The sequence below is a fragment of the Porites lutea genome, chromosome 4, assembly GCF_958299795.1.
Source record: "Porites lutea chromosome 4, jaPorLute2.1, whole genome shotgun sequence".
In the NCBI taxonomy this organism is placed as follows: domain Eukaryota; kingdom Metazoa; phylum Cnidaria; class Anthozoa; order Scleractinia; family Poritidae; genus Porites; species Porites lutea.
The window spans coordinates 13,771,866-13,915,780 of NC_133204.1; the positions used below are offsets into that span (position 1 = coordinate 13,771,866).

Below are 143,915 nucleotides of genomic sequence, written 5' to 3' on the forward strand. Positions count from 1 at the left end.
ATCTTGTCTATTTTGCCAGGGAAGAGTCCAAGTCATGGAAAATGTAGCGACTAAGCATGGACTTGGTTCTACCTGGAGAATCCAGTGCGAGAATGAAAGCTGTCTGTCGCACAAGACAAATTCTGTTTTTAATTCTTCCAAGAAGAGCAGAGCGTTTGAAATAAACCGGGCCTCAGTTCTTGGCCTTCGAGCAATCGGTGGTGGACATTCAGCGGCTTCAGAGCTTTTTAGTTTCCTTGGCCTGGTGCGGATCAACAAAAACGCTTGGGCGGATCATACAAAAAAGATCGAAGGAGAGGCAAAACTTTAGTTCGAGAAACAATTAAACCGTGCTTCTCGTGGTGTAAAAGAGGAAGTTTTTCAACGGAGAATTAAACTGTTCACTTGAAGATGTTGATAGCAATAAAAAGTTTGTTCCTGTTACATGTTACCTGTCAAAGTCCTATTGTTAGAGATAATTGATCCCTCTTTGATATCAATCAGAATAAACATTTAGGTGTTATAATCTCATTCCAGGTAGGATGCCGCCAAAAATGTATTTTCTATTTTATCTCCGAACGCAAATTTTGCCGATCGACTCGTACGTTTTGAACTCCAAGTCGGCAGCCTTTCAATCAATTTGGCTAAAATTTGGCCAGGGTGATGCCATATATCTCTTCTACAAAAACGTGTCTGCGAATTTTAATACTCCTTTTCATTTTAAAGCTAGAGCTTTTTTTCCACAGGGAGTGTTGACTAATTGCCTTCCCCAACTTCATTTGCTAATAAAAGAAAAACAAACCCACTTGTCAAAAATCTGAGACACGGTTTTTTAGTGGAACGTGTTGAGAAGCAAATGCGGTGTTAATTGTTTTCTTCCGTTTATTTCCGGCGGGAGTGGAAGATGATTTATAGAGACGTGTACTTTTACACAAAGCGTTCCAATTTCGAAACACATTTAAGCAAATCGTTTTTGTCAGTTCAAATCCATAATCTGGAATTATTAAACTTTTAAAAAATATATGGTTTATAGGGGTTTTTATAAAAACAACTAACACTACAGCAATCCGCGCGCGGACGGTCCTGAAGGGTGGCTGATACCTTAAGCTACCTTAAGCTTTCAAAGTTGTTGATTTTTGTCCAACATGAACCCGTGTTTTAAGTAATATGTATAAGTCAATGCTCTCACATTAGATTAGTTCACTTCTCCTGTGCCGGAGAGCAGTTATGTTCACTACGTAATACTTGAAAGGGTGTTTTAAGATCAGATATTTGATTTGTAAAACAATGCAAAAACAGAGAAATTGTACAGAATCAGATGTAAATTTTATTGTTCATCAGTTCTTTAAATTACTTACGGGAAAAATTGAAACACATGTTAAGTCTTGAAACTATTTGCTTATTAACTTAAATATCATTCTGGGTTTCAGTTAACTAAATATTTTTTATTTTTTATTTTTTTATTGACAAGAAAAAAATTAATTACAAATACTTGTTATTTTAACTATGAAAAATAATATATATATCTCTATGGCAAAAAATATATTTTGTAACGTTTTGTTAGTTTCACAAGAGTATGTATATTAGGTTGCATAATACTGCTGAAGTATTTAAGGCGTGTTTGTAAGGAGTCTCAAGGGGCTAGTACACTATTTAAGATTTGTTAAGTTATGCAAGAGCCATTCGAGGCATCTTTTTCAACCCTAGTTTTTTATTTTATTTACGGTTGTAATTTTCTCTGAGTTTGTAAAACTAATCATGAAATGCTGTTTTTGTAACGTTTTGCGCTCGCTTGATCAATAAACGAGATGCCTGCTCCTATTCTGTGTTTTGTGATTATTTAGATTAGTTACAAAATATTTTATAATCGTTTCAGTGTGATTAGAATATAAACAAACTAAATTTGTGAAGGAAAAAAAAAACAAACAAACAAACAAACAAGCAAACTAAATTCAAAGGAAAAAGACGCAAACCTGATAAGTGAAACAGTATAGCAGTAAAGTGTAGCTTGAAGGAAATGACACTAGCATTCACGTATCTAAAGAAGTTTGTCCCATGTTTTTTTGAATTGCGATAGGCAGTTAGATCTAAAAGCTATGGTGCGAAGAATATCAATTTTGTTGTTGAGACGCAGTAGCAGTTAACTAAATATTAATAAACAATAAAAAAAGTCAACGCTTCAGTTCATCATAACTTTATTACCTGTTACCTGATAAAAGTCTGTCCTGAATGCCCTTGATTTTGCCCCCAAAATCAAGGAAAATGCATCTCTGAGAGTATGCATTTTCAACATTTCCTGGGGAGGCATGCCCCAGGACCCCCCTAGGTATAGCATGCCAAAGGCATGGTACAGTGGGCCTTCGGCCCAAATACCCGCCTATCATTGCTAGATTCCCGCCTGTTAAAAACTTCAGCTACATACCTGGAAGAACCATTACAAGTCAGAGCCAGCCCCCTTTGTGGTGTATGCCGACTTTGCTATCACCCCAAAGGTACAAACTGCTCAACCTTTTACCTCTACAGAAGTCTTACAAATTCATCAAGCACGTGGCTATGCCTACACAGTGGTCTGTACAGATCCAGACTACCCCTCCCGTACCTGGCATTACCGCAGGGAGGATGCAGTAGATCAATTTTTACAAGATATGATGGAATTAGAAGAGGACCTCCTCCCCTATATGGATTTAACACAGGAGGAAAAAGATCGGCACCGTCGAGCAACAGTTTGTTACATCTGCCACAAGCCTTTCACCCAACAAGATTGGAAAGTGAGAAATCATGACCGTGCCACACGAGAGTATCAAGGGCCAGCTCATAACACCTGTGATTTACAGAAACGACGTAGGACAGTCATTCCTGTCATCTTCCATAATTTGAGAGGCTATGACGGCCATCTCCTTACGCAGCAACTACACACAGTGGAAGCTCGAAAATAGGAATGCATCCCCCAACAACATGGAAAGTACATCTTCACTATAAACCATTTACGGTTTATTGATTTTTTCCAGTTCATGGCTTCCAGCTTAAAGTCATTGGTGAAGAATTTATCTGAATTCCCCCACCTGAGAGAGTAGATATCAGACATCTGGAGTCTTCAAGCGTCGTTAGAAGAGACACTACCCCTCCTCACCAAGAAAGGGGTATAAGGGGTATACCCCTATTCCTATATGGACAGCTACGAGAAATTTGAAGAGACATACCACCTCAAGAAGCGTTTTCAACGACCTCACTCAGAAACCCACTACAGAAGAGGAGTACCAGCATGCTCAGCGAAAGTGGGAGACGATGGGGGACTACCATGAAGTCTATCTGCTTACCGATACTCTCCTCCTTGCGGATGTGTTTGAAAACTTTTGCAAAATTTGCTTAGCAACATATGATCTCGATCTCGCTCATTATTATAGTGCACCTGGTTTGGCATGGGATGCCGCCTTGAAATCTACCCAGATCAAACTGGATGCAGAAACAGGCTACATCCTAGAAGTGGATTTAGAGTACCCTCAACGGCCTCATGACACTCACAATGACTACCCTCTAGTACCGGAAACCATGAAGATTTCTCAAGACATGTTAAGTCCGTATTCCCAACTGTTAGCGGTTGACTTACAGTACTGTCCTGGTGGAGTAGAAAAATTTCTCCCCAATCTCCATAACAAGACAAAGTACATCCTTCATTATGGCAATTTGAAGTTGTACTTGGAATTGGGGATGAAGTTGACCAAGATCCAACAAGTGCTCCAGTTTAAGCAAGCAGCCTGGCAGAAGCCCTATATTGATTTGAACACCCAAAAGCGGCCCAAGCGAGTAATGCTTTGAGAAGGATTTCTTCAAATTGATCAATAACAGCGTGTTCGGCAAGACGATAGAAAACATTTGAAAGCATGTCAATGTGGAGTCAGTAGCCAGTTCCGCCAAAATGGAAAAGTTGGTCGCCAAACCCACTTTTAAGAGTGCAAAACGGTTTAACCCCCTTCTCGAAGCTGTTGACACGATACAGGAGAAATTGCTACTCAACAAGCCGGTGTATACCGATTTTGCTGTGCTAGACCTCTCCAAAGTCCTGATGTACCAATTCCATTACCAGTACATCAAGCACAAGTACGCTGAGTGAGCCCAGCTGTTGTTTACTGATACTGACAGCCTCTGTTACCAAGTCAACACAGAAGACTTTTACCACGATATCCAGCCTGATTTGGACCTGTTTGATACTGCCGACTACCCCTCATACCACACTCTCCACAGCACAGTGAACAAGAAAGTCATTGACAAGTTTAAAGACGAAACCGCTGGTCATCCCATTCGAGAGTTTGTGGGACTACATCCGAAGATGTACCGTTCTGTGTTGAAGAAAAATGGAAGGGAAGTGGAAAAGGAGACTGCCAAAGGAATAGAGAAGAGTGTGCCAGAGCGTGAAATTCGTCATGTAGACAAAAGAGGCTGTTTATTCAGTCTCACAGATGCACTCTATGATACAGATCCGCAGTAAGAACCATCAACTCCAAACTGTGAATCTAACCAAGACCAGTTGATGACCTTATGATGATAAAAGATTCTTTTTAGAGGATGGGTTCACCACCCTCGCTCATGGACACTACAAGACAAGAGTGTAAATCGGTTGTTCCAATCTTTATTGAGTTGTAGACCTTTTCAATGTTTGAAGATGCATGTGGTTACTAGGGCGAGTGGTTACTAGAGCGCTCCTATGTCCCAGGTGTGGCATGGAAGAATGGGTATGATAGCATATTCTTCATACTAGCAGCCATGTTTAATTGCCTTACTGTTAACGCTCTGCAGGAGAGGATAACAAAGGGATTCAATCAATGTCAGGAAAGGTTGTGCTGTATTGCTGTGAAAGACTGCACCACTTACAGAGGCTCTAATTCTTCGTGCTCAATGTCAAAAAAATCCTTGGCCCTTAGCTAGATCCCTAGTTTCAAAACTTAGAAGACTCTAATGGGACCATTCAGGGGTAAAGCACACAATAACATCACACACTTTGCTCGATCTCTTTGTCACCACAACAAAGGATCTTATCAGCTCTTCTAGGGTATTCCCACTAGGGATATCAGACCACGATTTAATTTACGCAACCCTTTAGCTTAAAAACGAAAGACTACCATAAAAATTCATCAAGACAAGGAACTACAATAGACTGGACACAGAGAAATTTAAACTGCTCATCAAAAAAAGTTTTCGGACTACTTTAAATTAAAATTACTCTTGGGCTAGTACATGTTAGTGGCAGCTTGCCCGAATGGCACCCTGCACATCAAGAACAAGATATACCAAAAACTCTTAGAGGTGACACATGTGCAAATATCACATCACATGAAGAGTTTAAGAAAGACATAGGCTATAAGGAAAACAGCTGACCAAGAATTTGTTTGCTGCATAGTGAAATAACACTACAGACAAATTGATTTGTCTAGAGAGTACACAAAACCAGGTTAAGAGAGAGATCTCGCAATGATGGGAAACTGGCAAGCTGTAGTTCAAACTAGAAACCACAGGGCATGTTAGATGACTAGACAAACCAATATAATGACAAGCACCGATATAATCAAGTTAGCATCAGGAATCCAAGCTAACTTGGATGATGGGGGATGATGTCAAGACTTGTAAATGCTAAGAATACACAAAGAAACAAAAAATGTCTTCTGTCAGCTCCGACAGGTACAGTATTAGGGTAAGAGTTGTTTTGTTTTACAATAGTTTATTTGAGGTAACAGAATTGTTTGTTAAAAGAACACAACAAAAAACTCTTTTAATTTAACTCTACCCCTTATTTAGTAAATAAATAAAAATAAACTTAATTAACATTAAGTTTTATAGTCAAGATTGACCTGCTGTAGCATTATTCATTGCAATATGTTACTTATTAAAATAATCCTGTCATACCCAGAGGTTTCAATAGAAGGTGGCTACCGGCGATGGACCGCCGGCTATTTTGCTTTCTCCTGCTTCCCACTTCAGACAATAGCTGAATGTTTTGGACTGACTATGTGTAAGACTTTTCCAAAAAACTTTCAACCGCTCTCTTTCTTGAAAGTAAAATAGCCTTTCTGGCTTCACTAATCAGGAATTTTAATTCCTAAATCTCCAAATTATAGCAATTTTGTTTAAAAATTTACTGAGTTCGTATACAAATTCGAGTAAATTACAGAGGTTTACCTTACCAAATTAATGAAAGTCGCATCTACTATTGCATCAAGCTTCATCGCGCAAGTTGCAACTGGGAATTTCCTGTCACAGTTGTTATGTAACATTTGCACGACACTCCATGTGAACTCAAAGCACATGCTTCACCTGTTTTGAAATGGCAGCAAAAAGACAATGCGTTCTCGACAGTTTTTTCACCGTCGTGCCAAAGAAAGCAAAAGGTGAGTTATTAGTAAATTTATCATTTGGATTTTCAACATAACAGATTTGCACCGACTGGTGTAAATGAGATAGCAATTCGCATTTCAATAGAGTCAGCGACCTTTGAACTCGCAGAATGATGTCATGAGACCAGCAAAGTCTGTTTTTAAAATTTTCTTTGTCCACAGAATTGTTTGGTTGTGGAAGCAACTTCATTACTAAGCACTGTAATAAGATAGTTGATAAAAGGCAAAATGGCGAAAACAACACTAACAGCGACTCATTGTCTCATGTTCCTGCCACTCTTTTTGCTCAACTCTTTTACAAATCATTCAGGTTAAAATGTTAGGGAAAAATTTCACGGTTCTTAATCATGAAATATTTTTCTAGCTAGTATTTTATAGTATAAAGTGTTTATGAGTTTTGGGTATTTCTGAACTTTCTTAATTAAGTAGCGAACCTTGGCCATTATTTTCTGCTCATTCGTGAAACATTGGCGGGGCTCGTTATCCGCAAGTCTCACCGCTCCACTTAAATAAAAGTCTGTGCAATAAGAAGCATAAAAAATTCAATATGAAAAGAGATCAGAAGGTTGGCAAATTCTCTTGAATAATTTTACTTTTACTATGCCTACGACTTTTAGTTTTCGTGATTACATTTGGTTTCCGCTGGAACTGACTTTTCTTTTTTCCCAACCTGTACAACGGAAAGTCACAATTGTATCAGTTCCCTTACATTCTCATAAATCCTCACAGTGCAAAAATCAAGTTCTACAATGGACCCACCAGCTAATTCGGATGAGAGACTGAGATTGAGACTGAAAGTGGCCAAGGTACAGTAAATGCTTGTTCCAGTACTACACAAGCTCCCCAGGCTCAACAAAGTAAAGATCCAAGCAAGGACAAGTCCTTTCAACTATGGACTGCAGAACAAGAGTTAAAGTTTTTGACAACAGCATTTGATTTGGCTGACACATGCTATACACAGTTACCACAAATGCAAAAATCGAACACCTCACACCCTTAGTTCCCAGGAGGTCAGTCGTCTGAATAAGGAGTCTGTTGATGGTTTTCAACATCCCTGGATGATGGACGATAACCTTACCTACTCCAGTAGTACTGGTGTGGACTGGCTCATACACGAAGAGGGGCAGGGAATGTTCTGTTTATTGTGCAGAAAACATGGCACATCAAATTACCAAAACAAAAGCAAGAAGTATAGCCTAGAGCCAGCAGTTAGGTTCAAACGAAAAGCAGTCGACGATCATGCAAATTCTCAACAACATGCAGCTGCTGTTACAGCAGAGCTTGTCAACAGAGTTTCGACACGAAGAAGTGAGAAAAATTCAAGATACTAGAGACGAAGTTTACTATAAAACCTTGCTGGCTATGTACCGGATTGCCAAGGAGGAGATCCCAAACAAGAAGTTCACGAGTCTTCTGGCAGTTCTTCAGCAACTAGGGCTTGAGGACATTAAGTATTTCAAGCATCGTTCAGCTGGTTCAATCAGAGAAATGTTTCTTCTCATTGGCAGTGTTTTGAACTCACAGTTATTAGATGATATATCAAGAGCCAGGTGCTTTGGACTCCTGACAGATGAAGTTTGTGATGTTTCTAACAAAGAGCAGCTTGTAACATTTGTGAAGTTTGTCCATCCCGAAACTGGCAAAGAAAAGACTGCATTCCTAGCCTCAAGCAGTCTGTTGGAGAATTCAAGCTCAGTAGATGCTAAAACAACATCAGATGCTCTCGTTGCACAAGTAGAAGATGCAGGGATCGATAAAAGGAAGCTTGCAAGTTTTTCCTCTGATAGAGCTTCAGTAATGACAGGAAAAAGAAATGGTGTGGCTTCCAGATTGCGAGCTGGTAGCAAGACCTTAATGAATGCGCACTGCATCTGCCATCGTTTGGCACTGGCATGTGGCGATGCCAATGAAACGATTTCCTACATCAAGTAAATACAGAAAGTTCTCCTCCAGGTGTGGTCTTTCTTTGACAACTCTGCTAAAAAAAGTACTGCTTATGCAAAAGCTGTCTTGGCTGTCAAACAGCTTAGTGTTAGCAACAGAGGAAAGAAAAAGCTAAGAAAGAAGGCATGCAGAAGTAAGTGGTTATCAACGGAAAAAGCAATAGGAGTTTACGAGGATTATGAATCATTGCTCTAAACACTTCCTGAGTATGGAGATGCAATTACTACAGCAAACAAGCAACTTAAAGTTTCTTGGCACAGTATACTTGCTGCAAGAAGTACTCCCTATTCTTGGCCACCTGAGCAAAACTTTCCCACAAGGGGAAGTTTGTTTAGCATCCATTGCTCCAGCGATAGAGTACACTGCTGATCATCTTGATGAAGTTGGTCAACAGCGTGAGCACTTGGCAAGATTGAAGGAAGATTTGTCCAAGAATGGGAGACTTCAGAGATACAAACTACCAATCATATCTCCTCACATGGAAGAACAGCTTAAGAATTTGACCATTTAATATGTAGATGCATGAAAAGAAAACATCGAAAATAGATTTGAGGGAAACCATAAAAGTCTTAACTGCTTTTAGGGTGTTTGACCCAACTGCTGTTCCCAAGAAAAACCGAGTTGGCTGTAAACAGTATGGCATAGCAGATGTTGACTTGCTGAGAGACTTCTTCTATCAAGACAGGGAGGACAAGGTCGCACTGAAAGAAGAGCTGTTATCTGAGTGAGCCAAGTTCAAGTACAACCTGCTAGGTATGCAAAGCCAGCTACCTGAGATGTCAAATTTCACAAAATTTCATCTTTCACATGAAATTTTCAGAGATTTACCTGTGTTTTCACAATTCTTGTGAAATATGACATTCATTTTCTCGGACTGCCATGAGAATTAAAATTACTCAATTTCCTGGTAGATTCCGTCTTAAACTCACTGAACTAAAAACACCTTTCTTCATCCTTGACAGAAATGGACCTTGTAGAATTTGCAGACTTGTTTGCACTCATTCCACTACTGATTGTATAAAAGAGTGTGCTTTTCATGGAAGGCATTGGAAAAAAAGATAAATCTGAGAGCTGAGCGTATGTTTACACGTTTACAAGGAAGCAGAGTTTAAGCTGAAAAAGTCACTGATCAACTTTGAAGATGACATCCCTCTTTTTAGTGATCAGTTCCCATAGGCGGGCACTATTTTCTGTATTTAATTTTTCTGTAGGTGTGACCAACTCATCCCAGTCCATTTAAAAAAAAATGAGTCTCTACTTCGGAGCGAAGTTTTCCCGCTCTGAGATGCCTCCAAACATACCTTAGGAACACGATGAAGCAAAATCAGTTAAACAGCTGCATGCTTGTTCACTGTCACAAGACATTGGCTGACACAATCACAAGTGAAAAAAGAACAAAGGAAGGGGCATTTTGGGAAGTTCAAGTTAACGTTGACTCGTTTGTTTAAAACAAGAAACATACATACAATGTACGAAGACAGTTGGATTGGGACATTTTTTTATCTGCACTCCCTTCCCCCACCCCCATGTGGAAGGCTATCCTTTGTAGTTTTTGTTGTCGGCACCATTGAATATTGCATCTGAGTGGTCCAAAATGAGGGTCTGGATGGGGGAGGGAGGGGGGGGGTAAATGTCAGTTGCCTGTTAACATTTTGGCCATTTGTAAGTTAACCCCATCCAGACCCTCCAAAATGTAAAGGACAGAGGCTGCCTTTTATTGCTTATTTGTAGTGGGACAGTTTATGCTGTCATATAAGAAGTAGAGAATACTAAAAACCAGTCTGAACTGCTCCTGGGAATCACACATGCGTAGCTTCTGTACCAGAATAGATTAGTCTGTCTCGTAGTGATTAAAGTGTTGTCTTCTCAGTTCTACTCATCAATTCCTTCTACAAAAGTGGTGGAGAATCCATTTCAAGTACAAATGCCTGCTACTATTGAAGAACTTCAAGGCGTCGCTGCCGGCCTCAGGGAAGTTGTCATAGGTTTAGTTAACACCATCCAACAATGTGCCCTGCTGCAAGCTCACACTACAGCTTCAACATCTCACGCGAACTCCGCCGATACTACTTCTGGTTCTAACAATCAACACCTGTCCACCTTACAATTGCCGACCTTACAACTACCAACCTTTCGCCAACATAAAACCGCGCAAGATGATACTGCCGAATTTTAGGAGCGTTTCCAAGAGCAAACATCTCACCTTCCCCCCAAAATTCGCCTGGCGCTCCTGGAACAACAGGTTGTCGGTGAGTGGCCGCGTTCAGTGTTATCTTTCTGCCGTGGCTCGGAAGGGTTTTCTGATAAAACCACCGAGGAGCAATTGAACTCTTTTATCTCAAGTTTATGGGATGAATGCCAGGAACCTCCGGATGCAAAATGTCGCCGATTGGCAGCTGAATTAAGTGCTATGAAACAAGATCCCTCTGAGACCGTGGACGAATTTGCATTCAAATACAAGAACACTATTCATCAACTTGATAAACTGGGCGAAAGCCTGACAAAATCTTGTCCCACGTATGTTACTTCTCAGTTTATTTCCAAGTTACAACCGCATCTTACCCAACACCTCGTTTTGCAAGCTTATCAGGTGACACAACTTGATAAAGCTGTCGAAGCCGCTCATCGCATCGAACATTCACTAATTGCTGCTGCAAGTAATAGGTCTTCTTTGCCCTTAACAACTGATTCCCCATCGCCATCTACAGTTTTTAATGGAGTTCCTCAGCCAACCACCTTGTTTTCATCTTCACGTCAATTTGTTAGCAAAAATAAGCAAAGTTAGTGTTGGATTTGCGGAAATAATCAACACAAAGCTCATGAATGCCCACAACGTTCAGCAGCACCAAAAAAGAAATCGCCTGAGGTCTGCAGAAATTTTAATAAGTTCCTCTCAGCAACTTGTGAGCAATCTAATAACAAGTGTTCAGCTGGCCAGCTTCACAAATGCTCAGAATGTCAAAAATGGGCTTGTAAAGCTATTCGTCATACGGAACAGCGAATGTAGTCCTTAGCCACAGGCCTACCAACCTCAAACGAACCAGCTGCTGAGAAAACAACCACCGAAAATAAAGAAAATGTTGTGTTTGGCCTACCAGCTGTTACAAACACTGCCGGAAAACTCAAAGAACGTCACATCCTTTGGACACCTGTTGTCTCTGCTGGGGAGAAACGTCCACTACCTCTTGAAAGTTGTTGCTCAGTTTCTCTTGTCAGTCGCTCTCATGCTGATTACGTTGCTTCCAAATGTCCACACGTTAAGTACCAGTCACTTGAAACACGTGTTACAGTTACTGTTGGGATGCAAAGTCTCAGTTAAAGTCTGTTGGCACTATGGAAATTCCCATACAGTGGAGAAATGATAGAGAAACAACCTTTCAGATGCTTGTAGTTCCACGTCTGTCCTGGCCTATCCTATTTGGAGAAAACCATTTGCACTCTACACAAGCCTTGGTGGATCATGGTGATCCCAGTATCCTCTTTCGTCATCCCAGCATGTCTTGCATGCCTGCTTCCTTGACAGTCCAATCAGAGGTGGCTTATACCAAAGGGACAACACCCATGCTGGAGTAACTTGTTTGCTCACAGGAGCCCCATCACCTGGTATTCATTTACAAGCTCCAAACTAAACCGTGGACTTAACTTTGTTTCTGTTTACCTCACCCTTGGTACATCATTGATGGCTGTTTCACCATCACACTTGCGGGTTGATGGTTAGGAAATTCAGCCTGGTGTTAAAGTTATAAGTGGTCCTTTTCACATGCCTGCTATCACAGATTAGCACCAACCTGTTGGGTCTTGCCACGTATCACTCTATACTCTCCCTCCAAAAACCTGGAGAAAAGTGTCAATGGATTCTACACCAGAATGCTATGAATGGCCCTGAATGTGCACTGGCAACAACATATTATGAACCAAGAGCTTTACAACCCACAGGAGAAGATTAAGATTAGCTGGCCATTGTGCTCATCACAATGAAGAGACTGCTTCCAAAGTGTTGTTTTGGAAACCCTAACAAGCTCACATAAACCAAGGTAGACCAAGAAGAAAAGACAAGACATCAGGGCCAACACTGGACTGGACAACACCAAAGAAATAAGAGATGCAATGCTCAATCAGGGTGTGTGGAGAGATGTTATTAGGACAGTTCAAATGATTCCTGCCCCAAGTAAGAACTACATGTAAATAATTCAAACACTCTTATTTTGTAAGGTACAATGAATTTAAAATCTTACTCCCCAAAGGAACACATTTGCAGACAAGATTGGTTGGTGATAAAGACAAGGGCGATATCCTGAGATGATACTGGTAAGATGCTCTTTAATCTAATTCAAATCCCTTCCAAAGTGACTCTGCAAGACTCAGGAACACAGGTGAATAACTCAATTCAGCTAATACAGCATTCAGATTCCCCGTGGTACACTACAAAACAATTTGAACATGGATACAAATACACTGAAGTGTTAGCTTTTAAACTGATACCCTGCATGCCTACAGGAGTGCCATACTGCAAAATCATTACATCTGTGTTACTGTGAAGTGCCTTAGAGAAATAAGATAAAACTTGAACACTGTGAATGAATGATCAGTGCACTTGAAGATAACATTAAAGATTATCAGTACACGTGAGAAAGAAGAATAGCAGAAACACTGACAGGACGTAATGATGTCAACAGCAAGAAATTTAAATCTTTCTATTTCCCACAGCTAACTAAGGGGGACAAGGAATGATCATTCCATCTTGTTCTGATGGGCTGCACTTCCTGTCAGCTCAAACATTTTAGAGCTCAAAAGGTGAAGCAAAGTACACAAGAGCATGGGCTCTACTACATTCAGCACAGTTAGCTTTACAAAGACAAAAGTTGATGTCACAGAGACACAAGAGACTGGTCTGCCATGTGAATTGTTCGTTTTTTTAGGGCGATTGCATTGAGGAAAGAGCAATGTCGCTTGTTTATATTAAAGTAGTTTATATCTACTACTCTTCAGAAAGAGTCACTCCTATATTCCTAAGCGAAAATTTGTTGGAACCATGATGCATTCAAGAATAGAATCGTTAACAAAATACCACATTTAAGAAAAAAAACGGATATGACAACGTTGCGAGCGACTCACCATGTTAGACCAACGCTTCAAAGTAGATATATCAGATTACTTTTAACCACAAACAGGCTAGGCTAGGTTATCTATGGCTAGGTTATCCTTTCCTAATTTCCTTACGTTTACTTATATTTAAATATTATTATTACTATACGGTTCTGTACATATGTAAACATTCAGTATGACTCTATTAATAATATGCATCACAACATCAACATTACCTAGATTATTATTTATGTTGTAATTTTTTTACTTATTCGCAGACATTATCACACATTGCTAAGAGACATGTTATTAACCATTTACAGCAAGAAGACTATATCTCAGCCTATTATTTTGATTTAGCTACTATTCAAAATATTTGCATTTTTCACTTCACAATATTACAAAGTTCTAATGTAATTCCTAAAATGATGGAAATTGACCCCATAAATATTTTATAAAATGAATTTCAGCAACTTCTTGCAGCATTATCATTACAATCTGTAACCTCTTGTATTGTATTATTTTAGTTCAATGAAAGATTTGACAAAGTTATCCACCACAAGCTTAGGGGTCTCTGCTGGTGTGAGGTCAAGTTAAATAGGGTAGGCTCACATGGAACGATGTTGCTTTGACACAACCAGAATCACTGAGTTTTCATTTTTCCTGCGAGGCTTTTTGGTGGCTGGGTTAGCATGGAGGGGGTTTAAAGCTATTGTTTTAGCGTCTCTTCTGGCTGTTCTCTTCTTCCTTTACATTTTAAGCAACAGCGTTTTAGCCTATGCATCAGCATTTTTTTTTGAAGCATGCAAAATTAGGTTTTAATGAGGAGACAACAACAGCCCATCAACCATGCCTTTGCCTGTTGATACTACATCCTTGAGTTTCAGCAGCAATTCTACCTCAGCACCTCAAGATAACTCAACAGCTTCTCAATCTAATCAAACTATGCCTCTTCCAGACAATGACCTCTTGGCAAAAACAATCTCAAGGGCTGGATGATAAATTACACTGGATCTTTGCAGCAACAAACTTGGACGGTGTGTTTTAGCGGCTGTTTTGGAGCTCAACGAATGCTTTTAGCCATAAATTTCAATGGTAAAAGTAACACAATATCAATATAAACCTGATATAATTTTTTGTCTGTTGCACATGGATTCATACCAGCTATTATCAATGTTACAATTTTATTTATTATCATCATTATTAATCTTAACTGTTTTGCACCTTTATCTTTCGAAATTTTTTTGACAAAAATTGTTCCAGTCAAGGAAAATAATCATAAGTCTTCCACTAGGAAAAAATGTCTATAGCGAACAGTGTTTGGCTTATTTGTTAGCATTGCTTAACACACATTTCAAAAATACCACTTTGTCTAAGGGAGTGGGCACAAACATATATCTGGTTTCTATCAACAGAGATGCTGAATTGCCCTCCATATCCACAGATTGCCACTATAGGGGCAAGCTAAAAAAGTGGGCAAGATGGCAGGCGTAATGTTACCAGCAGAACCAACTCAGGTCAGAGAAGGATAAACAAATTGTTTACATGTCTACTATTGTTGGGCATACAAACGAAGCACCAAGCAACTTACAGAAACCTAGAATTTGTGCCCTGAGCACAGCAACATGCATAAAATTAAGAATGTTACAGCAGGGAATCTACAGTACATCAACAACTGTTCATGACATGAGACATTTGGTGAAGAGGCATTTGGTGAAACAGCTGTTTTAGCTTAAAGTTTAATATTTTTTCGTTCTACATCTGTAGTGCTGCTAACATTGTATATAAAGATATGCAGTATGGTTTTGCGAAGTACGTTTAATCAGAGCCAACACCTACAAAAACCAACAAGGGTCACGCTAACCAGTAAAACTTTCATTGATCACATACACTGTAGTTTCAAATAACCCAAAACGAATCTCCTACACATACATGTACTACCATGTGCAGAACAAACAAAAGTGTCTAAGTCTAGCACATCAACAGGCCAAGCCCAAGCTCCTTGGTCTCCACCTTCATCAGCACCTGAAGTAGGAGGACAAAGTAAAGGCAACTGCCTAATTATGCTTTGCTACTTTTAGCAATACTCAGAAAGCTCAAACCCAAGCTTTGCAAAACCATTGTCCAGTCACCTGTGATATCGAAGCTGGTGAAAAACAACAACATAATTTATCATGTCCTCCCAGAATATCTCAAGAAACCAGGCAGCCACCAGTTTAGTAACAGGGAGATAAACTTCTGTATAATATGTTGTCTCTTGATTGATTATCAATGCAATAGCAAAGACAGTTGGGCTTACTTCAATTAGCACTCAGAACTCTTAACAGCCTCTTTTGGCCTGAGTATTTGAACTTAATTGTGCACCAACCAGTGGTATTCAAGTAGAAATCCTGCAAATAACAAATGCTTCCTGAGATCAGGCCACTATAACATTTTTAGTAGGGAAGCAAAGCCCTTTCTACTGTCTTAATAAAGCTAAGGCCCCAAGATTTCAGTATGTTAATCTGTCAAATTTGCAAGTCAGAAGTTTCCTCCTTGATTATTTATCTGGGCTAGTATTGAGTATAGTATAGTGTCTAGCATATAGTATATTGTATAGTTTTTGATGCATGGTTTGAATAAATATTGGTAAATGTAGAGCTACACTGTAGAGAAGTTACCAATGAACCATGATTATTACTAATTCTGTTATTAGCATTATTTTTTCTCGCAAAGCAACAGCTAGCTGTAAAGCCAATGAGTTAGCGAGACTTATTTTCTTGTCAGAATTCACATCATATGTAGCTCGCATGAGAATCGCTAAGAGAACTGTGACCCTGCTTTGGTCATGAATATCTCTTTCTTTCTATCCCTTGGGCATCTGCAGTTGCCTAACAACAAGCCAGCGTGTAAACAAAACTGTCATAAACTTGGCCCAGTTGCTTTGGTGGCCATTTCAGAGATCAAAAATGTTTAGGCATTAAATTTCACACAAAGCATAAACACAAAGAACAGGGCAGTTCAGACCAGGTAGCTTACCAACAAGCAGAAGCCAATGACCAACCAACCAATTATGTCAAAACTATTAGAGAGGCATGCCTGTGATTACTTGTGTAAGTTTCTGAGGGACAACGCTTTACTTCACAATTTCCAGTCTGGTTTTAGGAGAGATTTTTCTACTGAAACAGCACTAATACAGCTTATGGATCAGATTCTGTTTGATCTCAACACTGACAAAGTACTGGTCTTGTCTTTGTTGATTACAAAAAGGCATTTGACGTCATCGACCATAACTTGCTGTTATCAAAGCTTGAGCTGATAGGCATTGGAAAGGATTTTTTGCCATTATTTACTGATTACACAAGAGGTGGTAATCAATATGTAAATGTTGATGGATCTCATTCTAGTACAAGGGATATAACTAATTTCCCTGAGACTAAGATTACTAGATACAACTTAAGGAATAAATCTCCGGCAATGCCCGCCATTCACACGGACCATTTTAAGAATACATTCTTTAATAGAATTGTCTTTAAGTATAATGTAGCTTTGTAAAAAGTGTACTTTCTGTGTTCGATTTTTGTATTTGTTTCTATGTATATACTAATCTAATTTACAGGCATACTTTAGCCCATTAACATTGTTATATTTAAATGTAACATAAGATATGTAATTTTATCTTTTGAACAATAAAGACACTTTATTTATTTATTTATTATAACTGGGTGTACCACAGGGTAGCATCCTGGTTCCGGTACTGTTTCTTGTATTCATAAATGACCTTTCCTTGGCACTACAGAGCACCGTAGCAGACAAATCTGCTGATGATACTACGATTAGTTATTCCACTGATTACTGAGTAGCACCTCAGGCTACCAGTGATGTTCCCCAATCAGATTTGGATAGAAATCGCAGAAATGGTCAAATAACAACAAAGTGATTCTCAATAAAACGAAGACGAAAGCAATGCTCGCTACCAGTAAATGGATTGAGAAAAGAATGAATGACAAGCAAATGCCACTGAACTTAAACAAGAGAGCTCACAAAAACTCTTATAGGTGTCACAATTGATCACAAACTCTCTTTTGATGACCATATCGACAAACTCTGTAATAAGCTCTGCCAACAAATTGCCGTGCTGAGAAAGATTAAGCAAACAATGCTGTATGTCTCCACTATATGGTCTGCGTGCTCCACTGGGAATTTGCAGACCGTTTTTGTCTCCAGAAGCGAACTTGATGCCGACAGGTAAGCAAACAGTGTTGAACTATTTATAAAATTAAATGAGGGCAGCAAGATCATGGAATACAATACCAAATTCTTTAAAGAAGATTGAATTTGCACATAAATGTGCAGTCATAAAAAGGCCTCAACTGACTTTTATGTATGTTCTTAATTTTCTTTGTTGCAATTTTTATTATTTGATTACTTCCTACTTACAAATTTTTAGTTGCATTTTTAATTTACTTTAATTTCAGATTATTCTATGTATATTTTTAATATTGTAATTGTTAACTGTTGAATAATGAGGGCCGCAGGTTTGTCAGTTTACCGTTTAACGTTACCCTCTTTAAATAAAGTTGATGCATACATAAAACAAGTCGCCAATGGTGCAAAAGACAGCAAGAAAGTCCAAGAAAGGCAAAGCAGTGGTTGGACCTGCCCCCAGGGATGCTACTACCTCCAATTTAATAGACAACCAAGTTGATGGCTGGAAGGATATCACTCACATGCATCCCAAACACAAGTAAAAACTGTGTCTTGCTGTGGACTCTCATTAATTTTTCTAATCATTGTGGGAAAATTATCTTTTTCAAAAAGTATTCCCATTTCATACAGAAGAAAATTAATCTATGGTTCAAGTCTTTTCATGGCTGGTGTTTGATAAAAAGGAAAACTACATGTCCTGCAAAGGTTGCACAGAACACAAAAAGAAAAAAATGATATGTCACATGGTAATCCAAACTTCAATAGGGTCTCATTGATTGGGTTTAGCACTGCTCCATGTTTGTAGATGGATCACTGATCTGATCTGATCTGTTCCTTTTTCAAAAGGTACAAACAAAGTAATGAAACAACATTTCTTTTCCCAGGAAAAGCAACAATTTAAGTAAAAAATGAAACCAAAAGAGTCTTCAGTGAAGCAATCATAGGGCAGGGGCACTACATGAAAACATTTGCCAACCTAGGAGAGAGAAATTTACCTTTCTCTTACAAGTCTTCGTCCACGTTCAGAATTATCATTGATTGGTACATAAAATGTTTAATTTCTGAAAATTAAAAATAAATGAACAAATTAAAAGTGTGAGCTGAAGCTCGGTAACATAAAGAATTGTCAATACAAGATTACCATTAACCATAAATTTATAAAATTATTACCAGCCTAATGCAGTTTCATTATATTATCAAATTGACAAGGAATACCACGACAAAATACAGAGAGAAGAATAAAAGAATAAAGAATAAAATTTCTGTTCCACTTGTATTAAAGTAACATCTCACGAAAACGCGGAAAATGATTCGTTTATTGCAATTTCATCACTTCATTTAAGCTTATCTTGATAATCAAGATTAAGTTATTTTAGGGATGGGCACATAAGCTTGTTCAATTTGAGATATGGTAAACTCGTGTCACTTTTCTAGGATATTTCAAAAGCTAAAAATCAACTTTGTAGGAGAACATATTCCTCGGTCAAGCAAATTAACAAAAATAGTGATTATTTTCGCTTTAATCTCCAACTAACGATTAGAAACAACTCAAAATTTAAGGTCGTGTCAAGCTCACCATGCATGTATGCGCAACGACCAACGACGTCACTTGCAGAATTTCTCCAATATCTTTCAGTCTTTACACCAAATGAAAGTTTAGCAACAAACAGACACTAGGAAGCAACCAAAGAACTAAACCTACTACCGAAAACTTACCATTTTGACAAGCGCCAGTGCGAAAGCCACTCCGTGAATCATCGAGTTGAAATTAAAAAATCGCCGCGAATGTTTGAAATACGCAGCATGCATTTCGCGCGATGGACCCACGTGACAAAATCAATCTCCCGTCCCAGGATTTTTTCACTATGCAAGCTCACCGCTGGCAGTATATGTCGGCTCGACTGAAGCTCTTATTCAAAGATGGCGGCCTCGTCTCCTTCAATACCTCAACTTTTTACTGAACTAGATCGATTTGGAAAGGATGGAAATTTCGAAAAGGCCCAGAAAATTGCTAATAAAAGTAAGGGTAATTTTTCTAGCCCACCATAGATTATTTTCTCATTCTTATTAATCCTACTCTTTGTTTTATAGTTTTACAAGAAAAACCAGATGATAAGGAAGCATTTCATTGTAAAGTTGTGTCGCTGATTCATCAGTCTTGTTTTCGAGAAGCTGTGGATGTCATCAATTCGGCGCCCAAAAAGGGGTATGTACATGTTTAGCCTTTTTTCAGTACTATTTCATAAAAAAGGCGTAGTTTAATGTACTAATCCTTTTGAAAATAATTTATAAGCCTAGTAATAAACGTAAGCTTATTTAAAAGCCACTGGCTATTTGTATAGGACCCGTGCACCGATTTGTATTTGCTATTCATACGGGATTAAGTCTCCTCTTGAAATCTGTATGACATTTCTAAGTTTCTTGAACTTTCTGCTCAACAAATGTTCATGAAAGTGTAAGTTTCCTCCATTTTTAAGCAAAAAAATCAGTGGCAATTTTTAAGGAAAAACCTTCAGTGTGGCAAGATTGAGTATCGATCCCAGGATGTAGCATCTGCAGCCGACTACCTAAACCACCATACCACTGAGTACTCGCTACTAAGTAAGTCTTTGATTTCATCATTTATATGTCAACAATCCTAACCCTAGATAGAAGCCAACCATTATGAGTCAGTAATTAACCTTAATCAGTACGGTCAGTGCTTTACCCTAATCGACATATTCAGAATCCCGTAAGAGTCGCAAATACAAGTTGGTGTACAGGCCCCATACGAATAGCAACTAGGTATTTTAAAAATTAAAAGTATATAATAGAAATTAAAGAAAACTTAAGACTTTATGCACATAGTCATCTACATGTATCTACGTACAAATCCACCCCTTACCGCAGCAGGCTTTTAACCAGACATTGAAAACTGGCCGTCCAGGAGGCATGTTTTCCCATAAAATTATAAGAGATTAAGTGATTTTTCTTTGTATTTCTTCCAAAAATGGGTGTTCATAGGATGGCTGGATTCTCTTCTGGCTAAAACCTTGACCGCAAGGGACATTTTGCAGGAGAGACACTGTTGCACTTCAACAACAGAAATTCCTTACTAATAGCCTAAAATCTGTCTTGAATCTGGTCAACAGCTGCAATTGTTTGACAGAGTAGTTACAAAGGTTAAATGTAAAGATGATGAATTTATAACAAAAAAGTCAATATTCTTAGAATATATTACACCAATAGACCGGGAGAAACATAAACTCAAAGGAAATTTATATTTGGAACCCCATGACTACCAGATCAATATTATGCAATCATTGATTTACATTGTCAGTCTGGTATTTCTGTCGTTGACGTGTAGAGATATCTGAGGATTGAGGAGAGATGGCCATATTTGCAGGCTAACAGATGCCTGATTTAATTTGACTTTAAGGGTTATTACAAAATTAAATGCAAGTATCACTTTCATGTTTAGCCCTGGTCATATTATTGCAAGCAACCCAGGTTTCCCTCCTCCTTTGCTTGCGCATACCGATTTTTGTGTTTTTCTTCCACTTGAATGCCTGTGACATAGGGAGAACTTTTGTCTTTCTCGGTAGCAATTGCATGTTTATGTTGCCATTAATTTTTGTATATCAGGTAAGTTTTGTTTTTCCTTTGTTTCAAATCATTAGCATACATCATCATACCCAAGAACAAAAGAAAAGGTAAAAAATTTTAATGAGCAACGCCAAAAATAATTTTCTTTCTCTTTCTTACTTTGGATAAGGCTCTTAGGAATTCAAATCCAGGAGAGTTTTTATACATTCAACAAAGTTTTACCTGCCATCGCCATCATCTAAAGGTCCCTATTATCTAATAGATATAAGTCTTGAAATGAAACTGGTATTTATATTAAGCATCTTACACAAAGATCGTTATTCATCAACATAGTATAACAAGACACGAAAAACTTCATTCTGGAGATACTTAAAGTCTATTGATCTCTGTAAAATTCAACCTTTTTTCTTTATCCCTTAACAGGATAAACATTGAACTCCGCTTTGAGAAAGCTTACAGCCTTTATCGCCTTAACAAAACCCAGGAGGCTTTGAATATATTGAATGCTATTGATGAGCCTACACAACAGGAGAAAGAACTCAAAGCACAAGTGGTATGGATGTTTTGATTTTTTTATAAAAATGGTGATTCCCTGAAAGGACACCTCTTGTAACTCTTACTTGCACAGTTATATAGAGAATTTTTTCATGATGTTAAGCCATATATTGATGTTCAAAAAGAATGACATGCCAGCCATGTTGGTGTTCCGAGCAAGTCTTGTGGTAGTTGAACTTTTTCATATATAAACACTTTGATTTGTTCTGGAATGAATTTGCATTGATGCTGGCCATGTGAGTGATTAAAATAAAATTAAGGTTAATTTGTTTTAGTCTTGCTTGATTCTCAATGTCCTTTATCTCCTAGCTCTAGGTTATGAATACTTGGGGCTGGCAAACAGTCAACCCTAGGTTTTTAACCTGAATTTTAATTTTGACCTGTAAATAAAATCATTATGTACAACATACAACACAAGATGATAATTATAATCCAAAGGTCATTGTTCAACCTTGTTCCCTGACTCCTCTTCTACTCATCATCTCTAACTCACTCTGGGGATGAAGAGGAAAGGAACCTGGTACAAGGCATGTGATGCCTGAAAATATCATTTTTCTTTTCTTCCAGATAAAATTTTACATTTGCTTATAACCAATCTGCATACTATTAGGGTGTAGCTCAGTCCACAAAATTATAGTTTTATCAAAACCATTTTCTTCTGTCTTCTCACTTTTCTCTTTTTCTTTATCTATTTTTTATAACATTACTTAAAATTTTTTTTATTTTTTTTTGTTATAGCTGCTATCTATTTCAGCAATCTATGTTATATAACTCATGATAATATTATCTGAGACAAATTATCAAATCACTAAGCTTTGAACTGTTGAGGGGCTAAGTTCAATCCACAACAAAATAATAGAGCGGTTTTCATTTGAGTGTCGAAAAGTAATTGGTTTTGCACTTTCTACACGATGCGATTGGCTTAAAAGATTCACGCGCCACCTTTTCATCCAATCAGAAGTAAAACCAAAGCCAATTGTGACGCGCTCGCATGCATTTTCCCGCGCTTTGCGTCAACCACATGTAATTACTTCGAGTTTTGATTGGTTCAATGTATTGTCTGTGTCCTATGTGATTGGCCAGAGTAATTACTTTGGTTTTGGTTTTACGACACTCAAACGAAAACCACTCTAATATCTCCAACAGTCTATGATCTGAATTCTCTAGTTTGCTCATTAATTTATCTCACATGTTCTTTTTTGTTTTTATTTTAGCTATACCGACTTGAAGACTACAGGGCATGTTTAGAATTGTATAAGGACTTGATAAAAAATTCCCTGGTAATTGCTGAAAATTACCTTTTATTTTTCTTTCCAATACTTTGCTTCATTTTATTTTTGTATAGCACTTGTTATTGCATGTTTCTAGCAGGGCTGTCACTAAAATTTCAAGTTGCCAGGCGAGTATATACAATCAGTAGAATGGGAAATGTCCAGCAAGGAAGTTCTTTTGGTGCCAATTTCCATTTTTTTCTTATTAAAGTAGGCAGGGCTCTAGCTCATAGCAGCCAGGGGAAATCCCCTTTCCCCCGGCCCTTAGTGACAGCCTTGTTCCAGTGTGTTTGTCCTGTGTTCCTACATATGTTTAAGATTGGGTTGGTAATTCTTGGTTTGCAGGATGACTACGGCAATGAAAGAGAAACTAACCTAGCTGCTGTTATTTCTGCTGCAGCTCAGTGGGGTGGATTGGAAATGGTAATAAAAAATGGACATACAAACACCTACCATTGATTACTTTTATTTGTCACTAAGCAACTTTTAGATAGGATTTTGATAAGTCATGTTAAATATTATCTCTTGTTATGTGCTGTTCACATAATGAAGTGCTGTATCTGTGTCCTCAAAGTGATTTTTGAGTGGATTTGTTTATTATGCTCAAATTTGATGTCAGAAGCCCTGGTTGTTTAGCTTAACCCACAATCAATCCAATAGTCTCAATACCGCTACATCTACAGTGTATATCTTCACACTTCAAGATTTTTTCTTGTTTGCAGCGTGTTAATTGATTGTTTGTGTTTATTAGGATGACCCAGGTTTGCGGGAAGATACATATGAGTTGTGTTACAATTCAGCCTGTCTTTCCTTGGGACAGAATGATGTAGAAGCTGCTGAAGTAAAATTAAAGAAAGCAGAAGGTGTGAAAGACAATTTCTGAAAATTATCTACAGGCCATTTTACTTTATAGTATAGTTTAGAAAATAAGCCTTAATCTAGAAGGGTCAGCTTCCCCGTGTAGGTGGTGTTTGGTTTGATAGACAAAGTAATGGCCACAGACAAATCCTGGATAGGACAGGAATACCCCATAACATTAACCCTGACCTTTTGTCATTTAGTGAGTTACAGGGGCTGATCTGATCCAGTCCAATCCTGGTTTTGTTGACACCTGGCACCAATCACGTATCGTGATATTAAAAGGGAATCAGCAGTGCACTGTGAAATTCACATGTTTGTCAATTCTCAATGAAATTAATCATTCTATTAATGCCCAATTTGGTTATTTGTAGAAACATTTGCCATAAGCCCTTAAACAAAGTTCTAATTGAAAAAAGGGTTTGCTAGGCCCGTAACACTTTTTCCTGGATTGGCTCCGTAATTTTTACCCCCTTGACTGTGTTACTTGATTCTCAAACACAAGAGTCTGACGAATTATCAGTTTCCCAAAAGCGGTCAGCAAGTAGTTAACAAACATCACGTTTCATACATGTATTTTCTGATTTCTGGTGATTTCTTTGAAGTAGTGTAAAAACGTTTGTTTTCCTTTGTTTCAAATCAAGGCAATGAATATGAGACACAGACACAGAGACAGAAATTTTGCGAAATTAGATTTTGAACCACCACTTAAATGCTAACCTAGGTTAGATATTACAGATCATCCACAGGTCAGCCATTTACAGTGTATGTGACAATGTATGTCACCATATTATCCTTTGAAAATTGCTGATTCATTATTATTATTTAAACTTTTTTGTATTTTTTAGAGTTGTGTGAGACAAGTCTTCAAGATGACCCTGTAAGTTTTGTAAATACAGTGTACCGGTAATAATATTCACTGTTTTTAAGTGAATTGTACCTTTGAAAAATGTTGATAAGAAAAAAATTATAATTAAGTTATCCTTTGGCTTAAAGCGATTAAAAAAGGGTACAAACTTTTGACAACCTTTCTACAGTCTTCAGGAAGTAAAAAAATGAAAAGGCAACGAAAATTCTAAAATACCCATAATCTGAGTATTGATTGTCATATAATAAAACTATGTATAAGTCAGTAAATACCCTGAAACACACTGCATAAAATTATCAATATAGTATCCATGGTAAATTTTGTTCTATATGTGGATATTTGATAGAATTACAAGTACATTGATGCGATGGTTGTATTATTAATAAGAAATTTGGTAAAATGTTGTGAAAAAATTAACAACTCTCCACATCTGACAGTGTTGGCCAACAACTGAATAACAGTCAATTGAGAGTAGATTGCAGGCGTTGTTCTTTAAAATTTGCCAGAAATTAAGGGCCAGTTATTTAAATGGAGTTTAGCCAGTGTTTAACAAAACCCCATTCTAACTGATTTGTTTGCCGATCGCTTTGCTGTAAGCACCATTTATTGTAAAGAGTTTCATGAAAGCATATATATGGCGTAGACTAGAAAAAGATTTTATCTTCTTAAAATGACCCACTAAGGAAGAGATCTGAAGGTCCAAAGATTTCCTAAACTGCAGTGTATAAAGTTATACTTTGTTTTAATAACTTTTTCAGGATATAGCAGAAGAAGAGATAGAAGCTGAGATGGGGGTTGTCAGGTGTGTTTTTTGTCTTTTAATTTCAAATCCCTCATGGCTTGAAGTTTTGTTTTAGCCCAAGAATGCAATGTAGTTTTCTTCCAACTATGGTACATGCACATAGTACTACATGTAGATCTAGAGGCAGAACACCAGTGTACTGTTCTTACTTTATAAAGTTGCACTTTGTTGTTTGATTATAAGTTTAGTTGCTGGTTATAGTGGATTGTAACTGTGGTTTAGACACTTGGCCAATGACTGTAGGAAAAATAATGAGCCTAGAAAACAACGAACATTGAACACCAACTGTCTTCCCTATAAAGCACAGCCCAGTCATCAGAGTTATGTTTTGTACCATTGCACTCTTTTACTTACGATATTGTTTATGTCATGTTATCAGGACACAGCTAGCTTATGCTTACCAAGTACAAGGAAAAAATGATGAAGCTCAGAAGCTCTACAATCAAGTTCTCAAGTCAAAGTATGGACATCATTCATTCTTGAGTATTTTCATACCTATAATTTAAATACTGCAGCCATCCAAAGCACTTCTCAGAACTCTTCTTTGAGTAGCAGTAGCTATTACATTATTTTTTTGTTACTTTTCACTTGTGACAGACCCAATGACCTTGCCTTAGCTGCTGTTGCATCCAACAATATCATCACACTGAACAAGGTTAGCTATGTACACGACATTTTCATAAGAATGTTGTCATCAACTCAGTTTCCAATACTAATAATACCTCCATGAGAAATGACGAACAAGTAATTTGTTGTTGTTTTGTTTTTTTTTTTTTGGCATGGGGGATTGGAAACTCATTTGAAATTCAGTATTAGGGCTAAGAGACAAAGAAAATATTGAGAATCAGCCTGCTTAGGTTAAGAAATTTTAACATGAATTTAATTTTGCCCTGTAACATATATAGTCAACCCTCGATTAAATCTCTCTATGAAACATTTGGAAGTGACCAAAGTCCAAACAAGACAAAAATTCCAAATTTCATCTTATAAAGTGCTGGAGCACAATGAAAGTAGTGCCAAGGAAGTGAAAGAGTTTTTATTTAAATGGTCGCATCATGGGATTTCCTCCACAGACTCAAAATTTAGAACCACCCAGGGGCAGATCTAGCGGTGTAGGGGTTGCGAACCCCCCCCCCCCCCCCCCCCCTCACTACCTCTTCAGATGAACTGCGGCTTATTGTTCTTCTGCCAAAAAAAGACTTTGTTTATGGTTTATTGGTTTTGAGGTAAGACATGGGACGAGGTTGAAGAATTTGGGTTAAACGCCGTAAAAGTGGTAGTTAAAATGGTAGGTCTTTAGTGGTGTAACCCTCTTAAGAAAAATCCTGGATCCGCGCCTGCCACCGAACAAGAATTCATCATTCCCTCTGGGATCGAAAAGGTTAAGCCACAAACTTTGAGAAAGCAACCCAGAGACATGTGGCTGGTTAACGAAGGCTGGAAGCGTAATAGAAGGATAACTGTATTCATCTTTCTCATTTTCATTACTAAGCTTAACATTTACCACCTTTTTTCAATGAAATACGTTTTAGCCAGCGAACACAGCATTGTACCAAAAATGGAAAGTTTTTTTTTTGACTACGTTTTAGGACCGTGATGTATTTGACTCAAAGAAGAAAGTCAAGGCAACCACTGCTGATGGTCTTGAACACAAACTGACAGCAGCTCAACAAAAATCTTTACTGTTTAACCGATGTCTTTTGTCCTTTTACTCGAATCAGGTGAGAAAAAGTCTTCTTCGGTTTAAATTTTGACCTCCCAAATACCGGTACGTCACCTTAGAACATGTCTTAAAGGCACTCTTCACCAGAGAACTGTTCGACGTACAATGTATTTTAATGGCATTAATAACGAAATGTCCGTACAAAAGAACTAGGCATTCTCTGTTGTTTCTTATCTTTGGAATGAAGAGAACATTTTATATTTTAGAAGCAAGGTTTGCATGAAGTATGGAAAAACATACATGTATAGCTAGACATTTTATAAGTTTACAACTTCTTCACGTGAAAGCCCCATAGAAAGCGATGCAATCAACTTCAACTAAGTTGTGTGTTTTCTAATAGATCTTTCTCGAATCTCAATACCCTCAGTATCCTCGCACCTTTTTAAAACTTATCATTTCATTGGACCCCTGTATGTTGCATCTCTTTTGTTTAAGGGCTGGGTTTCATTGTTAACAAAATGTAACAATCGAAATCACGTTGACTTCTCTTTCTAAACAGCTTGAAGCTTGCCGTAACCTGATATCAACTCTTGAGGCAAATTACGCTGATAGCGACTTTCCTTGCCTTATGAAAGCTTCTCTTCTTCATCGAGAGAAACACTCAGACAAAGCTGTGGAGCTGCTTAAGGTACAATAAACTCTGTACAGGTACTTGTTATCATCAAAGAACCTTTCATGTTTACGTTACCAAAGACTCAACAGCGCTAATCTCTTAACACTTACCTCATTTGGGACAGAAACTCTGACTTCTTTTGAACCTGTACATCAATGTGGCTTTACAAAAGCATGCCATTAGAACAATTTATCAGTTATTTTTACATTCGTGAGATTTCCATGTAACGTTTACCCTTACCCTCAACGCAAATTTATTGGTTGTGCTCTTTTTTATACTCCCATGGTTTTCCAAGGTTGGGGATTCGCGTAATGTATACATGTAGTTAGCGGCAAATTTTAAGGACTTCCCTTGGAGATCCTTTTATGTTAATAGCCGCATTGACTATACTTCATTTGTCTTAGCTTCCTGTAAATCTGATCGTTTCTTTGTTTGTTTGTTTTTTTTTGCAGAAGTATGCAGCGGATCATGAAGATACTTCAATGAGTGTTAAGCTTACACTTGTGCAGCTTTATCTAGCACAAGGTTACTGGAGTTATTTTTTTCCTATTCTTTCTTTCTATTCTTCTTCTTCTCCGGTGTCAGTTCTTTCTCTAACTGTTTTATATAACAGTGGGCCATCCAGGTTTTTTTCCTACTTGTCTTGAAGTGTTGCTGTCTATAATTCATGCAAATTTGAGTTGTTTTGAGCAGTCACAGAGATAAAGAAATTGTCTGAGTCGTGGCTCAGTAAGGAATGTTCTAGATATTTTGTTGGTAGTTAATTATTAACTCACTTCAACTCTGAAGATGACTCACTACCGCAAAGGTTAGACTACGAGCAGTCTCTCTTTTTTCTTGGTCCGTCGAGCAAAATGCCCGAGACACGTAAATGACCACGCGCGTGACTGAAGGCGCGAGACGAGGCGCCCTCGTTTCTCGCCTCTCGCGGCTTCTCCGCTCATCGCGCGCGCGCGCGTGCATTTCCCTTACTAAATCTGAAGAAAAAGAGAGACTGCTCGCAATCTACGCAAAGGTTTGTCGAAACTTCTGTCACTGTGTGCTATTCAGAAAAACGATCATCCGGATGATCATAGTCTAACTACTTAATAATCAGAATATAGCCTGCGAACAGCAGACGCATTTCCGGTCGTCGCTTCGACCGGAAATGCGTCTGCTGTTCGCAGGCTAATCAGAATATTGCTCGGTCAAATTGCGCTGAATCAGTCTCTATTGCTTTTTGATTCATTCTGAAGTTGCGATCTTTTGAACTCTCAGGAAACGTTCAGGATGCTTGTACAACGCTACGTTCAATCAAAGACATTGCTCACAAACCTGGAGTGGTAAGTCATTAAACTTTCTTTGCGTTCTCTCAAATACGACAAAATGCCAGCCTTTTATTTCAAGACAATCACAAATGTTTAGATGTTTAAAGAAGGGACGCGTCGGAGACAGTTGCCACCCAAATAAATAGTCATAACAAACAGAAAGCTGGCTCCAAGACCTTTGAACACAGTTTTTACTTCATGGTCATTTGGTTTGAAAAACAAACAAGCAAGAGGAGATTTAGTGAAGATGGTGAAAAAGACGCTAGGTTTTGCGCCCTGTTGATCATCTTGTTCCTTATCCTGATGATTCTTATCCAACAAACCCACACACAGAGTGCGCAAAGTTCAGCTGACTTGTTTTGTTCCTTTATAACAAGGTATCTTCTCTAGTGACAATGTATTCCCATCTTGGTGACATCAACGCTGCTGTTGCTGTCTTTGATGATGCTGTGGAGTTTGCGCAGAAGAACAAGGTAAGCAAGGAAGAATATTCCTGAGTAGTGCACCTATCTCGGTCATGGCAACCCTTACGATTTTTTATAAATGCTACTGTATGGAGGGAAAAGCTGTCTAAGCGTAGAGTGTGGCCCAGGTAGAACACGCGAGATACCCCATTACAATCTCTCGCGGATCGCTTGAGCGTGCCACTCGTGCGTGATTATTCGCGATACCACCAAAGGGGGGCATGGCTTGTAGACTAGAATTCAAGAACGATCAGCAGACCTTTTCGTACGTACTAAATGACAGTTTTTTTATTTTCCAGCACACGATGCGTCAATCTGAAGTTCTCACACTGATGAGGGAGAATGTAGCGTACAAGTTACATCATGGTAAAGCGAAAGAAGCTGTAGATATGTTGGAGAAGTTACACAAGTAAGAACGACTTTATTGTTTATCGGTTGAGGTGTCGCTATTTTGAAATAACAGCTGATTAATTGACGACCATTCCCATATACTATCCAAACCCCACCCAACACCCCAAAGGTGAGATTTTCCGAGGGGGTTGGGGGGGGCTTCCAATTGTCTTTTTCTGAAGGGCCTGCTACCTCGCACCTTTTATCTTTTGAATATTTTGAACGGATATGGCGAATAGGTCTTTTCTTTATGAAGCGAAAAAAACAAACGGGATATTTCTCATGTCTCAGTGGGCAGGTAACTGTGTTGGTAACATAGATGGGGGGGTTGGGGTAACATCTATAGCGGCTGGGAATATTAAATAGAATGTCTGTGATAACGTTCAATACATACGTCTTAGTCTTGAGACCATATCCTCACTGTTCTTCCGGAAGAAACCTACGTCTTTGACTGAGCGTAACTATTAACTTTTTTTGTAAATCGAGTCTTTAACCGTTAGCTGTATTTTATTTTATTGTTTTTCCTGCATTAAAGGGAAGATCCAAGAGATGTGAAGACATTAGCTCAGCTCATCAAGGCGTATTCCCGGGTGAATCCAAAGAAAGCAGAACAGTATCCTTTTTTTATAAATATGATGCGTCTGTTAGGAGTCTAACCTCAGAAAACAGCCGACGTTTTTGCGACGCCATCCCTGGTTTCCAAGCATAGTGACGTCTGAGAAACGAGCGCAGAAATTTCATACTGATGACACGTCACTACCCAGATCTGGGTTGTGCTTCTGATTGGTCGAGCCTTGAGGGAAACTTGTTTCCACCAATAAGTAGCGCTACCCAAATCTGGGCAAGCCATTAGTATGGCATTGCTGCGTTCGTTCCTAAGACGTCATTTCACGGGGAAACCAGAGATGGTGTCGTAAAATGTCGGCTGTTTTCTTAGTCTATAAGGGGCCTTTTGGTCTTGGTGTTCCTCTAAAATTTGTATTACTGTGGTTTTTATGTATTCTCAAATGAAAGAATGAAAGATAGCTAAAGCTCCTTAACCGCTGTTATGAAATAGTTACAGTGAAAAGCTGACACCTCTGGACACGAGTTCCACTGATGCAGCGCTTGACGTTGATAAGTTAGAGATGTCCCACAATGCCTTTGGGTCTCGGTATGGTCGATCCAGGGTTAAGCAGGAAGGCCGTGATACAGAAATGGAGAAACTAAGGTGGGTTTTGTGAAGACCGCGGACTCAGCTTTTAGACCGGTTAGCTAATCTCCAATATCATAAAAAAATTGAGTTTCATGTTCCAAAACAAAGTAACAATTGGAAAACACGGATGTCTAGATTTCTGATAAATTGAGGAAATGGAATAATGATAATGGCTTCACCGTGTTGCCATGGATTCTTCGATATCGAAAAAAACTGGTGCAATCGATTTCATTGTCAGTTTGAAGTATCTTTTTCGTGTTCAAAGGGAGTAGGTTTCCCAGAAACCTAAATTGTTTTACTGTAAATGATCGATTAAGCGCCGCTACTCGAATAACTGCCGCGGCGCTAATTTGGGTATTTACAAATTAACGCGCCACCTTTGTTACGGCGCTTGATATACTGAAGAAATAAGACCTCGACCAACTCGTGAGTTCTCAAGTTGGAAACTCTTCAAACGGGGTTCATATCGCAGTTCGAGGTGTACATATTTTATATTGAATTAAGCGCCGCTCTCGTATAAGCGCCCGCACCTATAACAGGGAAAATGAAATACGATCATTTACGCTAGTTTCAGTGAGATGTTTACAGTGGTATTGGGATAAAACTGTAATAAGATATTTGTTTGGTGTAACAGGCAGGATATTATCGTGAAAAGAAGAAAAAGAAAGCGAAAGAGAGGTATGTACGCTATATAAAGCCTGTTTCCTTACGATTTGGTAAACAACCGGCGACATGACTTAGTCACGTCTTAGACAAGTCCTTCAATTAGCGTTGACCTCCAATCCGATACGAGATCGTTGAAGCTTATTGAAGTGGTTTTCCCAAGGAAAAATGAATAATGCGTTGAAGCTTAGCATCACAAAATTAACTACCTCGTTTTTATGGAACAATAGGTTCATGCTTTAGCTGTGCGCATATCGAGATACGAAACACGCGAAGAGTTGGAAGATTAGAATCTTCGGAGTTCCTAAATAGCGACATTTGACTTTGCTGTCTGGGATCTTTTGAACACGTCCAACTCAAGCAGCTTCCGATCGTACTGTAGGGCGTTACAGGTTACACCATCATTATATGGAAACTAAGCTTAACTATCTTACCCTGTTTATCTTGCTTGTTCACTGTTGAGAGTTTCATAAATCATATTTAAGGAAAAGGTTTGATCCCCATGTCATAGAATAATGATTAAAGGAAGTTTAGATTAAAGAAGTGTATTTCAATGGTTAATGGTTTTGAAGTTATAACTACACTATATGTTAGCGTGCTAGCTCATTACTGATTTGCCCTCGTCCTCGCTATTAAAGCAAGGCCTTATTCATGTGAACATAAGTGAAATTTGCGCCAGTGCGAATGAAAAGTTATGGATGAGCACCAGGAACGGGTTGCATCTTGAGTGAAACAAATTCCTTTTTCCGGGAAAATCTCTTGCACGGTATTGCCGATAATTCGGCGGAGGGTGGACTAACAACGTTAAGATGCGCAAAGACAGCACGAAAACATTCTTCGGAAAACAGGGAACGGCTAGAGAAAAAGGTTCTTATATAATCGTTATTTGCCTTATATAACCGGGCCCGGAATTCGCTTTGAAATCAGAACGGACCTACTGACTTGGGGAGTAAAGGGGTTCAAATCTATGAAAATGTTCCTATCTTTTCGCAGGAAAACTACCGAAAAACTACAATTCCGAGGTTGATCCGGACCCCGAGCGATGGATACCTAAAAGAGAAAGAACTTACTACAAGGGAAAAAGACAAAAGAAGGGCGCGTCTGTAGGTAGGTGACAGGTTGAGTGTAATAGAGACTTTTAGATTCAAGGATGAGGACGAGGACGACTAGAAAGTTGAGATTTATAACATTTGACAACACTTTGTTTATTTATTTGTTTGTTTGTTCGTTTGTTTTTAAGTCACTTCCATAAAAAAACAATAAGGCGTTACAAAAGGTGTTAATTAAAATTTAAGTTTATGTGACAGGGAAACCTAAAGAAGCTGGGAGCTTATATTGATAGGCTTCCTTAAGCTAGATTACTAATTACTGACTCGAGTGCAGAGTGTACAGAAAAACATAAACCTCAAGAGACAGAATGGGTATCAATGAGATAATTTTTCAGATTTTTTTTTAAAACAAATATGGAAGCAGAGCTGGTTAGTGAAATTGGCAACGAATTCCTGATTTATGGTCCTCTGTGAAGGATACTGAACTGCTTAATATTACCTCTACAAAAATGAGGTCTACACATTCTCTCTGCAACTCGTAGTAGAATGATGAAGACCATCGTGTTTTCGCGCCAAAATGATTCTGATTCACGCGCGCTACTCGGTATTGAGAAAATCTCATACTGAAGTCTTCCTCGTCGTAAAATCTAAAGGTCCCTGATATTCAGTAACCTAAACCCGTACATCATGGACTCAAGTATACAGTGTATTTATCAGGCTTCCTTGTATTATGGAGGTGTTGTTTGAACTTTTGTCATGTCAGCGTTCGGTACGTTAGTAGTATAGTACGTACCGGTTATGCCCTCTTTCTTTCCTTGTAACTCCCTCTTCAAAAAAACGACCCCATATGTTGGTCGAGTTTGTGGTTGGTTTTCTTTTCTCCGAGCGGTTTTTCTCCAGGTACTCCGGTTTTCGCCTGCCCTTGAAAACCAACATTTCCGGTAAATTTCAACTCAATCAGGAATGGTACTAATGTGGTTAAAGAACCACCAAATGATGATATGTCACCCTTAAAAGTCTTCATTTGTTTATTTATTTATTTTATATCTAGTTGGCCTTCGCCCTCATATTTATGCAATAATTTACGCACAGCGAAATTCAGTACACCAGAACCGTTAACACCGCAGCGAGATTTTTGATCGAACTTAGATTTCTATGGTTACCCCCTACACTAGCTCCGTAAATGCAAACCCCTTAATATGGACCACAAAGAGTCATGTGCCTACTTTACAGAAGTGTCCGAATAATAAAGGTAGGTTTTTTGTGAAGCTGTCCTTTGAAACTGTCCGTCATTGAGAGGTGTCCGTATTATAGAGGTGTCTATAAGGACAGTTCGACTGACACTCCAATCTTACTTGGTTGTCCTGATGCAGTCGTGACTGACGACGCTCTTCAGTAAGGGTGCTAAACCAATGGCTCCCGTCTTTCTTTAATAGTTTGTCCACCAATTAGGATACGCTAACGTGTTTTAAGTTACCTTATCTTCCTTTTTACAGGTAAAGGAACGCAAGGTGCCGCTGCCCCCACAGAATCGTAAGTTCTTCTTTCAAAGCCAAACCTTTTTAGATATATTTTGTGGGGCTAATAACATTTTAATGTACATGACCACCTTCTGTCGAAGTTCAGACAAACGGCATTGGATTCTTTCCTCATCTCTCCCTCAGAGTAATCAGAGGCTGCTTCTTAATGCTAGTATTGGAAATAGTTCTCAATGTTGGCACCGTAGGTAGATAACCAGGTTTTGGTATCATCGCTCCCCCGATATTACAAAATTTGACCATCTCAAACTGATCAACGAGCTTTAATTTTTGCAATCGTCGGGTGATCCCTAATCACAATCCTTCTTGGCATAAGAGTCATACATCTTTGGCTACAATTTCGTGGGAAGATTTAAAGTATAGTCAATTCTTTCCCACTCAAGAACAACGTTATACTGTAACAGGAAAGCCAAAGTCACCTTTTGAAGAATATCTTCCGTGAAAGGTTTAAACCCAGGAGTCATTCAATAAGTGGGTTGAGTTTGATCGTACTAGGACTGTTGTTGTTGACAGTGACTGACGTTTCGACAACCTATGCGGTAGTCATCTTCAGAGTCAAAGTATGTTGTATCACGTCAGTCGATGGTATTAAACTCTAGATATTGATCTGATTGGTCAATTAAGTCGCGAAGTTATTCGTCGTCTGTCAGTTAAGTAAAAAAACATCTTCTATTAACAAATTTGCGGACACCTCATCATTACTTTTATGTGACTGTCTACGATTCTTATTTTTCTATTTCTTGTAGGTCATCTAGTCCGAAAACACCCGGAAGTCCTAAACCCGCGTCTCCCCCGGGAACGCCATCTTCAGGAGGTGCCGCCACCAATGTGGTGCCACCCAGACAACAGCAGCCCCAGGCAGCGAAGAAGAAACAGCGACCCAAGAAGAAGAAAGGGGGCTGGTGAAGTCAAATGACTTGGTTAATGTATCAGGAAAATAAAATAGCATTTAATTTCTGGTCCCGTTTACAAGCATGCATTATCTATGTATTTTTCTGAGTAGGGTACTTCTGTGATCTCTACACCAAAAGTGGTTAACTGTCTACTTTGAAAAAAAAAACTATAAACAACGTCTTTGTAAAATTCTCAGATTAGCTTAATTCACCATTTTCACACAGACCATGATTTACCTTGTTTACCCCCCATTGTCTTCGATTTCTCCTGGGACGACTCTGATACCCTGGAGAAATTGGAAACAATGGTTATGCAAAATTTTAGGGGGCAAACAAGTTACATTATAATCTATGTGAAAATGGTGATTATAACACCCGAAAAAATAAATTAAACACAATGCAATAACGAGTCTCCCTATTTTAAACTTTTTTTTCACCTCGAAGCCAGAAAGGGCATTTTTTCCTGCCGCACATAGCGAAGGGCAATAGCCGGTAGCTGTAACGCTAACCCAAACCCTAACCCAGACCCTAATTGATTCCTGTTGAAAATGCCCTCACTTCAAGCACAAAATAACCCGACTGACTATAAACTGCCCTTACTCTCAAATTTTCTTCGGGAGGGTCAACTTTGAAAAGCCTTAGATACCAATTTTTTTTTTCATGGAATTCAATCATTTTTGACAGAGTTAACCACGGTTATTAAATGAAATGCTGTTTAGAATGTTAGTGAAATGCCGGAACTTTCTTATCTGCTGTGAAAGCAAACGTAGTGGTATCGTTATTGAAATTTGCGCATTAACCCTAGCCCTAGGGTTAGGGTTGGGGTAAGCTCCTAGCAAAACGAGAATGGTTAAGAATCTGAAACAAGGTGCAAAAGGTGAGTATCAGGAAATACTTTCTGGGAAGTATATTAAAAACGGGATAGGATAAAAATCCTTCCATTTTTTAAGTTGCCCCAAGCCAACCCTAGCCCTAACACTAACCCTAGCCCTAGGGTTAGGGTTAGGGTAAGCTCTAACAAAAACAAGAATCGTTAAGAATCAGAAACAATGTGCAAAAAATGAGTATCCGGAAATACTTTAAGGGAAAAATATTAATAACGGGCTACGATAAAAATCCTTCGATTTTTGATGTTACCCAAGCCGACCCTAGCCCTAACACTAACCCTAAGCCTAGGGTTAGGGTTAGGGTAAGCTCCTAGAAAAACAAGACTCGTTAAGAATCTGCAACAAGGTGCAAAAGGTGAGTATCCGGAAATACTTTAAGGGAAAAATATTAATAACGGCCGAGGATAAAAATCCGTGGATTTTTTATTTTACCCCAAGGCTACCCTAGCCCTAACCCTAACCCTAAGCCTAGGGTTAGGGTTAGGGTAAGCCTAGGGTTAGGGTTAGGGTTAGGGTAAGCCCTAAGAAAAACGAGAATCGTTCAGAATCTGAAACAAGCTGCAAAAGGTAGGTATCCGAAAACATTTTACGGGAAAAATTTAAAACTGGGCTAGGATAAAAATCCATTGCTTTTTGAAGTTACCCCAACGCTATCCTAGCCCTAGCCCTAACCCTAACCCTAACCCTAGGGTTAGGGTTAGGGAATGGTTAAGAATCTGAAACAAGGTGCAAAAGGTGAGTATCAGGAAATACTTTATGGGAAAAATATTAATAACGGGATAGGATAAAAATCCTTTGATTTTTGATGGTACCCTAAGCCTACCCTAGCCCTAACCCTAACCCTTGCCCTAGGGTCAGGGTTAGGGTAAGCTCCTAGAAAAACGAGAATGATTAAGAATCTGAAACAAGGTTCAAAAGGTAGCTATCCAAAAATACTTTAAAAAATATTAATATCGGGCTAGGATAAAAATCCTTGGATTTTTGAAGTTACCCCAAGCCGACCTTAGGCCTAACCGTAACCCTAGCCCTAGGGTTAGGGTTGAGGTAAGCTCCTAGAAAATCAAAAATCGTTAAGAATCTGAAACAAGGTGAAAAAGGTGAGTATCCGGAAATACTTTAAAGGAAAAATATTAATAACAACCTAGGGAAAAAATTCCTTGATTTTATAAGTTACCCCAAGCGAACCCTAGCCTTAACCCTAACCCTAGCCCTAGGGTAAGGGTTAGGGTAAGCTCCTAGAAAAACGAGAATCGTTAAGAATCTGAAACAAGGAGCAAAAGGTGGGTATCCCGAAATACTTTACGGAAAAAATATCAATAACTGGGTAGGATAAAAATCCTTCGATTTTTGAAGTTACCCCAAGCCGACCCTGGCCATAACCCTAAGCCTAGCCCTAGGGTTGGGTTTTAGGTCGGCTTGTGGTAACTTATAAAATCCAAGAATTTTTATCCTAGCCTATTATTAATATTTTTCCCATAAAGTATTTCCTGATACTCACCTTTTGCACCTTGTTTCAAATTCTTAACCATTCTCGTTTTTCTAGGATCTTACCCTAACCCTAACCCTAGGCTTAGGGCGAGGGTTAGGGTTTGGGCTAGGGTTGGCTTGGGGTAACTTATAAAATCCAAGAATTTTTATCCTAGCCTATTATTAATATTTTTCCCTCAAAGTACTTTTGGATACCTACCTTTTGCATTTTGTTTAAGATTCTTAACCATTGTCGTTTAGCTAGGACCTTACCCTAACCCTAACTATAGGGCTAGGGTTAGGGTTAGGGCTAGGGTTGGCTTGGGGTAACTTATGAAATCCAAGAATTTTTATCCTATCGTGTTTTTAAGATTTTTCCCTTAAAGTACTTTTGGATACCTACCTTATGCGCCTTGTTTTAGATTCTTAACCATTCTCGTTTGCTAGGACCTTTCCCTAACCCTAACCCTTGGGCTAGGGTTAGGGTTAGGGCTAAGGTAGGCTTGGGGTAACTTCAAAAAGCAATGGATTTTTATCCTAGCACGGTTTTAATATTTTTCCCGTAAAATATTTTCGGATACCTGCCTTTTGCACCTTGTTTCAGATTCTTAACGATTCTCGTTTTTCTTAGAGCTTACCCTAACCCTAACCCTAACCCTAGGCTTAGGGTTAGGGTTAGGGTTAGGGTCGGCTTGGAGTAACTTGTAAAATCCAAGAATTTTTATCCAAGCCTGTTATTAATATTTTTCCCTTAATTTACTTTTGGATACCTACCTTTTCCACCTCGTTTTAGATTCTTAATCATTCTCGTTTTTTTAGGAGCTTACTCTAACCCTAACCCTAGGGCTAGGGTTAGGGTTAGGGCTAGGGTAGGCTTGGGGTAACTTATGAAATCCAAGAATTTTTATCCTAGCCTATTATTAATGTTTTTCCCTTAAAGTACTTTTGGATACCTACCTTTTGCACCTTATTTAAGATTCTTAACCATTCTCGTTTTGCTAGGACCTTTCCCTAACCCTAACTATAGGGCTAGGGTTAGGGTTAGGGTTAGGGTTTGCTTGGGGTAACTTATAAAATCCAAGAATTTTTATCCTAGCCCGTTATTAATATTTTTCCCTTAAAGTATTCCCGGATACTCACCTTTTGCACTTTGTTTCAGATTCTTAAAGACTCTTGTTTTTCTAGGAGCTTACCCTAACCCTAACCCTAGGGCTAGGGTTAGGGTTAGGGCTAGGGTTGGCTTGGGGTCACTTGAAAAGTCGAAGGATTTTTATCGTAGCCCGTTATTAATATTTTTCCTTTAAAGTATTTCTGGATACCCACCTTTTGCACCTTGTTTCTGATTCTTAACCATTCTCGTTTTTGTAGGAGCTTACCCTAACCCTAACCCTAGGGCTAGGGTTAGAGTTAGGCCTAGGGTCTGCTTGGGTAAGTTCAAAAATCGAGCGATTTTTATTTTAGCCCGTTTTTAATATTTGTCTCTTAAAGGATTTCCGGATACCCATCTTTGGCACCTTGTTTTAGATTCTTAACGATTCTCGTTTTTCTAGTAGTTAACCCCAACCCTAACCTTAGGGCGGGGGTTAGGGTTAGGACTTTGGTCCGCTTGGGGTAACTTCAAAAATCGAAGGATTTTTATCCTAGCCCGTTATTAATATTTTTCCTTTAAAGTGTTTACGGATACCCACCTTTTGCCCTTTGTTTCAGATTCTTAACGATTCTCGTTTTTCTAGGAGCTTACCTCAACCCTAACCCTAGGGCTAGGGTTAGGGTTAGGCCTAGGGTCTGCTTGGCGTAACTTCAAAAATCGAAGGATTTTTATCCTAGTTTATTATTAATATTTTCCCTTAAAGTATTTCCGGATACCCACCTTTTGCACCTCTTTTCATATTCTTAAGGATTCTCGTTTTTCTAGGAGCTTACCCTAACGCTTACCCTAGGGCCACGGTTAGGGTTAGGCCTAGGGTCCGCTTGGGGTAACTTCAAAAATAAAAGGATTTTATAAAACTGTTTGATGTAAGGGGTCTATTTTGGCTGTAAAGTTATTGTACAAAAATCCAACTATAGATATATATTTTTCACCCATGTAGCTAACAAAAATCTGATAAAAAGGACCATGGTCTTCCTGTGCAATAGCCAACTGTGTTTAATATTTACCTTGTTTGAAAACCAAAAAACGTCCTTTTCAGCACCGGAAACTGGGTAGAAGTTATGATTTTTTCAGTAAGTTTTCCGCAAAAGTAACAAAAACCTTTTGCGCATTTTTTGTTTAAACGTATAATGTCAATTACCATGGGTGTCCTGTATTAAAAGCTCAAAATGTTTAATGCTTCATGTTGACTTCATGTTGACATGTTCCACCGAACGGAATTTGGCGGATATTTAGTATGTTGGTAGTCCACCCTTACTTAAATGGCGTTGAAAACAATTCTGTTGCAATTAGTTTGATTTTGAGATTGACTGGACTATCATTTTTACTAAGTTTGTAATTTTTCATTTCATTTATTTTGTAATGACATTATTACGCTCGAAAGTATTTTATTAAGACTGTGCACATGTTATAAAGTATGTAAGTTTTGACATGTACTAATTAACTTTGCATTCACTTCATTTTTTGAGTTTGCCGGTGAATTGTTAAGCCTGCGCACGTTATATTAATTTGATGTACACTTGATTAAGTTTTCGCACATTTTATTAAGTTTGCATACACTTAATAAAGTTTGCATGTGTTCTGTTAGGTTTGCATGTATTCTGTTAAGATTGCATTCTGTTTTTATTAAGTTTACACGTGTTCTGTTAAGTTTGCATTTTTTTTGTTAAGTTTACATGTGCTCTGTTAAATTTGCATGCTATTTACTAAGTTTGCATGTGCTCTGTCAAGTTTACATGCTTTTTTACGTGCATATTATTAAGTTTGCATGCTCTATATTAACTTTGCACGCGTAATATATTAAGTATGAATGCTATTTATAAGGTTTGCAAGGCCTCTGTTAAGATTACATGCTCTCTATTAAATTTGCACGCGTATTATTAAGTATGCATGCTATTTCTTAAGTTTGCATGTGTGATCTGTTAAGTTAACATACTATTTATTAAGTTTGCACGTGTTCTGTTAAGATTGCATGCTTTCTCGGCTATAGTAAGTTTGCGTGCGTATTAGTAAGTTTGCATGCTCTACATTAACTTGCACGCGTATTATATTAAGTATGAATGCTATTTATAAATTTTGCATGTTCTCTGTTACGTTTGCATGCTCTCTATTAAGTTTCCACGCGTATTATTAAGTATGCATGCTATTTAATAAGTTTGCATGTGTTTTGTTAGTTTGCATGCTATATGTTAAGTTTGCATGTGTCTATTTAGTTTGCATGCTTTCTCGGCTATAGTAAATTTGCATTTGCACGCGTATTATTAAGTTTGCATGCTCTATATTATCTTTGCACACATATATTATTTTGAGTATGCATGCTATTTATAAATTTGGCATGTCCTCTGATAAGTTTGCATGCTCTCTATTGATCTCTATTAAGTCCACACGCGTATTATGTTAAAATTATTTGATTCTACTTACCACTTTAATACCAAGTCATCAACTGATTGTAATATCGCCACGTCTGTTCGTCAAGAGAGAAGCAAGGATAGCCTTGAGGTTCTGAGCTCTCTTCGCGATCAGAGTCGACGCAAGATACATTTTCAGTGAGTTCATGAGACTTAGCAGTAGTTCAGATCTTCTAAGTTGTTTATAAAGTCATCCTGACAGCTTGACTTTTTTCAGTTTTCATGAAACGCAAGCGATCCGCAATCTTTCAGTGGAAAAGTGGGACCTGACAACAATGTCGTTATTTAAAAATTTTCTTTCGGCCGAATTTGCGCAGGGGTGAATGAATTTGAATCATTGTTGTATTCTCTCGCAAGCATTCTTGAGAATCTATTGTTAGTACGGAAAATTAAGAACCTACACAGAAACGCGCGTAAAATATTTATCTCATTAGAATAGCATAAAAGTTGGACCACGCTAGTGAAACTATGACTGTATGGGGAGTTAAACTAACAACCGAGTCAAGAACCGAGTTAGGAACCAAGTTGGGAAGCGTTTTAGCAAGCGAGTAGGCAAGCGAGTTGAGCAAACTTTGGGCGATTTGGTTATTGATTTGACACAAGTTTTTGTCACTTTTTAAGGGAAATCATCTTCGATTAGCCTAGCATCAGTTCCCAGCAGCACCTTACTTCTAAATTAGGGCCGGTTTCGCTTGGTTAGAAATAGAATGCCCGATTTGAAGGTGAACCCAAAATTTTGAAGTCAGTCAGGTTATAGCCGGGATGACCACACATTGCTCAACAACTTTGTCGTAATAACTTTGTCGATCTAACAATGAATCAATGAAGCAGTTCACAACCAAACTTAAACCATGTTTCTCTAAGACTAGAGTTCAAATGAGAACGAGAAGGGCACGGGAAAGAGCGGAAACGATACTGGGACCCCCGAAAAGAAAAGGACCGCTACGCATCCTATGGCGTTCTGCATAGGTGCTGGCGTTTTCATCCATTCCCTCTCCTCTGATCTCATTTGCTTCTTCTCGCACCCACGCTGTTGCGGAAAGATGAGGTTTTCTGAATTCAAAGGCATTAGGCGAGTTAAGGCTACAATGTACTTGAAATCTGGATCATGGCCAGAAATTTCGGACATCGAATTTATCTTACATCTAGGCTGTCATGCAATGGTCTCAACCGCTGGTCAGTCACGGGCTCATAATGTTAGGAAAGATCGAGAGGTATTGTCAAAACGAGCAATGGAGATGAAATATTCATGAAACAAGACGCTGTGTAAATACCGTATTTGTCAGCATTGTGAAGTGAAAACGAGCACGATGACCCCCACTTTTTATTACATTTTTATCATCTTCTTGACTTAAAACATCAGTGTACCAAATTTCATCTACAATCTGTTAGGTTAAGCTAATCCTAGCCCTCAATATCTTCAACGGTCACTTAAGATCACTTTTGAAAATGTATGTTGAATAGCATACGAAACGTCAAGTTTTGTTTTATAAAAATGCGAAAACTCACAATGTTTATCACCGCTGTTTGTGTTTTATTTTTGATCAAACTACGATGGCCCAGGAGCCTATAAGTCTCTATAAACGATTAGCGTTGAGAATATGAATTCAATTGCAAAGGACACGTATCGTCAAGAGCCCATTATGGCTCTTGGTATCGTCGAGGACTTCCAGGGAAAAATGTTTAAAACTGGTGTCAGTGCCCTTTGAACATTTTTTGTGTGTTTTGGGTTGATTAATTGATCATGAGTCGTCTCCTTGACGTCATCAAATATTGATTGACAGGTGTTAAAACGAATATTTTGCAAAAATTAGGAAAGAGACGAAAAATACTTTATTTCCTACCCTCTGTTACCCGCTCCCTTTAATAAGCCTCATCTTCTCGACTTGTTCAGAGTTTAGCATTGCAGTTTTTAAGAACCTTCTTCACTCCTGCACTTGGGACACGGGAGAAAATCTGGGAACAAGGCTGGATCATCCATAACTTTTTTCAGGTCTTAGAAGTCGAAATGGTGGATATTGAAATTTCTCATTTTTTCAATATTTCTGGATCGGAGTAAAAATAGCCTCTTAGAGGACTTATGAATAGTACCGTAAACTGCCGCTGTAAGAACCCCGTTATAGCAGTAAACAAAAAATGCGTTCGATAATAAGCCCCCCCCCTCCCCCATTGTTTGAATTCGATGACGTTAGGTAGCTGGTGTACAGCCGCCCCCTCCCCTCAGAAGAGCCAGGCCGAGGGCAGTCTATACTATGGAGGAACCAAATTACGGTTAGACCATTAAAGTAATCCTAAGGGTAACGGTAATGCTAACCCTAGCCCAAACCTTTGACCCTAACACTGACCCTCCTTTCCCTTATTACCCCAAGGAGATGTTTATATGATACCGGAATGACTTTCATTTCGGAATGAGTTTAGTTCCAGACTGAAGTTCACACAGCATTCACACTGAGATAAAATCCAACTTCTCAGCCTAAGACGATCTCACTCGCGTGGTTTTCGACCCAGATCAGATACGCGTGCGCCACTCGCCCCAGATTGCGCGATTTGCGATTTTCAATCCGGAAAGAAGTTCGTTTTCAGTCAGTACATGATACCAGAATGAAATTTCGTACCAGAACGAGAATTTCATTCGGATTGAAAACCGGAATGACTTGAACAGGAACGAAATGTCGCTTCCGAGGTACTGAGAAATACATGGAGGAGGAATGAACTCGTTCCAGAATGACAGTCATTCCGGTATCATGTGTATAGCCCCCAACTCCATCCTTAAACCTAACCCTAGCCCTAACTATTGACCCCGATTACTCTAAATCTAAACCCAACTATAAACCTTACGCTGGCCCAAAATAGAACCCCGACTCTCAAGACTTTTTCCTGTCGTCTGTTGATACTTACGACAAGGACTTGGAAAAAGTTGGGCCAACTTTTTCAAGATTGGCTAATCGTGCTGCACTATAACGTCAAAGCGAAGTATCGATTGATTTTTAAGAAAGTTCTCGGCCCGTGAGTTTTTTCACCCGAGCGTTCGCTTAACCAACCAAAGGCCACGCGCGTTTGTGTCCGTTCGATAAACCAATCAAATCGCTCTATTTCGATTAATTCGTTGTTTCTGTTTTGTTCGCGTTTTCATTTCAAGGTCATAAGAAAATCGTTCTAACCCCGGGTTAGTGCTAATCGGCCTTCAAACGACTGGGCCCTGGTTAACTCGGTGAATCACTTGACACAGGAAAAAAGGAGCATACTTAGTAACAAGAAAAGGGAGAGTTATAAGGATTTTTTTACAGGAACCATTTCTGCTTGTTATCATTATGGTATCGATTGGCTTCTCTTTTGACACGCTTTGATATCGCAGTTCATCCCAATAATAACAGTCGCCACTCAGGAAAACCCAGCCCATCTTTATTGTTTAACATGTACCCTTTGGTAGTTGCACATATAAAAACAATAGTAATATTTCCATTACTGGAACATCTGCCACTTTCGCACCGCTCACAATACACTTAGTTTGCCTCACAAAATTTTGCCCCTTCAAAATTTCACATAGGCATAACAAAAGGTTTAAGAGAAATTGAAGCCACGCTTATGCAAACTTTTGGGGCAAATAGGCTATAATTATTATGGGCAACGCGAATGTGGAAACTCTCACACTTGAACAGGACATACGTGTTTTGGAGACGAGATCATTACCGTATACGCGTCTACGAAACTGCCCACCTACCAATCCCCTAAGCCAACATTAACACTTACATCTCTCATAGGGCAAAATGTTGGCTTGGGGGACGGGTAGGTGAGCAGTTTCTCAGAAACGTATGATTGTTTTTGACCAAGCGTGAGCTCAAGATGGCTGAATACAGGTCATCCGCAGGTACCGTCATCACAAAAGAAATAAAGGAACCCAACAACAGAGTTCTCCTGAGGGCTCTATTGTTTAGCTAAATTATTTCCTATGTTGTAAGTAATCTGTGCCACGGTACCTACAGAAGGAACCGGGTATTGGTTAAGTTCTTTTTTTGGACCATCTTTACGGACTGAGACGAAGTCGAGGTCAATAAAGATGCAAAAACGAACAAAAAACACATTGTGTCCTGTTCAAGCGCGTGCCGCCACAATAGATTTGTTTTTATTTTTTCAGGACCAACGCACGAAATCCCGAGTAGGCAAGGGGCTTACCTGCTCAGGTAGAAATTTGACTCATTTTGCCCACCCACGGATTCACACATACAATAATATAACGATCACTAGTTACAGTGGTACCTCGATATAACGAACCTCTATATAACGAAGTCCTCGGTATAACGAACGAATTTCTTCACCCCAGTAATAGTAAAATATATGGAAAAGAACCTTGATATAACGAAACCTCGTTATAGCGAACAGATTTTTTCGAGGTTCCACTGTAACTAATTGCATAGGTCATCACGAAACTAGTAGATAGAAGTAGTGTGTTGGGCAACTTGAGGAAGAACTATCCCAAATTTAAATTTCACAAAATAAGATACCTTTCAAAACAAATATATGTTCCATTCTTTTTAGGTATGATAATGTATGCTGATATGTTTGAAACAAAGGGATAACAAAAATTAACTGAAATAAAAATTTAACTGCAACATATACATCTGTGTATTGCAGGCATGAATCATTTCAATCATTAGTCTTTTTTAAGATTCAATAAAGATTTATATTATTTTTCGCGAGAAGAGAATTCAACCCCTTAAGTACTCAAGAATATAAAAAGCCAATACAGTACATTATTTTAGGTGAAATTCCCACTTTTCTGTTTCGCCACTGTCGTCCTTTAGTCCCTTCCACAATTGAAATATATTTGAGGATGACTGACTTATCATATTTTCTTCAAGTCTTGTCCCTCATAGTCAGTTGATTAAAGTTTTCTCTCATCTTTTTCTGTTTTTTTTTTCAAACTTACTATACCCAACACTTCACACTGTACACTTTAGACAACATGAACAATCACAACAACAATTTTTTAACGTGGCTTTTCGCCACTGTTAAACCTGACACAAATACTCACAGTGACCATAGACATTTTTAAATTAATCGTTTCTATTTGTACTTAGGTGTTTCATATGTTAAAAGATATTAAACACTTAACTACAGGAATAAATGATTTTTCAAAGCGTTCTGGCAAAGATCATGGTGTCGGGTGGTGGTTGCTCTTTGAGCTGAATATTGTAAAATCCTAGTTTGCTGTAGAAGTCAAGAGCATTGTTGTTTGTGGGTGTAATTTCACAGTGGACACCAGTGCAGTCTTCAGCTTTTAGGGCAGAGAGAACACAAGCTAAGAGGCGCTTGCCAAGACCAAGGTCCTGTTGAAGAATAAAAAGAATAAAGAACCGTAAGAACAAATGTTTACAAACTCAAAAAAAGACTATGTAGGGATAGCGAAATTACTGGTAACACAGTAGTTATCAATAGGGCCATTTATCAAGGAAAAATAAGACGCGTCTTACATAAGACGCGTCTTAAATAAGACGTGAACTTTCCGTATAAGCGGCACATTTCGTCTAAAATAAGACGCGGCTTAGCTAAGACGCGTCTTATTAGATAAGACATGCTCGTATAAATGGTACAGTAAGACGCGTCTTATTTTTCCTCGTATAAATGGCCCTATTGTCGGCCACAAATAAGGACAGAAACATAAATGAAATGAACTTTAACAAGGTTAAGATTCCCAACTGGCCGGAGGCAAATCAGTTAGCCATTTACAAGCATGGCCGAGGAGTGGAGTCAGGACTACCGAGGACAAATCCACAGAACAAATCTGAGAACAAATCCAGCTAGCGGTTAGAGCAGGGATTGAACTCAGGATCTCCGGAATGCAATTCCAGCACTCTGACCGCTCAGCCGCGCTGAGGCCCAACGTTTTCTTCATTAAAATTTTTGCTCCAAAGACTCTTTATTTTTTATTTAAGCAGGAGTCAAAGTAGCAGCCAGCAGCCAGCGGCAGCCAGCACTTTGACCACAATTGTCGGCAACTTTTCACCGAAGGAATAGAAATGTCATGCTTTGAATGGTTAACTGAAATCGAAGTCACTGTAATGTTGTAAATTAAACATTTCATATCAAACAGTAAACCAGCCAAGAAACGTTTTAAAAACTCTTTGGAAACGTTGGGAATTGATTAAATGATCACCTGAGTGAAAATGCTTTGATCTTAAAACAAATTCTCTCAAGTAGTTTTTCAAGGAAACGTATGGAGACCAGTGTAGAGAATTTTTATGTTGATATTGGGGCTTAACTGAATGCAAATTAACTGTGACATACCTGTGCACGTGGCAGGAGATAAATTTGAACATGAGCGCTATACTTGTTACACAAGTCAGGAGGAAGAAAGATACTTGGATTGTGGAAACTATTGGCAAGTTGTTCCGCATAGGTCCACTCTGATGGATTTCCCTCCGGCATTTGGTATTTCTTGCACACCTAGAAATGAACCTAAGATCAACTCTCACATTCCTTGTTGGTAAGATTATGGAAAATTTTATAGAATATTGGTGACCATGGGTTAACACAAAACTGTATTTACAAGGTTGAGGGACATCTTGGTGAAATAAAAGGGTAATTATTAGGAGAATTCTGGTTCCTAACCCTAACAGGCTACACAACAGTACCAGTAGAGGTTAAGCATCCTTACAACTCATGCTACTTCTTAGCACATTATTGCAGTCAAATGACATCAACCTATAAAATGTCCTATTACCCTTTTCCAAAAAGACCATTTGCTTTTCTTGTCAATGATGTATTAAAAAAAACCCCCCAGAAACAGTGCTTATACATGTAGGCTAGTTCCTCAGAACTAACCCTGCAAAATAAATAAATATATACATATACACGTACCTCTGGAAGCCAATGTTTTTTGAACTGTTCATAAAAGTGTTTTGAATCAGATGCTGCAACTGCAAAACCACAAAGGCCATCACCATCCTCAACAACAAACACATGCTCAGGGCAGAGCTTCAAATATGGACCAACAAACCTAAAACAAAAACACATAGCTTAGTTGTCAATAAGAACAAAGTCCAATAATTCAAGAAATCAACTACACAATTGGGCCCAATTACCAGCCATTTTGTGTGTGCCTGCATCCTTGGGTGGATTACTAGTCTTGCCTATTGTTATCTTTAACCAATCAGTGACTTGCCTTCTGGCCCAAGTTGTTCAAAAGCTGGATAGCGCTATCCACCGGATAAACCATTATCCAGTGGATAAATATTAGGGAAACCAATTTGCACTATCCACTGAAAAGAGATTTATCTGGTGAATAGCGCTATCCACTTTTGAACAACTGGGGCCTGGTCTAGTAAAATGCCGAATGGTGTGCTCCTACCAAGATTGCAGAGAGTGAGGAGGTGATGGGTCTCAAAACTATTAAATCAATTGATGATGCACCCATTGTTTTTTGTCTTTGAATTTTATTTTCTCAGGTTTAGCTCATAAATTTTACCTCCTGTCAATATTACTTTATAAAGGAATATGTTACTAAAAAGGAGAGAGTCACAACTACACAAATGTAAATGTAGGTTGAGAGCAGACTAGCCCATTGTTGGAAAGGGAATGGAAATCAGGTTCCCTCAAACAGCTGAAAATCAAGCATACTGAACAACAGCTGTAAAGAATAGACTTTAAACCTTTCTGCAGACTCTGGAATCAGTCAATACAGTTTGCAATGTACATAAAGGATCTTCTGTCTTTTTTCTCTCACCCTTTTTTCTTATGGCTCTATATTTTTTTAGTTTCCAAAACATGACTGAAAGAAAATGACATACACCAACAAATTTGGAATCAGACAAAGTTGATTCAAATTGTAGTAAGAGAGCTGCAAATGACTTCTTACACCACTGTATCACCAACCTGTCTCCTGCCATGTTGAATTGTTTGCAAGGGAATAAATCATGTCCATCTTGCCAATCATCACAAGTTGACACACAAATTTCATACAGTGATTTCTGATTTGGAAAAAGAGAGAAAAGAAATTGCCATTAATGTAAAGGTCTTTCCTCTGTCATGCATCCTTTTTTTCTGTGCAAGTAAACCACTTTTTTTTTGGGTTGGAAAAGAAAAAAGCAAGTTGATTGGCACTGAAAATGGTTACTGCAAAATGATTGAACAATCTCAGCCTTTGTGGCATTTCGGTGTTCATAAGACATCATACAATCCAAATCAATAAGGCTGAAGGTTTTTTTGTATTGTATATAGGCAACGTGTGTGGCCTGTGTGTTTTGAATAAAAGCAAAGCAACAACAGCTGCACCGGTAGTAAAAAAGATGGCTCACATAAAGGCTTTAAATTGTGACCCTTCACGCGAAAAGGTGGCTTATCTAAATTTCACGCTGGGGCTATTTTCACGCTCAAAGGCGTGAAATGGAAAAATATTATTGGAATGTGAGTGAAATTTCTCCTTCACGCCGTGAACACGCCGTGAAAAAAGTCACGGCCAGAGTGAAATGTTTCACGCCGTGAAAAAGTCATTGCCAGAGTGAAAATTTTTCACGCCGTGAAAAAGGTCATAGCCGCCGTGAAACATTTCACACCGTGAAAAGTTCACGCCATGAAATTTAATCCTTGAGAGAAAAAATGACTCTGTTGTCTTTGCTAATGTGAATGTTATCAGCTTACAAAAACAAGCAACCAGCAATTTGACAATAAAAAGTTGGAGAAAACGCGACACTAAACTAAACAGTAAAAAGAAAAAAAGGAAGTAATAACCAGAATTTCTATTTAAGTGATATTCTGCATGAAATCGATGCACTTATCTGTATCAAATGTCAGACTTTTGATATTTGTAATAATTGGTTTATTGCGTTTCTTTCTAGGAACACGCAACGTCATAAATTATTTCCGTCGTGTTTCGTTTCGTCGATGACAAAAATGAAATAATAATTTCAAAAACTAATCATTAGTTTTTTGAAATTATGCAGTGTTAAATTTGTCACGAAAAGTTTGTCTAAACAACTCATGCAGGAAAAGTGTGAACTGAGTAGTTCAAGTTACGAAAGAAAAACTAAATCACGACTTATTGAGTCACGAATTTGCAAATATTTATGTTTTATCGGGTATAAATAAGTCAGTGTATTTTTTGAGTATTTTTACCAAAATGTAATCTTTTTAAACGGAGCTTGTAAGTTTTTATCCCTATAATATATCTGATTTAGCTCTCTTGTACAAGCAAATAACGAAGATACAGAAAAAAATGTCTACGTCTACGCTATCAACTTAATTAATGTCAGACTGCGTGGTACCAAAATAGTCTGCTACACCGCCGTTTTTTGTGTCATCACGCAACGCTCCTCCGCACAAATGGTTTCTTTCAAAGCATTCTGGCGGTCCGGACGGCATAGTCTTGCTTTGCCAGCTGTATTTTCCACATCATAAGCATCCCATTTAACTGTAGTGAAACAGCTTTAAGAGTTACCGATGCTAAGATAGACCCGAAAGTTAAAATTTTTGTGTTTCGCTATGTTTGTTTTGTTTCCCGAATTTGGCGCCAGAACTCGTCCCCAAGATCTTTGGCCTTTTCTCATCTAGCCCGAAACCGGGCTAAAATTTCTCATATGAACCCAAGGAAAAATTCATCCCGGTAACCGAGCCAGCCCGGTCAGCCGGGCTCATATGAAGAGGCCCTTAAGACGCGGAAAAACATAAGGTAAGATTTCATAGCGTGAAGCTTCTTTCATCACCCCAATCGATTTCACGGCGTGAAAATTTTCACTCCTATATTCACGGCGTGAAAGTTTTCACTCTATCTTTCACGGCATGCTAGTTTCACGCCGACAGTGAAATTTTTTCACCAGAGAGTGAACACGGCGTGAAATTTTGAATTCACGCCGTGAAAAGTCCAATTCACGCACCGTGACCGTGAAAAAATTTCCCGGTTTTCGGTGAAATCCATAAGCCCCCTTTTCGCGTGAAGGGTCACAATTTGTTTATAGTGAAAAGCAGTAAAGTTTTCTTCAGTGAGTTTATTTCAGGCACTCAACTCAATATCATAGATGCATCAAAAGGCTGTGTACCTCATCATTAGGTTGGTACGGTCTGATAGTAGAGATACATGTAGTAGGAACTTCTGGGGCCCTCAAGCTGAATACTTCATGTCCCCCATCAATGGGTAAAAGCCGCTGTAAACAAATTAAAAAAAGAAAACACATTTACATTGTAAATTACTACAGTGGAAGCTCTCCTAATGGACACCCACGTAGGGTGCAAAGGAAGTCAGTTTTACAGCTTGCCATTCGGGGAAAACCGTAGCTGGCATGTACTTGCCCAAAATTCATTTCAACTAGCCTCCCAATTTTTTTTGATAAGCAGGATTAATTACACAGTTCTTATGTGATTTGAATTCCTCAAAAACCTTCACTTGCCCATCGGGCAAGTTAAGAACAGAATTCACTAGCCCGATAGCAAACTCCACTAGCCCCGGGCTATCGGACACTACTTTCTTTGCACACTGCCAATGTAAGCAGACAGCTCCACTTACAGCTTCCTTCACAAAACCCTATTTTTCACAACTCAAACAAATTCTGTATTTTTACTTTCTGTAAGCGGCCAGCTCCAGTTACAGACTGTGAGTTTGTTACAAAAAGATATGGCTAGTCTTGGGACTCATCTTGTGAAAAATTATGAGTCCCTGTCCATAACCAATGAGTCCCAGTTCAAATAAACAAGGATTGAAAATGCTTGGGCCTTTATGTAATGCACCTATCAATGTAAATCCCGTGGGGGGGGGGGGGGGGGGAGTGCGGGCAAGGGGTGGGGATTTGATGCCTGAGACTATCCCCGTGTCAGGCTTTTACTATCCCCGTGTCAGGCTTTTGATCGTGCGAAGTGATCCCTGGGTCGGGACATTTGACTTTCACCGACAGAAGCCTGGTATCAATTCAGAAGCGGTTACCAAGTCGGTCCCTTGAGGCTTTCTGAAAGTCACGCTGTTGGAGAAAGGTATGAAGTTTTCATTTGTTTTAATCGCCATAATCGGATACTTTTAACTGTCATCTAAACAGATAATGTCTATTTTGAGAAAGTTTTTATCTTCAAGTTCCCATCTGATTGTAAAACTTGATTGAAATCGAATTCTACAATCAAAGTCAAAGGATTTTTTACGGGTCACTGACCCGACCTGTTCTGACATGTTGAGCAGATGTTATAAAGCATTTTACGTTTCATTAATATTATAATAGCATGGTCAATCTTCCTGTTGTTCAAAATAAGAGATGCTAGTGGAGAGAGAAAATACCTAATTACAGCAAGTAACTTAACGGAGCTTACGTTAACCTTAAATAAAAGTAGTAAGAACGTACTTTTGAAATGTTCTTTTATTGGTTTTATATAGTATTATAGTATTGTTTGTTTAGATTTTTTCCCCTGGGGTGGGGCCTTTTTTGACACTTTTAATTGACCTTTCGTTTCCCACCCTGGGGAATTTGATCAAAAAATTTTAAAATTTGTCAAATCCCCACCCCTTACCCGCACTTCCCCCCCCCACGGAGTTTATATTGATAGGTGCATAATCAGACAGTTAATCTGGAGACAGAGGCCAAAACTCTTGATTACAGTTAACTGAGATTAAAATATAGTCCTTCTACATTTTAAGCACAAAAAAGGACTAAAATAAATATGCATCATTAAACAACAGGCACAGAAATCACATGAACAGGATATTCTACCAAAAGATCTTCAAATTGATCAATCGTTCTTTGCGTCCTATGGCACGCATGCCATGAATTATTTTGCATCTTGGGGAATTTTTTTGCTTCAGGGATGCAGGACGCAGAGGTAACAAAATCACTGAACAGACACCTTTTTTCGCGTCGTGAGGGTGTCTGCACATCAGAGCTTCCACTGACTGTATTATCTCAAACACAGCTATTTTGAGAAAGGTTGTCAGAAAAAGTGTGCATGCGACAAACCCAAAAGGTAATATGGGATATGACTGATACACTTTTCCTGACCCTGTAGCTGTCAAACTCACTTTTTCAGCTTTCCTTTAGCAATTGCGAACACAATTCCATGGCTTCTCATGCCATTCTTGTAAATGTATTTGAAGAACAGTGAACTCAAAACCACCCACAATACCTTTCTGGATTGTTGCGTGCACTTTTTCTGACAACCTTTCTTGAAATAGCTGTATACATGCATACACATGTATGACTTCTGATTCTGGCAAATGTCAAGATTTAAATAACAGGGCTTCTGATATTTCGCACGGTCGCGGACCTGCAAAATTCAGGTATTTCCGCGAAATCACCCGAAATTTCCCCCAAAACGCGAAATACCGCGAAATTCGCCAGAAATATTTCCAAATACTTGTTGGCAAGACATATTTAATACTTATCTTGGCCATTAGACCTGTTTTATTCAGCCCAAACGTCCAAATTTATCTTGAACTTCGCCACTACGAGTAAACAACGTCCCAAAACTACCAGGCATTCTTAGATTAATGTTGTGAAAGACTGGGCACTAACAATAATGTTAATAGCTTTAGCATACACTAATTTCTCGAGCGAACTGTTGTTGAAAGAGAAAATGATTATCCCTGTTCAAAAAACAACGTTAAACAACGCTGGTCATATCAACACAAAATTGATCGATTTTAGCGAAATTTGCCAAAAAAAATCCAGCGAAATTGGCTGTTTTTTACTGATTGTCTCTTGGCGAAGTTTCCCCCCAAAATTTCCCGTGAAATCGGCCGATTTTTCTAAGAATTTGCTCCTGAAAATCCTTCGAATTTGACTTTTTTCTGCTAAAATCCCGCGAAATCGAACGATTTTCCCTCGAATTTTGACTTTTCTCCCGCGAAAATTCCGCGAAATCAGCCAATTTTTCCGCGAATTTTGACTTTTCTCCTGCAAAATCGGCCCATTTTTCCGCGAATTTGCCCCTGTAAATCCCGCGAAATTTTGCTTTTTTTTTTCCGCGAAAGATCAGAAGCCCTGAAATAAGTAAAATTGTTTTTCGCTGCTCCATATTTAGTTAACCACCACATACCTGCAGCTCTCCACACAGTCCTCCCCTGAACACCCATGCTTCAGGGTCTTCAGGGAAAAAGCTTTGTTCTTTCTGCTTCTTTTTCCTATTCTTGGTGCTCAGCCAACTAACAAATGTATCCAGCAGCTGCAAGACTTCCTTGACATCCCACACATATGGATAAAGGTCATACAGCAGTGCCCTGTTGGATGTCTCTGTCAGTCGCACAAACATTTCTTTAACTGACCTACAGATTTCATGGAACTTCTCAGCTCTGTCATTCCACTCAGTCAACTAGGGTTCATAATAAGATTTAACAATGTTTTAGTAATCAATGAATTTATCTAAGTATAGCTTGTACTCATCAAAATAAGATATTGCAACTTACTTCAAAATGTATTATAATGTGCAACAGCTCAGATTAGCGTATATATTTGTCATCACAACTTTAAATATTGTATTTGAAAATCATCACTGCTGTTACAGATGTTATATTACATCCAGATGTTACTACATTGCCTGTTCTTTCCCCTTTGAACTTCATAATCTCGGAAACCCGGGAACTCTTTTTTTTGACCTAACATTTTTCAAACTGGTTTAGTTTTAATAATTAAAACTAAACCAGTTTTTCAGTTTTTTTTCTTTGTCTCAGATCAAAATAACAATTAAAGTGGTATTGAAAACTTTAAACCACAGATATCAAGATTGGTTTTCTTAAGAGATGGGGGGGGGGGGAGGGGGAGGGGGGAGGCTAGTGTTTTCCTGCATAGCCAGTGGTGTTAAGCTAATACTGTTTGACACCGGAAATTTTATAAAGGTTAGTAATGCAATTTAAAAGTCTTGATATGTTATTACAAAAAAAAAAAAAATTGCCCAGGGTTGTCAAAAGTAGCCGGCTGCCGGCAAAAATCGCCGCCTACTTGGTTAGTATCAGCCGGCTAGTCTGCTAAGCATTTCTTTAGGGATGGTGTTCTTTAAATAAAATATCCCTGGTCTGGCCGCTTACTTTGACAACTCAGCTGTCTGCTTCAAAATTTTCTGACAACCCTGATTGCCTTGGCTATTTGGATGTGCACCACTGGGGATCATACCTTAGTTTTCTGCTCTTGTTCAGTAAGTTCCATAAACTCCTCTGAATCTTCCTTAATAGCATTAAATTTGAGCCACTTAAAATCAGCTATGATCTGCTTGGCCTTCTGACCATGGTTGTAGGGTAAGTAGAATAGATCTACCAACAGCAGAAGGTCATCAGCACTGAGCGGTGTCATCGCAGGCTTGTCCTTTTGTTCAATTATATCCATTGGCATCATCTCCTGCTCTTTCTTTTCATTCTCTTCGACTTTCTTTTCTACATGATTTTGAACAATACAATCTTAGAGCATTTTAATGCTCTAAGATCGTATTAAGTTGTATTGTATTAAGATTGTATTGTAGTAAGCTTGTACCACTGAAAAGTGGTGCTACAAAGCAAAGGTATAGTGAAAACAGAAACCAATCTGTACATGATACAGGCGTAACATTTAATAGTTTTCATAGTAATACAGCAGAACCTTATAAATTTACCAACATTGGGCAATAAAATCCTGGTTGAATAACAAGGTGGTCCTATTAACAGGGTCTTCAAAATAAAAAAATGGTAACCCAGTGGTTTTTACATTTAGTTTGAAAGAATATGGTTGCAATAATGAGGTGGTTGTAACAAAGGGGGGGGGGGGGGGGGGGTTGGTTCCACTTAAATCATACATGTGTGTAGTTGTGGTGAAATCATGGAGATGCAAAGAAGAAACATACTAATAATAATTTATTAGTATGTTTCTGCTTTGAACTTAAAATTCTAGCATGAAGAACCAGAAGGATGCCACATGGATGACTCAACCCACTGTTTGAAAGAGAAACACTTCTTAACATCGAACATAAATATTTATGTCGGATGAACTTATGAAGTGGCTTGTCACAGAATCTTTGAAAATGAAAAAATTGAAGGGTAGACAACCCGTGCTTCCAAAACATCTCACTGACCGACTGATGAGTACATGCACTGAAATCACCAAAAACCTGACACAGTGCTCAGGTAATCAAGGGAATTTTTAGTCAAGTATGGACACGTTGATAATATGGACAACTTTTCTATCACAAATAGTTTGTTGGGTCCCAGAAAAGCCAAAAATCATACATTCTCTACCTCTATAATACAGACACCTCTGTAAAGCGGACACTTGGTTCTGTCCCTTTGGTGTCCGTATTAAAGAGGTTTAATTGTACTTATTAATACTCCTTCTTTGAATCTTTTATTTTCTATTAAAAATCATTTTGCTTGGGAAGTTAATCAAAAAATACTCAGAACACAAGTCTGGTAGGTGACATGAGGACACTTACATGTATGCAGGGTTTTTCTAAAACAGTGGCCTATAGTGACTGTCATATTACCAAGTATCAAAATCTTAGTCTGACATGCAGTAAGATGCTACCTTACCTGGAGACAATGAGCTGTTAAGTTTTTTTCTGCTATTCTCTTTTGCAACCTTGATAGGGGAAGGAGTTACCACAGGGGAACACACAGGAACTGTAGCACTTGTAGTTTTTGTACTCGTTGTAATGGGAGCTTGTGCTTGAACAGGCATGGGTTCTGGGGTCATACTATAGGGACCGCTCTTAGCATAGGTTCTGGAGGAAGCACTCTTTACTTTAGAAAATTCCTTAAGCCAGGCAGACACCGCTTCTTGTAAAGCACTTTGAGGATCATAGGATGTGCGACTTGAGACACTTTTACCCAATGAAGCAACACTTTCTGTGTCCATTTGACCTTCAACTTTAACAACCTCACTACTTGTTCCACTAGCAGCACCATCCTGAGAATCTTCCTGATCAGTCTTTTCACCAGAAACGCTATTAACACTGCCTTCAACATTAGACAGATCTTCTTCCATTGGTTCCATAGAACCACTTGACTTAGGATCAATATTCATTGGTTCCTCTGTAGAAACTAATGATGCATCCCTCAGCCATGATGCAAGAGTATGGACAGCAATAAAGTTACTTTCAAACTCGCAATTAGGGTTCGTCAGCACACCATTCAACATGGGGAAAAGCTCAACTGGCCTGCCATCATATGGACCCAAGAACACTCGTCTCTGATCATAATCATTTGCATGGATATTATCCCAAATGACAGGTCTTCGTTTAAGCACATTTGTCAGGGTCTCAATAGTTTGAGTGCTAATTATTTTGGAGACTACCTTTGGTCCTAAAAATAAGTGAAGCAGCATGATAAGAGTAATATTGTGATATATGTGATTACACACACAGAGAGACACACAGGCTGCTATATACAGGCACGTCTAGTCTTTCTTTCCCTAAGCCAGCACTTTGTTTCACATCAGAAAACTAATTCTTGGTAATTGGAAATTGGAAAAAACTAACCAACTCAATTCATTCCCTGCAAACAGTGAAAGTAGAGCATAGAGCCAATGGAGTTTGTTGCTGGTGGATCACAATTAATAGTTTCACTAAATCATTACTTTTATCAGCTACGGTAAGCAAAGACTTCGGAAAATGGTCAAAACTAAGTTCTCTGACCATGAATGACAACCTCCATCAAGCTCAAGCTTTAGTTTCCTGCATTGAAGGCAAGTGAAATGAATTCTCTTGATGATCTTTAGCCTGCAAATACAGCTGTCTCTCATCACACCTTGCCACTTGGGACAGTTTGCAGGAGAGATTTCTGAGCCTCAACAACAGAAATGCCATACTGATGACCTAAAGCCTGTCAAGAATCTGGTCAGGAGCTCTGATTGGTCGAAGTAGTAATAATATTTTGTTGAAATTTTCACTTATGACAGTCAAAAGACAATTGAATGTAAATGTGACAAATCTACTGACAAAGAGTATACTCTTCTTCAAAAGAAGCATTTTGCATTCAGCTGGTACTCATTCACAGTTAATAGAGGAGGAAAAATATAAACTTGAATAAATTTACATTAATTTTTAGAGCCCCATGACTACCAGATTAATTATGTAAACACTGATTTATGTCATCAGTATGGTAATTCTGTTGCTGAGGTGCAGAAGACACTCCAACCAAAAGTCCCAAGCAGGGAGGAGTCAGGAGAGATGGCTGTATTTGCAGGCCACAGGTGCAAAGAAAGTCATTTTTAAAGCTTGCCATTCGGGCAAGCTGAAGCTAGCATATAATAGCCCAAACGTCATTTCAACTAGCCCCGAAGCATTTTGATGAGCAGAATTGATTTCAAAGTTCTTCTGTTATTTGAATTCCTCAAAAAACTTCAGTTGCCTATCGGGTAAGTTAAGAACAAAATAGCCCGGTAGCAAAATCCACTAGCCCCAGGCTATTGGACACTACTTTCTTTGCACTCTGCAGGGCAGTTGATATTCAAAGTTGGGTCAGTTACAATGCAGTCTAGGCTCATGAGATGATACCATCATGAAAAATGTGTAATTTTAGATGGACATGGCCATTAGACAAAACAAAGCCTTCACTCTCTTCATCTGGGACTAACCTTGCAATATTGCAGCCCAGAAAAGTAGAACATTTGTCACTGGGTTGGTTTGTATCACCATTTACCACACAAAACAGGTAAACACTACACAGAGACCACAAAACTACAACCACAACACTGGACAATCACAAGACATGTAAAAAGCATTTATGCAAAGCACCACGCTGCAAAATGCAAATAAAAATGATATTGTATTCAATCTTTGTTCTTCTGTAAGTGGAAACAAAGAAGATTAGATGTAGGCAAATCTCTTTCTTCTACAATCAAATTTACTGACAGAGGAATAATTTTTAATTTCTCTGCCATTCTGGAGGAATACATTACAGCTACATGTACATTGTATATGAAACAAATGTCTCTTTCAGGTTGACTTTGCCACTCTGACCCAATCACAATTTTTGAAAGAGAACAAGATCTGGATCTGTCTTTGTTTCCAGCTTTCAAGGGAAAACAAACACTGAAATTGAATTGTGTTTCAACTGTTCTGTGACACAGAGAAGGACCAATCTTTTGTTACTACATAAAACCTTTCTGCCACCATAATCAATTATGTTGATACTTATGTCAGTATACATGATTGGGTATGATAACCCACTGTTACAACATTCCATTCACATTTTTGTTCAGCAAAAAGGGTTTCATTTAATAAACTCAAGATAGCCTTCTGCGTGTTAAAAGAAGCCTATACTTTCACTATTATTTGCCATAATGTCCATTTGCAGTTACAAAAAAGAAGGCCAAAGATTTTATTTCATGATTAACAAAACAAAACAGCTTTGAGCCAAGCATCAACAAATTGGGTCCATACGGACTGTAGGTCTCACTGATAATTAACAGTATTGGTCTACTCATTTTGCAACAACTGCAAAAAACATCACTGACAGTCAAACTTTTTTGACATAACTGACAAATGAAAAGCCATGAGAGGCTTGAGCTTTATTTCTGAGAAAATTGGTGCAGTTTATTTGGTTTAGGTTAAATTAGTCAAGAGTGAAGGTATTGTAAGACAAAATGGCGAGCCCCACTGGAAACGGAGTTACAAAAATTTGCATTCAGTTTTGGGATGATATTTAAATTAACCCTGAAACAAAGGCCTGCGATGGTAGCATTTTAAGACTGGCAGACTGCAAAGTACTAACCAAACCTGGAATATGCATACTGTGCTCACTTGATTAGCACATCAACATGCTTGCAAGACATACTTCCCCTGTTTTTGAGAAAATCAGAATAAGATGGTATATTTCATTGGAGATACTGTGGTGCTACAATTTTCCAAATAGACAAGGGAACAGTGTTTATTCATGAAAAGTGTGCCAGATATCTTCTGTTAACTTTTGATAGAAAAAGTTGCTTGAAAAGCAATAAAGGATACACAGCAATTTGACTTCAAAGAGGTCAAACCTCCTGTCACAAGGCTAGGGAAATGTAATCCAGCAGGCATGTTCTGGGTTAAAGTTTATATTTTAAGGAAGTTAAACTTCCTTTTGAGTTGGTTAATTTGACACAGTTTTTTTTTTATCTTGGTTAAGTTATATGACCTAGTTTGTTTTGTTGTTTATTGGTTCAAAATTTCTCTGATCAAACCAGTACTGGCATCAGAGGAACTTTGAACTAAAGAATGCACTGAAGCTATAAATGAAACACATGAAGTTATGAGTAAGTCAGCTTTTGGACGATTCTGTTTGGCTAGCTGGCCGGCTGGCAGGAAAGGAAAAACTAAGATGTAACTGTACCTTCAACCAAGCATAGAAGAATCAGGAATGTCCATCACCAACACTGCTAAATGAAACAGTACATGTTGACAACAATGCCGAAACACATCAACAGATAAATCAAAATGAAAGTCAAACAAAATCTATTCATTTCAAAACAGTTTACCTGTCCACATAATGTTGATCTTCGGATCAAGTTTATTTCCCAAAGTGATCAAGTAGTCTGATGTCTCAACTGTTGGAACAGCTCTTGTGCCACAGTACTCTAAATGCCAATAATAATACTAATACAGTCACTAAAATTTGGCAAGAGCACTTTTATTTATACTACACCAATAAAGTTATACACAAACAAGGTGAAAATTGGAAAAAAGGGTAGGGGAAATGTACATGTACATTTTTTTTATCAATGAACTACCAGGTAAGCTGTTGCATGAAAATATTGTGAAAATAACATGTTATCCTTATACAGCTGTACTTGGAAAGATCACTGTTGCTTTGGCTACATAATAAATAACACAACTTTTGCCACAAGAAGTTATTAGAGTGAAATAGTTTGGTATTTCATTGGTGTTAAAAATTAAAATATATATATAACATTACACGATCAGCTGGAGATACAAAACTTCTCTTTTTGTGTTGGACAACAAAAATAACAACCTCTAAGGCCCAGTTCAGAAGTCGTGCTTCTGCTGTGCCAAACTTAATTGTAATTTGGTTTGACTGTAGTACAGCAGGAAAACGACTTTGATTCAGACGTCGTGCCAGAGTCGAACCAAATTCGGGATTTACTGATGCCTCGTAACAATTCTTCTCCAACTCCCTGTGGGAACGCAATCTTGCCAAAATACATTAATATAATTTATGAATTTTGTTTAGCACGGCAGAAGCACGACGTTTGAATTGCTGCTGTGCCAGAACCGTGTAGCACGGCAGCACTTGTTGAACTTAATTGCTTGCTGAACTTAATTCAAAAGTTTGATTCAGACGCCATGCTTCTGCCGTGCCTTTGTTGAACTTAATTCCTGAATTTAGTTCGGCACGGCAGAAGCACGACGTCTGAACTGGGCCTAAGTCTCCAACTTTTATCTTGTAGAAAAACAACATCACTTAAAGCTAATTTAATGGTTGGAGTTAAGATATACGTTTGTACACCTGTCAAACACAAAATTAAGGAAAATTGTGCGATACAAAGGTAAATAATGTTGAACTTTTCACAGGGCATGCAATCAAAGACGGAATTTTACAAAAACCACTTGTAATTGAAGTAACATGGAGAGAAGTTACCTGTTGGGCAAAAGAGAAAGCTTGGACACCCCAGATGTTTATATACGTTATTGGTGACTTCCACCTGTGCATCTCCAAATGAAGAGAATGCATCAACATCAGGGCCATGTAACTGTGGATCAATATCATCAAATAACAAAGCAAAAGCCACACATCCAAGCTTCTGAACCTGACAAAACATGAAAAAAATAGTAATAAATAAGAAAACACCTGATACAGTGTATCTTTCTGTTGCTAAAGCCTATCGATCACTGAAAACTTCAAGTTGTGTCACGTAAGAAGGCAGGATTACTTGTGAGGTTGCCATGCTTTTGAAAGTTTTTAGTGATACGTTTATCTTTTGACAAAATAGGTCTTTTTATGGGAGGGAATAAAACATTTTAAAATATGAAGCTGTCCATGCTGAGAGCACAGAAAGAATGCCTATTTAAAAATGTTTTCATGACCTTTAGCCTACTTTCAAATAATGCTCAATGGCAAAGCTAAGAAAACTTAAACGGACTCATTAATCTATGACTACATGTAGCAGTAGCCGGTGGCTAGCAAATGCGGGCGAAGATGTGACCGATGAAAACCGCTTTCATGATGTGTAAGCCCTTTTAGTTCCAGTGTCAACAAAAGGATATCACTGCCGATCATGAAAACTGGATTAAACAACCCAGTAAACAAGACTCACATTTAATTCAATGATTTTATTCAGATTTGCTTTGATACAATTAGCCTGCAATTAGTGAGGAGCGAGGAGAGGGCTGTATTCGCTGGCGAAACAGTAATGCGTGACACAAGACATAGAAGTGCATGTTTACAGTCATGACTGCACAAAATCTTATTTAAATTCAATTGAATATTCAATTCATGTACAATGACCAAAGGCCGTTGACATGCAATAGAAAATAATGAAACAGCTCAAATTACCACGGGAGTTTAACGTTTATTGAAGCTTTCACTTGGATGACAAGCGACATAACATAAAATGCTTGGAAACTTATAAAAATGTAAAAACCATGTACTGTTGTAAAACCTGAATAAACTTACATCGATTTCTAGACTTTGCTAACACTCGTATCTTCTGAAAACTTGTCCAACACTAAGCCTGGATCATGCTCTACTTTCATTTTCCTGGATAAATAGATTCCAGGCTGGCATAGCGAATCGTAAAGTCTCACAGTACATTTAGTAAAGTAATTGTGTACCTGAATAATAGGACCATTTATACAAGGAAAAGTAAGACGCGTCTTAAATAAGATGCGAACTGTACCGTTTACAAGCATGTCTTATCTAAGACGAGAACAGCTCGTGTAAATGGTTCGCGTCTTATTTCTGTTCTTGACTTGTTTTCACGTGAATGTTACTCGTAGTAACGGCAATCCAACTTGGCGTGCAAAAAATTAATGCATGCGTATTATGCTTTCGTGTCTTATGTAAGACGTGAAGGTCATTTATACAAAGTTTTTCTCGTCTTAGATAAGACGTGTCTTACCTAAGAACAGGTGTTAAGGGCTGTTCTAAAATAAGACGCGTCTTATTTTAGACGAAATGTCCCGTTTATATGGAAAGTTTGCGTCTGATTTAAGATGCGTCTTATTTTTCCTTGTATAAAATAATGGCCCTAATGAGTGCTTGAGAATTGAATGTAATAACAATTGTTGCTTCATTTGCATTTGCATTCACATGATTACCTTGACATCATATGGACCTTAAACTCAACACCAGGGCCTTTTTGGCCACATTCCACGCATATTAGTCGGAAGAACATGGCAAAGCCAAGAATGCGGATAGACTGAGATAAATCTCACTATACAGTTAATAACGTGCTTCTGATCAAGTCAAGATTAGGCAGTGGGCTCCTCTTGTTGCCCGCAATTACTATTCATAAATGTACTTAATTAGTGGGCAACAAATTTCAGGAACCGCTATGCAACAACTGAAGGCTGCACGCAAGTAGCTTTACACCTGTAGTTATATATGTCGTACCTGATCCATTTTCCTTTGAAGCAATTGAATGTCTCTTGAACTTGAAAATGAAATATCCAGACCAGGAGACAAGGCATAATAGAATGTTATTCCGCATTCCTTTGAAGATGCTATCAACTGCTTTAAATTTTCTGAAAACAAGCACACAAACCATCTTACTATTTTTATGTCCGTACTCTTTGTGAATTTAAGTAACCTTAATCAAGAACAATCATGTAAAATTTCAACTGTATACATATATTTTAAAAACTCCCAGCTATGATTTTCATTCTTCTTTTTGGTATTCTTTTAACATTGTATTCACCATAATCTCATTACGGACTAAAATGAGTCTTATTCTTAATTTTTAATTGTAATTCCAAATTCTTAACTATTCTTTCTCATTCTTATTGAAACTGTGTTTCTAAGACATTGTGTCCATCAATTGTATTAAAGACAAATAATTATCATTATTGAATATAATAACTATGATTTTCACAAAATGAAGTTTTTCCCTAGTAACTACAGCTGTAAGTTAAACAACTCTACCTGTTTCTTCGGGACCATAAAGGTCTCTCCACAAAGCCCGATGTTTGAGATCATCTTTGGGAGCATACAAATAAGTATTCATTCCCAGACTTTTTATCCTTTAATAAAAAATTAAAATAAATGATTTTAAATCACCATAAAACTATGGGGAACTTGTGGATACATAGGTTACAGCTGGACATAGATTAACTGCAGAAAGGTGATCTTGAGGCATGACACATGTAGGTGGTGTAAAAGGTAAGTGTATGCACTTTTCACAAGAAATTTGGAGCTGTTTTCGAAGCAGGTGATGGTCTGAAGGCTGATTGGGCAATTATGTCCTCCCTACTCCCTACTACTATACTGTCAGATAAGAAGATACTATACTACTCAAATCATGCTAACACTTCAGAGAAAGAAAGACAACAATGTCGGGTAACAATATTAATACTTTGAAGATGATGTGAACTGCGGAAATACAAATTTTAAATGACAATATGATCATTGCAGTGGTTATTGCAATTCACGCAATTGCAAATAAACCCGAAAAAAGTTTTCAGGACTTCAACAGGATTCGAACTCATGGCCTCTGCCTTAGTGCTGCAGTTCTCTACCGTTTGAGCTATGAAGACCCCATACATTGGGAGCAAGCCAATTTGTTGAGTTAATCTTAAACTGTGAAAGAAGTGAAACATGAAGACAATGTGAACTGCGGAAACACAAACTTTGAATGAAGATATGATTGTCACAGTGGTTATTGCAATTCAAGCAATTGCAAATAATCCGGAAAAAAATTTTCGGGACTCAAAGGCCATGGGTTCAAATCCTGTTGAAGTCCCAAAGATTTATTTCGGGTTTATTTGCAGTTGCTTAAATTGAAATAATGCACCTATCAATGTAAATCCCGTGGGGGGGGAGTGCGGGCAAGGGGAGGGGATTTGATGCCTGGGACTATCCCCGCTATCGGGCTTTTGATCGTGCGAAGCGACCCCGGGGTCGGGACATTTAACTTTGACCGACAGAAGCCTGGTATCAATTCAGAAGCAGTTACCAAGTCTGTCCCTCGAGGCTTCCTGAAAGTCACGCTGTTGGAGAAAGGTATGAAGTTTTCATTTGTTTTAATCGCCATAATCCGATACTTTAAACTGTCATCTAAACAGATAATGTCTATTTTGAGAAAGTTTTTATCTTCAAGTTCCCATCTGATTGTAAAACTCGATTGAAATCGAATTCCACCATGAAAGTCAGAGGATTTTTTATGGGTCACTGATCCGACCTGTTCCGACATGTTGAGCAGATGTTATAAAGCATTTTAAGTTTTATTAATATTGTATAGCACGGTCAATCTTCCTGGAGTGATTTTGTTGTTCAAGATAAGAGATGCTATTGGAGAGAGAAAATACTTAATTACAACGAGTAATTTAATGGAGCTTCCGTTAACCGTAAATAAAAGTAGTAACAACGTGTTTGAAATGTTCTTTTATTCGTTTTATGTTGTATTATAACATTGTTTGTTTAGATTTTTTCCCCTGGGGTGGGGTTTTTTTTGACACTTTTGATTGACCTTTCGTTTCCCACCCTGGGGAATTTGATCGAAAAATTTTAAAATTTGTCAAATCCCCACCCCTTGCCCGCACTCCCCCCCCACGGGGTTTACATTGATAGGTGCATAACCACTGCCACCATCATATCTTCATTTAAAACAAAATATTTATACTTTATTTCATTCGTCAGAACGCATCCTAATCTGGTATTCCTGTGGCACAGGCGACTGCCGATAAGCCGCCCCTATTAGTTTTATCAGGACATTTTGTGTTTGTTTCACGCTACTCTGCAATTTTCATTGATTTTGCCTTCAACCTGCCCATCCCTCTTGGCATGATAAGTATTTTAGTTTCTACTGATTTTCAGTGACGGTGCTGCCGTTGCTCCACCTTGTTCGGGCACTATTCCCCATGCTCATCTATTGTTGATGAGTTTAATTCCTATACTAGTAAATAACCAAAGGTTAGGGAGTGTGGATGACAATGATCGGAGGTCCAAATGCTTTTGCTCCAACCCTGGGCTTTGTGTAGATTTCACTTGACAGATGGTCAAAACAGGTGTGATAAGAGTACAAGGGGAAGAAGGTCGAAACGTGTGATCAAATTGTGTTTTGTGTATTCCATTCACTCTTAGTGGAAGTCCAAACGAATACTGGCTACAGACATGTGACGCATGCGCAATAAGAACCTAGACTGGGTTGTTCAAAGCTGGGTTAAGATAACCCAGGGTTAGTGCGAAAGTAGAATTCAGGTATGAAAGCTTAAAAAGGTTAATTCAATTTAAATTTTTTTTGTCAACAAGTTGATGATTATAACTGAGAAAACTATCTAAAAAATTTTTGTTTGAACAAAAAAAAAAAACCCGGGTTAACTTACACCCTGGGTTAAGCGCTAATCAGCCTTCGAATAACAGGGCCCAGTTGTTCCAATGCTGGTTGGCACTAACCCAGGGTTAAATTTTAACCCGGGCTTCTTATCCTTTGCATCAAAGGACTCTCTTGGATAATTTTCTGTATATTTTTTAGAGTATCCAATCATCTAATAATAAACAACAAGAATTACTTGTCTTTAAGCTCTCATATCTGAGTTCAAATTTCACACTAACCCTGGGTAACCCAGCTTCGAACAACCCGGCCCTGGAGATTAGGATTGCGGGCTCCTCTTGTCGCCCTCAACAAACTCTCATCATTTTATTGCCCTTGGAACGTTGAACTTGGCATTCAAAGAATAAAAGTTGCCAGAGTCCACTGAAAAGCAGACGGCTTACATCAAGTCTAAAGACACTTGAGATAAGTAAATACAGAGTGAAGGATATAAATTATACCTAAAATAAAAACATAAAGTCAAACGAGGAGAATCAAGGTAGAATCATAGCCTGATTTTCATGGCTATATTAATTTGTAGTTGTATCTTCTTAATTCTATTAAAGCTTTTACCTATAAAAGAGCTCTTTTCTTTGGTCATAGGTCCACGGTCTGCCATAGAAACCTGTTAACGATTTAAAAAGAGAGAGCAAGAAATTTCATCGCCAATTCATAAAGCAAGTCTTCCAATTATGGCCGAATATTCGGTGCCGAGACTTTCAAAGGAAGAAGATCTAGAATAGCGGACCTCGAAAAAGGCTGAAAAAACAGTACTCACCTTCCACTACACCACTAAGAAACGCTTCATTCTTATCTTTAGATAAATCTGAACTCATTGCAAGCCTTTTCTTTGAACTAAGACGAAATTTTTGCTTTGAATTCTTGAGAACCCGAACCCGACCAGATAACGCCTTCATTGGTGATACCTGCTCGTTCAGAAATTCACAGCTCATTACTGATTATGCGCAGTTTCGACAAAAATCAAGTTTTTCTGGTTTCCCAATATCCCGCGAACAAGAGCTCCGCGCGTGGCCTAAGGACCAGGAAGCGTCATTCAACTGAAACTTGTAAATGGCAGGAAATTTGCGGAAGGAGTTATGTTTGACTTAAACTCGATCTCCAGCCTTGCGTTTCTCGATGCACCCCGACTGCAAGTGGGTAGCATGCGTAGCAGGCGTTTGGAAGTAATGGGAGTAGGAAAGAAGGTAGTCTGCTACACAGCCATTTTTAGGGTCGTCACGCAAAGCTCCTCCCCACAAACAGTGCGGAGGAGCGTTGCGTGACGACTCTAAAAACGGCTGTGTAGCAGACTAGAAAGAAGGGGGCGCGCGAGAAAGACACACGTCCATGTACTACATGTGTACAACTGTACTGTACCGCAAATGATCCCCAAAATGGACCGCAAATGATCCCCTTTGTCGGCCCGTAAGTGATCCCGTGAAAAGTAGAGGAATGGAATGGATCAGTTAGGCATGCATGGTGAAGTGCTGAGAATTTGAACGACGTGTTTATAGTTTTATTAAAATAAAACTATAAATATCCGAACTGTTTCTCTTGGCAATTTTTTTCTCTTTTCTTTTAAGCCAAATATATAGCCTCTTTGCTCACTCCTTTGACCTTGGTAAAGGCGAAGTCAAGTTGATAAAAACCTTGACTTCACCTTGGATCTGCGTCTAAGATGAAGTCAAATGTTTCAACGCTTTGCTGTTCTTTTAATTTCTTTTAAGGCTTATCAAAGGCGTTGTCCAATAGGAGGCAGCGTGGCCGAGTGGTTAGAGCGCCGGACTTGCAATGCGTTATCCTGGAGTTCAAATCCTCGGCCGTGTTTGTAAATAGCCAGCTGGTTTGCCTCTGGCCAGTTGGGATTCTCAACCCTGTTAAGTTCAATTTGAATTGCTTGTTTCAGGCATTTTCTCGGCCCCACTAGCATTAGTGCTATAAATAATGCCGTGGGTAAATAACGGAAATATTATTACGATGAAATGATAGCGACACAAAACTCACCAATAGGCCATTCGCACTAAGAGGTCATCTGACGTCGTTTTTAGGAAAATGAAAGTTATATGATTTTGCCCTCGAAAAACGATTAGTGGGTCATATTTTAAACAAAATAATAGTGATTTGGTTTTTCAAACCCGCACCATTTTCTTAAAATGAGTAAGTTCGTAGCTGGTCACGTGACCAAAATGTGATTTTTAAAAATTAGGAATTATCTCTTTCTGAACACAGATTTTGCCCTTAAACTTAAACGAAAATGTTGAAAAGATGATGTGGAAACGTTTACAGCACATCCTGAGCGTAACTATCAAACGTTTAACAAGATATAAGCAAAAAGTAGTTTTGGCCGCCATGTTGGAGGGCAAGAGTATGCCCTCCAACATGGCAGCCAATACAAATCGTACTACTTCGTTGACTGAAAATCAAAGTCCCATAAAATATCTCCCTTAAATGCGTTTCTTCTCAAATTTCGGGTGTAAGATAATTTTTATGTGCTCTTTCAATTTTTGGCATCAGCAAGATTCCAACTCTTTGTTTAAAGGAAGCATCGGTCACGTGACCTCTTAGTGCAACTCTAAGCGAGACACCCTGTTTTTGGCGCGAAATTGTAAACTCTCTTCTCCCCCGCAAACAAACAAACAGCGGAGATCTGCTGAATTAAAGCTGTGTTTTTTTTTTGTAAGAAGCAATCCAGCTTTCGTTAATATTTTCACCCTTGTCTCTGATACAGTTTAGACCACAAACTTGTTCAAAAGGTACGTGTCATTCTCTTCATGTTCGTGTCATGCTCTTCAGACTTCATGGTTGTTTTGATATTTTAACTCACAGAAACCAACTCTGCTATTTCACAGTAGAGTTTTCATCAGATCAAGCCCTTTTTTCAGTCTTAATAGGGCTAGTGCATTTCTGCAAAAGTAACCGCTCCCTTCAAGTAATATTTCATAATACAATTCAAAACTCCATGCGAGAACCTATGAGACTTACTAATATGTTTTTTCTAACAGTTTACTTTGACTGCGAGAACTACAGTGAAACCTGTATTAAGCGGACACCGTATTACCGAAGTCCCAAAATTTATTTCCTTTATTTACTTTAAATGAAACCTTTATTAAGCGGACACCTCTATTAAGCGGACGCGGACACCTAATTATAAAAGTACCTGAAATAGTCATTTCTATTGTTACCAACCTGTATTAAACGGACACTTGTAATCAAATTCCACCACCCAATATGTCATACACCGGAAATGCAGTAGATTACCTCGAACTGTCACCCACAACTTTTTCGATTTTTACATTAAAAAACGTGACTTGACGAACTTACTTGATTAGTTTCACAGTACAGTATTGCTTTCTATTTCGTTTTGTTTGTATAGAGCTTGTTTCACTTATCTGATTCCTTCAAATTTGAGTTGCAATCTATGTTTATGGTACTATCATGATCAATTGGTCCACTATGATAAAGAAATTAATGCAAACGTATATCGTCAAAGTCTCTGGGAGTAGTCTTAACATTTGCACTGCTCATTTGAATGGTATTTTGCATCTCATATGACGTTATCTATCGAAATTAAACCTGTATTAGGCGGACACCCTGTATTAAGCGGACACTAAAGCATTCCCTAAAGGTGTCCGCTTAATACAGGTTTCACTGTACTTAGGTAATAAAAGGACTTCAATAAAAATGTGTGTACTAGACACTGATGGACATTACTGAAGCAAGTGCATAAGCTTATCTGAATAGGATTCAGCCAGTGCATTATCAAACAAACACAGTGGGGTTATTTGAAGACTATGGATGCTGGACGTGAGTATCTCTTTCTATTAATCAGGCCCGGCCAGGGGGGGTAGTGGGATACCAATATACCTAATATTTTGCCCCCAAGATACCAATATACCTCAAAATCGTAAAATGTGTGATACTAAATACCTAAAATTATTTTGAAACAGAATACTAAATACCTGAAAATGAACAGAGTTTAAAAGTGTTGACCGGCCTGCACACTCCTGCAGTTCGCAAATAGATTGGTCTTAAAACCTTTACATTTTAGCTCTTACTTGAGTGTCTTTTAGGGATTTTCCTTTGCGATATGAAATGAGGGGAGGCTGCTTAAAGATGTTTCTCAGGTATGGTTGGTTCTGTATAAGGTGCCATTTCTAGATGAGTATGTTCTTGAGGTTGGGCAACGCAGGGTGGTATTGCGTTACAAAGGGCATGAAAGGGTAGTATTTTCCTACGTGCATTTTTGTGTCTCTGTTCTAGTGATTTCTTTCTGTTTGCGAAAAAGACCTCTGAGAGATGTTTTTCTACAGTTTTAGCTGGGTAATCTCTATTCTTTATGCGTGTTGAAAAAAATTCCTCATGTTCTCTTCAAAAGTGATTTCAGAGGAATTTGTTCTTAGAAGCCTTAAGCTAGTCTCCATTGATGAAGCCTTTTGTGACGCCTGGTGGGTGACACGAATAGAAATTTGTGTGTTGGAATTTCCCTGTAGGCTTGAAGTGTGTTCGCACCTCAAGGATAGAATCCTTGTTGAATCTGACACCATTGTACACTTTCGTGTCCAAAAATGTAGTTTCTGTTTCTGATATTTCAGCCGTGAATTTGATTGTAGGATGGAAGTTGTTTGCCTTTGGAAGGAATTCTTCTATTTCGTTTCTGCTTGTGTCCCATACTGATATGATGTCATCGATAAACCTTTCCAAAAGATGGGCTTAATGCTTCGAAATGCTGCTCTGTCTGAGTATTTCTTTTTCTTTTTTGGCCCTGAAGATGTTAGCAAAGGCTACGGTCATTTTCGTGCCCATGGCTGTTCCGTGGGTTTGAAGATAATCTTTCTAGATCTCGTTAAATTGGAACGAATTTTCTAGTACTATCAGACTGGGCATTTCGCTTAAAAACCTGGTAGGCACTGGAGGGTTTCCTTGGTGAAATTCTTCTTATGCATAGCATAGTTTAGTAAAACCCTCTCGTTGTGGTATGTTTGTGTATAGGCTTGTGACGTCCATTGAAACAAGTATGGCACTTTTAGGCAGTTTAATCCTCTCGATGAAGTAAATAAAGTCTGTCGTATCTTTAAGATACGAAGCTTGGAGTTGTGCTATTGGCTGAATAAGGTGGTCAACAAATGCTGAGATCTGCTCTGTAGGTCCGGAACACCCTGAGATGATAGGTCTTCCGACAGGTGTCGGTTTGTGGATTTTAGTAAGTGTGTGAAACACTGGGATTCGCGGATGATCAGGCGTAAGGGAGAACCATTTAGCCGTCGTTTTATCAATGTGGCCTTCTGAGAGCAGTATTTTAATAAGTTGTTGAGCTTTTTTGGTTGTAGTTTCAACCATTGGTTTGTCTAGAGGTCGGTAGTTATTTAAATCATTAAGCAGAACCTGACCTTCGTTTAGTTTGTCTTGTCTGCTCATCAATACGGTAGTGTTACCTTTATCAGATTTCTTAAGAATAATGCTTTTGTTGCGCGATAACTCTTTGAGAGCTTGGCGCTCTCCCGTAGATATATTATTTTTTGGCTTGTCAAGTTCTATAATTGCGAGCTCTAATTTTACCTCCCCTAGGAATAAGGTCTCCGATTTACAGATGGCTGGACTGGTGGTTCCCAGTCCGACTTAACGTGAGAAGGATGTGGTTCGTTTTGCGATTGGGGAGGTGGTTGGGGTGGGGGACTGGGATAGGAAGCCAAACAGTAACAATTTCGAGCATCCGCACAATTTTTAGTGAGCATTAGAGCGATAATAAAACTGAGAAATGAATTATACGTGTGATGTCTGTACCATATACCGAATACCTAAAATTCAGGAAAAACTGAATACTTTATACCCGAATTTTGACCAAAAAATACCATATACCTGAATTAAAATGGCCCGGGATACCGTACTGACCCAAAACCCCTGGCCGGGCCTCATCAATTTTCCCTGCCTAGTGTTTTCAAGCTAAATTTCTCTTCAGCGCAAGAAAGAGATTAATTTCATTATACTACTACATGAGAAATTACTGCAATTTGATTGGCTTAGAGCAGTGGTATTTCAGCTTAATTTGAAATACCTACATGTGAAAATTACAAACTTTTTGTGGGTAGTAGTATAAACAAATAATAGCATGATTTGTACGTGATATTTGGCATAAATACCACTCGTGATATTTCAAAATTGTCTCAAATTTCACTCGCCTAACGGCTCGTGAAATTACGAATAACAATTTTGAAATATCACTCGTCGTATTTATACCAAATATCACTACAAATCATGCTATTACCTATACAAATACATACGCACTGGAGCTCAGGCTGCATAAGAGCAGACAGTAATTCTGTGGTCACGTGTTGACTGATGACGTAGCAGAGCAGTCGCCATTTTGGATTTTTTACCGGAGCAAAACATTGATGAAAGTCTGCTTCTCCTTCTCCGTTTGACCTAAATTTCTTTTCAAACCAAGTACTAGGCTGTCCCATTTCCCTGCCTAGTGTTTTCAAGCTAAATTTCTCTTCAGCGCAAGAAAGAGATTAATTTCAAAATACATAGCAGCATATATTGCCGCCGGGAGAACTTGGGACACGCTTTAGCTTCAATTTCTTATGCTCCTGTTCATTGATTTTAAACGTGTCTATTATAGGGTGACAGTTTAAAAGAAGAGCACGTTTAAACAAGACATCTTGTGTATACGGTTGAAGTGAGCGTATAAATGAGAACTCTATGGGTGAAGATGGCATGGCGCTGTGGAATAAACAACATGGCGTGTGGTGATGGATCTTCAGATTTTACGAAATGATCTTATGTGGCTATTACAGCTTATGTCGTTTTTTGGCAACTTCTAGCCAGACATCAGGAGTTATCTCCAATGTCTTCCACAACAGAAGAAATAGATGGGAATGAGAATATCACCAGCGATCTAGAGGAAAAGGACCTAGGAACAAAATACAGGGAACATGAAGAAGTTGTTCTTGTCAATGGAGGTGAATGTACGGAACACGAGAATTTGAACGGCGGTGAACATCATGAATTGGTAGGAGATAGCTTGATTAATGGGAGCCCAAATCTGTCTTTGCCTTTGAATGGAATCAAACGGGAGACGGATCAGGAATTAAAGTTTATTGTAGCAGAATATGAGCAGACTAAAAGGGAACTTTCCAAGTTGCAATCGGAGTACAAATTGTCGCTTCAACGCGAAAGGAGTTTGTGTGAGAAAATACAGGATTATCATGGTAAAGAGGATTCGAGTGTGGCTGATCTAAACCGAATAAACGGAGACTTAAGCTCAAATTTGGACAGAGTTCTTGACGAGTTAAAGTGTGCTAAAGAAGAACTGAAAAGGTAGACGACTATGTAGATTTCGTACATGCATACTTTCATTTTTCCATGTATCGGGTGTTGGTACTATATTGTCATTATTTTACATAGTTTATATCATGTTGAACCTGAGATATTTTGTATTCAAATATGTTTACCCCGAATGATGTTTCGTAATATTTTCATTTTATACATGTTATATCATATGGGGCCAAGGCTGCTGTGGTTATAAGGACCTGATATTTCCTTTTTGCTAAGTCATGAGATCAGAAGATCACAGCATTTTATGCCTTTGACAACATCAAAATTCTATACATCTCTCTCCTGTTTTGTTTTCATCAGCAGTGATTTTATGGAAATATGTCTCTGTAATAGTTTTCCTTCAGAGAATCCATTAATATTGTTGGTCTCTGTTCAGTTTAGCATAATATTTTTTTTATTGTGTTTTTGTTTCAAAGAAACCTCAATAATTTATTATTGTGATCAAAGATTGTCCAATATACATGTACTGTCACTTAACTTAAGTATGCATGATATTGCAGGCTCCCTTCCCTGCCTGTGAGTCATTCACCATAACTCCCATTGAGCTCCTCTCAGAAGGTGCCTATATTGCAGACTTTTGTGCTGATCAGTTGTAATTCAATTCTTCAACATCCAGCCTGGGACAACCCCCTGGGGGTTTGCACTTTCTAAAACAGGTCCGTTCAAATGCCTAGCCCACTAGGTCAAGATAGTGGTCAAATGCCCTACCAGAAAGCCAAGTTTGTTTTTCAAATGCTTCTCCCAAGGAAAAAAAATGAATTTAAAAATATACCTCGCATATAATTTTTTCTGGTGGATGGCTTTTTTAGTGAATGTTCCAGATATCTGAAATTGGTTCACATCTCCCTGTAACACTGTATCTTAAAAAATGCGATGTTTGATATTCTTTGTGAGGTAGTGGTAACATGTTTCTTGACCGTGACCGCACCACACTGAGTGTTTTCTCAGACCTCGAGTTGGTACAAGTACAGGCGCATCAACTATGATAGTCAAATTATTCACCCTAGCAATGTTAATATTGTAATCCAAAAATTAAAGGAGCCATCACTTTTTGGAACTTTTCGGAAAAACCAAACAAAAAGTTTGACTGTTTCTCAGGTGAACTACTGACTCTACATGGTACAAAGGGTCAATCAAAGGATTTGCTCATCACTTCTGATTCAAGTTTCCACCTCACCAAGGCAAAAGTCACCTTACGTGTCAAATTCCCTACTCCCCTGGTGTAATCAATGGTCAGATGCCCTGGGTTTTGCTCTGGAGGGTGGATGTTGAAGTTTTGAATTGATCAGCACATTAGCTTTGAATGTTAACAACCTTCATTGCCTGAGGATCTAGTGTGATCATATTGTGGCCTATGTTATGAACATACTAAAAAGTCAATGTGGGTTACTTTTCAATGAAACAAGCATCTGTAAAACTTATCAAAAGTAAAACTTTTGCTTACCGGGTAAATGAAAAAAAAAACAGTTTTCTGTGAGAAATTGGTCAAACTTTTCTTTATTACTTTCAGTCCAGGGAAACATTCAACAGTTTTGAAAATATTGTGGAAACACCTTATACATTAAATCATAATGTAAATAAAGAACCAGATTGAATCCATGCAGTCCCTCTTTCTTCTATCTGTGGCTTTCAATCCATCATTTCCATCCATTCTTTAAGTCAGTCAGTTGATCAGTCAGTCAGTTAACCGTACATTTGTTGTCTATTATCAAAAAACAGTTAAAATTAAATAATAATAATTATAATTGTTATGTTAATGATGATGATGATGATGATGATGATAATAATAATTATAATAATAATGAAAACTTTATTTGTGTTTTTGAATGTACAATTGTAAATCACGCTACGTATAGGCAATTTACAAATGCGGCTTGAGATTGGATTATTAAAAAGAAAAAAAACAAAAACAAAAAAAAAACAAATCAAAAACAAAACAAAACAAAAGCCAGTTCCTATTTCTACAACAAAATAATAATAGTAATGATAAAATCTTTTCTTATGGTGGAGCCATGTTTAATATGGAACCGCCTACTTTCGCAACTACAGTTTGAGGACTTACAAGCAAAATTAGCTGGCCAAAGTATTGAATTATTTTCATACATGGCATCTTAAAAAAGCAGCTTTCTTTTGTTTGAAATTTTGTTGTTGTTAGTGTATTACTATAAATTAGGCTTGTCTAGTCAATAGTTAGTTCAGTTTTGTGTTTAATTGTTCAAATGGCTGAATGAATTGCACCACAAGTCATTTTAATAAAGTTGCCTACCTATCTTACTACAATAGTTATTAAAGAAAGGCTAACTTTTGATTTCTTTCATTTTTCTCAGGCTTAAAGAGTCAAACAATGAACTTGAAAAAGAGCGAAACAGCTTAACAGCAGAGGCTGCAAAATTGCAACTGGATGGAAGTGAGGAAATTGAAAAACTTAGAGAAACAAATAAAGAGTTGGAAGATAAACTTTGTGATCAATCAAAGGAACTGGATGAAACAAAAGAAAAACTGCAAGCACATGATCAGGCCGCAAAGAGAGCCATTGCAGCTTTGCAAAAAGAAATGGCACTGAGAGTTGATCAGGTTAGGAAGGATATTGTATTAGCACTTTATATAACAGAGAGCTTTAGATTTGGGGATGAGTACGAGTATGAGATTTTCTCAATACTAAGTAGTGCAAGCAGATGAGCCAGCGTCATTTTGGCGGGAAAACGTGATAGTAGTTGTCATTCTACACGGGTCTTAGTGAGAATGTCATAGTGGCAGGAACAAGTTATCAAATGTAAGAAGTTTTATCATTTTGCTATCGGGAGAGGGCTTAACCCTCTTTCAGTATAAATAACCTTACTAACTTTTCCTGTGAAAAAAAGGAAAATGAGGCTTTCCGAGGTGTCCTTTTTTAGAACACGTGCAAAATCTGTAAGTCAAATCTCATACTCGTACTCTTTCTTGTCCTCAAATCTAAAGCTCTCTAATAAACATGTAGATAAAGTCAAACCTCTGTTATTGGATGCCTCCCAAAAGTAGATCTTTAGTCAATGTCCCAGTCACATAAAAACACAGGATGTTTTAACCAAGGCAGACACCTCTCTTGATTCTTATTTACATGTTACAACTTTCTTGTGTGCAATGTGCTTGAGATAAGTTTATAGCAGGTTTTGTATCCTGTAAATAAAATGTCTCACTTGCAACTTTAGTTGGTTTGATTTACATGGCACAATTATTCATGTGGTAAGATTTTCACAAGCCTGTTGTATATGACAGAGTTGTACTGTGTAAGTCTGCCTTTAAGCCAAACCATAAATTGTACAGCAGGAGAACAAGAACTGGATTTGTTGTGTACTTATTAAATGTACAAGAAATGGGTGAAAGGAGGTAGAGAATGAGTGTAAGAGATGCCTGATAAAAAGGCTTCAATTGACATCTTGTTCCACACAGATTTAGCTCAATTCAGCTTCAAAAACTAGCAATGGATGAGATAATCTTCAACTGCTAGATGCTAGAATTATATTGGCAGTTAAACAAGTGCATATACGTGTATGGTGAACACAAAGTTAATGCTTGTAAAATGGGCATGAATTTCAACTTTTGTACATATTCATATACTTGTTTGGTCATATTTACTAAGCCACAATGAGGGACAAAAGTGTTGGCACACTTCCGTAAAATGGCCCCTTTTTGCATAGTAGATATACTTATCCCATTCCCCTGTCTACCCCAACCCCTTCCCCCCCAAAATCAATGTTGAATTTTGGACCCTCAAGTCTTTTTTTTACTTCAGACAACATTGATTCGGGGGGTGAGGGGATTTACGGCGTTTAAAAAGAATGAAATAATAGATGAATTAAATGTTTGCTAAAAGCACCCGTTTTAAACAAGTGTGTCAACTACTTTTGTCCCTGATTGTCTGAAATATGTATCTGTGTTTTCCGGCTAGATTTTTGACGCTGCTGAATTTTTGTGCGATGACGTTACTCTATGGACCAAATTGTTTTTTTTAGAAACAACAATTTGTAAAGTTTCGTCCTGATTTGTAGTAAACGTAGAGTAAAATGTACGAAGCGTATGTCATCACTTAATCTTGTACTTCCGCGCGTTCCTGATACCCTGTGGGGTCGAGAGGAAATCATTTGTGTTATGATCAATGCCGTTGCAGCGGATGTAATGTTTTCACAAGTATTATCAATAGTGGAAAAAGGATGGAAACACTAAGGTGCAATGGAAATTGTTCTGGTAAATGATTAACTTAAGCGAATGAAGTACTGCAGAGTAACTGAGGGGACATGCATTATTTTTGACATTGACTTGTGCCATTAGTGAAAGGACGTGAACAATATACAGGTTATGAACCTCATAAATGATGGGCCAGCCGTTTGTGCTATGTCCTATATATAGATGTGTGTTTTTTTTGGAGACCTTTTCAAACCTAAGTGATCCAAACCTTTAGCGTAGGTAGGCGTCGAACAGGTTAGACCAGGTTTTGGAATGTACTTTTGTAATGATTTTAGATGACCGCCTGCCATTTATTCAGTGGCATAATTTTTTTATTGATGTTGGATGGACAACTATTTCATTTCCCAGCTCGTAAATCACAGAATACCAAAGAAATTGTTTTCAAGATAGACACACCAGTTTGCGTCATCGCCAAAACAGCAATTACTTTTGCCCAGAAGTTCACTTGATGACAAGGAAAGCGGGATAACATGTGATCAATGACGGCCTTGCGCTGGAAAATTTTCCTTTTTTATGCGCTAATTCCTCACGAAAGGCAAAAGAAGATTCCGCTATGTAGAAAGTACTTCGCAATACGTATTCTTGGCAAGAAAAATTCCAGCGATGTGGTGCAAATAAGGAGTTTCAACGGTTAACCACGAGAATACATATGGACATTAAGAGGTCATAACAGACTCATTTTACTTTTCGTTTTCCGAAACGTGGTTAACCGTTGTAACACGAAGGAAGCAGTGTTTTCCTCAGTTTGAGCTGTCGTTTTCTTTGAGAGTCAAATACCAGTTCACGTTTCAAAGCTCTCTTTTCATTTTCTCTGCCGACAATAGACAAAAACACAGGGTTTCGCTTGAGAAATACAGTCCAAATACACAGACATATGCGCTCATGTCACGCTATTTGCGTTGCGTTATCATGTCACTCATGGTGTCACGAGGTGGGATTGAAAGTAATTGTTTTCGTGGACACTTGCAATGTTTGCTACGCTGTCCTTAGTTTTTTATTGAATTGGCCATGAATTTACCTTCACTTTTCCGTAGTTTCGATATTGAACGCAGTGACGGCCGCTCCGCACTAACGCTCCATATTTCCGTGGCCAGCCAGTGACTATCCCCACTACGTGTCAATCCTTACCCTACCCGTGATTGTTTGCGCCTTAACCATCGGATAAAGTGAAGAACGAGAAATATTCACTTTATTAAAAACATTTTCAGTACGCGTACCCTTGAAATTCATCAAAAGTTGTACATGTGCGCGAGTTTCAGCGTTAGTTTTTAGCTTGTAACCATATCGACGTTAATTCTGGATATCGCAGCCCTTTTATTACGTCATCACGTAACTCCAATTGGCCCTATAATTCGGTCGTGAATAAGTCAATGTCACCCCCACCACCAATAACATAATTATGTCTTTGATTTCTTTAATTTCAGTTAAAATCAGTGTCATGCACGGCTCAACTTGTGTGCAGTAGCACAATTTTGCATTCAGACAATGAGGGACAAAAGTGTTGGCACACTTCCGTAAAATGGCCCCTTTTTGCATAGTAGATATACTTATCCCATTCCCCTGTCTACCCCAACCCCTTCCCCCCCAAAATCAATGTTGAATTTTGGACCCTCAAGTCTTTTTTTTACTTCAGACAACATTGATTCGGGGGGTGAGGGGATTTACGGCGTTTAAAAAGAATGAAATAATAGATGAATTAAATGTTTGCTAAAAGCACCCGTTTTAAACAAGTGTGTCAACTACTTTTGTCCCTGATTGCAGTCTACCACAAGCAGTTAAGACATGAAACTACCAAAATGTGTACTTGTTACCACAAAGACATACTTGCTCATGTAAATGGTTTTCAACACAACAGCAGATCGATAATATTATTAATAGGGCCTGTCACCCCTTCCCAGTACCCACCTTTCCAATATATTTTCATTGTGTGCTGTTTATATCAAGGTGACAAAGATGTATGAAGATGTTTTGAAGGAAAAGGAAAACCTTGGAGTCAAACTGGCTCAGGGAGAGGAAGAGAAGAAGAAACTTGTTAGAGAAAATGAGTTGTTAGGGAGAAAAGTCTCTGAAAATGCAAAGGTAAAACATTTTGTTTCTTATCAGTCTGAATGCTGGCAGGTATTCCAAACTTTGTTAACCTAACTTTTCATCTAAAATCAACTTTGGTTATGACACTGCACACAGGAAATAACAAAACATACCAGATATAGTTATTTTAATTACATGTAGTTAGATTATCCTATTCCACATCAGTTTTATACTCTTTCAAGGGTAAGGTGTTGGTAGAAAGTTTAAATTTGCTCTTTATATCTATAGCTAATACAAAGCTCATTGACACCACAAAGTCCAGTAAGGCTTTTTTGAGGCTGACTTCATTGTTAATCCCTATCTAGGAAATAGAGAAGTTTCGGCAAAAGCTGAAGACTGTTCAGACAGATCACAGTAAGCTACAGACAGCATATGATGAAAGGGTAAGGCACTAGTTGTCCTAAATCCTCTTTTAAGACCACCCTCTTTATTAAGCCCCACTTTTTCAGGGAGCAAAGTTAAAGGGACTGGTTCATAGCTAAGTGTATGCTTATTACTTAAATTACTTCTTTCCAATTTTTTTTTAAATTCTATTGGTTAATTATCCCACTCACATGTATCTCAGCGATCTCAGAGTATATTTCAACGTAGAATTGTATTTCAGAGTAACCTGAAGTAGGATGGAGGAGTACTCAAATTGCAGAAAATAAGTGGATTATGCGAACACTACCAGCATTGAATTTTTTGTTCACCCGAAGGTTTAATTCCATGGTTGATTAATTTACAGCTATTTGCAAATATTTAAGTTGATCAAGTGTAAGTCACTGCTGGGGGAGTGTGCAGATTGGTTCCTTGACAACATTATGACATGATCATATTGCTTTTATAGGTGATACAGCATGTCCCGGCAGAAAAACAGCATTTTGACAAATGAGCATGTGCTGAACCGTGAACCTGTCCCTTTAATAAGTCCCCCTCTCTCTTACATGTAAGCCCCCCTTCGCTACCCTTTATTATCATTCACATTGAAAGTAATGGATGATAGACTGTATTAGTTAATCACGACTATAACGCTTCATGTGGACTGATCTTGTGTGACTTATTCACATGCTGGAAGTTCGCGTTTGTTTTTGAGCTTTGACTACGTGACCTCCAACTTCATATACTTCAGCTTTTCCACTTTGCATTCTAGTTTTTTATGTAAAATTGATGGCATCATCTTTGTTTAATCAAATACAGTTGACCCCCGATAACTCAAACCTTCTAAGGAAATCAAAAAAATTTTTGAGTTTTTTGGAGTTTGAAGCAAATAACCAGAAATAAGGAAATAAGCAAGTGGATGGGGAGCGAATTCAAATATCATGCACACTTGACTTTAAGGGGCAGCAAGTGATATTCATAGATATTTTGAAAAAGGCATTAAGCAATAAAGCTTGATTAATATACAGGGATGGACACTGAACTTGAACTAGGGTGACAAACTAAAGACAAAGAATGGACATGGTTGTGTTGAAATGAATTCAGTGTTTCGGACTTCAGTACACTGTTTTTTTTTGGCTTGTCATGTGCTTACAACATGATTCGAGTTATAAAGGGTACAATTATGTAGAAATGATCTAAAGGGAAACAAAAATGTCTTCCAGTTGCAGGAGGTTCGAGTTACTGAGGGTAAAATTACAGTACCTGTATGAAGGAAATCCAGGGGAAATTAACTTTGGTTTGGATTAGCAAGGATTTGAGTTATCGGGAGTCAACTGTAAGCCCCCGTCAAAAATGCTTGAAATAAATAGGTTACCAAACTTGTTCACAAACTGTCAAAGTCAGATCACATTTATGTCAGTAACAGTTGATTTGTTTTTTTTTTATGTTGTATGTTTTTTAAATTGTATTAATTTTGTAACTTATTGTGTTAGCAAACTGCAGTTTTAGAGAATTTTCTTCTCTGAAGAAGAGAAAAGTCCTTTGTCAGCTTTAGTTTATGAACTAGCTCAAGTGAACCAAACAATGTGGGGATAGCATCTTTTTACTATAGTCACTTTTGAAACAGTTCTTTCATACATTGCACTTGTTCACATAATTTTAAACAGGGAAAGGAACTTACAACTGCTTTGCGGGAGTCAGACAAGATATCTGAGGAAGTGAATTCACAAGCTGTTAAGGTCAAGTGGGCACAAAACAAACTGAAAGCAGAGTTAGAAGCACACAAGGTATATACATTAGTTTTAACAGAAATTCCTTGTTTTTAATGTAACACTGCATTGTTGGGATTTGGCAGATCCATTTAGGCCTTTTCCTGTTCATGTAAATGCTCGAAGTTGAAATTAGCAGCTAATATCAATAAAAAATTTTAAGAGCACGAAGGGGGTTGGTAGCAGGTTGGTGATAAGGTTTCATGATCTCACTACATTGTGTAACTGTAATTATTTATTTTAATAAAATATTCAAATACATAAACGATGTGTTTGAAAAGGCAGACCATGAGGTTCTAATCACCCTACCAAGCTCCCCTAACTAAAGTTATAAACTACAAAAAAAATAGTATCTATAGATACGAACTGATGTAATGAAAATGACATTTACAATGTAAAATAATGTATAATAATATTGAAATATGAAGTGTGATGTATTAATGTTCCTTTTTTCTTGAAATCATGGAATGTTTTTCCACTTTTTAAATTGACTTTTTGTTTTAATCTACATGTATTGATATTAATATCATTTTCAGATAGGTGCTTTGGTAAATTGTTCCAAACTTTGCTTATTCTGTTCTTACAGATAGGGGATACTTTAGGGAGTTAACTCAAGTTGATTTTGTTCAGATCTTTTACAGAACGTTTTGAACTTTATTTTCTTTTAATTTATAATTAATTTATTCATTTATTTTTTGATGTCAATCAGGAAACCAAAGCCAAGCTTGTGCAGATTACACAGAAACTGAAAGAGGCCAAGGAAGAAGGCATTCAAATCAGAGCTGATTGCCAGGCCATGATTAAACAGTATCAGGTAAAGTTGTTTATTTTTGACCGTTATGTTTCTACTGGTTATACAATGTACCTTTTGACTTGATGATTCTGTCCCTTCAGCATGTAATGGATTTTTTTGACTGATGTAAATATCATCCCCTTGTTTAAAATTATTTTGCGGGCAGTTGCTGTGAAAAGTCACCTTTTCCCATCCTCTCCTCAGTGTTGTACTGTTGGTGGGGTACTGTGGGTAACAAGAATACAACATTGGATACATGTACTGTAAAACTCCGAAAATAAGCCCCTCCAAATATAAGCTCCCCAAACTCGTAACGCAAAAAAACCCTCCATTAAATTGCCCCTCCAAATATAAGCCCCCCAGGGGCTAGTACTTGGAAATTGCCCTCAAATACAAAGTAAAACAAAGCAAAAATGGTAAATTTCCTTCCATTTATAAGGCTAGCCCAATTTATTTTGAAACGCAAATTTCCCTTTGTAGATAAGCCCCTCCAAAATTAAGCCCCTCAAAAAGGGCCTTTGAAAAATATAAAAAATTAAATTCAGGTTAAATTTTTTAATCTAGCATGTAGGTTGATTCTCAACCCCAAGCCCTAATTACTCATGGATTATGAGACAAAGGAAATTGAGAATCAACCTAGGTTAAGAAATTGTAACCTGAATTTAACCTGAATATAATTTTGACCTGTAACAGATAAATTAATGTGTGTGTGTTTGTTTGGTAGGGAACTGGCCTAAGAATATAGGAAACAACATTTTCTCCTAAAAAAGTTATTTTTTCTTTTGAAAGGAATCAGAAGAAATGAGATCCAATTCACTAGACAGTAAACTAAAAGCTAAGGAAGTGGAACTCAAAAGACATGAACAGGAAATTGCAGATCAAGATGAGGTATTTTTCTTTCTATTAATCGGTATCAAGATGACACACTGTTGATTGTTAAGCTTGGTCTAATTATTGAGTGGTAGATCTCTTGAGAGCAACATCAAGAGGGAAAAGATGTGATTCAATTCTAACCGTTTCTTATAGCAGTTAACACCTTTTAAGCGCTCTTTAGTTGCAACACTTTTTTGCAGATGTATGTGTATTATTTGCACATATATGTCCGTAGCATGGTATGGCTGGGAAATACAAGGTAGTTATGTTCTGTAAATCATTTTCTTCCAAGGTTCACAAGATGAAAGTTCTTGAGCTAGAGCAGTATAAAGAACAGTGCAAGAAAAGTCAAGATGAAGCGAAAATTCTAAAGGCCAAGGTATGAACATAAACATACATCAGAGTGAATAACATGTGTTGGGTCAATTTCATTTTCCTTTGTTTCTACATATTGTAATAGCCCGTATTATTATTTGCTTATTTGATTTCAAAATTTCTCATAATTTTTTACTATGTGAATATGTTGATTTTAAGTTTGATTTCAATAGATCTTTCTGACATTCCTGTAAACAAAGGCACGAACTTGAGGCTTTGCTGGACAAAATACAATGATCTCTATGATTAATTGCCTACCCAAGCCTAGACCTCATTTCTTTTTGTTCCCTTCTTTTTAGAAGGAGTTGAACTATGCAATGCATATGATTTTGTTTTTAACTGGGTATATATTACATCAAACACTGGTAGATTAGTTCACTGGAAGAGAAGATCACACAGTATGCCTTGAAGGTAGCAGAACACGAGAAAAATGCATTAATGAACATGAAGGAACAGCAAAATCTTAAGAAAGAGCTTGAGGAGTGTCAAGTTTTCAAAACAAAGTATGAAAGGTAGGCAAATAGAAGTAAACCAACCGCCTTGATTTTCCTTGTTCAAGCTCCAAGTAGCCAATGTATGACTGATTTTCTTTCTTTTCTTTTTATTTTGCCACCCTCTTATAGAAAGTGGTTGAGACCCTTTGTCACCACCCCATTCCTTTGAAAATATTCTCTTACTTCAGTGCACCTCAGAGGAAAAAAATCTTCAGTGTACAAAGGATTCTTTCCCTCTCAAAAAAGTTGTTATTGAAATTCATACATCTTTGATAACAGGGGAGAGGGGGTGTGAGTCATGTGAAGTCTCATTAAAGTAACTTTATGTATGTTTAGTTACAGTTTCTCTAGGCATCTTGTAACTGTTTGTAGCTCTGTTGCCTGTTATCAAAGCACCCGAAGTAGTGAGGAGCAGATCAAAATTTAAAAAAATTTTCACTTCATTTTGACAGTGAAGCAGAAGTGGTGAGGCATTTACAAACTGTAGAGAGTGAACAGAAAAAGGCCATATCTGACCTTGAGGCCGATATATTAGCTTGCCACAATAAAGAGGCAGAGTTACTGGCATTCTCTGAGAAAATGACAGCTAAGAATGCGCAGCTTCAGTCTGAAGCCAGTGGCACCCTATCCAAGGTATTAAAACTGGCAGTTTAACTGATAAAATTTAATGCTCTTCACATTGTTGCTTTAAACGTTTTGATCCTTTTGATATTATAGTAACACAGAGTAACATTTTAAAACCTAGGAGGCACTGTGGCTGAGTGGTTAGAGCACTGGAATTGCTATTCGGAAGCGCCAAATTCAATTCCCACCCTAACCCTTAGCTGGATTTGTTCTTGGTAATCTTCAGTTTAGCTCCTCAGTCATGCTTGTAAATAATCAACTGGTTTGCCTCTCGGCAGGGATTCTTAACCTTGTTATATTTATGTTGCAGTTAATTTTTATTTCTCCATTGTTTCAAATTCATTAGCATACACTGCTATACCCAGAACAATGGAAAAATAAAGATAAACTGAGATAAAAAATTAACTACAACATTTATGTTTAAATGACGTGTTTCTTTCTTTAATATTTGTGGGCCACAATATAAACTACTGGGTCGCCATTAATTGTGTTACCCCTATAACGTTAATTCTTTTTTACCTAGTGCTAATTCAGCTGTAGTGTTGTGAGTGTGCACTGTATGACTCTATTCCGATATTCTCCAGTCATAACTTGCTTAGCCTTAGGCTTAATCTACTTGGCTATCAGCGTAACAACTAGGGGTCCTCCAATATGAAATTTAATACCTCTGTTTTTCATAGAGATAGATTTAGTTTGCAAACTGAAATTTGTTGTAGTGCTACGTTAGCGAAAAGCTGTTATCCTATAATATCCTATGTATATTTTTTCTAATCTGTGCATGTTGATTTCTTCAAACACATTTAAATAGCTTGATGCAGTTCTCCTTGAGAAGTCAAAAGTCGAGGAACAGCTTGAGCTGGTAGAAACAAAACAAAAGAAACTGGTAAGTCTATTATTATATAGTTGCCTTAAACCAGAGTGAAGATGATCTCGAGCTTGAGATGTGATTGATTGTGATTATTTTCGTTTTTAGGAGGATGAGGTTAAAGAGAAGACCTTACAGTTTGAAAATGAAATTAAGTCCTTGAACGTTTCTCTAGAAGAGAAGACAAAAGTTGGTAAGATTGAAGAATAAATATTCATGTATACGTTCATGGTTTTCTTGTGCTAACTAATCTTTTGCTTTGTTTCCTTCAAAGTTTTTGAACTGACTGCATCCCTAGAGGAGTCACAGGATGAGTTTCAAGTGTTAAAGAGGAAAAACGCAGCACACATAAAGGTAAGTTTATAAATGATCTTTTAGCTTATATAATTATTTCAATCCTGACGGAAAAGGGCAAGTTTAGCAAAGACAGCGCAACTTCCAATGAAAATGTAAAAGTGAGCGGGAAGTACTGAACGTGAAACCAGATGCTCAATTTGCCTCTCTGCCATTGGTCAATTTGGTTTTCAGATGTGCGCGCGCTGCCGTCGTCACAGTCTTCACGTTGTCTTTGGAAAATTTGCCAAATCACTATTCGGAGTCTTTTTCCTTGTTCCTTGTATTTTTTCTTTTACTGTTTGTTGAAAGCACCCATGACTAGTGATATAATTTGTTGCATGACAAGACTCATTGCACTTTTTGATATAACGTTCTAACTGTGACCTCAACTCAGCCCAGATGCAATTTTCCTAAGTAGTTGTTTTCTTTTTGCTTTTTATATTCAGGACTTAACCAGACAGTTGCAGCAAACTAGAAAGTAAGTTACAGGTTTATGGCAAATTTGATGAGAAAAAAAGTTTAATTTTAACCTAATTGACTATGTTATTGCATTTATCTACATGTACGCTGCCCATATACATTCAATTATAATTTCCTCAATATAAGTTTACTTCATGACAGTGCTTGTGTAGATTTTTGAGGCTATGAAGATAATTCTCACGATCATTTGTTATTTTGTTTTTAAGGCAAGTGGAAAAACTTGAAACAAATGATTCTAAGGAGAAACTAAGTGAAGAGTCCAAATCGTCATCCACTAACTCCCTGGATAAAATAACCAGTTCCTGTACCACTCCAACATCAGTTACATCACCTGTGTCAGTCACATCATCAACAGACGGTGGGGTGCGTACTCAGATAGTTAATTTTTATTTATTAAAAACTGAATCATGGTATATGAGACATTATTCCATGCTCTCTAAATATGATAACTGTGCTCGTCTGCTCAAAATTAAAAACAAGCTGAAAATCGGTTGTTTTTACGAATAAAGTCGGGAAGAATTCTCGATATTTTGTGGGCGCTTTAATAAAACAATAATTCCACTCGCGCTTGTTGGATATGAGATGATTATAGCCAACTCATATCTAACGCGCACTCGTGGAATAATTGTTAAATATTTATCGATCAATGAGCTAATCACCATTTTGTGCAGGTTCAAACTACGTAGAATAATATATATGGGACCAAGATTTACTTTTAATACTCTCATTGGTGACGTTCCATCATGTCACGCACACGTACGTTAGTGTCGCTATAAACTAAACCAACACTAGAAATAAAATGTTTGGCCAAATACCACGGACAATTGAATAATCCAGTTAAAATGGACACATTCAGCCAACGCCAAGTAATAAAATAACTTGGCAATATCTGTGTCTGGACAGGTCTACTTTTGAAATTTTGCTCTTGATCAAGTTTGACCCTACTTTTCTGTTTCTTCTAGTGGAATGATATTTTTGTATCCATTCGTAAGGGGTAGTAATACAAAATCAAAGAAATTATGAAAATACTGTGGAAACTCACTTGGAAACTGCTCTAAACTTTGTACGTATTACCTTTGTCTTTTCAGTGGGTTGTTGTAAACAGCTGTCAGTCATCAAGTGATCGGGTAAGCCAGGCAGATTACTTAAGCCCTGAATCTTGAATAGGAAAGAAAGCGGAAGGAAAACCGGCCGTTTCGATACAAGTTTATTCAGTCGAGGTGTAAACAGATTCACGCCCTTGTCTTAAGGAGCGAAGAATATTTACACAAAATGTTTTTCTTGTTCACGCAAAAACTATATTTGAAGTGAACGAAATTTTTGTGCATTTTCACTGCTTGAGTTCGTATTGAAGCGACTTGTATCGAAACGACCGGTTCCGGAAGGACGCTCTTGATAACGCAATGTCGTTTGCTTCACAGGCATCATACGACGCCTCCAGTGGTGACAATGTACAGATTTTGCCACACAGCCAAAAAGAGCACAGAGTGAGCACAGAACTGGAACCCAACAAAGCTGTACTTGTTGAACGCATCTGCAGACTACAGAAAATACACGCCAAGAAGAACGAGAAGCTGGAATTCATGGAGGGTCATGTATCGGCTCTAGTGGAGGAAATACAGAAGAAAAGCAGGTATGAAAGCACACTACATCAGTTTTCTGAGGCCCAATTCTACCCTTGGTGCAATATCTATTTTGCTTTCTTTTTGATATGCTTATCACAAGCAAATCTGTGATTTCAGTGGCTGGTTGTTTTGTAAAGAACAACTCCCCACAACAACTATGCCACAACCGACAATCGACCAACGGTGGGTCAACAATCTCAGTATTGAACCTGCTCACTAACAACTTTCACCATCTGTCGGCCGAAGGTTGGCTAATAGTTCGTAAATTGTGAAAGGTTTGAACTCAGGAGTCATTTCAAAAGTAGGTTGAGTTTGAGTTTGTTGGAGTTTGTAAATTGTTGGTTGACTGAGAGTGTCTGTGATCTCTTGGTAAGTTTTTTTTGTCATAAACTTGATACAACTCGCGTATTTCCTACCCCATCCATTTTAAGCTCATATCCATCCTCGATCTCCTAGCGTATTTGTACATTAATATAATAACTCCTCGTTGAATTTGGTGTATTGCTGTGATGGGTACATGTATTGTAACCTCGCCATCCTCGCCCCAACCCCCTTATTTCAAATATGTTGCTCGAACCAAGCTGTTTTCTTTTTAAATTCGCTTATCTTTATACAAGAAACCTCCATTTCCCTTAGTTGGCCTACAGTAGACAGACAGTCGGTTGTGAGGAGTGGTTATTCACAATTACCCAAATATTTATTACCGTATATCATTTTCAGAATTATCAGTTACTATGTGTTGCGAGAGCAGGCTGGAACACTGGCCCCACCTAAATCAGACATACATAAGGTACGTTATAACTGTAACCCCATAACACTGAAGCAACTTTCGATTGTACTAGAGGAAGGTGTAGTCTCCCAAGCAGCTGTTTTTGCCTCGTCACGCAACGCAACGAGGAGCATTGCGTGACGAGACAAAAACGACTGCATGAGAGACTAGAGGGAGGTGGAGATTGTGGTTGAAACTTACATAAGAAAGAAATGATTTCTCCATTGCACAACTTCCTTCTTTTCTTCCCTTCCTCCCTCCGTCCTTCCGTACCTCTGTACCTCTTTCGTTTATTTTCCTGAACAATGCACAATGCTCTGGCATGAAAAACAGTTACTGAATGTATTTGATATGTAGAATTGTTTATCCCTTTTTAAAAATTAACAAGCTGTAAAAGAGTTTTGAACTGAACGGTTCACTTTCACTTCTAGCCCCCGAACACGGCCCTCTCTCCTCGCTCTTCGTCGCTAGTTATTTGACTTTAATTTTTGAAGCTATTGAGAAATCTAATTCAGGAAGAAGGTTGTATTTAACCCGTTGAATTGCAAATTTAATTTCCTCATCTGGCTTATAATACTGATATTTGTGTGATCTATGGTTGTTTGCAACCTAACGATACGATTGCTTGTCTTTAGTAGTTATAATTTTAGGTGGTACCATGATACATTAACGCTTGCCTAAACTGATAAAAGTTTCTTTCATATTTCAACGGCCATTTTGAAAGACCAAGGCAATGTAACTCATATAAAGTCGGGATTTTTGCCTCTGTTTTGACGCTTAACAGCCTTGCCCTATTTTTGTCAGTAAGGGTGGATTTTCACTGCTCTGTAATGGTTACGAGCGTAAAGAAAATAGATGCAATAGGTGCGGTTACACTAGCCATCAAATGGCTTTTGCCCGGCACGGGGAAGCAACTTTTTGAGTTTGACCGATTTTCCCAAGGCGAAATTGCCTTTCAGAATGGCCGTTGTAACATTGCTTTCAACATAAAAGTTTTAAAAATTGCACTCTCTAAACTTGCACTTTCTCTTTCCGTGTCTCTTCCATAAAAGGCTGGCCCCGAGCGTGGAACCCGTTTTAGCGCCTCCTCCCCATTCCTCGCGCGGAATAATTCACAGGTGCCTTTGTTGACCTTACCTTCACTTTAAGCCTAAATACATCTAAGTTAGAATAAAAGGTTTTAACGGTACTTCTTCCTTTCCCTTGACTTAAGCTAGTATGTTGCTTGCGCACTGTGTTAACGGAAAACTATTGCATTCTAATGCCTCTCGCCGGACACAAAAGGAATTCGCAGGCTACAAAGTGACGCGTTGCAGTTGAATGTCGCGGAACCGATTTGCAGCGCTCCTCGCTGTCCCATAACAACTGTGATAGGAACGAAATTAGGTCGCGTTAACGAATCATTGATCGATAACTCACTCAGACAATTTTATTTTATCATAAATGACTGTTTAATCAATTTACAAGGACCTTGTAGTTTTGAATATGATGATGATGAAGTTTATTATAGTGTCTAGGCAGTGTCTAGGTTTTCTAGCTGGCCTAGTAAGGCCTACTAACAGGAGACACTAATTAAGATACCATGAATATAACGACTTAGTGGACTAATATGAGAAAAGTATTCACAAAGAATGAAATTTAAAACACTACCAACCTAACTACGTAAGATAAGGAGAACAATTTGCAGAGAATAAAAATTAATTACAAAAATATGCTTCCTAAAAAATAATATTAATTGAAAAAAAATTGATTAAAAGTTCTGTGACATCTCATACAATAATAATGCTAAGTAATTAAAAGTAATTAAAAGGTCCCTACTGTCTCGAAAATGTCCGTTAGCTAAAACACAAAAAGCAAATTTTTACAGCCCTTCGTAATTATATGTTGGAGATCTACCTTTCGGATTTTCTATTCAGGAGAATGAATACCAGTGCGATTTTAGCTTAGATTCCTTTTGAGTTAACTGCGCATTATTTTGCAGGCCCAGGTGGCCCGTCATGGGGGAATCATGGCGTCTGTTTACTCATCCAAGGCCTCGGACCCTGACATGACCTTAGAGTTGTCCCTTGAGATTAACCGGAAGTTACAGGCTGTACTCGAGGATACCATTCTGAAGAACATTACCCTCAAGGTAACAACAGTACAGGTTACCCCCAACTGTGTTTACTGTTGTAATGAAAAAAGATGTTTTAGAACTATTCTGGAAGAACAATAGGCTGTTCCAGGTATTCAAATTGTGGGTAGAGTGGAGGGGAAAGAGAGGTGACTTCGCGCCGCACCCCACTAGAGAGCTTTAGATTCTAAGACGAGGACGACTACAAGAACGAGATTTTCTCAATACTAAGGAGTGCGCGCGCCTTGTCTCCTTTATCCCTCTTTATTAGTTTGAAAAGTCGTGACTGGAAATAATCGTCACTGCTATTCGAAAAGAGTAAGGGACTTAGAGCCCCGTGGTGTGGTGTATCTTCCATGGTTCTTTTGGGATAACTGCTTGCTATAGGACTACTGTAATTGGCACATGGTGTTTCCACCATGCCCGGCGAAGCTAATATGTGCATTAATTACATTTTTCCTACAGGAGAACCTTGACACATTGGGAGACGAGATAACACGACTCAACGAACAACTTCAAACGTTACGGAGAGCTAGAAGATCATGAGTCGTACGGTGCAGCTGACTTTCCGCTTTATTATCTCTTTGGTTTGATTAGCGTCTGTGGAAAGGATGGCATCGTTATTCAGTCCAATTCCTCTTTCAGATTCTTTCAGCATCTTTATCAAAAAGCTTAGCATAGGAAATATGGTTCTATATTCAGTGGCAGAACACTTTGGCACACTAAAAATGCGATAATTCACTCAGTTGCCGAAGTTTTAAACGTGACGTGCAAATAGACGTCATGGTTCAACAAGAACAGTTGAGGTTAATTTTTAAGGAGCAATGCAATGACGTAGAGCTCGTTAGCAGAAAGTTACTTCAAAGCAGCGAAGTCAAGAAGAAATCGTGAACATGTTCATATTTACTCAGGGAGAAAGAAATGTTTATCGCATTTAATGTGATAATTTGACCGTTGGTAACGTTAATTGCCTTTCTTTAGTTCACCTAAAAAGCAAAAAATAAATAGGATATTACTGAACGACAATGTAAGCCTTCTTTTCAAAGTTCATTACGTGATATGCTTTAACCAATCATAAGATGACACTTTTTTAGCACGTGTTCCCACCTTCAAATCGTAAGCTTAGTGTTTTCAGGGAGAGAGGTTTGCATGTCCTCAGACTGACTTGCCGGCCAACACGTTATTATTTCTTCCTTTTGTTGGAAAAAAACCACCATTTAAACTTTCTTCAAAAAATTTCACGCTTACGTTAATCTAGCTAAGTGAGATTCGATCACCTTATAGGTTTGTAGTACAGTACAGATCGTTTCGGGGCAAATCAGAGTTTGTCGTTGCTAAGAAACACATTTGACCAATGAGACCATCAACCTCGTTCCCAGGGTTCTCTCCTACCCGTCCCTACGGAGCGTGCGCGCGGGAGAGAATCTGCGAACGTGGTGGTGAGACTATATTTTAACAGGTCGTTAAGAAAGATGGACAGTAAGTTTATTACAAAATATATAAATGGAGGGAAATTGTAATCAAGAAATTGAGAAATTAATTTAATTTAGTATTTCAGCCTATGTATTGTACAGAATGTATATAAAAAGTTGTTTCGTTTTGAATGGCCGCCAAGTGTATTTTGTTCTCTAGTATTGCATGTTTTACCTCAGAGAAGCTTGTCTATTTAAAGTCGGTGTGAATCTTGGCCCCCTCTCAAACGAGAGGAATTGGTGACCTTGAAAGCAAAGGGTATCAGTTTGCATTTTTTGTCAGTATCCTCGCAAAGTTGGGAAGGAAAAGGAATCTCTCCTAGCATCCTCCCGCTCTCCTCCTTCCTCTCCTCTTTGTAATACCCCTGCTGATACAGTCCAATGGCGAAAGGGTTCACTTGTTTGGTCGACAAATACATGGTGTAACCGATCAGTCATCGCAGCTGTTGATTACTGCGATGCCGCTGCACTTGTATCCAGACCTGAAGGCGGATGCAATTTTACAAAATTTTAAAAGTTTTTTAGCAATGGCTGCGCAAAAGTTTCAAAATTTACAAATTTGACAATTTCTTGTTGTATCCTTTGGCGAATTTTACACAATTTTTCTCCCTGTTTATTTTTTAAAGGTAATGGAGCCTAACGACTTTCAAATACGCCATAAAAACGTTTGTAATAAGGTTTTACAAGACTACCGCAATTTTGACGATTTCCGTTGTCCCAAATTTTGGTAAACTGCTCAATATTGTAGCCTGTACACAGACGCCACTACACCCAGGTTCTTCCGGTCAATAAATCCCCCACGGTTTATATTTTATGACGCGCGCTCGAAGGACTTTGAAGAGAAAATAGAGTCAATAGAGGGTCTGTGAACAGGCTACGATATTGCGTTAATATTTTTTGGTTTTTCTGCGCCTTTTTCTGGAAAGAAGCGTTCAGTGATGAAATTGGTTAGCTCACCGGGCTTTGAAAGTTGAGTAAAGGGAATTGAAAAAGGGAGGGGGTCTTTCCTTGCTTCGCCTTTTCAAATCTCCTTTCCTCTTGCCCCCTTATACGAAGGAAGGCTCGCGTCGTAAAACAAAGGCCGATGACCGCGAAATATCTCCCTTTGCAGCATTCTCCGCACTTCAAACTTAAAGAAAACGACGCAAGTCGGAGGTGACATGTTGAGCCTGCCAACAAACTACCCAGCAGCTTTTCACCGAAATACAAAATGGCGCGTCGTTTGGCGTTTGCAGTGTTCAAAGTTTTCTTTAAAGACGCTCTTTCAGGTCTTAATGCCCCAAAAGTCACTGTTCCCGACGGTGTCGTGTTGTTGCACCAACCTCCCAGTTGTAACAAAGTTCCTATGCTTTCTAACTTTGTTGTTAAATTAGAGACGTACCTTCGAATGACAGACATTCCTTACGAGAATTCCTTTGGCTCCACGGTTTCCTCTAAAGGAAAAATACCTTGGATCAAATACAATGGAAAGAAGATCGCAGATTCTAACTTCTGCATTAGATTTTTGAACGAGGAATTTAAAGTGACCCTGGACGACAAGTTAAGCAAAACAGAGAGGGCTATTTCTCACGCTATCCAAACCATGGTGGAAGAGAACACATATTGGTAAGGTTTCTGACACTAAAAACAAAAACAGGGCTGTCAACCCCCAACGTCTTCAAATATTGAGAATTGATGGAGAAGGGATGATAGGTGACGTCATAATGCGCGGCACATAGCGTCATTTGTGACAAAAAAAAAAAAAAAAAAAAAAAGATGTTGTTGGAATTTGTAACATTTGACCTAACTGGTTTACTTTCCACTAATCACATTATTGCTTATATTACGATGGCATACCAGCGTTTGTGAGGAAACGTTCAATGTTAACAGTAAAAAAGCTCAAACAAGGCAAAATATTTGAAATTTCGTTGTCAGAAAATCGAATCTACAAGAAATGGCAAACTTCAGTGATTACCTGGGAGATTTCAGACTCTAATCTGGTGACTGGGAGAAAAAGTTCAAAATCTGGAGTCCCTGGATTATCTGGGAGAGTTGACAGCTCCGCAAAAAGTTATCCTGGAGCCAGTTTCTTGAAAGTCCTGGTGACTCTTCGGCCCGGAGGGGGCACTTTAGAAATTTCTGGGTGGGGATGTGCCGCTGGGACCCTGGAACCCTTGAGCTAGTTCAGCTGAATTTTGCTACCCTATACTAGAGTAAACTCCCAAAATACCCCTATCCTAGAGTAGCTGTTTCCCCAGTCTAGATAAAATCTTCAACCAACTGATCAGTTTCCTGAAAAATGACACCCTATTCTAGACCCAAATGCTCTGATTTATATACCCTATCCTAGAGTAAACTGCTTGAAAACCATACCCTTCACAGCGGCACATACCCATATAGCCCATATATGGCAGTACCCCCCCCCCCCCCCCACCCCCCGGGCTCTTCGGACCCGAAATCAAATATTCAAATTGAAATATAAAGAATAGGGCCGCGGGTCCTGGCTAGCAAACTATTCCATTTTGTTTCATTAACTGATAGTTTTATCATGTTAGATGCAAAAATATTGAAACCTCTATCTCGCTTGTAAACAACAACAGCTTTACGGGCCCGTTAATTATCGGGGCTTTCACGAAACGGGCCCCTGGTTCCAGAGGTTTTTCTTAATTTTTCTCTGTGAATCATTTATGTCACTTTGTGACTGGTTTCTTCTCAGGCAGAGAAAAATGGCAAGAGAAACCTCTTGGACCAGTGTACTACAAAGTAACCTTAAAATCATTATTGCTTTGGAAATAGTTAACTCATCACAGCACTCATCCTCGGTGTAAGTTTACTAAGTACTACTAGATAACTTCATTGCCTGAAATTCAATATGACCAGCAGTAAGCAGTCTAAGTGTTACAGTCTGACTCATTTGTGATCCTAGCAGGAGAAATATGAAAATTCTTCCAATTATTCAAGTTTATCACTTCTAAAATGACTGGTTACTTCTTTTTCTTTTGAAGTGTCTTTTTTACAGTATGTGGTGCAGTATGCATGACCTTATTTCCATTTTCAAGTTTTGTACTGTGAAAACTCATTGGCTTAATTGTTGTTAGTTGTGTTATGGTAATCATAATGTTACAGATGTCTGAAAAAAATGAGTGAAATATTATGGAACATAAAGCCCAGATGTCAGCTGTACTAAGTCACTAACAGAAGCCATTAGCAGTTCATTTATAAGCTTTTGTATTTATTTGTGGACTTATGCAACAGGACGGGAGAGGATAGAATACATCAAGCCATGTGTGACAAATGTGACAATAATTTTGTTTCAATAAACTGTCTGCCAAACTTTTACGTGAAGATCACAACAAAACATGCAAGTAATAGCCCTGTCATGTTTGTCACACACAAGCATTTTGCTGTCCTCTTTTTCCAGCCGTCCTGTTGGGTAAACTCACCATTATGTGATAAGTGAAGTGATATCAGAGGTAGAGGTTGACCATACCAAAGGGGAAACCACCCTCCCCTGTTCTTTTCAAACGGTAGAGTAGTTTCTTTTACATCCCCTTCGAATTAACTAGTGAAAGAAGGGTGAGGGATAAAAGGCCAGTGACTTAACGTTGCTGCCTGAAATGCTTGACATGAAACCGTCCCTGTTTGTGGGCCACAACCTTAACTTTGTGATTGATGATTTTAAAATATTTTTCAGGATTTTGTGGTAAGGCACCTTTAATTGATTAAAGTGTTGTCAAAGTTAAAATATATACATTAGTAAGCAAAGTTAGAGACTTTCCTAGTGATATCCTGTTAGTCCCAATAGTGGCCAATTATGTCATTTTCTCCTAAAATTCTCCATACATTGTCAAGAGAAAAGTTTATGAGAATTAATAAAATATCGCCAGAAAGAGCTATTTCTTTAAGGAGATATAATACAAATTATAAAAATCTCTCTGGAGAATTTGTATGTGGGTATTGTAAAGGGTCAAAGTTTTATGCTTTTGCTCCAGAAGTGGTGTCATACTTTATTTCGTCCCCTCCATAATAGTCGTCTTTCGACTTTTGTTTGTTATTGCAGGACAATGGTGTATTACCGTTGGGTTGAGGATCCTCAGTGTTCAGCAAAACTTTTTTTTCCCAAGCTGTCTGAAAGAAAGCGCGCCTTGATCCTCTCTGTGGTACAGAGGGTAGCAAAAAAGCAGTTACATGCTCAGGGTTTGGGTCGCCATAGTATCGCTGAAGTGCACAGCATCGCTAGAAAAGACCTGCAATCACTGTCTGAATTTTTACACGATAAACCGTTTATGATGGGTCAGGAACCTAGCCTTGTTGATGCATCAGTGTTTGGTTTACTGGCGCAGTTTGTATGGCAAGATGAATCATCAGCTCAACATGCCATGGTTCACAGCGAGTTCAAGAACTTGGTTGGGTACTGTGACCGGATGAAAGAGAGGTATTGGAAAGATTGGGATCAGGCAATTGCCGAAAGGAAGAAATTGCATTATGAATAGTGACATAACTGCAATGCATAGCTGATGAAGGAAGTCATCTTTTAGGTGTGGTCGTAGAATTTAAGAGAATTATTCCAGTTTTTGCGAGTAAACTACGGGAGTTAATGAAAAAACGCAGACTGCAAGCTGGTAGATATAAAGACTAGCAGATTGTTAGGTTAATGAGATAGACAATGACCATATTTGTATTACAGGGAGCTGTGTACGAATTAAAAGGTCTGGGGCCCGTTTCTCGAAAGGCCCGGTAACTTTTCGGGCCCGAAATCAAATATTCAAGTAGAAATAAAAAGAATAAGAGCGCGGGTCCTGGCTAAAAAACTACTCCATTTTGTTTCATTAACTGATAGTTTTATTATGTTAGATGCAAAACTACTGCAGCCCCGGTCTTTAATGTAAACGGCAACAGCTTACCGGGCCCGTTAATTATCGGGACTTTCGAGAAACGGGCCCCTGGGCCCAGTTGTTCGAACTTAGCGCTAACCCGTGGTTAAATTCTAACGCGGGTTTTCTTTTTATCAAAAGCACACTTGCGGATAATTTTCTCTGTTTCTTGGCATATCCAATCATCAAATTGTAGACAAAGAGAATTCAACTGAATTGGCTTTTTAAGCTCTCATACCGTAAAATTCCGAAAATAAGCCCCGGGGCTCATATTCGGAGGGGCTCATCTACATCATCTGTGCTGAGAGTTTAACTAACTATTCATCTTTTCTCACACTTCGACTCTAAAAGAAAAAAAGATATCAAATGATTCTATTAAAGGAAGAGTCGAAAATGATCGGTTTTTGGATTCCTTTTTGAACTATTTGCGACGACCTCCTGTCACATACCCATGCACCGACGCTAATTGCATTTGGTTTTCTTGAAAAAGGAAAAAGGGCATCAGACAATCGTGGTTTAAAAAGTTTGTTTGGATTGACAAATGTTTTATGCCAAATGTGATGTTTAATTATGGAATATTTCATGTCTGTTTTAAGATTTTTATCTAGGAATGCGCAACAGTCTAGCGTTCATTCTGATTGTATTTTTTTAGAGACAAATTCTGCCACTCAGTAGAGGCGCGATCTGAGAACATTTTTCCCCCGGCTTACTCCAAATTCAGTTATAGAAAATTGATTTTATGTCAGGTAGTGAAATACGTAGATTATTGTTTATAAAACAATTAAACAAAAAAAAAATTAAATAAGCATTGAAAATATATCTGAATCGTTTAAATCTGGGAGCTTTTATACATTAGAAGGATCTAGTTCTTTAGCATGCCTTGCTTTCAGTCACAAGCGTTTAAAACAAACACTTGATGGCTAAGTGTTTATTGGTTTGACTTCGAAAGCAGAGCGTCTTGACGCCTTACAACTTATTCGGTTTGCATTTTTGGCACGTGCTCTAGGAATGTAAACTGTAACCAGGGATTTTAGTTCGTTCGAGTGGCATGTATAGTGTGTTTCGTCAACAAACTAGCCTGGGTTATGAATAATTTGAGCTCCTCTTAAGCAGCTTCATTTATACGACAAATGCCTCTTGTTATTATTTTGAAAATACGTTTTCGAAAGCTTTAAAGGCTTAATTTGGCGCCCAAGCCGTTTTAACACTGAGCGCGAGCGAAATGGCGTCATTGAAAAGGTCTCTATGACGTTTTTCGAACGAAAAAAAAAACGAAGAGTATGATTTAAATTTTGCGTGAAGTCTCAATGTCTGAGGCAAGTATTATGAGCCCTGTTGGACAAGAAGTTGAAGAGCCTTTGAACAGTTCGATATTGTTCAATGGCGATTCAACATGCTCTTCATTAGAGCTTTCTCAAAATTCGATAGCAACGGAAGGAAACTGTTCCGATGCGAGCATGGATTTTCAAATTGACCGTTTCTCTGCTTCCGATACAGAGGCCGACTCTGCGATTATACTCTTGAAAAGTCTAAATAGCGAATCGCCTTCATCGTCGTTTGTTTCCCGTCGCAATGACAATTCTGCCATCCTTAGACTAAACAACGAATTACTGAAAGCAAAGAGAAGCAACTGGGAAGTCGTGGACGCTTTGGGAAAAGCTTATGAAGACATCAAGAATCTCCGATTGCGGGAGCAAAGGCTGAATGCAATCTTGTCTACCTGCAACGGCAAACGCGTTGATACAAACGGTTTTCCTGAAAGCCTTTCATCACCTGACAGTAAAATTATTGAACTTCAACTTGCCTTAAGAAGAGAAGAATCCATTAAAACGAGAGAAGATTTGCGAACAATGATAGAGGAACGCGACAAATTAAAAGAAAAACTCGGAAAGAGCGAAAGCGATCGAAGACTGATCTCGCTTACAAGCGATCAGCGCGCAAGAGAGCTCGAGATTTCTCAGAACTATATTAACGATTTAACAGCTAATATCAAAGAGAAAGATGCTAAAATATTTTCAGCTCAGGACAAGTTAATTTCTTTGGAGCTACAAATAAAAACGAAAGATGAGGAAATGGAGAAAATCAGTGAAGAGAAAAATAATCTGCGCGACGCAGTGATTCGGAGCGAACAAGAAATAGAATTTCTGACAGAAACATTACGAAAGCTATCGCTTCCAAAACAGGAACATGCGAAGTGTTTTACTAAGGGTAGAGATCATACGCAGGAAAGTCAAACTTTTGACCAGTCTGACGGGAAAGTCAGCTATGTTGAGGAAAATACGGAGAACTTCTTTAGGGATGAAACGAGACTTGAAAGGGGAATGCAGTATCTGGAATCAAGACATAACCAAGACATGAAAATCATCCAGGAGTTGAGTTCCAAGCTTAAAGAGTGGGAAAGGTTTGTATTTAACATAGATATTGCTTCGACTTACTAAAATGCAATATCGTACGGTCCACCATATTGAATCTAAATTAATATTCACAGCTGTATTGATCCTGGTTTGAAATACTCGACACGGTAATGAACTGACCCAAAGAAATTTTAATAGTTGTTTCTGAGGTGTGTTTTGCCTTTTCAGATCCCATTTCTTATGAAATAAGAAAAACTAAGATATGCAGAAAAAATCTTTTCCTTTTTATAAATGAAAAGTCACCTTAATCAAATTTTCATTTGTTGCACTCGAGTACACTAGCTTGACGTGTATGTCAAAAACACGCGTTCAAAACCTTTGTCTTTGTTTATCAAATCCTGATGAAGAAAGTGATTTATTCAAAATTGATTGGGAAGATTTTTAATTTTTGCAAAAACTTCGTCGTTCTATGCACGATTGATAGGAGGGGAAATAAGAAGCTTTTTGATTAGCTTGACCTGCCATGACATATTGCTCTTTTATTGAAAATGAGTCAATTATTTTGTCATTGGTTAATATATACTGAAAACTCTGGTCAATAATGAAAAAGACACAAGGTTTAACTGCGGAGACCCTTTAGACTGTGGTGATTTGGCTTAGCTAAAAAACTGGCCAGGGGTATGGCCTATAGTAATCGCACAATTGAAAACGGCCCTGAGAGCTAAAATAATTGGAAAATAGCAGATCGTTTTCTTCTGAACAGAATGTGAAGTTGTAAGAAAAACTCTCTAATTTTGCAGAAGAAAACTGAATCATCTTGTCAAGTGCCCTGAGAGAACGTATCCAATTTGTTGGCATTTTGACCCTCACTGCAGAAAGCTCTTTTCAAAAGCTAACCTGTTTCGGTCAGAATTAAGTCGGATTGTGGGGATTACGTTCTTGGATACAATACTGAAGTTTTGTCATCACAACGTAAATTTAACAAAAATCCATCTGCTTTTATCGACCAATAATAAAAATATCTAGAGCCTCAGTATGTTTTATTATCGACATACTAACATTGTCCATTGTTGCTATTGACCTTTCAAAATATGACTAATTAAAATCGCTTTTCTCAGAATTCAAGTCTCTCGTCCAGCAAGCACTGTCAATAAAAAAAGTTAACGAAGAAATAATGTACACTTTTACTCAACGACGGATTACCACTTAAAAAAAATTTCCGAAATTCGGTCAGAAAGAAAATGAAAAATGAAATTTTGGGTCCTTACAGAGGAAAATTAAGTGTCCGGGAACAATGGATCGTCTGAAAAGATAGTCCTATTTTTCCGAACGGAATGATCTAAATGCAAATTCGTCTTCAATTTCTGCAAACCTTACCTTTATTAAAATAATAGTTTCCAGCTTAAATCGGGGCCGTTTGTCGGCAAATGGGACTGATTTGAGCCAATGGTGGACGCGATTCTCAGTCTCGGGCGAAATTTAACACTCCCTTAGCCAGCTGCTCCAGGCGTTCAGATAGTGAGCAGGGTATGGGTCGCTTTTGACTCTTTTTAGGGCGTGACATTTTTTGGCCAAGCGGTCCTGGGTCTGAGTTTTGGACGGAGTGAGGGTGTGGATCCGAGTGAGAAGTGGTTGCGTTGAGTCTGGAAACAAGAGACGCGAGTGGGATCGCTCTTGGAAGGCTGATCCAGGAGTTCAAATACTGGAGTGGGCGCGAAGTCAGAGAGGGGGAAAAATAAATAATCAGTATACCCCACCCCCTCGCTGTTTTTCCTGCTCACTTCTTTTGCACCGTCCCCACTATCTGAACGCCTGGAACAGCCTAACAGTCCCTTGTTTTTTTTGCCATTTGTGTAAACCGTGAATGGACCAGTTTGCCCATGTATATGGTAGACAAACTTTCGATTTATATGTTATCATATTTTTAGCAACTATTTCTTCCCACTCTTTCAGGTTCGTGAAGTCCATGAACGACCATGCACTCGATGCGAACCAACAGCAACTACAAGCCAGGACCAAAATAGCTGATTATATTAGAATGCTTGAACAGCAATTGCATGAATTAAAGAATAATCGACCAATCTCGATCGACGATTATGGTTACTCATCAGAAGCCGTTAAACAAAATGATAGGGGATATACTGATCAAGATTTAAGAGAGGACTACCAAGTTTCTCCACAAATGGTGCAACGAACCCAAGCAGAAAATGCCAACTTTGAGCGTTACTTAAAAAGTTCTCAGTCAGATTTCGATGAGCAAGGTGTTCTGAGAGACGTAAGTGATCATGACCCGTTCGATTTAACTGATGACATGGATGAAGAGGACGATTTTGAACTTGCCAGTCGTTTCCGATCCTCTGCTCGGCACCTTGTGCAACCGGACGAAGTCCGAATGGCAAGAGTAACAACAATAGACGGATTTGTCTGCCCGCATTCTCCTCCTGGAATGGATAACGCATCGGACAAGAACACACCGAAACGTCCACCTAGGAAGACCGACTCTAGAAAAAGACGGAAGCTTCCAAACGTTACCCGAAAGCTGAGCACAGAAAGTGGTCATAGCACAGACAGCTTGGTGACGCGATCAGACGAAACAGCGTCTGTTACGTCATTTGAATCACACATGTCACGTGATAATGCCCGTTTTCGTCGAGGTTCTGGTGGCGGTTCAAATCGACGTCTTCCCCCAGTCCCCAGCGGTGAGGAAATTAACTTAAGTAAGCAAAAAATTGTTGAAGACAGGCCTGCTACAGAACCACCCAGTGTCATGTCTATTTACAAGGTTAAGGAGGGACCAAGAAGTGTAAATAATCAAAGCCAAGATTCTGGACTCGGTAAAAGCGAGAAGAACGATCCCACTTCTCCTTCTCATGCAAGCCACAAGTTTAGCTTCTCCAGATTTAGGAGAAAGTTTAGCAAAGGAAAGGAAAGTTCAGGTGAAAAATAAATTGATAAAACTCGTTGTTATAAGTACATGTACAGTCCATTTTTCCCGATAGAAGCATTTTACTGTTACTCCCGAAAAAATCGATCTGCCAATAGAGCCTTTATGTTCGGATCACGTGCAATCCCAACCGGTTGATCAGATCAAATTGAACTGTTTGGATCACGTGGGCTAAATCCCGTGCTGTGATTGACTACTGCCAAAAGCGAGACCATACCCTAGTAATGAGTTTCCAAAAAGTCAATTGGCCATTTGCTCATCTCCCATATTACACCTTGTTTGCCCGCAAAATTTTGTAGAAGCATTGTCTTTTATTTCTCGTGGGACCACAGTAATACCCAAGCGAAATCAAAAACAAAAGGGGGGAATGGGGGGGGCAAACAAGCTGTATTATGGGAGATGTGAAAAAGGCGAATGTCGGTTTTCCAGCGGGATCATAAATAAATTGACCATCCTAAAGGGATAATTCATTTTGAAAAAGTGATTTTTTTTGTAGGAACTAAAAAAAAGCATATCAAAATTCGGTAACCTGTAAATTTTCAGCCGTATATCTCAAAAGTAGCGATTGCAGTGGCCGACGAAAATTAGAAGGATATGTATGCGAAAAACAACTTTAGCCAACCAGTCGAGGTTTAGTGGTTTTCCATACAAATCCACGTTGTTAAATCTTTCTCTTACGCCTTACTGGATACAAATTGTCTGTTATGAACAAAGAAAAATTGAGCCCCATAAGGGCTTAAGGACAGATTCTACGACATTTTTTAAATTTCATTATATTCAGAAGGATTCGTAATTTTAATGTGCTCTTTCAATTTCTGCAAAAATCATTTTTCTAAAGGTAACTGTTTTCCTTTTCACAGAAAGTTGATCACGTGACCAACTACAGAAGAACCTCGATAACTCGAACTCCCCGCTAACTCGAACTAAGTCCCATTTCCCTTGGATTTCACCCCACTTTTCAGTCATTTTTAGTCGGTTAACTCGAGCTCGGATAACTCGAATTCCTCGCTCACTAGAACTAAATTGCCTTTTCCTTGATCAAAATTTTACTAAAATTCACCCCGATAACTCGAATTCTGGTTCTTGCAACTCCACTCGGATGCCATTCCATTAGCTCTTCTTGCTGTGTAATCAGTAAAAATGCTAAAACTAATACTACAGCAATGTGATCTTAATTGGTGCCACGAACAGATCTCGTTTTATCATTAAAAAAAAGCATAATCATGTTATCGTTTCTGATGAAATAAGTTAAATTTGTACTGTACTATACACTGAAGTGCTGAAAAATCAGTAACTATCGATCATTAACATGGCAAATTGAATGCCGGTATTCCATCGATCCCGATAACTAGAACTGTTTTTCGTTTTCCTTCAGAGTTCGAGTTACCGGGGTTCAACTGTATGACAAAGGCCTATTCAGTTTGTTGTTGGCGAAAGTTGAATTACTTCAGAACAAAATTTCTAAAAAGATCCATGAGTGCTTCGCTTTCTTCCTTGGCAGAATCTGTAGTTTAAATTCATCTTATCAACTCCGGCAGTTTATGAAGCAAATTTGTTATATCTAAACAGGTACTCACGTTGATGTTGACAGCCTTACGAAAACTGAAAAGGGACTTTTTAAGCAGAAGCTCTCATTGTTACGAAGAAGGAAACGCCGCAGAAATTCAATAGGTAGTGTAAGCAGTGCTTCGGAAAGTTTTAGAACTATTACTCCCTTGAACAGCGATAAGAAAGACGTGGCTGATATAGGAAAAGAGCCGTTCGACTGGGGGAGGAGTCAGTCTCCAAGAACGACTTCTACGTCCTATAAAAAAGGTAGAAGATTCGCGTCTCAGTTGACTTTATTGCTTTATCTCTGTTTTCATTTTTTTTTCTGTTTTCATACTTAAACTATCTAATTACTTTTAAGACATATTCTTTAGTGTAAACATATTGAGGTTGTCCAAACGGCATGACAAGCACTATAGTCATCATCATTAGGGCCATTTATACGAGGAAAAATAAGACGCGTCTTACATAAGACGCGTCTTAAATAAGACGCGAACTGTACCATTTATACGAGCATGTCTTATCTAAGACGAGAACAGCTCGTATAAATGGTTCGCGTCTTATTTCTGTTCTTGACTCGTTTTCATGTGAATGTTGCCCGTAGCAACGGCAACCAACAAGGCGCGAAAATTTTCCCGCCAAAAATTAACGCATGCGTACCATGCGTTCGCGTCTTATGCAAGACGCGAAGGTCATTTATAGAAAGATTTTCTCGTCTTAGCTAAGACGCGTCTTATCTAAGAACAGGTGTTAAGAGCTTTTCTAAAATAAGACGCGTCTTAGCTAAGTCGCGTCTTATTTTAGAGGAAATGTGCCGTTTATACGGAATGTTCGCGTCTTATTTAAGACGCGTCTTATGTAAGACGCGTCTTATTTTTCCTCGTATAAATGGCCTTATTACCATCATCATCGCGAACTTAGCATCATTGTTATTACCTTATCGTTATCACCTTCACTGCGCCTTTATTGCGACTATCGTCATCAACATCATCATCATCGTCATAATAATTACAACTATTGTAAGGGAAGATTTATACTGAACAAGATAACAGACCTTTTTAGTTTTTAGGTTTTACCAATTCAGACCACTTGATGTTTTCAAGAGAATTTGGGAACGTGGATAGCGTGACATTTGAAAGGAAGAATTCTCTGTCGTAACAACTCATGGTCTGCAATGATGAAACAAGACATCAAGCTACAAAGATCTTTAGTCGACATTAGCTTATCAAAAATCTCTCATGGTTATAGACAAGAGACTATAAAGGGGACAGAGAGAGCATCTCCCATATACACCCTATTCCATAGGTAATTCGTCTCGAGTTATTTTTAGAATCGGGATAAAGTTACCTCGCGCGAGGCGTGGATGTTTCGTGGAGGTTTTGCGTGACCAAACGCCGTTCAAAACATGTCGGGCGAGAGGCCTTGAAAGCGTAAAAAGATCGAGAGCATTCCTGAATATTGAAGCGAAATGATTCGGCGCTCACCTGGGAAAAAGGAATCGCTGGACTCTTTGACAACCCGTGAAATCAGTTTAACTCGAAGTTGTCGTAACCTCAGTGCTTTAATAAAATGAGAAATTTCGCCGGTCTATTGAAACCGGTCGTTTGTACAATTTAGGGAGTTTAAGATCCAACGACGCGAACGACAACTAAACATCAAAAAAACAATAGGCTTAATTAACAAAACAACAACTTCGCACGTGCAACATACTTTTTTGTTCATTTCTTTCCCGTTTTTGCACGACTACGACGTGAAAATGCCTAATTTCGGGTTTTATGGAGGACGTAAATAAGCAACGACGAAATTTTATTTCTCTTTCTGAGCTTGAGTTTGGTCCCTTGAAATTCAGCTTTAGGAGGGTTCGCCTACAATTGACAAAGTAAGTGGGTAGGAATAATCGCTATAAAGACTGAAAAAAATAAACATCAAACCAGAAATTGCTCTCTTCAAACTGTAAATTATAAATGATCCTGAGTGATTTCCCTGCTCTACTGTTAGCTCTATACAAGAGAGGAAGGGCGATTCTTTTTTAATTTTGGTTTCGCTGACACAGCTTTAGCAGAAATCCCGCTGTAGTCGTTTTCGTCGACAAAAGGAATAGCAAAATCGCTCTCCGCGTCTTCTCCCAGTTTGTTCTGCGTCATTTCGTGAAGGACGCGTGGCTCTCAGCGTGGGTCATCCACGCGGAACACATTCGCGCTATGTGATTGGCTGTTGTCTAATCCCCGTTGAGATCTGTGGTGTTAAAAATAACTCGAGACGAATTACCTATGGAATAGGGTGTATATGGGGGATGCCCTCTCTGTCCCCTTTATAGTCTCTTGTTATAGACCGCTCTTTTTGTTTTGGAAATTACTTTTAATTAATTATTTGTAGAATTTGCTTGCGTTTATTAAAATGTTTGGCCTCTAATGAACAATGGAACATTGATTTGGATTTTCGCAGGTGGTGTCTCTCGTAAGTCAAGAAATGTTTCTGATCGACATAGAAGGGCTTGTCTGTGGCTTGTATTTCAACACTTGAATCCTATTGAACTGTGCGGTCTGGCTCGAGTCTGCCGTGAATGGCGCGAAATAAGCGAACATCCCTCGCTATGGAAGCAGGTTACGTTGGAGGATATACCAGTCAATAATATGGTGAGTAGAAACCAAGTAACAAAGGTAAATTTTTTTAAGGAGAGAAAAAGTATATTGATTATGCAGTGGAACTCCGCCCTACGGACACCCGTATATAAAACGGACAGTTTTTTTCCACCATCGTCTCGAAAGATGATCGGCTTTGGTATAAGTTATTCACTGTATGTTCCACCCTTGTGGTACTCATTTTGCGTTCTTTTCTTTGCATATACCGTATTATAAAGTTAAAAGATGTTCGAAGAAGAAGCAGAAGAACTGAAAACCGGAGTTTGTGAAAAACAAGTTTTTTCCCTTGTTGTTTCAGGCGCTACAGGCCGTTTCCAGAAGATGCAGTTGCATGCAATTTTTAAAGCTGAAAGGTATTGTTCAAAAAACGATTTTCTTTTCCAAATTTTTCCCAAGACAAAACTCATGGTAAGCACATGAAAGATGCCAGTGCAAGATTTGGTTACTCCAGGTTTAGAATGCACTCTCGTAATGGCCCAGAGATACTACTCAGCAGAGATATAAAACTTCGCTTTTGTCTATCGGTATATGTGGGCCACTTTTAAGGTCCCGCGTTAGGCGGCAAACGTTTTTCCAAAGATTACTCACAAAGTGACACCACAGTCTGGTTCCATTTGTTAAAAAGGCGGATAGTGCTATCCGTCGGTAAAACAATCCAAAACAATTGTTACAGACAAAACTGACGTGAAGCTACTACTATTGGAGCAGAGGTAATGAACAGTGAAGCACATGTCAAGAGAGAAATTGGTCACGTGGTACAAATTCACGGTTGTCGTTTGCCGTAAACGTAGCTCTAAATCTCTCTATTATAGTAAATGCGAAAATACAATTCCAGAAACTTTAATTAAAACTAAGCAATTTATGCCATTAAAACTAGTATTTATCTTTCAATAACAATCCGAAAAATTTTACTATTTTTTAGGGCTGAAGATAACAAAATCAAGAGGCAAAAACCATGATTCCAAACCAGATGACTTGAGGTAAGGCTAGGGGCAGCCTTGCTCATCCTTTTCCTTCGGCTTTGACTGCAAACTGCTACGTTATGGACTGCTAAGACCACTAGTTGCTCGAACCCAACGCAAATTTTATGCCAATCAACATGTACCATTGCAAGTACACGTCCAACAGACTTCAACAGGAAGCCACCTATTATATGTTCTTTAGACTAGAAAGATACTTTTAGACTGCGTAATATATAGAGGATATTACATGGTCGCGCGGAGATACGAAATTTCTCTTCGAATGTTGAAAAATATGTTACGAGCGATTGCAGCGAACGAGTGAAATATTTTTGCAACACGGGAAGAGAAATTTCGCATCTCCAAGCGGGTATATAATGTTCTATTTATTATATAAACACTAATGAAATACCAATCCATTACACTTTTAATTAATACCTTTTTGCTGTGAAAGGCGCGATTTATTATGTAGCCATAGCAACTGTGATATTTCACATGTGAAGATATCATGTTTCGCGCGAAAGCTCTCCTGGTATTTCATTGGTGTTTATATAATAAACCCTGTTTAGTACAGACTCGCGCAAACGTAAACACTCTGTTTAGGGTAAAAACCCATACCCTGTTCAGCGGGATAATCCCGTATAGGCTATATCAGGGAGTACACCCTCCGGGATTATCACGCCTACAGCTAGCCAGGCTATAGATGGTGGATCGTTTGCGAAATTTGTCACATAAATAAGTAGAGGCAAGGTTGTTTAAACACCTTCATGTCATAACCAAGTCTCTTAGGTGTAAAAGCTGCTTGAAAAGCAGCCAGTTGAGCTGGTGCAAAATTGTAGTGACAAGATCGTTCTTCCTAGACGGGGTAACAACTTTGCAAGTGAAACTCTGTTGTAACTGAAGTTTCTCAGTTTACTTAAGAAGCAGACCAGTCTGGGATTAGCTGACTGACTCATTTTAAGTCTTATTTGGGTTCTTATTTTCTCTCTCAAGTTGTTATTTAGAAAGAGGCCTGGAGTTTCTTTTAAAAGCTGCCGGATCTAGTATGCAGAGCCTTCATATTGAAGACTGTGGTATCTTTTTAACAGATAGGTACAGTGACTTTTGTTTAACGGAAGGAATCTTAGCACTAACAATCATAGCCAGTTAAACTGTATTATTCGTTCTCAGCCGTCACTGTACTTTTCTCTCGCAGATGTTTATCCCTGGTCGGGTGTTACTGCAGAGAATTAAAAGAAACGGTTTACATCAGTGATACATTTCCCGTATGCCCCGAGGCATTATGGGCCTTGTGGGCGTGTCGACAGCTTCACACACTTCGCGTACCACCAATGTTCCCGAGGTGAGACTTGACTCTTTGTTGTTGTCAGTGACTTCCAAACCTCCAAACACCGGTTATTCAGACCCAATTACGAGCGCAAAATTTTTCTTGATGTTTTCCCAGGCCGTGTATGACATAAAAAAACCCCTAACATCTTACTACCAAAATGAGGCCAATTCGGTGTGTGTGGCAGCCCAATGTTAGGGCTTTTAACAACGTGTGGGGGTATACTTTTCAGCAGAGTCTTTCTGTTTAGTTGCGCCGTTCTGATTAGCCACAATGATAGGGAATTTACGCAACGACGACGACGACGGCAACGAGAATGGCAAAAAAAGCAATAGGTTTAATTTAGACAAGCAAAATAACAACTTTGCACGTGCCTCACGCTTTTTTGTACATTTCTTTGCCGTCGTTGCACGACTTCAACGTGAAACTGCCTAATTTCACGTTTTGTCGAGGACGGGAACAACAGACAATAACTTTCTTTTTTCTTTTCCTGAACTTTGATGCAGTCCTTTAGAATTCAACTCCAAAAAAATTTGCCAACATTTGACGAATTAAACGAGATGGGATAAGCGCGATAAAGTTTGAGGCAGCGCAAATTCACTTTTTAAGTGACGTTTTCGTAGCCGTCGCCGCCGTCGTTGCGTAAACTCCCTAACGGCAAAACAGCTGTCTACGGCTACAGCCCTGCTCTGGCTTGACTAGTTAAAACTTGATTTACCCTGCCATTTTCCCAACCAGTCAGAGTCAAGACCAATGTGTCTTTCCCACGATCCTCGATTCCTTTTTTATATTCCAATGGCTCCGAATTATCGGGCATTTTGCTGCGATGTAGAAGGCAATCCACAAATCTCTTTTTGGATTTTGGCTTTTTCTGAAATACGCAGCTTCGATTTCCCACAAACAGAGTAACCGACAAGGACTTAAGGCTGTAATTAATGTGCTTGTTTTTCCCTTAATACTGAATTCATTTCATTTTCTTTCTTACAAGTTATCATTCAGGACGTTTTAACGACAAGAGCTTGGAAATGATTTCCAACTGCTGGCCAAACTTGCGCCAGCTGACAGTCGGCGGCCCCAGCATCACCTCTGCAGGACTAATTCACATTGGTAAACTGCACTAAACTATTTTATCTTATCACAACTCCCATCCGTCACTCTGCAGGACGCGTGTTCGCAAAATCAAATCGAATTAAATCAGATTTATTTCCTCGTGCCACTAATAGGTTTTAAAACTGGCATCTTCTAATTATTTTTAACCAGAGACAACAGTAGCTGCTATTATTCCACCCCGAGTAAGCAAACACTTCAGCAAAGCTCCAATATGATAAAACTTTTCCAATAGATAGGGATGATTATATACCATTTGCTGGCGATTCGCGTAGAAGACAGGAAAAAGTAGAACGAGCAAAATTTGACAAGCAATATTAACAGCGCTGTAAAAACCTTCAGACGTAGATTCAGAATGTATGTCTAGGAGGACGATCAAGAATCATTCCTGTGAACTAAAGATAGGCCATGGGTTGAGATTTCAAACTCTAGACATCAGGAATACTTCAAGGAAAATGTAATAACTCGCCCTTTCAAAGAATCGGTTATGAACAGAAAGTACTTCATTTTCTTCTTCCGTCAACTGTCCTTATGAACAGAAAGTACTTCTGAATCATTTTCTTCAACCGTCAACTGTTCTTTTCTGTTTATATGAGATTTTTTACTGTGATATAACTATTTATATGAGATTTTAACACTGTTTTCTTGCCTTTCCTTGTTTTAAATCACATCATTAAGCCAAAGGTTGTTTGAGACTTCAAGAACTAGAGCTGGATCGTTCAATATTAATAAATGAAGAAATCGCCCACACCATGTGCTTGTGTGGACTAAGAGGACTGGAAACGATTTCCTTCACCTTCACCCCAGTCTCTCCCGGCGCAATTAAGGAGCTACTAGGTAATGTAAAGCCACGTTATTTTGATTTCTAGCAAGGCTAACATTTTATATCTTATGTAAACCGTTCGCAACGTTTTGTAAGGAAATGTATAATAAGTTGGCTCTGGACTGCGAGTAGTCTCTTATTTTCCTTTACCAAGTTACTGACGCAAAACCCAAGCACGCGAGTAGCGAAGCCGCAAGCCACGATAAACGAGGGTGAATCCGTTTTTGTAATGTGATGGTTTGCAATCAGACTGGCTGAGATAAGAACTAGACGGATTTTAAGAGAAAAGGTGGACTGCAAGCAGTCTAAGTTGGATTAGTCGCACAGGGTAACTCAGGTAGGGGGATGACCCTTCTACCCGGTATAACTTTTTTCCATATAAACAGAGCCTAAAGCAGATTTTTTCAGAATTTTTTCTAGCTGTTCAAATTTTTCATAATTACAAGTATGGTTCGCAGTTTTCAACACTGAAGAATGCGGCGTTTAATGATAGCACTGCAAGCCTATTCCAGATCCCATATAGTGGGTGGCAAAAGCATATCGGAAAAAAAATTGCGCGAAACCCGCGTGGGGGCTAGGATAGACGGGCAGTGCTCCCTTTTTCGCTGCTTGCTTGCATTTTTCTCTCTTCTGCACCAGCCTGCTTCTTCACTGACCGACAGCCTGTCACAGGCTATTATAGCGCTTGAACTAACAGCTGTGACAGTTTCACTTCATTTACAAAAACTTTAAGTTCTTTCTTTGAGTAGAATAATAGTTATTTTCTTGCTTTGATAAGTTTTACCAAGCACCACTCTAGATTAGGCGAGTACTTATGGTCTCCGGCCAGACCGGATGACTTCTCGCTGACTTTTCTTTTACTGGCTTTTAGGGGCTTGTCCGCGATTAGAGCGTATCGAAGTGCATATTGGGATATCAGATTACTTTACGGATGTTGAAGCTGAAGTCAGCCAGAGAAAATACAGGCGCATTGTCAAGAAACTCACAGTAAGGACATGATTTGCTTTTGTAATATTAAACTACAAAACGTTTTGTGGATTGTCACCGGGGGGAAGAGGGGGAAACGTTTTGTGGATTGTCACAGGTGGGTGGGGTAGCCCTCGTCCGCTTTATAAACAGGACCACGCAGTTTCTTGTTAGGAGCTAGCAGTTAAGTTGAAATCCATTAGGAAATTGAGTAATTTTCATTTTCAGTGGACGAAAACCTTGTACCAGAATAATTTCAAACATATTGCATTCTTTTTCACACCTTTCAAGGGCTATAAATGTACTAAGTTGTAGAAACGAGAAAGAGAGAACGTTAAAAAAGCAATAGGTTAAAAAGGTAAAACAACAACTTTGCAAGTGCAGCAAAGAGAGTTCGCTTACTTGCATTCGACAAAGTAAATGAGTTGTAGATTGAAACAAAGCAAAGTCACTTTTTAAGCAACGTTCTCGTGGCAGCCGCCGTCGTGGTAAAACGTCCCTGAGTTGAGTTGTCAATTCTCTTTTTTGCTTCATTATTATTCAGTGAAGGTCGATTAAAACTAGCAATTTTAAAATATTGTTGTCTTTATCTTTTTTGTTTAGGCTTTACAAGAAGAGAACGTAGAATTTGAAAGAGTTCTTTGGATAAAGTCAGATTACGGATAAATTTGGTATAAACATTGATAGAACTATTTAAAAACGCAGTTAATACCCATGTTGTATTTATAACTTATTTTGTTCTCAATGAACCCGGATAGAAATTAAACACAAAAGGTATTGAAGCCAGTTTCTTAACGTGCAATATTCTGTCGGTTGTTTTCGATACCGGTATCTCTGTCGTTTATTTCAAGCTAAAAAAGTGACTGACAAAGAATGCTCTCTGTTTTCATGACAGCTGCAAGAGTTTGTTCACGTGAAATATTACCAGCGCTGTCACTCATGAGAAGTATCAGCATTGTCATCATCATCAGGGTTTGCCTTTACTCTCGACAGAGCAACCCCTCCCTGGATCGATCCCACGGGTGTCTGTGCTTGGTTAATCTTGACCATACGGGTCCAAACTATCTGGACGACTCTGTTTTCTGGTCCAATCTCTTGGGGTCCACTCTGTTGTTCTCATGGTCCAACGGTTATCAGATATCAGATATAGCTATCAGAATACCGTAACCTGCCGAGAGTCGTGGGGTTTAGGAGGGCTTTTAGACGGAGTGGCATATATCCGAGGGAGGTTATAACCAGAACATAAGAAGCGCTTCGAAATAAGCTATTATAGAAGAGCCGATCAAAACACCTTTGTATTTACAGGTTTTTATTAAGGGTTAGAACGTCATGATAATTCGAATTCTTTTCAATACATTTGGAGGGGGTTCTTATATCCGGGGGGCTTGTAATCGGATGAATTTTTTTGTTTACAGGTAGGTAGTTCCCCTATTCACTTTTGTTTTACACGGATTAACTTTCCGGTCACCAAGCTTGTAACCGAAACTATATCAGTTTCTTTGATTTCAGATAGCTGGTATTCAGTAACACCTGTTGCGGGTATTGTTAAAGCTTACCTGCTTTGTTCTTTGTTCAGCCAGTGCACCGTTCATCATTAGCCTCATGTATCTAGCACAATATTTCTCTTCATTTCCTCACTGCTAAAAGTTTTGATTTGAACTGATTCTAAATGAACCTCTCGAGGCTAAAATTTGTGAGAAACTTTTTGTGTCGATTTTACCCCAACGTTCACATTGTTTTCCTCTGCGCAGTTATCAGCTTTGTCTTCTACAGTATTTTCTACAAAGACTTATTTCTCTTCACGGCGACGTATTTTGTAAACATATCCATGGGAATCCGTGCTGCGAGAAACCAAGCAAGAAATAAGGTGGTTTTATTGTACACGCCGTTTTTTGGCAATAGATGGACCGACTATGTGACTCTAGAAGGAGACAAGGTTGAATTTGTTGAAGGAGAAAAAACTTTTCACGACTGCGAAGTGTCCTCGTGTGTGCTAACATATGACCAGAGTAAACTTTTTGAAGCCGATGCTGTAGGGTTTCATGCAAGAGACATGCCAGATATTCTTCCAACACGTTTAAATACGCAACAAATTTGGTTTTACTTTGTCTTGGAAAACCCTTTAAATGTGTTTGTGAAACCTGATGGCTACGCCGGCGTATTTAACTGGACAATGTCGTATAAACGAGAATCCGAGGTTTACATACCGTACGGGATGTACAAATCAATAGAAAAGGAAGCAAGAGACTTCAGAAAAATTCATGCACCCGATGAAAAGGACACACAAGTCGCTTGGTTGGTCAGCAACTGCAACGCAAAAGAACGAAGAGAGTACGTGGAGGAATTACAGAAATATATCAACGTTTCCATCTATGGAAAATGCGGCACTCAAACCTGCCCAAAGGAACGTCATTCACTGATCTGTAACGCCTTATTAAGCAGGCATAAGTTTTATTTAGCTTTCGAGAATGGAAACTGTCCTGATTATATTACTGAAAAATACTGGGATAACGCGATAGGTAACAGCGTTGTCCCTGTAGTAATGGGCGGGGCTGATTACAAGGCTCTTGCAATTCCAAATTCGTACATCGATGTGCTAGATTTCGCCTCTCCAAAGAAGCTTGCAGAGTATCTGCAGTATCTTGCGGGCAACGACACCGCATACGAAGAATATTTTTGTTGGAAGAAACAGTATCAACGTATTCGAACCCGGCGTGCTTGTGAATTGTGCAAACAACTTCATAACCAAAGCCTTTATACACCGTCGAGAGTATACACAAACTTGACAAAATTCTGGAATAGAAAGCAGTGTAAAAATCGTATACACTAGTCACTTTCCCCTTTGGCACGGCTTGGATACTGTGCTAGATATTAACTTCTTTGAAAAGTTTTTAGGCCATATTTGTTATCGGAAATGAATGGTTCTCAAAAATAGCGAAAAATTTGATCTGTTAGACTAAAATTCTAAGATGACTCTGAGGCTTTAGTAGCCTCCCACGAGCTGCCCTAAGAAGGCCTGCGTGGGAGGCTAAGGCTTTAGGGACAAAATTGCAAATTTTTCACGACGGCATTGTCTTTAAATTACCTGAAGAGACTTGAGCACAACGAAGACCAAACCAACACAGAAAGCCTTGGAGACATGTTAGAATTCTAATATACCGAACATGGGCTATTTCGTGACACATATTGGACAACTGAGATATTTTATTAAGCACCATATCTTCTCTATTTAGTCCCTGGCTGCCGATTACTTCGTTCACCAGGAGCCGTTCAATATTTTCGCTCTGTTCACACGGAACTGAGAAACCAAATAAATTTTGTCTTTTGTCAGTGGTTTTGATATCTGTCCTTGCGCAGAGCGCTCATTAAGCAAATCTTAAATGGCGTCTTGCAGCTAAGTTACCATGCGTCTATGTAACCACGCCTTTGCTGTACAATAATTTAAACTGTTATGGTGTTCACACCGCGGCGGTCAAACTGCTGACCGTATTAAACAATTGAATTGAATTAACGTAAAAACTAAAAGTTTGACCTCTATTTTGGCGTTCATATTCTTTTGAACGGCTGAGGCGTCTAAATTTTCGTTCGTGTAAGGTGGTTCCGTGTGGACGAAACACCTAAATTTTCAACCAGTCGACAATTCGTCTAGTGCCGTGTGAACGCTACTTTAGTTTAACCTTCAGACCTTTATTCAAAAGACTTAAGTCCTGCAATGGAAATGCCATCACGCAAGACGAAATTAAGTAATACTGAGGGACTGTAGGATGTTGTTTCACCCGTGTTTCCATCACGTGTTTCCATCTGTGTAGACTACGAGCAGTCTCTCCGTCTTCTCAGTCCCGCCGTCTAGCAAAACGCGCGAGACACGAAAGTGAACACAGAGCGCGTTCGTCGCTTGACGCTCGGGCGCGAGTGCACGCTCCTCACTAAAACTCAAGAAAAAGAGAGACTGCTCGCAGTCTATGCATTGTGTGTTTTACGATTTTCCTCCGAAAATAAATTCTTATGATTCATATTAGCGATGAAATAACATTGCTGATTCACTTGTGGAAACAAACTGAAAAATCCCGAGCGGTAGCCAATCAGAACAGGGCAGGATTCGCTTCATTTTTGCCGCTTGTGGAATGATTTATTTGCTCGGTTTTTGATACCTTTCTGATGACAGTGATCAGAAACAATTTTACTATCTCAGCTCTTTGCATTCGTAGTTTTATTATACTTCCCTTTTAATTAATGTCGCCTATGATAACCTATTCATATGTCAACTGTAGTCAGCCACAATAATAGCGCTGAAACAGCTGTCTATGGCTACAATCCCGCTCTGTTTTGAGTTCTTTCGGTGTCGTGTTGATGTCTTGCATTATAATTTTCACGTAGTACGTTAAACATTGCAGTATTCTGCTTGCAGAATTTAAATGTCTCTCAGAAATGATGATTACTTACTGCTTTACAGTCGCTTACCAAAAAGTCATTAACAATTCTCCAGTTTATAAATATTCAATCAAGCCTTACGTTGCTTAATCATTATTGGTTGCGATAGATTAGGACACCAGAACTTTTTTTTCATTTTACGAGTAGGTCTCGAAAGTCCCCGGCTTACAGCATAAATTTTTAGAATTTTCCAGATAAAGGGTGTTTTGGATAGGTAACTCTTTACTTGTAATGTCAAAGCGCTCGATGTAACAGTTTCCGTGACGTTGTGAACCGATAGTTGCTTAAGTCTTTTTAGTAATAAACGGAGAAACTGAAATCAACAGTAGTGCCTAATTAAGCTCTAATTTAAAGCCGTTCCTTTTTAGATGTTTTAATCGCTGCATTGGTGATGAAACTTCAAACAAAACCCGGCGCTTGTTAAATTTCTTTTCAAAATTAATTGCAATGTAGGCACGCAAAGAAAACGCAAGAACTCATCAGGAGAAACGCTCTCTTAATTTGCATCAAAACTGCCGCTTAAGTGGCGGCTGTAGCAGTAAAATAAGAGTTTATAACAGTGCAAAGAATATTGTCTGTCAGTCAAAATATCCAGACGATCTCTGAGTAGTTATTGGTTATAGCTATGTCGGATGTTATTGTAATCACAGAAAGGTGAAAATGATATCTAGTCAAATATTTCTCTCTTACGAGAGTTAAGGCAGTATTGGTAATGAAAAGAGTCGGCGCAAACTCATATGCCCACGAAGGACGATTATGCCATTGACAATTTTCATGCTCATTTTCTTATTTGATTTCCAATCTCATTTCTAGTCTTAAGCTTATTTAAAACTTTACCATATTTTTAAAAGCTCCGGATTTTATTTTTGCGACATGAAGGCCCATTTAACGACCTTTTTAATCCATTAGTTACGAGTTAATTGCCAGAGAGCTTTTTCATTTTATACAGAAATATTTCGTAAGTATCTTATTTCATCACATCATACCCTAAAACAAAACAGATTCTCTCGTTTTGTTACGTCGATTTTAACTGTAAGCTCTTCGACCATCGAAGATTAACAATGATAACTGCAAACAAGACAACATAGTTTCCGCTGAAATATTCAAATTTATCACACTGCACCCGATGTTCTTATATCAAATTCCTATGTTTTGAACAAACAAAAGCCAATATTCTTTGTTGTTTAACGATTCAGCTGCTTTCGAATTAGTGAACATTTTCTAATCAATCTTTTCGAAATAGCATTTCTAAGTCTTCAGTAATAATGTCATTAAACGTTTGCGAGATGGCCAAATGATAAGAGCAATTTTAAACTGAGATTTTGTTATGAAATTTTGCCTTCACCAGTTAGTTTATTGACATTATCTGACAGTGCTTGTTACTTTCGTGGCGGTAGATTTTGATCACTTCTTTGTCACGTGGACGTAACGTTTGTCATTAAGACATAACTACTGCAAAATGACAACTTTCATTATCGATGTTATTTTGCCCTAGAACGCATTAACTATTCATGCATCCAAGGCGATTCATCAGTCTTAAGCAGTAATCTGTGAGTTAAAGAGTGTCTCGGGTAAGCATAGAGTGCTTCACTTTGTTATAATTATGAGCGGAGAAGTCGATGAACATGGCCATGTTAAGGGTTTACCGACTGCAACATTTGCACTGGTAGCAGGAATTTGTAGCTCACTATTTGGTTTATTTGCAGCCTTAACAAACGGCCTTCTTCTATTTACTGTATTCAAAGATCCGTACAATTATTTTCGAGCGCGCGCGACCACGTACTTTATCATTAGTCTTTCTTTAAGTGATCTTCTGGGAGGCTGTCTTGTGCAGCCAATGTATGCTGCGTCTATGTTTACCATCTCTACCGGAGGCCAAGCGCAGAAACTCTATGAAATCGCTCTTATTTTCAGCCATGTAACCACAAAGATATCAATTTTTACAGTAGTTGCGCTATCGCTGGATAGATTTTTAGCTGTCAAGCTTTCAGTGAGGTATAAAAGACTTATAACAGTGCGAAAAGTAGTTGTTTGTAACGCTTTAATCTGGATTTTCTGCATTACCTTTGAAACTTCTCATTCTTTGGACGAAAACAAGAAAGTATTCCACGTAATTGATCTTCATCTTCAAACGACTACTCCACTGACTATCATGTGTGCCCTATACATCGCGACTTACATGGAATTTCGCCATTATTCAAGAAACGTTGTTTTTGTGCGAGCAAACACGGGCGGACGGTCACGCATTTTTCTTCGAAATATTGGGTTGGAGAAAAAGATTGTTTTTACTGTTGTTTTAATTATCATTGTGCTCTTCATATCTCTATTGCCGTATTTAATCGTGACAAATTTACAAGAACGCTGCCATGAAGAGCTTAGCGGTGAATGCAGCGAGCCAGGGTTTTTGCTTACTAAAGCCCTCTCCGTACCTCTGTTGTGTGTTAGCTGTGCGTTGAACCCGTTTCTCTACGCTTGGAGAATACCACAGTACAGGCAAGTTTTACGTTTAATTGGGGGATGGATTTGTCAGAGATTTCGCCGTAGGAGCCACACTGTTAACACATTAGCGTTAAATATTCCGTCGGTACTAGCATCTGCCAGTTTAGTCGAACAAAAAATCCCAGCTGTTGGCCATCTCGAGGAAAGACGATCAGAAGAGATTATAAAAAGCGATTGTGACTTGAGAAATTAAAACTTCACGATCATTAATTCAAAGGTGTGGCAACAATCAAACTCAAAATTTAAGAGTTATTTTCTCTCTAATTTTTTGAACTGTGGTTACACTATTTTTCACCTTTAAGCTAGGATGAAAGCAAAATTGGCTAACGTGCCCCATGCTGCGAGTCAACTCAAAAAATTCTTTAAATATTTACCATGACTGCTTTTATTTTAAAGCTAGGCTGCGATCATCGGTGAACATTTTTTTCTATAAAGTAGAAAAATAGGAATACAGCCCTTGATCGCAGGTTATCTAACTTAGCGCCATGAATATCACCAGATTGAATAACTGAGTATTGAAGGTAGTGACCAATCATGATCTATTACTTTACTCACTGCAAGGCATGAAAACTTTTAGTTTTATTTAAAAGCCTGGTCTTCACTGGCGACGCAAGCATTGCATGCGTTATTAAGGAGGATGGACTTGATATAAGCACTGATAAGTTTCAACACAAGAATATAAAAACCTTGCGTTCTTCCTACTCTTATGCTTATATATATCACGGCCTGTCTCACCTAGCTCCGCATAAAGCTTGTTATGCTCATGCTTATATAGTCGAACCCCGTGTTACGGACACCCGCTACGGACACTTTCTTTGACGCTCTCAGGGAGCTTAAGCAACGACGACGGCGACGGCAACGAGGACGGCAAAAAAGCAATAGGCTTAGATTAGCAAAACAACAACTTTGCGCGTGCATCACGTTTTTTTTGTACATTTCTTAGCCGTTGCACGACTGCAACATGAAAGTGCCTAAATTCACGGTTTGTCGAGGACGGGAACACAAGGCAACAACTTTGTTTTTCTTTTCCTGAAATTTGATACAGTCCTTTAGAATTCAACTCCAAAAACATTTGCCAACATTTGACGAAGTAAACGAGATGTAGTAAGCGCGATAAAGTTTGAAGCAGCGCGAATTCACTTTTTAAGTGACGTTTTTGTAGCCGTCGCCGTCGTTGTTGCCTTAAGCTCTCTATTAACGGGCTCAGACTTTACTGTGCGCCAATGTTGCTTTAAAGTCGGACGTAATTCAATATAGGTTCGGTACATGAGTGGAGCGGCGTCTGAACCGGGCCTAACTTATGTTTGGATTATGCTTTTGCTTAAGCTTGTGCTTTCGTCGTTAGTGAGGAGCTGGTTTTAGACGCTGATAAAATTAAAGGGGCACGCAACGACTGTTTTCTGTAAACAGCTGTTCAGAGAAGAAAATATTGTCTAGAATTTTCTTTTGCTTCCGGACGGCTAAAAATTTCCAGATGAACGTTCGATTCATGTAAAATTTTCGAAGCTTAATCTAATTAATTCCCTACGATTTTCTGCAGTAAAATTTTTCATATTTTAATACCCAGGTCACAGTATCTTAGAAAAGGGAAAAGAGAGAGGAATCAGAAAAAATTTCACTTTCGTAAAATGTTAAATTGCGCCTAAAATTTCCGTAAAAATAACACTTAAGTCCTTGTAATTTCGAAAAGACTTAAGTTCCCCTAGGATGACCGAACAGAGATCTAAAAGTACTCTGGATAGCCAAAAAAGTGTTTTCAACGTATTTTGGAAGAAACCGCCGTTAGGGTGCCCCTGAAATTAGTATACTAAGAGATGTTGGGAGAACTAAAAACCGGTCGGTCTGTGTCGTTGATTGCAGAAGTCGTTTTATCTCCTAAACTAGGTAATCTTTAAGAAATTATGCTGTTGTTTTTACCGTGGGAAATAAGTTCAGCTTAAAGATGCTTTGTGAAGATCATGCACTTGTTTATTAGCGAATAGGCAAATTTTAAGTGATATGCGTTGAGTGAAAAACAGAATTGATTCTGAAAGGATTTGGCTGATTCAACATACATGTAGATCAGATGTCTCATATGACATTTGAACAGTATAGCTGCTAAATCCTAGAACAAATAGTTGTCGAGTTTCGGAACTTTGCTGTCGATCAGTGTCTGGAAACCTAACGCGTCCTTTATATACGAAAAAGAGGCGAATAAAACGAATGCAAATAGTAGGGGCTGAAGGGATCTATAAGGTCCCATTATTTCAAGCAATATTCCCTCATCACGTAGACTGTAAATTAATAGATGGAAAAGAAATGTAGTTGAATAGTCATAGTCTTATTAGCAAGAGGTAAAATTTGTTGCAGTATAACTGATTAATTTAGGCCTAGTGCAAAGGTCGGTCTTTTCATGTACCGAATTTAATTCCCTTTTTTAGACCCAGATAATATGACAAGTTCGACGGTTGATTCAGACGTCAAACTTGACTAGTCGGGCTCAATTCATTTTCACGATGTTCAATGGTTTAAAATGCTTACAAGTGAAAATAAATTTTAGTAATTTATGCATTAGTTGTTCTGCATATGAGAGGTTCGAAGTTTTTTGCACTTTGAAAGGAAGTCACTCCACAGACGCCATGTTGGCCACTCAATCTTAATTCATGGGTTGACCCAAATTAGACATGTCGCACTTTAAGTTGATTCAAACTTCGATCTCTTCATCTACTTGATTGAAGAGATTAGGTTCAGTACATGAAAAGATCAACTTTTAAACTGGGCCTTAGAGTTATAAACATAACGAGGACAATGACAGGTGGTCTTTAATTGTTCGTCAGGCGAAACAGCTAGGATTAAGATACGTCTGACGGAAACAAAACATTTATTTTAAAATCATAGATACTTGTGGGTTTTGGCCATCTTAGCTTAAGAAGAAACAAAAAGCACACTGCTGTGATAAACATAAGGAAATATAAAAGCTTTTCTGGAAAGAAATAAAATCTGAACTTGACATTTCGTATGTTCCCTATGTTCCAACAAACATATTCCAATCAGGAGTATAAACCGTCGAAAAATTGTTTTATCATTCGATTTCCAAGTTTGTTTTTTAATGAATATATATCTTTGGGAAGCGAAGCTATCTGCCATTTTTCAAGCAAGGGCGATCGCAAGAAGGAGAAAAGCGTGGTTTCGTGTACGCATGAGCAGAATATTATTTGCAGCGGCTCCTTCACCGGCGAAAAATGTCTGATTGGTCGACGCGCGACCACGTGACATTGCCAAATTCAAAATGGCGGCAATACCCCTATCGTTTGTTTATTCCAGTGGAAAGATTAATTGCGGCTTAATATGAGTTGCAAATGCATATACAGATATTTTTAGAATAGCCTAGACTTTTTATTATCCTTTTTCACCTATTCCTATGGGATTCGTTCCCTGCGATGCTCGCGTTTTGGCCGGTTTCCTGGATTCAACTTTGGACTCTTCACGATCACCGTCAAAGGACAACAATATTTTTGACGAAAGCCGGGTCACTAGAAAGAACGGCCTTTATTCACAGCTCAATGCAGCGGAGAAATAAGACACTATGGGTCCTTTGAAATTGTTTAGACACCTGGAAGTTATTTTATTTTTTTTTTACCGAAAAGATAAAGCAAAATTATGTTTTCTCCAGCAAGACTTTCTAATTTATAAAAATTTCTTCAACATGAGCTAAATGAACTGTAGTGTCTGCATTCATGTTCTTTTCATTGCAATTTTAATATCAATATGACCGAGCAGGATTTTTTTTCTTTTTTCTTTTCAATGGTTACTGTGGTTGATCTGAATAAGATAATGAAATTTTTAAAATTAGGGGAATATATATAAAAGAAGAGAACTTTGATTGCAAATATGTTAGTTGGAAAAAATAGTGATTATACTATATGATCTTTTTACTATATAGGTTAGAAAAGTGATGCGTGGTCAAAAGTGCTACAAAGGAGTAAAAACCCAGATCTTTCCATTAATAAATTTTATTGACACTATCAGGGACATATACTTTGCTTGAGTACATATTTGTTCGTCAAAAATCTTGTTTGTGAAGCTGCACTTTGTTTGATTCAGGATCAATCAATCTTTTCTGAAGAGAAATGAACAATAAAGTATGTTAACATGTCACTACTTCAACACTGCCTTAGCCAACATAACTAAGAAGAAACTCAACTTCATATAAAAAAAAAAACAAACTGAAAAATACTTCACTGTGAAACAACAACCGTGTCTTCAAATATATATCCATTAAATTCATGCAAAATGTAGACCTGATGAGAAGTTTATAAGAAAAGAAACAAACGATAATTACAATGAAACTATAATGTTATAATATATAATTATCTATAATGAATGAGATCTGTATTTGAGTGTTCTCTCATAATTCTGACAGAAGATCAAAATTGGAAACTGCATATCCTAAACAACTGCATTCATCAACATGATCCAACTAAAATAAGACTCAAAGTTTACTCCAAACTTTAAACTCCTGTAAGGTTAATTTGTGAGGATTATTTTTTTTCTTGGGAAGAACTTCTGAATACTTAATAGCATGTTAACTCTATCATTCATTTATAACTTTGCGCCAAAAAAAATTAAGCCGGAAACGATGGACAGAAAAACAAAAGCATCCACAGGAATATTATCCTGTTCATTTCCTTCCAGGATCCAATTTTCAAGCAAAGAAGCACCCCCACAGAAAGCCTTGCGTGCAACAATTTAGTACTAAAAAATTGTACACGGAAGAAATCATGTCCGAAAGTGCGGTTCCTAACGAAGTAACTCGTTGTGTGGATAATCCCAAGCCAAATTTATGAGCAAAATAATCTAAAATTCGATCCTTCAATTATAAAATTGCAAGCCTAAATGTACAGCAGCTGTGCACATTGTAAACAGAATTTTTTTTCACAAATCAGAATCTGTAGCTCCAAGACGGTCTAAGTGTTTTAATGAAAACACTCTCACATTTTCTCATTCGACAGTTCGCATAAAACTCAAATTTCTATGTGGTAACATACAAAGCTGTAATAACGTCGACAACATTTTTTATGAAATTTGCATCGATCGACAAAATCACGTTTCGAACTACGCACTTTAGAAAACTGCCGCAACCCGGCCGCTTTCGATCCACTAGCCACAAGACAATTTACACAGCAAGACAATCGCTAAGAATATTTCTTTACCTCCTTTATAATTTCTTTTTGTACCGAGTGACACGAGATTAATTTGAACCAAGCGTAAGCGTATTTTTGTGTCATAACAGTGTAAACATGCGGAGATTAAGCATCTAAATATAGTTTTTCCAGCAACAAAGTACACGCTAAGTCATATTAACAAAACAAAGCCCAAAAATGTCTGTCCCTCTACATTTTTTTGTTGAATCCATGATAAGAAACTTGATATAAACAACAAAAACATTTTGGATAGCATTGTACTACGCTCTTCGATCAACAGTCGAATGTTATCGACTGTTAGATTCACAATCAAAGTCGAATTTTGACACAAAAACGGGATACACATTTAACAAAACTGTCGCTTCCGTGCAGCTCGGTACAAGCTAATTTATATACCAAAACAAAGCCCAATAATTTTTCTTCCACTACCTTATAATTTCTTTTTGTACCGAGTTGCACGGAACACGCAGTAAACAAAAAGAGCAAAAATTACCCACCTTTTCGGCATGTCTTCCACATGCAAACCAGCGATCTCAACGTCAATAACACTGAATCAGACCATGCCAATGCGATTTTTCGCCAGTTTCAGGACGCTATATTCTCTTGAGAACACACTTACGTCAAAACTTTGACCAAAATAATTTTTGATCTATTACAGTGGCAAGAAATTGCAACGCTGTCACTGCCAGAAACAGCTGCCATCGCTCCTTTCATCTCAACAACATTTCCCGGGCATTTTTCGCTCGGAGCCAATGACATTGCCCGAAGTAGATCACGTGTCATTTTTAGTACAGCATGCGCAGACATTTTTCGCCGGTGAAAGCGGCTCCTATTGTAGCCAAAGACAATTGGACGATGACATTGCGCATGAGCAGACCATTATTTATAGGCAGTTATTTGCAGGTTACGTGGTGGGCTTTGGGCTATGAAAAGAAAGAAAAATTTGTATCAAATGATAAAAGCAGAAATTTAAACGTAGTATAAGTAACTAATTAATGAAACAATAAATGACACATATAGAAAAGAAATATTGAAAAGAATAAAAATGTTATAGAAAGAAACAATTTAGATGACATACAAATTTCCTACCATATGTCATGTGTTGTCTCTTTAATTAGTTACTTATTCTACATTTAAATTTCTGTTATTATTCAACGGTTTATACTTCTGAAGATGTATGTTGGAACAATGATACGAAACCGCGTCAAGTTCAAGTTTTATTTCTTTTCAGAGATGCATTTAATCTACCTTTAATATTATCACTTAATTTCGCGAGTATTAAATTTTGCGAGTTTCGCGTTTTGGGAAGAATCGCGAAATTTGATTCTTGCGAAATCTAAAAATGCCTAAACATTCACTAAAAATCCCTATAAATCCCTAAAAATACCGAAATTAAATACTCGCCAAATATGTATGGCTCATGATTTTTCGCAAGATTTAATTTTAACAGTTTAGTCGAACTAAACACTCCAGCTGTTGGCTATCTTGACAAAAGACCATCAGAATTCGCGAAGAGATGGTAAACGGCGATTGTGACTTGAGAAATTTAAACTTCACGATCAGTAATTCATGATGTGCAAACTGACGCAACAACCCCCAACATTGTTGCGCCAACAATGTTGGGAGTTGTTGCGTGCGTGTTGGCAGTGTTGTGCAAACGGATGCAACAACTCCGAACAATGTTGGGACCTGCAGTGCATCTTGGGAAGGATACAACCCATAAGTCGTTGTAAACCATGCGTAATGAGCGTGCGTGGCCCCAACAATGTTGGAAGAGCTGTGCAAACGGATCTAACATTGTTGCCCTACGCTTCGGCGATTACGGAACAAAAGAAATGTTGGTAGTTGTTGGCTGAAAAGTTTGACCGGTTTCAAACTTTGTGCAACAACACGCAAACGACATCCAACAACATGCAACAGGATGTGCAAACGGACGCAACATGTAACATCCAACAATGTTTGGAGTTGTTGGTCAACAATGTTGCGTCCGTTTGCACGCAGCCTAAGCTAGGATAAAAACAAAATTGGCTAACGTGCCCCATGCTGCGAGTCAACTCAAAACATCCTTTAAATATTTACTATGACTGCTTTTATTTTAAAGCTAGGCTGCGATCATTGGCGAACATTTTTTCCGTAAATCAGAAAAAAAGGAATACAGCCCTTGATCGCAGGCTATCTAACTTAGGCTGCGTGCAAACGGACGCAACAACTCCCAACATTGTTACGTCCGTTTGCACGGGGCTTTAGCGCCATAAATATCATCAGGTTAAATAACTGAGCATTGAACGTAGTGACCAATCATGATCTATTACTTTACTCACTGCAAGGCATGAAAACTGTTAGCTTTATTTAAAAGCCTGGTCTTCACTGGTGACGCAAGCATTGCATGCGTTAAGGAGGATCACCCCCGATAAGCAGCGATAAGTTTCAACACAAGAATATCAAAACTTTGCGTTCTTCGTACTCCTATGCTTATTTAGTATATACACACTCAGTGATCTTGGTAATTCATGCAATCTGATTGGTTAGCTATCTCGGACTATGACGTTATATTCACCGCGCTTGGAAAGCAGTACAAAATCGCTGTCGTGAAATGGGTGTTTTTCCCAAAGTTTCGTCGTAAAGCCTTTTTGAAAATACGCGAGTATTCAAGTTCTGATTACTTTCAAGGCAAGAAAAGACTTCATGGTGTTTGGACAGCGTGATTTATTGTGAAGCCGTTTACTGTAGCTGTCTTTTTGTACGCTCGAAGCTATGTTTACCACGACAGAGGAAAACGAGGTCGCTTTGTCACTGTTTTGTGATTTCGGGATTTTCTCGCAAGACCAATTTTGCCTACAAATAGAGGTTAATTTATGGAGAAAAGAGGAAGGCAAATATTTTGGAAAATTGTTCGTACCAGCAAGTTAACAAAGCAAAGAACATTGGAGATAAACAACGCTCACCTTGATCGTAGCCGCTGTTGACAGCATTTGCAAGAAGCGACAAAGAAAACTTTCTCATTCACGGAGAGTTGACCGAAACAAATAAAGCTCTACTTTTCTTCTCGAATTGGGTAGTAATTTAGATTTTCGGCGTTTTCTTTTAAACCGATGATGCTAAAGTTTACAAAACTCGATACTAAAAGATTAAAACTATCATTTGCCATGTTTGAAGATACTGTAAAGATATAACTTTTCGCGCATCCACTGTTTACGGCTTCGTGTTCACGCATAAATTCAACCGTCAATCAAACTAGTCGTTTTTTAATGGTTTCTTTCTGATTCGGTTGAAATTACTTCGTGTGAATATACTAAAACAATTATTCACCTCAGGCTCAGTTAATATTGACGAATAATCCCCTCGACTTCGTCTCGGGGATTATTCTACAATATTAACTTCGCCTTCGGCGAATAATTGTTAAATATATCACGGCGTTTTTCACCTAGCTTCGCATAAAGCTTGTTATGCTCATGCTTACACAGTCGAACCCCGTGTTACGGACACTCGCTTAATACGGAGAGACACCTCTTTATTACGGAACGTATTCCTTGTCCCTCCCTGGTGAAAGTAAGCCCTCACATTTTCTCTAAATTCAACCCGCTTTATACGGACACTTTCTTTGGCCTTCTCAGTGTCCATTAGGATCAGCTTAAGCAACGACGACGGCGACGGCAACGAGAACGGCAAAAAAGCAATAGGTTTAGATTAGCAAAACAACAACTTTGCGCGTGCATCACGTTTTTTTTGTAAATTTCTTAGCCGTCGTTACGGGAACACAAAACAACAACTTTATTTTTCTTTTCCTGAACTTTGATACAGTCCTTTAGAATTCAACTCCAAAAACATTTGCCAACATTTGACGAAGTAAACGACATGTAGTGAGCGCGATAAAGTTTGAAGCAACGCGAATTCACTTTTTAAGTGACGTTTTCGTACTCGTCGCCGTCCTTGTTGCCTTAAGCTCCTTATTGACTGGCTTAAACTGTACTGTACGCCAATGTTGGTCCATAGTCGGACCTAATTCAATTAGGTTCGGTACATAAGTGGAGCGGCGTCTGAACCGGGCCTTAATTATGTTTGAATTATGCTTATGCTTAAGCTTGTGCTTCCGTCGTTAGTGAGGAGCTGGTTTTAGACGTTGATAAAATTAAAGGGGCACCCAACGACTGTTTTCTGTAAAACAGCTGTTCGGAGAAGCAACTATTGCCTAAAATTTTCTTTTGCCACGGGACGACTTAAAATTTCCCAGTAGATGAACGTTCCATTCATGTACAATTTACGAAGCTTATCAGTCTAATAAATTCCCTATGACTTTCTGCAGTTTAATTTTTCATATTTTACCACCCAGGTTACACTATCGTAGAAAAGGGAAACCTAAAATTTTCGGATTCTAAAATGTGATAGAGAGATGGATCAGTGTCTGGAAACCTAACGCGTCCTTTATATACGAAAAAGAGGCGAATAAAAAGAATGTAAATAGTAGGGATTGAAGGGATCTATAAGGTCCCATTATTTCAAGCAATATTTCCTCATCACGTAGACTGTAAATTAATAGATGGAAAAGAAATATATTTGAAGTTAAATAGTCATCATTAGTAGTCTTATTAGCAAGTGGTAAAATTTGTTGCAGGATAGTTGATTAATTTAGGCCCAGTGCAAAGGTCGATCTTTTCATGTACCGAATGTAATTACCCTTTTTAGACATAAATAACACAAGTTCGACGGTTGATTCAGACTTCAAACTTGACTAGTCGGGCTCAATTCATTTTCACGATGTTCAATGGTTTAAAATGCTTACAAGTGAAAATAAATTTTAGTAAGTTATGCATTAGGTTCGGCACATAAGAAGTTCGACGTTTTTTCACTTTGAAACGAAGTCGGTCACGAAATCCCGTGTTGGGCACTCGATCTTAATTCATGGGTCGACCCAGCCTAGTCCCTAGGCGTTCTCGGCTTGGTCAATCCTGGACTCTACCGTGAGCTGTGACGTCACCGAGAGATACGGACAACGAGGCAAGAGAGAACGCCTAGGGACTAGGCTGGGGTCGACCCAAATTAGACATGTCGCACTTTATTGATTCAAACTTCGATCTCTTCATGTACTTCACTGAAGAGACTACGGTCCAGTACATGAAAAGATCAACTTTTGAACTGGACGTTAGAGTTATAAACATAACAAGGACAATGACAGGTGGTCTTTAATTGTTCCGAGGCAAAACGGCTAGGATTAGGATACGTCTGACGTAAACAAACCATTTTAAAATCATAGATACATTTGGTTTTTGGCCATCTCAGCTTAAGAAGAAACAAAAATCACACTGCGGTGATAAACATAACGAAATATAAACGCTTTTCTGGAAAGAAATAAAACTTTAAGCTACTTTAACTTTGCCTCTCCAAGAAAGCTTGCAGAGTATCTGCAGTATCTTTCGGGCATAGACCGCATACGTAGAATATTTTTGTTGGAAGAAACAGTATCAACGCATTCGAACCCAGTGTGCTTGTGAATTGTGCAAACAACTTTATAACCAAAACCTTTATACACTGTCGAGAGTATACACAAACATGACAAAATTCTGGAATAGAAAGCAGTGTAAAAATCGTATGCACTAGTCACTTTCCCCTTTGGCACGGTTCGGATAATGTGCTAGATATTAACTTCTTCGAGAAGTTTTTAGGCCATATTTGTTATCGGAAATGAATGGTTCTCAACAATAGCCAAAGTTCGATCTGTTAGACTAAAATTCTAACATGACTCTGAGGCTTTATTAGTCTCCCACGAGCTCCCCTAAGAAGGCCTGCGTGGGAGGCTAAGGCTTTAGGGACAAAATTGCAAATTTTTTACGACGGCATTGTCAAACCAAACCAACTATAGAAATATGACCAGAAAGCCTTGGAGACATGTTAGAATTTTAATATACCGAACGTGGGCTATTTCGTAACACATTTTGGCGAACACCTCTTTGGCCAAGAACACTAGATATTTTATTAAGCACCATATCTCCTCTATTTAGTCCCTGGCTGCCGATTCTTCGTTCACAAGGACCGTTCAATATTTTCGCTTTGTTCACACGAAACAGAGAAACCAAATAAATATTATCTTTTGTCAGTGGTTTTAATATCTGTCCTTGCGCAGTGCGCTCACTAAGCAAATCCTTGACCACGCCTTTGCTGTACAATAATTTAGACTGTTATGGTGTTCACACCACGCCGATCAAATTGTTGACCGTGTTAAACAGTTGAATTAAATTGAATTGAATTAACGTAAAAACTAAAAGTTTGACCTCTATTTTGGCGTTCATATTCTTTTGAACGGCTGAGGCGTCTAAATTTTCGTTCATTTAAGGTGGTTCCGTGTGGATCGAACACCTAAATTTTCAACTAGTCGACAATTCGTCTAGTGCCGTGTGAACGTTGCTTTAGTTCAACCTTCAGAACTTTATCCGCAGGGGCCTTTATCCAAAAGACACAAGTCCTGCAATGGAAATGCCATCACGCAAGACGTAATTACGTAATACTGAGGGACTGTAGGATGTTTTTTCACCCGTGTTTCCATCACATGCACGCATATTGAAGAGTTTTCAACACAAATGCAGTGTGTAGACTACGAGCAGTCTCTCCGTAGTCTGTGGAGCGAAACACGCGAGACACGAAAGTGCCTTTATCCGCCCTGTTGACCACAGAGCGCGTTCGCCGCTCGGCGCTCTGGCGCGAGTGCACGCTCCTCACTAAAACTGAAGAAAAACAGAGGCTGCCCGCAGTCTATGCACAGTGTGTTTTACGATTTTCCTCCGAAAATAAATTCTTATGTTTATATTAGCGATGAAATAACGTTGCTGATCCACTTGTGGAAACAAACTGAAAAATCCCGTCCGGGCAGGAGAGACCCATCCTGACCACTCAGTAGCCAATCAGATCAGGGAAGGATTCGCTTCATCTTTGCCGCTTGTGGAATAATTTATTTGCTCGGTTTTCGATACTCTTTCTGATGACAGTGATCAGAAACAATTGTACTATCTCAGCTCTTTGCATGCGCAGTTTTATTGTACTTCTCTTTTAATTAATGCCTCTTATGATAACCCTACTCATATGTCAGCTGTAGTTAGCTACAATAATAGCGAAACAGCTGTCTATGGCTACCATTCCGCTCTGTTTTGAGTTCTTTCGGTGTCGTGTTGATGTCTCTGCATTAATATAATTTGCACGTAGTACGATTATCATTACAGTATTCTGCTTGCAGAAATTAAAATGTCTATCAGAAATGATGATTACTTACTGCTATAAAGTCGCTTACCAAAAAGTCATTAACAATTCTCCAGTTTACGAAAATTCAATCAAGCGTCACGCTGCTTAATCATTATTGGTTGCGATAGATTAGGATACCAGAACTTTTTCCTCATTTTACGAGTAGGTCTCGAAAGTCCCCGGCTTACAGCATAATTTTTTAGAATTTGCCAGATAAAGGGTGTTTTGGATAGGTAACTCTTTACTTGTAATGTCAAAGCGCTCGATGTAACAGTTTCCGTGACTTTGTGAACCGATAGTTGCTTATTCTTTTTAGCAACAAACGAAGAAACTGACATTAACAGTAGTGCTTAATTAAGGCTCTAATTTAAAGCAGTTCCTTTTTAGATGTTTTAATCGCTGCATTTGTGATGAAACTTCAAACAAAACTCGGCGCTTGTTAAATTTCTCTTCAAAATAAGAAATCATCAGGAGAAATGCTCTCTTAATTTGCATCAAAACTGCCTCTGAAGTGGCCACTGTAGCAGTACAATAAGAGTTTCTAAAATTGCAAAGAATATTGTCTGTCAGTCAGAATATCCAGACGATCTATGAGTATTTATTGGTCACAGCTGTGTCGGATGGTATTAAATCACAGGAAGGTGAAAATGATATATGGTTAAATATTTGTTAGGCAGTATTGTTAATGAAAAGAGTCGGCGAAAACTCGTTGACAATTTTCATGCACATTTTCTTATTTGATTTCCAATCTCATTCCTAGTCTTAATCTTACTTGAAAACTTTGTCATATTTTTAAAAGCTCCGGATTTTATTTTTCCGACATGAAGGCCTGTTTAACGACCTTTTTAATCCATTAGTTACGAGTTAAGTGGCAGAAAGCTTTTTCATTTTATACAGAAATATTTCGTAAGTATCTTATTTCATCACATTAACCCTAAAACAAAAGAGATTCTCTCGTTTTGTTGCGTCGATTTTAAGCGTTAGTTTGCTCTTCAACCATCGAAGATTAACAATGATAACTGCAAACAAGAATACATGGTTTCCGCTGAAATATTCAAATTTCTCACACTGCACCGATGTTGCTGTATCAAATCCTATGTTTTGAACAAACAAAAGCCAATTTTCTTTGTTGTTTAACGATTCGTCTGCTTTCGAATTAGTGAACATTTTCTAATCAATCTTTTCAGAATAGCATTTCTGAGTCTTCAGTAATAACGTCATTGACCGTTTGCGAGATGGCCAAATGATTACAGCAATTTTAAACTGAGATTTTGTTATGAAATTTTGGGCGCGATCCATTCAACCAAAATTTCCGGAAATTTCGGTCCAAAACTCAATGGATCGGTTCGGTCCAACCGGAAAAGTTTCGAAAAAACAGGTCCACCTTTTGAGGTGGTCCTCTTTTCCCGGTCGGACCGGTCTGAATTTTGGTTGAATGGATCGCGCCCTTTGCCTTCACCAGTTGGTTTATTAACATTATCTGACAGTGCTTGTTAATGTCGTGGTGGTAGAGTTTGATTATTTCTCTGTCACGTGGACGTAACTTTTGTTATTAAGACATAAGTACTGCAAAATAACAACTTCCATCATCAGCGTTATTTTCCCCTAGAATGCATTAACTATTCATGCATCCAAGGCGATTCAATAGTCTCAAGTAGTAATCTGTGAGTTAAAGAGTGCTCCGGTAAGCATAGAGTGCTTCAGTTTGTTATAATTATGAGCGAAGAAGTCGATGAACATGGCCATGTTGAGGGTTTACCGACTGCGACATTTGCACTGGTAGCAGGAATTTGTAGCTCACTATTTGGTTTATTTGCAGCCTTAACAAACGGCCTTCTTCTATTTACAGTATTGAAAGATCCGTACAATTATTTTCGAGCGCGCGCGACCACGTACTTTATCCTTAGTCTTTCTTTAAGCGATCTTCTAGGAGGCTGTCTTGTGCAGTCAATGTATGCTGCGTCTATGTTTACCATCTCTACCGGAGGCCAAGCGCAGAAACTCTATGAAATCGCTCTTATTTTCAGCCATGTAACCACAAAGATATCAATTTTTACAGTAGTTGCGCTATCGCTGGATAGATTTTTAGCTGTCAAGCTTTCAGTGAGGTATAAAAGACTTATAACAGTGCGAAAAGTAATTGTTTGTAACGGTTTAATCTGGATTTTCTGCATTACCTTTGAAACTTCTCATTCTTTGGATGAAAATAAGGAAGTATTCCACGTAATTGATCTTCATCTTCAGACGACTATTCCATTGACTATCATGTGTGCCCTATACATCGCGACTTACATCGAATTTCGCCGTTATTCAAGAAACGTTTTTGTGCGAGAAAACACGGGTGGACGGTCACGCATTTTTCTTCGAAACATTAGGTTGGAGAAAAAGATTGTTTCTACTGTTGTTTTAATTATCATTGTACTCTTCATATCTCTATTGCCGTATCTAATTGTGACAAATTTGCAAGAACGCTGCCAAGAAGGACTTAGCGGTGAATGCAGCGAGCCAGGGTTTTTGCTTACTAAAGCCCTCTCCGTACCGCTGTTGTGTGTTAGCTGTGCTTTGAATCCGTTTCTCTACGCTTGGAGAATACCACATTACAGGCAAGTTTTACGTTTAATTGGGGGATGGATTTGTCAGAGATTTCGCCTTAGGAGCCACACTGTTAACACATTAGCGTTAAATATTCTAGCATCTGCCAGTTTAGTGGAACAAAGAATCCCAGCTGTTGGCCATCTTGAGAGAAGACGATCAGAAGAGATTGTAAACGGCGATTGTGACTTGAGAAATTAAATTAAAACTTCACGATCATTAATCCAAAGTTGTGGCAACAATCAAAGTCACAATTTAAGAATTTTTTTTCTCTCTGTTTTTTTTTTAAACAGTGGTTACACTACTTTACACCTCTAAGCGAGGATGAAAGAAAAATTGGCTAACGTGCCCCATGCTGCGAGTCAACTCAAAACATCCTTTTTAAATATTTACCATGACTGCTTTTATTTTAAAGCTAGGCTGCGATCATCGTCGAAAATTTTTTTTCTGTAAAGCAGAAAAATAGGAATACAGCCCTTGATCGCAGGTTATTTAACTTAGCGCCATGAATATCATTAAGTTAAAAAACTGAGTACTGAACGTAGTGAGCAATCATGATCTATTAACTTACTCACTGAAGGCATGAAAACTTTTAGCTTTATTTAAAAGCCTGGTCTTCACTGAGACGCAAGCATTGCATGCGTTATTAAAGAGGATGGACTTGATATAAGCACTGATAAGTTTCAACACAAGAATATCACAACCTTGCGTTCTTCCTACTCTTATGATTATATATATCACGGCCTTTATTCTCACCTCGCTCCGCATAAAGCTTGTTATGCTCATGCTTATATAGTCGAACCCCGTGTTACGGACACCCGCTCAATACGGAGAGACAACACGTTATTACGGACCGTATTCCTTGTCCCTGGTGAAAGTAAGGCCTCAAATTTTCTCTAAATTCAACCCGGTTTATACGGACACTTTCTTTGGCCCTCTCAGGGAGCTTAAGCATCGAGGACGGCAAAAAAGCAATAGGTTTAGATTAGCAAAACAACAACTTTGCGCATCCATCACGTTTTTTTTGTACATTTCTTAGCCGTTGTTGCACGACTGCAACGTGAAAGTGCCTAAATTCACGGTTTGTCGAGGACGGGAACACAAGGCAACAACTTTGTTTTTTTTTCCTGAACTTTGATACAGTCCTTTAGAATTCAACTCCAAAAACATTTGCCAACATTTGACGAAGTAAACGAGATGTAGTAAGCGCGATAAAGTTTGAAGCAACGCGAATTCACTTTTTAAGTGAGGTTTTTGTAGCCGTCGCCGTGGTTGTTGCTTAAGCTCCCTATTAACGGGCTTAAACTTTACTGTGCGCCAATGTTGCTCCAAAGTCGGACCTGATTCAATATAGGTTCGGTACATGAGGGGAGCGGCGTCTGAACCGGGCCTAACTTATGTTTGGATTATGCTTTTGCTTAAGCTTGTGCTTTCTTCGTTAGTGAGGAGGTGGTTTTAGACGTTGATACAATTAAAGGGGCGCGCAACGACTGTTTTCTGTAAAACAGCTATTTGGAGAAACAAATATTGTCTAGAATTTTCTTTTGCTCCCGGACGGCTAAAAATTTCTAGATGAACGTTCGATTCATGTACAATTTTCGAAGCTTATCAGTCTAATAAATTCCCTACTTTTTTGTGCAGTAAAATTTTTTATATTTTAATACCCAGGTCACACTATCTTAGAAAAGGGAAACCTAAAATTTTCGGATTCTAAAATGTGATAGAAGGAGGAATCAGAAAAATTTTCACTTTCGTAAAATGTTGAATTGCACCTAAAATTTCCGGCAAAATATCACTGAAGTCCTTGTAATTTCGAAAAGACTTAAGTTCCCCTGGGATGACCGAACAGAGATCTAAAAGTACTTTGGATAGCCTAAAAAGTGTTTTCAAAGTATTTTGGAAGAAACCGCCGTTGGGTGCCCCTGAAATTAGTATACTAAGAGATGTTGGGAGAATTAGACTGATTGCAGAAGTCGTTTTATCTCCTAAACTAGGTAATCTTTAAGAAATTATGCTAGCTGTTGTTTTTACCGTGGGAAATAAGTTCAGCTTAAAGATGCTTTGTGAAAATCATGCACTTGTTTATTAGCGAATAGGCAAATTTTAAGTGACATGCGTTGAGTGAAAAACAGAATTGATTCTGAAAGGATTTGGCTGATTCAACATACATGTAGATCAGATGTCTCATATGACATTTGAACAGTATAGCTGCTAAATCCTAGAGCAAATGGTTCTCGAGTTTCGGAACTTTGCTGTCGATCAGTGTCTGGAAACCTAACGAGTCCTTTATATACGAAAAAGAGGCGAATAAAACGAATGCAAATAGTAGGGGCTGAAGGGATCTATAAGGTCCCATCATTATTTCAAGCAATATTCCCTCATCACGTAGACTGTAAATTAATAGATGGAAAAGAAATGTAGTTGAATAGTTATAGTCTTATTAGCAAGTGGTAAAATTGTTGAGGTAGTACTGATTAATTTAGGCCCAGTGCAAAGGTCGGTCTTTTCATGTACCGAATTTAATTCCCTTTTTTAGACCCAAATAACATGACAAGTTCGACGGTTGATTCAGACGTCAAAGTTCACTAGTCGGGCTCAATTCATTTTCATGATGTTCAGTGATTTAAAATGCTTACAAGGGAAAATAAATTTGAGTAATTTATGCATTAGTTGTTCGGCGTATGATAGGTTCGACGTTTTTTTGCACTTTGAAACGTAGTCGCTCCACAGACGCCGTGTTGGCTACTCGATGTTAATTCATGGGTCGACCCAAATTAGACATGTCGCACTTTTGTATTGATTCAAACTTCGATCTCTTCATCTACTTGATTGAAGAGATTAGGTTCAGTACATGAAAGATCAACTTTTGAACTGGGCCTTAGAGTTATAAACATAACGAGGACAATGACAGCTGGTCTTTAATTGTTCGTTAGGCGAAACGGCTGGGATACGTCTGACGGAAACAAAACATTTTAAAATCATGGACACTTTTAGTTTTTGGCCATCTTAGCTTAAGAAGAAACAAAAAGCACACTGCTGTGATAAACATAAGGAAATGTAAACGCTTTTCTGGAACAAAATAAAATTTTAACTTGACCTTTCGTATGTTCCCTATGTTCCAAGAAACATCTTCCAATCAGAAGTATAAACCGTCGAATAATTGTTTTATCATTCGATCTCCAAGTTTGTTTTTTAATGAATAAATATCTGTGGGAAGCGAAGCAATCGGCTATTTTTCAAGCAAGAGCGATCGCAAGAAGGAGAAAAGCGTGGTTTCGTGTACGCATGAGCAGAATATTATTTTCAGCGGCTCCTATTGCAGCCAAACACAGTTGAACGACGACATTGCGCACGAGCAGACCATTATTTATAGGCAGTTATTTGCAGGTCACGTGGTGGGCGTTGGCCTATGAAAAGAAAGAAAAATTTGCATCGAATGATAATAGCAGAAATTTAAACGTAGTCTAAGTAACTAATTTATGAAACAATAAATGACACATATAGAAAAGAAATATTGAAAAGAATAAAAATGTTATAGAAAGAAACAATTTAGATGACATACAAATTTCCTACCATATGTCATGTATTGTTTCTTTAATTAGTTACTTATTCTACATTTAAATTTCTGTTATTAGTCAACGGTTCATTCTTCTGAAGATGTATGTTGGAAGAATCATACGAAACCGCGTCAAGTTCAAGTTTTATTTCTTTTCAGCGATGCGTTTAATCTACCTTATTCTCACTTAATTTCGCGAGTATTAAATTGTGCGAGTTTCGCGATTTGGAACGAATCGCGAAATTTGATTCTCGCGAAATCTAAAAATCCCCCAAAATTTACTAAAAACTCCTTATAAATCCCTAAAAATCCCGAAATTAAATACTTGCTTAATATGGCTCATGATTTTTCGCAAGATTTAATACTCGCGAAATTAAGTGAGAATAACTGGTATAATCTTTTTAGTTTATCAGGGCAGAGTGTCTTTTGTTTCTTTCTAAAATAATTCTCAGCAAAACGTAGGTGCGATAGAAAAATAAAATAAGGGAAACAGCTGTCATTGCATGTGTCATTAGTGACTGCAGGAGCCCTGCAGTTTTTGATAGGCTCCTGGTGACTGCTAGAGTTTGGGATATCATTACATTTTGTAAAATAGAGTTTGCTGTGCTGTCTTGTGTACAGGAGGGTTTTTCTGTTTTATTCAACAAATCCGCATCGTTTTATTTTTACAACGCAAACATTGGATACCATGCTCTGCTCGACGCCGAAAATTAGGGGCGATCTATCCAATATAATACCCTCATTGGTAAAACTTTGTAGAAATATGATGGCAGTTCAGTTCAGTGCTCTTCATATCTCTATTGCCGTATTTAATTTCTATTTCCGTATTTTAATGTCTAGTTCAATGAGTTATTTAATCTTTTCTTCCAACTTTAATCTCATGCAGAACGGAGTCCTCCGCATCGGCTGTGCTACTGGCGTCACATTGGGGTCGATGTGGAGTTGTACTGCTCGGTCTTTCAACTTGCCAACGCCGCTGAAGACATTTGGGTACTTCTGTTGTAGGATCCCACCAATGGTCTTTGGGCCTGCACTTACTGTAGCGATGCCAATCCCTATTTTCAGTACGCCTAGACTAGTTGCAGTGTCTTTTCCCAGAAGGGGGTCTCCTTCACCATTGATCACACGAAACTTGGCACTAGCAGTGTTGCGTCCTGCAGAGACTTCACAGGAGAGAGTTCCTATCACATCAAGTGGTGTCTGGGATGCGTAGGCATAGAGTTTCCTACTCGAGCGAGCCGATTCACACTTCACTTTGTTTTTCTTCAACCACTCCCATGTCTCTTTGTCAATGATGTTAGTGCTTGCTCCAGAATCTATGATCATGTTCAGCTTACAACCTCCAACGGTCACTTCAATTTTCTCCTCATTCCTTCCTCCTACAGTAAAAGCATACACTGGTTCCTCTTCTTTGTCGTGGCAACCAAACATATTTGCAGCACCTCCCTTGGGGTTCCTGTGGCCTTTCGTTTGTTTTTGCTTTTCTCCACCTTTCTGCTTTGTCCTGCACTGCTCTTGAAAATGTCCTTCCAGCCCACAGCGATGACAGAATTGACCTCTTGCTGGACAGTTGGAATCTCGACTCAAATGTCCGGTTTTTTTAGTTTTCTCACGGCCGGTTTTGGTACCTCGTGACTGATTTCTCTTGCAACGGCCTGTCTTTGTTCTCTGTATGCGGTGTACACTGGCTGAATTCTCTCCCTTTTCTTCTATGGTCATTGTAGCAAGCTGTGCGTCGACTTTTTCGCAGCTCTCGGCGATTTGAAGCGCTCTAGCTAAAGTGAGGCCTTGACGTTCTTCCAGGAGTTTTCGTTTTATGTACGTGCTGGTGCACTTGCAGAGGATTTCATCACTAATTTGGTTGTCTGTGTCTTCGCCATAGTCACAATCTTTCGATGCTCGTCTGAGTCTGGTTGGAAACTGTCGGATTGTTTCCCCTGGTACTTGAGCTAGCTGTCTGAAACAGTGTCTAGCATACGTAGTGTCCACTATGGAGCAAAGTATGCGTTTAGTGCATCAACTGCTTTCCGGTAATCTTTCACATCTCCCGTGTTCGGTAGGGTAAGAAAAAGATCTTGAACATCGGGTCCCGCGAGATGGAGCATTAATGCACGTCTTCTCTGCCTGTTGTTCGCGTTGTCTTCATTTACAATTAAGCCTTTGCCGACTGCAAATAGTTCGACCGCTGTCAGCCACCGCTTCCATGGCAAGCCAAGCGTGTTTTGGTCCCCATGACAGTGGAATGTTTTGATATGGTTTCGTTCATTATCGTCTACGTTTCTCGCGAAATTTTCGTCTCGCTGACTTCTTGGGGTCTCGTTTTACCCTCGTCGGCAGTGTTGTGACCGATCTAGTCGGCAAATAACGTAGGATTACAACGGATTCAACCTAAGACGATGGCTTTATTCCGCCTACACGACTCGTGGTCCTTAATCCTATAGTCAGGCGTTCCAATGCCCTACTGGGGGAGAGTCTGGGTCCTAATATACAATAGTAACCACCACAGAACACAAATGATGACGTTCTGACGTAGATATAACGATCTTTTTAAAAGATGCTTAAATTTTTCTTTGATTTATATTCAGTTTCACGTCATATTTCTAAGCATTACTACAAGCATGGAAAGTCTCCATATTTTGTCAGCCCCATTTTATCTTTACCAGATACATTTAGCTTATCAAAAGGTTCGTTAACATATAATCTTCGTCTGACCTTGTAATAGCCTGAATAGTTGTCGTAAATACTCATCAGCAAAGGAGAATGACCATACATACGTAGATTATACAAACACATACGAGCTTCAGTGAGCAATATCGGGGTGAACTGTGATTTTCCAAGTCCTTTAGAGCTGAAAAAATGAAACCATCCATCCACAGTTAGGAGAGCTGGACAACAAAAAGGTTTTGTTGCTTTTTTTAAAGAAAATAACCCAAACAAAACTTTGCATTGAGATGATACAATCGTTATTATATCGAATCAACTGGCCTGCCATTTTGGACTTGGAGAGTGTGGGGACTGGACCGAGTTCCCATCTAATCCTTCTCCCGTTCCGCGAGAACTTTTTTGACTGTATTTGATCCTGAGCCTATGCCAACTGCTGAACACTTGTTCCAGAAGCTTAGCGGAGACAAATTCTTTTCAAAAATTGACCTTAGCAAGGGATATTGGCAGATAAGTATACCAGAGGAGGACATACCGAAAACCGCGTTTAATATGTAACACCTGACGGGTCGTACGAGTTCTTGAAGATGCCGTATGGAATGATTAAATCGGCGGCAACACTGAAGCGTGCAATGAAGAAATTGTTAGAAGATGTAGATGATGTCGACTTTTACTGGGATGATATATTGGTTCACACCCGTACGTGGGAAGAACACATTAGAGTCCTCAGAGAGCTGTTTTCGCGCCCTGTACAAGCTGGGTTGACTATTAGACCTACGAAGTGCCTATTCGGAGTAAACAGTGTGGATTTCCTGGGCCATCGACTGGAGCAAGGAATGATTGGTCTACATCAGGATAACGTGGAGAAAATTAAAGATGCCTTATGGCCAAGCACAAAGAAACAGTGCGGTCATTTATGGGTCTAGCAGGATACTACAGAGATTTCGTTCCCAGCTTCGTAAAGATCGCAGCGCCCTTATCTGATGTCACACGGAAAGGCCAACCCCATAAAGTTGAGTGGGGTGAAGCACAAGAGAAAGCCTACCAAACAATCAAGTCCTACCTAACAAGCGAACCTATTTTACGTCTCCCCGATCCAGCTAAAACCTATTTCTTACGGACGGACGCTTCTAACAATGGAATTGGTACAGTATTGATGCAAAGGCAAATTGTCAAGTGCGGAGCGCAACTACTCTACCATCGAGAAAGAGTGCCTAGCGACTGTATGGCGAATCAAGAGATTTCATCTATATTTGTAAGTTCTACCTTTTGTGCTGCAGACAGACCACGAGCTGCTGAAGTACATGGACAGTGCAAAATATACGAACGCACGACTCATGCGATGGGCGATGTTGCTACAAAGTTACAATTTCAAGGTGGAAGCCATTAAAGGATCAGAGAATGTTGGAGCGGATTATCTTAGTCGAGTAGAAGAGTAACCTGAGAGACACTGGACTAACCCTGTTGTACATTAGCTAACAATTAAGAAAGTTTATCGAGTTAGGTGCTGTTGCGGAGTCTTACTTCATGGAAACTACGTTCATTTTTGGAATAAACTTCTTGTTGCTGTTCCGACAACCCTGTGTTCAGTTTAGTTTGCAAGCTACCCGTCCTCTAAAAGATTACCCGCGTAAGACTCTGGAGGGTTCTAAGTTTTGATTTAACAATTGTGATTTTTCCCGCTTGTTTCACACTGAGAGGTCATGACACGCATATTGATTTTCTGTGGGTTTTGTTTCTGGTCTGCAGGATTGGCCCTCTGATCCAAAATTAACGCTCTTTATTGCTGCTAAATAAGGTTTTAGGTTGTTTAATTTTCTCCAAAGTGCCTCCTGGATTGAATAACTAAAAGCGATTTTCTTTTGTCCGCGAATGTGATGATTTCCTGTAATGTTTTGACACGCTGGTCCCACAACCTGGAATGTCAAATGAACTTGACGGGTTTTGTTTGCGTCCTCTATCACTGAAGAAACAAGTTTTAGATACAATGTTCTGAGCGTCGAATATTTCTTCGATTAGGCATTAGCTTTCGATTGGTTTCCAAATTTTTCATGACTTATTGTTAGAGCTGTTCTGATACGAAGTTCTTACACGTGGGACGAAGTTTATTTTCTAGTCCGGATTTTTTTGTTAGCACCTCTGCTGCTTTCCAGTTTTGATTTCTGCCGTGATTTGCTTGCATTTTAGCATTTTCGTTCGAATTGCGCGTTGACGTCGCTTCACTGGAATTGACCTTTGGCTGCTTGGATTGTTTTGTGCGACGATTATTCGCACTCCTCTGTTTGCCTTTTGCTGTTGTTTCTCTCTTCCTGCCGAGGTTCCAGTACCGAAATTGAAATATCATAGGATCGCTATCAACGGACTTCAATTCCTCCTAATAAACTGATATAACATCTAGAAAATCAGTCATTTCCAACGAAATCGTGGAACGTAGCTCCCAATCGGGACAACCTTCCAAGAAAAAAACATTTTCTTTGTTTACACCTCCACGCGGGACGCCACTATTTCTTGACAGCGCTGAATACAAGTTTGCAGACCTCTCAGGAAACCAATTTCCGATTGATTCAAGCGTTTAATTAGTCTAAAAATAACTTTGGTAAAATTCACATATCCCAAGGGCTAGACTGGGCGTTTCCGTCTCTGTCCCATTAAATGGCTCTTCCCATTATGGCTCCTGATAGAAAACTCTTTCCTTGTAATGTCAAAGCGCTCGATGTAACAGTTTCCGTGACTTTGTGAACCGATAGTTGCTTAACTCTTTTTAGCAATAAACGAAGAAACTGAAATTAACAGTAGTGCTTATTTAATGCTCTAATTTAAAGCAGTTCCTTTCAAGATGTTTTAATCACTGCATTGGTGATGAAACTTCAAACAAAACCGGGCGCTTGTTAAATTTCTCTTCAAAATAGGAATCATCAGGAGAAATGCTCTCTTAATTTGCATCAAAACGGCCTCTGAAGTGGCCACTGTAGTAGTACAATAAGAGTTTCTAAGA

General features: G+C 38.6%; 8 protein-coding genes and 1 pseudogene across 11 annotated transcripts; 8 read left to right on the forward strand and 1 right to left on the reverse strand.

Annotated features, from left to right (window-relative positions):
* The first annotated feature begins 7,426 nt into the window (after positions 1 to 7,426).
* On the forward strand, positions 7,427 to 11,094 carry LOC140934243 (uncharacterized; annotated as a pseudogene).
* Positions 11,095 to 19,480: 8,386 nt separating this feature from the next.
* LOC140936050 (signal recognition particle subunit SRP72-like) lies at positions 19,481 to 35,748 on the forward strand. The gene is made up of 22 exons (XM_073385627.1): positions 19,481 to 19,602; positions 19,674 to 19,788; positions 21,591 to 21,720; positions 22,937 to 23,002; positions 23,339 to 23,416; positions 23,745 to 23,856; positions 24,700 to 24,731; positions 25,478 to 25,521; positions 25,901 to 25,981; positions 26,119 to 26,176; positions 27,111 to 27,242; positions 27,744 to 27,872; positions 28,310 to 28,382; positions 29,115 to 29,179; positions 29,542 to 29,637; positions 29,928 to 30,037; positions 30,554 to 30,631; positions 31,076 to 31,228; positions 31,848 to 31,891; positions 32,870 to 32,983; positions 34,422 to 34,458; positions 35,210 to 35,748. The coding sequence occupies exons 1-22, from the start codon at positions 19,503 to 19,505 to the stop codon at positions 35,367 to 35,369; spliced, it is 2,007 nt and encodes a 668-aa protein (XP_073241728.1). The 5' UTR covers positions 19,481 to 19,502; the 3' UTR covers positions 35,370 to 35,748.
* Positions 35,749 to 44,641: 8,893 nt separating this feature from the next.
* LOC140936052 (protein O-GlcNAcase-like) lies at positions 44,642 to 67,591 on the reverse strand. Of its 2 annotated transcripts, XM_073385629.1 has the most exons (14): positions 67,432 to 67,591; positions 67,227 to 67,278; positions 64,268 to 64,365; positions 63,740 to 63,870; positions 61,766 to 61,934; positions 60,645 to 60,743; positions 56,723 to 57,493; positions 55,341 to 55,597; positions 54,271 to 54,543; positions 51,300 to 51,404; positions 49,141 to 49,235; positions 48,127 to 48,265; positions 47,554 to 47,712; positions 44,642 to 46,595 (listed from the first exon to the last, which is right to left on the reverse strand). In XM_073385629.1, the coding sequence occupies exons 1-14, from the start codon at positions 67,568 to 67,570 to the stop codon at positions 46,401 to 46,403; spliced, it is 2,682 nt and encodes an 893-aa protein (XP_073241730.1). In that variant the 5' UTR covers positions 67,571 to 67,591; the 3' UTR covers positions 44,642 to 46,400. The 2 variants fall into 2 exon arrangements, with proteins under 2 accessions (XP_073241730.1, XP_073241731.1); XM_073385630.1 differs by lacking the exon at positions 67,227 to 67,278 and having other exon boundaries at positions 67,432 to 67,573.
* Positions 67,592 to 73,251: 5,660 nt separating this feature from the next.
* Positions 73,252 to 93,384, forward strand: LOC140936058 (coiled-coil domain-containing protein 186-like). 2 transcript variants are annotated; one of them, XM_073385639.1, is made up of 20 exons: positions 73,252 to 73,970; positions 76,316 to 76,562; positions 80,157 to 80,291; positions 80,606 to 80,683; positions 82,328 to 82,447; positions 83,139 to 83,243; positions 84,012 to 84,110; positions 84,388 to 84,474; positions 84,840 to 84,982; positions 85,417 to 85,597; positions 86,397 to 86,471; positions 86,562 to 86,646; positions 86,728 to 86,807; positions 87,236 to 87,267; positions 87,476 to 87,640; positions 88,354 to 88,396; positions 88,691 to 88,902; positions 89,615 to 89,684; positions 91,645 to 91,794; positions 92,242 to 93,384. In XM_073385639.1, the coding sequence occupies exons 1-20, from the start codon at positions 73,498 to 73,500 to the stop codon at positions 92,320 to 92,322; spliced, it is 2,661 nt and encodes an 886-aa protein (XP_073241740.1). In that variant the 5' UTR covers positions 73,252 to 73,497; the 3' UTR covers positions 92,323 to 93,384. The 2 variants fall into 2 exon arrangements, with proteins under 2 accessions (XP_073241740.1, XP_073241741.1); XM_073385640.1 differs by having other exon boundaries at positions 87,476 to 87,632; positions 88,358 to 88,396.
* Positions 93,385 to 94,451: 1,067 nt separating this feature from the next.
* On the forward strand, positions 94,452 to 98,184 carry LOC140934908 (failed axon connections homolog). The gene is made up of 2 exons (XM_073384467.1): positions 94,452 to 94,853; positions 97,288 to 98,184. Exons 1-2 carry the CDS (start codon positions 94,459 to 94,461, stop codon positions 97,718 to 97,720), a joined length of 828 nt encoding a protein of 275 aa, XP_073240568.1. The 5' UTR covers positions 94,452 to 94,458; the 3' UTR covers positions 97,721 to 98,184.
* A 903-nt stretch (positions 98,185 to 99,087) lies between these two features.
* Positions 99,088 to 113,556, forward strand: LOC140936054 (uncharacterized). Of its 2 annotated transcripts, XM_073385631.1 has the most exons (12): positions 99,090 to 100,502; positions 102,409 to 103,391; positions 104,969 to 105,214; positions 107,393 to 107,583; positions 107,888 to 107,942; positions 108,512 to 108,569; positions 109,542 to 109,640; positions 109,744 to 109,890; positions 110,864 to 110,982; positions 111,661 to 111,819; positions 112,677 to 112,792; positions 113,375 to 113,556. In XM_073385631.1, exons 1-12 carry the CDS (start codon positions 99,409 to 99,411, stop codon positions 113,435 to 113,437), a joined length of 3,330 nt encoding a protein of 1,109 aa, XP_073241732.1. In that variant the 5' UTR covers positions 99,090 to 99,408; the 3' UTR covers positions 113,438 to 113,556. The 2 variants fall into 2 exon arrangements, with proteins under 2 accessions (XP_073241733.1, XP_073241732.1); XM_073385632.1 differs by lacking the exon at positions 109,542 to 109,640 and having other exon boundaries at positions 99,088 to 100,502.
* A 790-nt stretch (positions 113,557 to 114,346) lies between these two features.
* On the forward strand, positions 114,347 to 115,616 carry LOC140936055 (glycoprotein 3-alpha-L-fucosyltransferase A-like). The gene has a single exon (XM_073385634.1). It carries the CDS (start codon positions 114,441 to 114,443, stop codon positions 115,599 to 115,601), a length of 1,161 nt encoding a protein of 386 aa, XP_073241735.1. The 5' UTR covers positions 114,347 to 114,440; the 3' UTR covers positions 115,602 to 115,616.
* Positions 115,617 to 118,805: 3,189 nt separating this feature from the next.
* Positions 118,806 to 119,894, forward strand: LOC140934244 (adenosine receptor A3-like). The gene has a single exon (XM_073383903.1). It carries the CDS (start codon positions 118,806 to 118,808, stop codon positions 119,892 to 119,894), a length of 1,089 nt encoding a protein of 362 aa, XP_073240004.1.
* Positions 119,895 to 133,798: 13,904 nt separating this feature from the next.
* LOC140934245 (adenosine receptor A3-like) lies at positions 133,799 to 134,904 on the forward strand. Its single transcript, XM_073383904.1, has one exon. The coding sequence runs from the start codon at positions 133,828 to 133,830 to the stop codon at positions 134,902 to 134,904; it is 1,077 nt and encodes a 358-aa protein (XP_073240005.1). The 5' UTR covers positions 133,799 to 133,827.
* The last annotated feature ends 9,011 nt before the right edge of the window (positions 134,905 to 143,915 follow it).

Excerpts from the sequence above, each read along its gene's own strand:
- LOC140936050 (XM_073385627.1), top strand. The coding sequence starts at position 19,503 with ATGGCGGCCTCGTCTCCTTCAATACCTCAACTTTTTACTGAACTAGAT. Across the intron at positions 23,417-23,744 it reads AGTGGGGTGGATTGGAAATG|GATGACCCAGGTTTGCGGGA; the intron begins GTAATAAAAAAT and ends TGTGTTTATTAG. Across the intron at positions 31,892-32,869 it reads AAAAAGAAAGCGAAAGAGAG|GAAAACTACCGAAAAACTAC; the intron begins GTATGTACGCTA and ends ATCTTTTCGCAG.
- LOC140936055 (XM_073385634.1), top strand. The coding sequence starts at position 114,441 with ATGAACCTCTCGAGGCTAAAATTTGTGAGAAACTTTTTGTGTCGATTT.
- LOC140934245 (XM_073383904.1), top strand. The coding sequence starts at position 133,828 with ATGAGCGAAGAAGTCGATGAACATGGCCATGTTGAGGGTTTACCGACT.
- LOC140936054 (XM_073385631.1), top strand. The coding sequence starts at position 99,409 with ATGTCTGAGGCAAGTATTATGAGCCCTGTTGGACAAGAAGTTGAAGAG. Across the intron at positions 100,503-102,408 it reads AAGCTTAAAGAGTGGGAAAG|GTTCGTGAAGTCCATGAACG; the intron begins GTTTGTATTTAA and ends CCACTCTTTCAG. Across the intron at positions 110,983-111,660 it reads TGCAGGACTAATTCACATTG|CCAAAGGTTGTTTGAGACTT; the intron begins GTAAACTGCACT and ends CACATCATTAAG.
- LOC140936058 (XM_073385639.1), top strand. The coding sequence starts at position 73,498 with ATGTCTTCCACAACAGAAGAAATAGATGGGAATGAGAATATCACCAGC. Across the intron at positions 83,244-84,011 it reads CCATGATTAAACAGTATCAG|GAATCAGAAGAAATGAGATC; the intron begins GTAAAGTTGTTT and ends TTCTTTTGAAAG. Across the intron at positions 84,475-84,839 it reads CGAAAATTCTAAAGGCCAAG|ATTAGTTCACTGGAAGAGAA; the intron begins GTATGAACATAA and ends AAACACTGGTAG.
- LOC140934908 (XM_073384467.1), top strand. The coding sequence starts at position 94,459 with ATGGCGCGTCGTTTGGCGTTTGCAGTGTTCAAAGTTTTCTTTAAAGAC. Across the intron at positions 94,854-97,287 it reads GTGGAAGAGAACACATATTG|GACAATGGTGTATTACCGTT; the intron begins GTAAGGTTTCTG and ends TTGTTATTGCAG.
- LOC140934244 (XM_073383903.1), top strand. The coding sequence starts at position 118,806 with ATGAGCGGAGAAGTCGATGAACATGGCCATGTTAAGGGTTTACCGACT.
- LOC140936052 (XM_073385629.1), bottom strand. The coding sequence starts at position 67,570 with ATGAAGGCGTTATCTGGTCGGGTTCGGGTTCTCAAGAATTCAAAGCAA. Across the intron at positions 60,744-61,765 it reads CTTTCTCTTTTGCCCAACAG|AGTACTGTGGCACAAGAGCT; the intron begins GTAACTTCTCTC and ends ATTGGCATTTAG. Across the intron at positions 51,405-54,270 it reads GACTGTGTGGAGAGCTGCAG|CGGCTTTTACCCATTGATGG; the intron begins GTATGTGGTGGT and ends ATTTGTTTACAG.